At 44.4% G+C, this 144179-nt stretch overlaps 2 protein-coding genes across 2 annotated transcripts; one reads left to right on the forward strand and one right to left on the reverse strand.

The window, feature by feature from the left end:
* Positions 1–4347: 4347 nt before the first annotated feature.
* Positions 4348–21060, forward strand: LOC128684331 (uncharacterized). Its single transcript, XM_070097092.1, has 4 exons — positions 4348–4757; positions 8314–8433; positions 19488–19613; positions 19874–21060. Exons 1-4 carry the CDS (start codon positions 4676–4678, stop codon positions 20110–20112), a joined length of 567 nt encoding a protein of 188 aa, XP_069953193.1. The 5' UTR covers positions 4348–4675; the 3' UTR covers positions 20113–21060.
* Positions 21061–29874: 8814 nt separating this feature from the next.
* Positions 29875–66226, reverse strand: LOC128684492 (protein O-mannosyl-transferase 2-like). Its single transcript, XM_070097097.1, has 19 exons — positions 65638–66226; positions 63952–64053; positions 63512–63596; positions 63100–63207; positions 62824–62932; positions 62397–62505; positions 61024–61183; positions 60231–60337; positions 59644–59738; positions 59304–59454; positions 58858–59041; positions 58596–58673; positions 57445–57590; positions 55735–55823; positions 45261–45415; positions 35398–35554; positions 34915–35055; positions 34028–34139; positions 29875–30214 (listed from the first exon to the last, which is right to left on the reverse strand). The coding sequence occupies exons 1-19, from the start codon at positions 65751–65753 to the stop codon at positions 30106–30108; spliced, it is 2313 nt and encodes a 770-aa protein (XP_069953198.1). The 5' UTR covers positions 65754–66226; the 3' UTR covers positions 29875–30105.
* Positions 66227–144179: the final 77953 nt, after the last annotated feature.

A 144179-nucleotide genomic window follows, 5' to 3' on the forward strand; every position in this document is an offset into this window, starting at 1 on the left:
CGTGTAATGTTCTTATTTCTGGTTACCATAATTTTTACGGGAGTGGACCGGAAAGCCAGAGGAAGGCCTCGGTCAGATGACCAAAAGCTCTAATGGCGGGGCATCATCTGACTACGACCCGCGTCAGGAAACACTTGTCCTGTTTCATGATGACCCTTACCTAACCTAACCTGGTTTCTGAATAATTTAGTACTGTTAGCTTGACTTTTCAGTATATTACTGTAGACGTCTACTGACAACTATTTTGGTTATAATTATAACCATGATTTTAAAGAATTGGACTGGTAAGCCAGCGGAAGTCCTCGGTCAGATGACCAAAAGCCCCAGCTGTGGGTCATCATATGACATAGACCCGCGTCAGGAAACAAGTGTCCTGTTTCCTGACAAATCTTAACCTAACCTAAAACCTCTTGTTCTTACTGTTGTTTGTACTTAAATATTTTTCAAGTATTTTTCTGACATCTCTATGGCCCATTTCATTGAGCATTCAACTTCCATCTATTTCCCCTTGTCCCGAGGTCTCCTCTCAGCTCGTCTATATCTCCCTTACTGAGCTCTCCCAGTATCTTGTACATCGTTATCATGTCTCCCTTGTTAAGATATGATAAGATTTTCTTCGGATTTTTAACCCTGGAGGGTTAGCCATCCAGGATAACTCAAGAAAGTCAGTGCGTCATCGAGGACTTACCTGGAGTTTACCTGGAGAGAGTTCCGGGGGTCAACGCCCCCGCGGCCCGGTCTGTGACCAGGCCTCCTGGTGGATCAGAGCCTGATCAACCAGGCTGTTGCTGCTGGCTGCACGCAAACCAACGTACGAGCCACAGCCCGGCTGATCAGGAACTGACTTTAGGTGCTTGTCCAGTGCCAGCTTGAAGACTGCCAGGGGTCTGTTGGTAATCCCCCTTATGTGTGCTGGGAGGCAGTTGAACAGTCTCGGGCCCCTGACACTTATTGTATGGTCTCTTAACGTGCTAGTGACACCCCTGCTTTTCATTGGGGGGATGGTGCATCGTCTGCCAAGTCTTTTGCTTTCGTAGTGAGTGATTTTCGTGTGCAAGTTCGGTACTAGTCCCTCTAGGATTTTCCAGGTGTATATAATCATGTATCTCTCCCTCCTGCGTTCCAGGGAATACAGGTTTAGGAACCTCAAGCGCTCCCAGTAATTGAGGTGTTTTATCTTCGTTATGCGTGCCGTGAAAGTTCTCTGTACATTTTCGAGGTCGCCAATTTCACCTGCCTTGAAAGGTGTTGTTAGTGTGCAGCAATATTCCAGCCTAGATAGAACAAGTGACCTGAAGAGTGTCATCATGGGCTTGGCCTCCCTAGTTTTGAAGGTTCTCATTATCCATCCTGTCATTTTTCTAGCAGATGCGATTGATACAATGTTATGGTCCTTGAAGGTGAGATCCTCCGACATAATCACTCCCAGGTCTTTGACGTTGGTGTTTCGCTCTATTTTGTGGCCAGAATTCGTTTTGTACTCTGATGAAGATTTAATTTCCTCATGTTTACCATATCTGAGTAATTGAAATTTCTCATCGTTGAACTTCATATTGTTTTCTGCAGCCCACTGAAAGATTTGGTTGATGTCCGCCTGGAGCCTTGCAGTGTCTGCAATGGAAGACACTGTCATGCAGATTCGGGTGTCATCTGCAAAGGAAGACACGGTGCTGTGGCTGACATCCTTGTCTATGTCGGATATGAGGATGAGGAACAAGATGGGAGCGAGTACTGTGCCTTGTGGAACAGAGCTTTTCACCGTAGCTGCCTCGGACTTTACTCTGTTGACGACTACTCTCTGTGTTCTGTTAGTGAGGAAATTATAGATCCATCGACCGACTTTTCCTGTTATTCCTTTAGCACGCATTTTGTGCGCTATTACGCCATGGTCACACTTGTCGAAGGCTTTTGCAAAGTCTGTATATATTACATCTGCATTCTTTTTGTCTTCTAGTGCATTTAGGACCTTGTCGTAGTGATCCAATAGTTGAGACAGACAGGAGCGACCTGTTCTAAACCCAAGTTGCCCTGCGTTGTGTAACTGATGGGTTTCTAGATGGGTGGTGATCTTGCTTCTTAGGACCCTTTCAAAGATTTTTATGATATGGGATGTTAGTGCTATCGGTCTGTAGTTATTTGCTGTTGCTTTACTGCCCCCTTTGTGGAGTGGGGCTATGTCTGTTGTTTTTAGTAACTGTGGGACGACCCCCGTGTCCATGCTCCCTCTCCATAGGATGGAAAAGGCTCGTGATAGGGGCTTCTTGCAGTTCTTGATGAACACAGAGTTCCATGAGTCTGGCCCTGGGGAAGAGTGCATGGGCATGTCATTTATCGCCTGTTCGAAGTCATTTGGCGTAAGGATAACATCGGATAGGCTTGTGTTAATCAAATTTTGTGGCTCTCTCATAAAAAATTCATTTTGATCTTCGACTCTCAGTCTGGTTAGCGGCTTGCTAAAAACTGAGTCATATTGGGACTTGAGTAGCTCACTCATTTCCTTGCTGTCATCTGTGTAGGACCCATCTTGTTTAAGTAGGGGCCCAATACTGGACGTTGTTCTCGATTTTGATTTGGCATAGGAGAAGAAATACTTTGGGTTTCTTTCGATTTCATTTATGGCTTTTAGTTCTTCCCTCGATTCCTGACTCCTAAAGGATTCTTTTAGCTTAAGTTCGATGCTTGCTATTTCTCTGACCAGTGTCTCCCTACGCATTTCAGATATATTGACCTCTTTTAGCCGCTCTGTTATTCTTTTCCGTCGCCTGTAAAGGGAGCGCCTGTCTCTTTCTATTTTACATCTACTCCTCCTTTTTCTTAGAGGAATAAGCCTTGTGCATACATCGAGTGCCACCGAGTTAATCTGTTCTAGGCATACGTTGGGGTCTGTGTTGCTTAGTATATCTTCCCAGCTTATATCGGTTAGGACTTGGTTTACTTGGTCCCACTTTATGTTTTTGCTATTGAAGTTGAATTTGGTGAATGCTCCCTCGTGACTAGTCTCATTATGTCGGTCTGGGGCTCCACGCATACATGTCTGAACCTCAATTATGTTGTGATCTGAGTATATTGTTTTTGATATGGTGACATTTCTTATCAGATCATCATTGTTAGTGAAGATGAGGTCTAGTGTATTCTCCAGTCTAGTAGGCTCTATTATTTGCTGGTTTAAATTGAATTTTGTGCAGAGATTTAAAAGCTCGTGTGAGTGTGAGTTTTCATCAGAGCTGCCTCCTGGTGTTATTACTGCAACAATATTATTTGCTATATTCCTCCATTTTAGGTGCCTTAAGTTGAAATCCCCCAGGAGCAAGATGTTGGGTGCAGGAGCTGGAAGATTTTCCAGACAGTGGTCAATTTTTAACAGCTGTTCCTGGAATTGCTGGGATGTTGCATCCGGAGGCTTGTAGACTACCACAGTTACTAGGTTTTGGTTCTCGACCTTTACTGCTAAAACTTCCACTACATCATTTGAGGCATTAAGCAGTTCTGTGCAAACAAGTGACTCTGCAAAGTACAGGCCAAACCCCCCCCCCCTTTTGCCTGTCTAATTTATTTCCATTGTGGTCCTCAGTCTTGTCCCTCAGGATGCGACCCACACCAGTCGACTAACACCCAAGTACCTATTTGCTGCTAGGTGAGCAGGACAACATGTGTAAGGAAACGCGTCGAAATATTACCACCCGCCGGGAATTGAACCCGGGCCCTCCGTGTGTGAAGCTAGAGCTTTAGCTACCAGGCCACCGGGGCACCACTTCACTGTTGGAATGTTTAGTTCTTTAAGTCTGTCTTCGAGAGTCAGTCTTCTTAAAGAACAAAAATGGCACAATACTGTGATTGGAACAATACACAAATAACCCGCACATAGTTAATGTTCCAAGTCTGACAAAAACATTGTCGCAAGTTTCACTCTCCTATGTGTGGGTTATTTGTGTAGTGTCAGTTCTGTTGTGGGTCGACTGTTGTGACCCACAACAGTAGACATACTTCTAGGCACCTATTTACTGCTAGGTGACAGGTCCATTAGGTTGTGAGCCGATCGTTCTATCACTGAGCTAAGGCAACCCCTCTGCTGTTATTTTAGCTGTCCAGACAGGTTCAGCAGTGTTACAAGAAGCATTAGCTTAACTATCAGATAACACATATATTCCGATCTATTCTCCATTTCTCTCTGTATAGAGTGTAACAGATTGAAAGAAGGGAGGATAATGAAAAACAGAAGATAAGTAGCGATGACGCAGGGACTTGATAACCGGACTACGTTATCGAAGATACTGGGTAAAATCACCTGCTCTGTTATCTTACATCTGGCTATCTTATCAGCACATTCTTGCAGTGAGTCGCATAGGTCTCAGTGTTGTTGTAAAACTACGTGTTGTTGCACTCTATAGAGGGACAGACGAAGAAAGAGTGTGTGGAAATAGCTGACCCGAAGTGCTGTCCATAAATAAGTGTTTCTGAGACCCATGACACCAAGAGAGCTACTGGAACAAGATTAAAGAAAGAGAGGTCGAGGAACAGGGTAGAAGAGCGAGAGAAAGAAAAAGAGAACCATCGAGACGTCAAAGAGGAGTTCGAGGAGCGAGGAAGAGCGAGATCGAAGGACCAGATCTAGGGCGCGTCCGAAGACGAGGAAGAGGACTTTGAGTAGCAGGTGTAGAGGACGGCGGTGTTGGTGATGGATCTGAGGTGGCCAGGTGGCGCCATCTTCATTGTTGGGACACTTTACCTGATTCTCGGGGCTTGTCCAGTGGCCACAGGTGTGTTTTGATGGACCATTGTGTATCCGCTGTAGTCTGAGTGCAGACACATTTGTCTGTTCTTGTGTCTGTGATGATCTGAGCATGGCCGTGATTATTTGGGTGTGGCCACGATGATCTTGGAGTGGCCACGATGAGCTGGGTGTGGCAGCTAGGAACTGGGTGTGGCAACGATGATCTTGGTGTAGCCATGATGATCTGGGTGTGACCACTATGATGTGGGTGTGGCCTCAATGGTCTGGGCATGGACACAATAATCTAGGTGTGGTCACGAAGATTTTAGTGCTTGACGGTATGGTATTACAAAAGTGGTGTTGGTATAATAACAATAATCATCTGTTATTCTGACATAATGGCATCTCAGAGTCCACTCAGTGTGTGTGTGTGTGTGTGTGTGTACTCACCAAATTGTGGTTGCAGGGGTCGAGATTCAGCTCCTGGCCTGGTGTGTGTGTATGTGTGTGTGTGTATGTGTGTGTGTGTGTGTGTGTGTATTCACCTAATTGTGCTCACCTAATTGTGGTTTCAGGGGTCGAGACTCAGCTCCTGGCCCCACCCCTTCACTGATTGCTACTAGGTCCTCTCTGCTCTGTGTGTGTGTGTGTGTGTGTGTGTATTCACCGAGTTGTGGTTGCAGGGGTCGATTCATAGTTCCTGGCCCCACCTCTTCACTGGTCGCTACTTGGTCACTCTTCCTGCTCCATGTGCTTTATCATACCTCTTCTTAAAGCTATGTATGGATCCTGCCTCCACTACATCACTTCCCAGACTATTCCACTTCCTGACATCTCTGACTGTGACTGTGTATGTACTCACCTAGTACTCACCTAGTGTGTGTGTGTGTGTGTGTGTGTGCGCGCGCGCGCGCGCGTGTGTGTGTGTACTCACCTAATTGTGGTTGCAGGGGTCGAGACTTAGCTCCTGGCCCCCGCCTCTTCACTGACCACTACTGGGTCCTCCCTCTCCCAGCTCCATGAGCTTTATCATACCTCGTCTTAAAACTATGTATGGTTCCTGCCTCCACTACATCGCTTGCCAGACTATTCCACTTCCTAACAACTCTGTGGCTGAAGAAATACTTCCTAACATCCCTTTGACTCATTTGAGCCTTCAGCTTCCAATTGTGACTCCTTGTTTCTGTGTCCCATCTCTGTAACATCCTGTCTCTGTCCACCCTGTCTATTCCACGCAGTATTTTGTATGTCGTTATCATATCTCTCCTGACCCTCCTGTCCTCCAGTGTCGTCAGATCGATTTCCCTTAACCTTTCTTCATGGGACATTCCCCGTAGCTGTGTGTGTGTGTGTACTCACCTACTTGTGCTTGCAGGGGTCTATTCACAGCTCCTGGCCTCACCTCTTTAACTTGTCGCTTGCCATATTCACTCCCTCCTAGCCTCATAGACTCTACTCGTACCTGTTCTTAAAGCTATGCATGGAGTCTGCCTTCATTACTTCTTCGTCTAGGTCATTCTATTTTTTCCTGACCATCCTGAAACTAAAGAAATACTTCCTGACAGTCTTGTGACTCATCAGTGCCTTGAACTTCTACCCGTGAATATGTGTGTAGTCACGTACAGTGTGTGTCACAACCCAGATGATGTGTCCTAACTAGCTAGTTTGAACAGAACTATTAGACTAACCACCAAAAGTCTCGTTACACCATCTAGGAACCATCTCAGGCCAATCTTTTCACCCACCCTCCTTCTCCATAAGTGCCAGCAAAGTGCCAGGCTGCTGCTCTCATCTCAGACGTGAATCACCAGGCCCGTAGCTGGGTGGTAGAACATTCAACCCGCAAATTGAGGTCCGTGGTTCGATTCCCTTGAGACACCTGCTCCCATGCTCACCTAGCAGTAAAATAGGTACCTGGATGTTAGTGGACTGACGTGGGTCGCATCCTGGGACAAAATTGACCTAATTTACGGGAAATGATCTGCATATTAAGCGGCTTTCTATATAGTAATATGTCATTAATGTCAGCTATGGTCTGTATACCTTATCTACTTGGAGGTCATTCAGGGGAACAACGCCCCCCGGCCCGGTCCACGACCAGGCCTCCTGGTGGATCAGGGCCTGATCAACCAGGCTGTTACTGTATTTATAGAAAAAAACTATTATTATTCTTTTTCCACAAGTCAGTAGCAACTGTGCCCTCTGATGGTTAGTTAATTTTAAAGGCTATATACCAGACGAGTGTCATTAAGGCTGCAGTTAGCCTGTCAAGCATGATTTACTCATAATAATAATAATAATAATAATAATAATAATAATAATAATAATAATAATAATAATAATATCTTTATTTCTACAAGTACATGTACAAGGTATACAGACCATAGCTGACATCACTGACATACTACTATATAGAAAGCCGCTTGTTATGCAGAGCATTGCCAGCAAATTAGGTCAGTAATGTCCCAGGATGCGACCCACACCAGTCCACTAACACCCAGGTACCCATTTTACTGATGGGTGAACGTAGACAACAGGTGTAAAGAAACACTCCCAATGCTTTTACCCTGGCTGGGAATCGAACCCAGACCCTCGCCGTGTGAAGCGAAAGCTTTAGCCACCAGGCCAGGGGTTAAACTTTGCCCTTAATCAAAGCATCCCAATTGAAATATGTCACTTTGACTTTTGTGTGAGTTATTCTAGGCAATTTATATATATGTTAATTGTGTTTATGCATACCTGTACCTAAATATACTTGAGAGAGAGAGAGAGAGAGAGAGAGAGAGAGAGAGAGAGAGAGAGAGAGAGAGAGAGAGAGAGAGAGAGAGAGAGAGAGAGAGTTCAGAAGAGGGACAACTAATCCATCCATTTTCTCTTTTCTTTAACGAGTCTTGGTGGAACAGACAAAAGTAAACCTCAATAGGTATCAGAGCAATGGATGACTAAGACGTATTACCCTTATGTATAAGGTCCATATTGAAGAATATTATCAACCTGAGCCTTACGTCTATTGTCATATTTTCCCGTTTTTTCTTTTTATTCTCAGGGGTAACTGAAGCGTCCAGGAAAAACACGACGTCAGTAGGTTGTAAATTACATCGTAACTGCGCGATTTTGGCGCGTATTGTACCTGTTTATGAAGTGTATATTGCAGTATACCACCATGTTGCATCATATTCATTTGTAACAACATGCAGGCAGTATGCAATATGTAGCCTACATGCATATATCACCATATATAATATATACGTTGACCAAACTGCAACAACATCCCAACAGAGGATGTATAAAGCGTGTTGTGTATTATTCAAAGTATATACACTGAGATATAGAACTTTAAATCCAAATTTTATAGCTCACATATTACTTTGATTCCAGAATCGCGAACAAGCGATGCAAAACAATCACAGGGGAGTTGAATAATAGCTCAAGGTCTTTCATATTGCAATCATTACATAACCAGGACGCAAGAAGCGTCCATCTTCTGCAACATTTCAAGCCCTGATGTGTTGATTGCAACACAAAAGGCCTAGAGCTATTATTCAACTCGCCCTATGGTTGTTGAAAGCAGTGTTACAGGCTGTCTTTTCCTTGTTACACAGGAAACACACAGTGTTACAACTTTACCTGGCCTGGAGTCAACAAAAGTATCGAGTGTAAAGACAAGAAGAATGACATGTATGATAACTCTCAGCCTTGTATCTACCCTCTAATATACACTGGTAAGTCTTAACTAATATCTACCCTCTAATATACACTGGTAAGTCTTAACTAATATCTACCCTCTAATACACTGGTAAGTCTTAACTAGTATCTACCCTCTAATATACACTAGTAAGTCTTAACTAATATCTACCCTCTAATATACACTGGTAAGTCTTAACTAATATCTACCATCTGATATACACTGGTAAGTCTTAACTAGTATCTACCCTCTAATATACACTGGTAAGTCTTAACTAATATCTACCCTCTGATATACACTGGTAAGTCTTAACTAGTATCTACCCTCTAATATACACTGGTAAGTCTTAACTAGTATCTACCCTCTAATATACACTGGTAAGTCTTAACTAGTATCTACCCTCTAATATACACTGGAGTTTACCTGGAGAGAGTTCCGGGGGTCAACGCCCCCGCGGCCCGGTCTGTGACCAGGCCTCCTGGTGGATCAGAGCCTGATCAACCAGGCTGTTACTGCTGGCTGCACGCAAACCAACGTACGAGCCACAGCCCGGCTGATCAGGAACCGACTTTAGGTGCTTGTCCAGTGCCAGCTTGAAGACTGCCAGGGGTCTGTTGGTAATCCCCCTTATGTATGCTGGGAGGCAGTTGAACAGTCTCGGGCCCCTGACACTTATTGTATGGTCTCTCAACGTGCTAGTGACACCCCTGCTTTTCATTGGGGGGATGTTGCATCGTCTGCCAAGTCTTCTGCTTTCGTAGTGAGTGATTTTCGTGTGCAAGTTCGGTACTAGTCCCTCTAGGATTTTCCAGGTGTATATAATCATGTATCTCTCCCGCCTGCGTTCCAGGGAATACAGGTTCAGGAACCTCAAGCGCTCCCAGTAATTGAAGTGTTTTATCTCACTGGTAAGTCTTAACTAGTATCTACCCTCTAGTATACACTGGTAAGTCTTAACTAGTATCTACCCTCTAATATACACTGGTAAGTCTTAACTAGTATCTACCCTCTAATATACACTGGCAAGCCTTAACTAGTATCTACCCTCTAATATACACTGGTAAGTCTTAACTAGTATCTACCCTCTAATATACACTGGTAAGTCTTAACTAGTATCTATCCTCTAATATACACTGGTAAGTCTTAACTAGTATCTACCCTCTAATATACACTGGTAAGTCTTAACTGGTATCTACCCTCTAATATACACTGGTAAGTCTTAACTAGTATCTACCCTCTAATATACACTGGTAAGTCTTAACTAGTATCTACCCTCTAATATACACTGGTAAGTCTTAACTAGTATCTACCCTCTAATATACACTGGTAAGTCTTAACTAGTATCTACCCTCTAATACACACTGGTAAGTCTTAACTAGTATCTATCCTCTAATATACACTGGTAAGTCTTAACTAGTATCTACCCTCTAATATACACTGGTAAGTCTTAACTAGTATTTACCCTCTAATATACACTGGTAAGTCTTAACTAGTATCTACCCTCTAATATACACTGGTAAGTCTTAACTAGTATCTATCCTCTAATATACACTGGTAAGTCTTAATTAGTACCTACCCTCTAATATACACTGGTAAGTCTTAACTAGTATCTACCCTCTAATATACACTGGTAAATCTTAACTAGTATCTACCCTCTAATATACACTGGTAAGTCTTAACTAGTATCTACCCTCTAATATACACTGGTAAGTCTTAACTAGTATCTACCCTCTAATATACACTGGTAAGTCTTAACTAGTATCTACCCTCTAATATACACTGGTAAGTCTTAACTAGTATCTACCCTCTAATATACACTGGTAAGTCTTAACTAGTATATATCCTCTAATATACACTGGTAAGTCTTAACCTGTATCTACCCTCTAATATACACTGGTAAGTCTTAACTAGTATCTACCCTCTAATATACACTGGTAAGTCTTAACTAGTATCTATCCTCTAATATACACTGGTAAGTCTTAACCTGTATCTACCCTCTAATATACACTGGTAAGTCTTAACTAGTATCTACCCTCTAATATACACTGGTAAGTCTTAACTAGTATCTATCCTCAAATATACACTGGTAAGTCTTAACTGGTATCTATCCTCTAATATACACTGGTAAGTCTTAACTAGTATCTACCCTCTAATATACACTGGTAAGTCTTAACTAATATTTACCCTCTAATACACTGGTAAGTCTTAACTAGTATCTACCCTCTAATATACACTGGTAAGTCTTAACTAATATCTACCCTCTAATATACACTGGTAAGTCTTAACTAATATCTACCCTCTGATATACACTGGTAAGTCTTAACTAGTATCTACCCTCTAATATACACTGGTAAGTCTTAACTAATATCTACCCTCTGATATACACTGGTATGTCTTAACTAGTATCTACCCTCTAATATACACTGGTAAGTCTTAACTAGTATCTACCCTCTAATATACACTGGTAAGTCTTAACTAGTATCTACCCTCTAATATACACTGGAGTTTACCTGGAGAGAGTTCCGGGGGTCAACGCCCCCGCGGCCCGGTCTGTGACCAGGCCTCCTGGTGGATCAGAGCCTGATCAACCAGGCTGTTACTGCTGGCTGCACGCAAACCAACGTACGAGCCACAGCCCGGCTGATCAGGAACCGACTTTAGGTGCTTGTCCAGTGCCAGCTTGAAGACTGCCAGGGGTCTGTTGGTAATCCCCCTTATGTATGCTGGGAGGCAGTTGAACAGTCTCGGGCCCCTGACACTTATTGTATGGTCTCTCAACGTGCTAGTGACACCCCTGCTTTTCATTGGGGGGATGTTGCATCGTCTGCCAAGTCTTCTGCTTTCGTAGTGAGTGATTTTCGTGTGCAAGTTCGGTACTAGTCCCTCTAGGATTTTCCAGGTGTATATAATCATGTATCTCTCCCGCCTGCGTTCCAGGGAATACAGGTTCAGGAACCTCAAGCGCTCCCAGTAATTGAAGTGTTTTATCTCACTGGTAAGTCTTAACTAGTATCTACCCTCTAGTATACACTGGTAAGTCTTAACTAGTATCTACCCTCTAATATACACTGGTAAGTCTTAACTAGTATCTACCCTCTAATATACACTGGCAAGCCTTAACTAGTATCTACCCTCTAATATACACTGGTAAGTCTTAACTAGTATCTACCCTCTAATATACACTGGTAAGTCTTAACTAGTATCTATCCTCTAATATACACTGGTAAGTCTTAACTAGTATCTACCCTCTAATATACACTGGTAAGTCTTAACTGGTATCTACCCTCTAATATACACTGGTAAGTCTTAACTAGTATCTACCCTCTAATATACACTGGTAAGTCTTAACTAGTATCTACCCTCTAATATACACTGGTAAGTCTTAACTAGTATCTACCCTCTAATATACACTGGTAAGTCTTAACTAGTATCTACCCTCTAATATACACTGGTAAGTCTTAACTAGTATCTATCCTCTAATATACACTGGTAAGTCTTAACTAGTATCTACCCTCTAATATACACTGGTAAGTCTTAACTAGTATTTACCCTCTAATATACACTGGTAAGTCTTAACTAGTATCTACCCTCTAATATACACTGGTAAGTCTTAACTAGTATCTATCCTCTAATATACACTGGTAAGTCTTAATTAGTATCTACCCTCTAATATACACTGGTAAGTCTTAACTAGTATCTACCCTCTAATATACACTGGTAAATCTTAACTAGTATCTACCCTCTAATATACACTGGTAAGTCTTAACTAGTATCTACCCTCTAATATACACTGGTAAGTCTTAACTAGTATCTACCCTCTAATATACACTGGTAAGTCTTAACTAGTATCTACCCTCTAATATACACTGGTAAGTCTTAACTAGTATCTACCCTCTAATATACACTGGTAAGTCTTAACTAGTATATATCCTCTAATATACACTGGTAAGTCTTAACCTGTATCTACCCTCTAATATACACTGGTAAGTCTTAACTAGTATCTACCCTCTAATATACACTGGTAAGTCTTAACTAGTATCTATCCTCTAATATACACTGGTAAGTCTTAACCTGTATCTACCCTCTAATATACACTGGTAAGTCTTAACTAGTATCTACCCTCTAATATACACTGGTAAGTCTTAACTAGTATCTATCCTCTAATATACACTGGTAAGTCTTAACCTGTATCTACCCTCTAATATACACTGGTAAGTCTTAACTAGTATCTACCCTCTAATATACACTGGTAAGTCTTAACTAGTATCTATCCTCAAATATACACTGGTAAGTCTTAACTGGTATCTATCCTCTAATATACACTGGTAAGTCTTAACTAGTATCTACCCTCTAATATACACTGGTAAGTCTTAACTAGTATCTACCCTCTAATATACACTGGTAAGTCTTAACTGGTATCTATCCTCTAATATACACTGGCAAGTCTTAAGATTAGATTTTGCCACCGAAGTGGCTAGTTTATTGTGCACCCCATATCCATCCTGTGGACGGTAGCGCGAGAGCATATGGATACACAAAAGGCCTAGGAACTAGGCCCCAAAGGGTTATCAGGAATACATATGGATTTATATCTACATATCTATAGTTCACTTATCTGTTACAAGCAAATTTAGGAAATTTGCTTAGTATATCTGGTATCTTATTTTCATTAATAAGATATCTTGACATGTCACATAGGTTATTATACTGTCTGTCTCTGTATTCCTCAATAAGTGGACAATTAAGCACATAGTGTTCAAGAGAGTGACCATATGCCTGATCACATAATTTACATTTAGTTTGATCATCATCTGTGTGTCTCCCAAACTGCCAGAAGTACTTGTAACCAAGCCTAAGCCTGGCCACTACAACATCAGTCAGTCTGTTCACATTGCAAGTTGCTCCATAAACATACTTATCTACGTTCATGTTATCATAGTGGGTTATAGATCTACTCAGGCTTCTAACTGCATTCCTATAACAATCACTTTCATTATTTACTTCTCTCCTAATATTATTCCTAATGCTAGACACATTTATACCAAAGTTATATTCTACATTCTCCTTCTCGATACTCTTCTTGGCTAACATATCAACTTTATCATGAAGGAGTAATCCAATGTGTGATGGGATCCATAGCAATTGTACATTAATTCCTTTGTCCCTAATTTTTGAGTATCTATACCTGGCTTCCCCAATGAGCATGTTGTTGGAGTCATTATTCAAATTCAAATTCAAAGTTTATTCTCTATAAGGATTACAATGCTGAGTTTACAGAAATTTGGTTATTGTGTGGTTTACATGTTGTAAAATAGTGATTACAGAGTGTACCACTAGAACGCTTAGCATGGCTAGGCATTTCGGGCAGACTTAGTTTTATTCTTAATTGTAAAATATTACAAATTATGAGGTAAGTTGGTATTATGGCTAAGTGACTAAATACTAGTTTGTGAGTTTAGCAATGTGAATGCTTTTGTTTTGGCACAGTACATAGTTTCAGTATTGGAGTATCACAGGATTCATTATTTTGAGATTGAGATTAATATTTCTGTTTATGGTCAAATGAGTGAGTGAGGGTAAGTGTGTACCATCAGGTGGTATTCGTGTAGTTAGTTGATGGGGTGTATCAGGGAGATAAGATGTTTTCTAATGGTAGTTTTGAAGGTGATGAATGTGTCTGCAGTTCTAGAGTTCTCAGGTAGGGTATTCCAGATTTTAGGGCCTTTGACATACATTGAATTTTTGTAAAGGTTTAGTCGGACACGGGGAATGTCGTAGAGATGTTTGTGTCTGGTGTTATGCCTGTGGGTTCTGTCACAACTATCAAGAATGCGTTTTAGGTCAAGTTTGATATTAGAGTTTAGGGCCCTGTAGATGTAGATTGCACAGTAGTAAGTGTGGATGTACTGAACAGGGAGTAAGTTTAGGTCTATGAAGAGTGGGGGTGTGTGTTGCCAGGGATGGGATTTAGTGATTATTCTTACTGCAGCTTTTTGTTGGGTTATTATTGGCTTTAGGTGTGTTGCTGCAGTTGATCCCCAAGCACAAATAGCATAGGTGAGGTATGGATAAATAAGTGAGTGGTATAGTGTGAGAAGGGCATTTTGCGGCACGTAGTATTGTATCTTGGAGAAGATCCCAACCGTTTTGGATACTTTTTTGGTTATGTGCTGGATATGGGTGCTGAAATTCAGGTTGTTGTCAAGGTATAAGCCTAGGAATTTGCCCCCATTATTTCTGGTAATTAGCGTGTTGTCAATCTTAATGTTAATTTGTGCATCTCCTGCTCTGCTACCAAACATAATATAGTAGGTTTTGTCAGTGTTAAGCGTAAGTTTATTGGCTGTCATCCAAGTCGATATTTTGATCAGCTCCTCATTCACAATGGTGTTGAGGGTGGCAAGATTAGGGTGAGAGATGACATAAGTCGTGTCGTCAGCAAAGAGAATGGGTTTCAGGTGTTGGGATACGTTTGGAAGGTCATTGATGTATATGAGGAAGAGCAGGGGACCAAGGACACTTCCCTGCGGAACTCCAGTATCAATTGGCCGTGTTGCTGATGCTGTGTCTTTAATGGTGACATACTGATACCTATTAGTAATGTAAGATTTGAACTAAGCAAGCGCATGGCCTCTTATACCGTAATGATCAAGTTTGTGGAGTAGGATGTCGTGGTCTACTGTGTCAAAAGCTTTTCTTAGGTCAATAAAAATTCCTAGTGGATATTCCTTATTTTCCAATGCTGTGTACAGCAGATCTAGCATTTTTATGATTGCATCATTAGTGCTTTTATTTTTCCTGAATCCAAATTGGCAGGGGTTGAGTATGTTTTGAGCCGTTATAAATGAATACAGTCTCCTGTGCACGAGTTTCTCAAAGATTTTGGATAGCAATGGTAAGTTAGATATTGGCCTATAGTTGTTTAAGTCTGTAGGGTCACCATCTTTATGTATTGGTGTAACCCTTGCCATCTTGAGCAGTTTCGGGAAGGTGCTAGTCTCTATTGACTTGTTAAAAAGTAATGAAATAGCATGCGAAAGGACATGGGCCGCTCGCTTGTACAGTAATGGTGGGACATGAGACAGATTCCCCGATTTATTTTTAAGTGACTTTATGATCTCAATGACTTCCGTGGGCTCAGTTGGTGCAAGATAGAAGGAATTAGGGAAATTTCCATCTAGGTAGTCCCCGGCATGGGCATTGGTATGTGGGATTTTACTGGCGAGATTAGATCCTATGTTTGAGAAGAAGTCGTTTATCTTGTTAGCTGTGTCAGTGGGATGTAGTGGTGTTTCATTAGGTTTAGTTAGGACAATATTCTTGGTTTTTCTCAGTTTGTGGGTCCCTAGAATCTGAGAGAGTGTTTTCCAGGTCTTTTTTATATCTCCTCTAGTGTCTGTGAATCTACTGGAGTAGTATAGTTGTTTGGCTTTTTTTATTACTTTGGTGAGAGCTGATGAATAGTGTTTAAGAGTATCTTTGTGTATTAAGCCCTGTCTATATTGCTTTTCATATTGGTGTTTCTTGTCAATGGATTTCAGAATGGTGCTGGTTAGCCATGGGCAACCAAGCCGTTTGTTTGTGATCTGTTTTGTTTTTATAGGACAATGTTTGTTGTATAGTCTAAGTAATTTGTTAAGAAAGATGTCTGTCCAGTCATCAATACCATTGGCCTTGGAGAATTCTGTAGGCCAATCAACAGTCTCTAGGTCAGCTGTGAACTTCCTTACTGAGGCCTCGTCATGGAGTCTAAATGAGACTTTGTTGTATTCAAGTGGTGGTTTACTAATGTTTGTCAGGAGGAAGGTAGGGTAGTGGTCTGTAGTGCTATCTGTGATTATCCCTGATTTAAGGGGGGCTAGTATATTGGTCCATATGTGGTCTATTATGGTTGCACTTGTCTCAGTGAGCCTGGTTGGTTTAGTTATTGTTGGTATGAGAAGTGTGTTGTTCATATTGTTGATGAAGTCATTTACAGGCTGATCATCTAGTAAGCCAAGGTTGATGTTGAAGTCTCCAGCTAAGAGAAGGTGGTGCTTATTCATTTGTCTGTTTGTTATTAGTGACTTTAATTTCTCACTGAAATTTGGGATGTTTGTGTGAGGTATCCGGTAAATGGCACCAATTGTTATAGGCGTCTTAAGGTTTTTTACAGTAAAATTAGCAAAAATGTATTCCCCGTATTCATCACTAAAGCAAGTGGTGCTAAGACAAGATAATTGGTTAGAGTAATAGATTGCAATACCACCCCCAACTTGGTTTGTTCTGCAGTTGTGAATTGCTGTGTATCCTGGTAGAGGGTAGATATCTATTGTGTCCTGCTTAAGCCAGGTCTCAGTAAGAATAATGCAGGAGAAGGGTGTCTTTAGTGATTCAAGGAGTGCTAAGAGGTCATCATAGTGTTTGCTTAAGGACCTGATGTTGTAGTTAAGTACTGATAGACTTTTAGCATTGTTTAGGATAGTGCTGGCTTGTGATGCTGTGTAATAAAGGCAGTTACTTTCCAATAGGTTTTGATTGGGTGTCAGATTATGGAGGTTTAGATCAGGGTCAACGTGATCAATCATCTTCTAGGTTTAAATTATGGTTATTTATATCTTGAGTTGTGTGTTGAGTTCTAGTACTGATATCTATAGTGGTAGGAAGTTTGGACAAGTACATAGCTAGAGTATTTTGGTCATGTAGAGTATAGTCACTACTACACATAATGAAGTTGATGTTGTCTATGTGTTGTGCTGGAATGAACTAAAGTACAACTAGGTATAAACTAGTAATATAAAAATACAAATTAAAAATAGAACAAGACTCTCACTTGTAATTGCACTAAGGTCTAATACTGACTTTTGTGGAGTCTATGTTTTGAGCTAGAGTGAGCTAAAGTACAATAGGTTTAATCTAATAATATAAAAGTACAAATTAAAAATAGCACTAGTCTCTCACTAGTAATTGCACTATGGTCTAATATAGTGAATTTGGTATTGACTATGTCTTGAGGTAGAATGAGCTATGGTACAACTGAATTTAATCTAATAATATAAAAATACAAATTAAAAGTAGCACCAGTCTCTCACTAGTAATTGCACTATGGTCTAATATAGTGAATTTGGTATTGACTATGTATTGAGCTAGAAAGAGCTATAGTACAACAACTTTAGTCTAATATAAAAATACAAATTACAAATAGCACCAGTCTCTCACTAGTAATTGCACTATGGTCTAGTATAGTGAATTTGGTATTGACTATGTATTGAGATAGAATGAGCTAGAGTAAAACTGTGATTAATCTAATAATATAATAAAGGAACAAGACTCTCAATTGTAATTGCACTAAGGTCTTATATAAGTTGTTTACAAGAATTAGAGTATAATTAGATTTAAATTGACAGGATAAAATACACATATTAAGATAGCAAAAAATAATAAAAAAAAAAAGAATTGATAAAAATAAAAATGGCAATGACTTGGTTATAATATGCTAGTAAGATGGTAGACAGGATGATATAAAAGTTGTAGTTGAAAATACTAGGTTAAAAAAGTATGGAATAAAAATGGTCAATACAAGAAGTTTACAATAAGTTTGATCAATATAGTTTAAAGTAAAATTGGGCAATAATAGGGATTTAGAATAAAATTGGGCAATTGAGTATTTTTTAAAGTGAGGTAGAATTATTGAAGACAAGTTATGGTTAGTTTATAAAAAAAATAAGATGGAACAGTGATGTGGTAAGTTGTAAAAAAGGAGATAGATTCTGTAGATATTTAATACAATTAAGACTATGAGGTAGAATGGTCGTTGAGTACAACAATGACAATTAAAAGTAGTTGGAGTATTATAATTTTAGGGGGGCACAAATTTATGACAATATAACACTAACGGTGGACTATGGGTATTATCTGCACTTTACTCTGATTCTGTTAGTCCAGCCTCACTTAGGAATGTTTTAAGGTCATGTTCTGCTATATTCCTCCATTTTAGGTGCCTTAAGTTGAAATCCCCCAGGAGTAAGATGTTGGGTGCAGGAGCTGGAAGATTTTCCAGACAGTGGTCAATTTTTAACAGCTGTTCCTGGAATTGCTGGGATGTTGCATCCGGAGGCTTGTAGACTACCACAATGACTAGGTTTTGGTTCTCGACCTTTACTGCTAAAACTTCCACTACATCATTTGAGGCATTTAGCAGTTCTGTGCAAACAAGTGACTCTGCAATGTACAGGCCAACCCCCCCCTTTTGCCTGTTCACTCTGTCACATCTGTATAGGTTTTAACCTGGGATCCATATTTCGTTGTCCAAGTGATCCTTTATGTGGGTCTCAGTGAAAGCCGCGAACATTGCCTTTGCCTCTGCAAGCAGTCCACGGATGAAAGGTATTTTGTTGTTTGTTGCTGGCTTTAGACCCTGTATATTTACAAAGAAGAATGTCATCGGACTGGTGGTATTGTTGGTACTGGGGGGGGGATTTTTTTCCGGCATTAGTATCTGTATCTGTTGGTTTGGAGTGGAGGCCATCGACTGTGGCTCCACTCCAGGAATGACTGGATTTGGTGTACGATTTCTGCCATTTCCTGCGTTTTTTTTCCTTCCTGGCACTAAAAAACCTCTCCCTCTTGAGTGGCTGTGGCTACCCAGGTTTTCCCATGGCCTGGATGTTTTGTATCTTTTTGTACCCTTTAGATGGTGTGCCTGGCAATTTAAGTTATAGCACAGTCTTTCCTGTAGTGAAGAGGTATATATTTCAGGGTGAAAAAGCTTACAGGAAGGGAGTGTGCATTTTCCTGTTGTCATATGGGCATGGCATTTTCTAGGGTGGTCATAGTTGCACGTCCCGTCTGTTTTTCCAGATTTCCCATGTCTGCAGATACCAAGTGCATAGTATGTGCACAGGCTTGGTTTCCGTTTGCCTTGGGTTTCTGTGACAGCATTCCCTGTTGGTGCATGTTTCCCTGTCTTATTCCTATCCTCCCTAGCACCAACAATGGAGCTCCCACCAGTTGTTTTTGGTAATATATCCTCACTATAGCTAGTGGAGTCCTCTTGTATGTTAAGTTATTGACTGTATGCTAATTGAACATTATATTACCTCATCTTGACAGTTCCCTTCACGAGTCCCCCCAATATCTCAGCCTTGGAGGCCCACTGCCAAGCACACGATTGTCCTGTCTTCAAGTGTTCCACTAAGGATGGTTCCTGTATCCAGTGGAAATGGTATGATATCAACGGTGAGTGTTTCTCAGTTACCAAGAGTCATACATCATATATATATACAATAAGATCACAGTAAACAGGTGATGATATTACAATATGCAGAACGACCACTGTGAAATAAGCCATATTTGCTTAGTTTTCTTGGGTTATCAAGAGTTTTTAGGGAGTTTTACTGGGTTTATTGTTCCAATTTGTGTCAGTTTTAAGCTATACCGTCCATGATAACACGAATCTTCTTTATGTAAAGTGATTCTTCCTGTGCCAACCCCAACAGAACAGTTGATCAACTACTCCTCCTTCTGTGGGAACCTGGTTGACCAGACCAAGGTAGAATCCCCCGTCCCTAAGACGTCCGGGTGTTGGAGACAGATGATGGGAACTTACATGAGAGAGGTGTGTGTGTGTGACACTAACTACTGTAACCAGGGTGCCAGGCACTCTGTGGCCCTTCTGTTGCTGTTGCTGTTGCCTGTGGCCGCACAGACTGCTGTCACAACCTTAATGATACTTTAATGATATGGTTGTCCCGTAGCTGGGCTGGTAGTGTACTCAGCTCTCACATTGTCTGTGGTTCGATCCCCAGTTACGGGTGGAAGCATTGGGCGTGTTTCCTTAGGACATCTGTTGTCCCTGTTCACCTAGTAGTATGTAGGTACCTGGGTGTTAGCCGACTGGTGTGGGTCGCATACTGGTGGACAAAAATAACCAAAGTTGCCCGAAATGCTCATGTCAAAGCCCAGCCCTATCTGAGGTATACCACCACCCCCAGAATGCCACCCACACCAGTTGATTAACAACCAGGTACCTACTTACTGCTAGGTGAGCAGTAACAGCAGGTGTAAGGAAACACACCCAATGTTTTCACCCGTAACGGGGATCGAACCACAGACACCCAGTGTGTGAGGTCAGTGCGCTACCAACCCAGCTACAGGATTGCTTTCATATTGCACGTCACTGATGTCAGCTACGTCCGCATAAGTTGTATAATGTACTTGTATAAATAAAGATTATCATTATTATTGGCAGGCTCATTAGCTAGGGTAGGTCTAATTACCCAGTATCATATATCATTATTATTATGGGGTAGGTCCAATTCCTTTGATTAAGAGCCCTTCAGTTGTATAAAGGGCACTTCCCTTCATACTTTGAAGGGTATATCTGTTAAAACTGTTAAAATAGACGCTGTTAACAGTTGATACAAACAGATCAACGGTTTAAGTAGTCTCTGTTGTGATTAAGTTGATGAGAGTGTAGTATAATTAATAATTACCTGTTGCAGTTATCTGTTTTTGCCTGTTGTTATTCCTGTTGTAATTACCTGTATTCTTTAACATAACACTGTGATAATGTTAATGTGTGTCTGGGAAACATTGAAGTCAACATTCAATATATATTCTTCATCATCCTGACCTCTGGTTTTAAACAGGTAATTTTTATTCAGTTGTATTGTTGTACAACAGACGAGAGTCGAGGTAATAGGTGATCTGAGGTGATCTGAGTGACCACATAGCCAATCAGATCATCTCTCGGTTTTCCTACAGTTTGGAATTAACATTAAACTCACTACATTTTCGTAGCTGGGTTGGTAGCTCATACAGCTCACACACTGAGGTCCGTGGTTTTCGATCTCTGGTACGAGTGGAAACATCACGACGTGTTTCCTTAAGACACCTGCTGTCCATGCTCACCTAACAGCAAAATAGGTACCTGGGTGTTAGTTGACTGGTGTGGCTCGCATCCTGGGACAAACCTGACCTAATTTGCGAGAAATGCTCAGCATAACAAGCGGCTGTCTATATAGTAGTAAGTCAGTGATGTCAGCTATGGTCTGTATAAGTTGTATCATGTACTTGAATAAAGATTATTATTATATTCTATATACACGTTAAACTTAATACATGTACTTAACATATTCACTATTATAGAATTCTTCTTGATTCGCCGGTACTCTCCCGGCCCGGGCCTTTTCCAAGTGGTGGCCCAGCCTTGGCTCCCTTTCTGGGGAGTATCTCAGATTAATGTCTGCCATGGGAGGAGGTACAAGTACCTTCTCATCGTCGAGACCAACTGTCCCCAGGCCAAGCCACATTCCCCGCCCTCACGGGGCTCGTAGGGAGAAGCTAGGCCTCTCTGGCCTGCCATCCCCACCTCAAAGGGGCTAATGGGAATGGCAGTCTTGTGAGCTGCAGGCTCTGGCTCAGGTACCTACCCTGCCCTAGCATGGTGTCCATCTAGTGTACCAGTTTTATAATTAAAGTAATTAATGGTTGAACAAAAACTTCAATGTAACATTGATAATTATTGACTTTATTGCATTAATAAAGGTAATTATAAAAGTGTTTTTATTTCACCTAAAAATTTAAACATTTGCTATAATATAATAATAATAATAATAATAATAATAATAATAATAATAATAATAATAATAATAATAACAATAACAATAACAACAACAATAATAATAATAATAATAATAATAATAATAATAATAATAATAATAATATTATTATTATTATTATTATTATTATTATTATTATTATTATTATTATTGTTCTGCGAAAGTTCAAGGCTCTTGGGTACATTTATTATCAGTAACTGAATAACTCACCTTAAATATGGATTTAAAGCCGGGTTTAAACCCTTGTTTAAAACCAGGTTTAAAGCCGGATTTAAAGTCAAGTTTAAAGTCAGATTTAAAACCATATTTAAAGCAAGGTTTAAAGCCAGATTTAAAGCAAGGTTTAAAGCCGGAATTAAAACCGGAATTAAAGCCGGATTTAGAGCTGGATTTAAAGCCGGGTTTAAAGTTAAAACTAACAGAAGTGATCATCTCGATGACAAAAAAAAAATAATATTTAATATACAGATTTTCTCGTAAATTCATTGACGGGAAGATTTATAATGACGGAAAATTGTTGAGTTGTAGTTGTTCTTGTTTCCGTGTTCTTCACTGTTCTTCATTCTGGTGTTCTTCACTGTAGTTCATTCTGGCGTTCTTCACTGTAGTTCATTCTGGTGTTCTTCACTGTAGTTCATTCTGGTGTTCTTCACTGTTCTTCATTCTGGTGTTCTTCACTGTTCTTCATTCTGGTGTTCTTCACTGTAGTTCATTCTGGTGTTCTTCACTGTAGTTCATTCTGGTGTTCTTCACTGTTCTTCATTCTGGTGTTCTTCACTGTACTTATTTCTGATGTTCTTCACTGTAATTCATTCTGTTCTTCACTGTACTTCATTCTGTTCTTCACTGTACTTATTTCTGGTGTTCTTCACTGTTGTTCATTCTGGTGTTCTTCACTGTTCTTCATTCTGGTGTTCTTCATTGTTCTTCATTCTGGTGTTCTTCACTGTTCTTCATTCTGGTGTTCTTCACTGTAGTTCATTCTGGTGTTCTTCACTGTTCTTTATTCTGGTGTTCTTCACTGTAGTTCATTCTGGTGTTCTTCACTGTAGTTCATTCTGGTGTTCTTCACTGTACTTATTTCTGGTGTTCTTCACTGTAATTCATTCTGTTCTTCACTGTACTTCATTCTGTTCTTCACTGTACTTATTTCTGGTGTTCTTCACTGTTGTTCATTCTGGTGTTCTTCACTGTAGTTCATTTCTGTGTTCTTCACTGTAGTTCATTCTGGTGTTCTTCACTGAAGTTCATTCTTGTGTTCTTCACTTTAGTTCATTCTTGTGTTCTTCACTGTAGTTCATTCTTGTGTTCTTCACTGTAGTTCATTCTGGTGTTCTTCACTGTAGTTCATTCTGGTGTTCACTGTAGTTCATTCTGGTGTTCTTCACTGTAGTTCATTCTGGTGTTCTTCACTGAAGTTCATTCTGGTGTTCTTCACTGTAGTTCATTCTGGTGTTCTTCACTATAGTTCATTCTGGTGTTCTTCACTGAAGTTCATTCTGGTGTTCTTCACTGAAGTTCATTCTGGTGTTCTTCACTGTAGTTCATTCTGGTGTTCTTCACTGTAGTTCATTCTGGTGTTCACTATAGTTCATTCTGGTGTTCTTCACTGTAGTTAATTCTGGTGTTCTTCATTGTAGTTCATTTTGTTCTTCACTGTACTTATTTCTGGTGTTCTTCACTGTAGTTCATTCTGGTGTTCTTCACTGTAGTTCATTCTGGTGTTCTTCACTGTAGTTCATTCTGGTGTTCTTCACTTAGTTCATTCCGGTGTTCTTCACTGTAGTTCATTCTGGTGTTCTTCACTGTAGTTCATTCTGGTGTTCTTCACTGTAGTTCATTCTGGTGTTCACTATAGTTCATTCTGGTGTTCTTCACTGTAGTTCATTTTGTTCTTCACTGTACTTCATTCTGGTGTTCTTCACTGTAGTTCATTTCTGTGTTCTTCACTGTACTTATTTCTGGTGTTCTTCACTGTAGTTCATTTCCGTGTTCTTCACTGTACTCATTTCTGGTGTTCTTCACTGTAGTTCATTTCCGTGTTCTTCACTGTACTCATTTCTGGTGTTCTTCACTGTAGTTCATTTCCGTGTTCTTCACTGTACTCATTTCTGGTGTTCTTCACTGTAGTTCATTCTGGTGTTCTTCACTTTAGTTCATTCCAGTGTTCTTCACTGTAGTTCATTCTGGTGTTCACTATAGTTCATTCTGGTGTTCTTCAGTGTAGTTAATTCTGGTGTTCTTCACTGTAGTTCAATTTGTTCTTCACTGTAGTTAATTCTGGTGTTCTTCACTGTAGTTCATTTTGTTCTTCACTGTAGTTAATTCTGGTGTTCTTCACTGTAGTTCATTTTGTTCTTCACTGTAGTTAATTCTGGTGTTCTTCACTGTAGTTCATTTTGTTCTTCACTGTAGGTAATTCTGGTGTTCTTCACTGTAGTTTATTCTGTTCTTCTCTGTAGTTCATTTTGTTCTTCACTGTAGTTAATTCTGGTGTTCTTCACTGTAGTTCATTTTGTTCTTCACTGTAGTTAATTCTGGTGTTCTTCACTGTAGTTTATTCTGTTCTTCTCTGTAGTTCATTTTGTTCTTCACTGTAGTTAATTCTGGTGTTCTTCACTGTAGTTCATTTTGTTCTTCACTGTAGTTAATTCTGGTGTTCTTCACTGTAGTTCATTTTGTTCTTCACTGTAGTTAATTCTGGTGTTCTTCACTGTAGTTTATTCTGTTCTTCACTGTAGTTCATTTTGTTCTTCACTGTAGTTAATTCTGGTGTTCTTCACTGTAGTTCATTTTGTTCTTCACTGTACTTCATTCTGGTGTTCTTCACTGTAGTTAATTCTGGTGTTCTTCACTGTAGTTCATTTTGTTCTTCACTGTACTTCATTCTGGTGTTCTTCACTGTAGTTAATTCTGGTGTTCTTCACTGTAGTTCATTTTGTTCTTCACTGTAGTTAATTCTGGTGTTCTTCACTGTAGTTCATTTTGTTCTTCACTGTAGTTCATTTTGTTCTTCACTGTAGTTCATTTTGTTCTTCACTGTAGTTAATTCTGGTGTTCTTCACTGTAGTTCATTTTGTTCTTCACTGTACTTCATTCTGGTGTTTTTCACTGTAGTTTATTCTGTTCTTCTCTGTAGTTCATTTCCGTGTTCTTCACTAACCTGGTGATCACTACATTATGTTGGTGATCACAACATTATGTTGGTGATCACAACATTATGTTGGTGATCACTACATTATGTTGGTGATCACTACATTATGTTGGTGATCACTACATTATGTTGGTGATCACTACATTATGTTGGTGATCACTACATTATGTTGGTGATCACTACATTATGTTGGTGATCACTACATTATGTTGGTGATCACTACATTATGTTGGTGGTCACTACATTATGTTGGTGATCACAACATTATGTTGGTGATCACTACATTATGTTGGTGATCACAACATTATGTTGGTGATCACTACATTATGTTGTTGATCACTACATTATGTTGGTGATCACTACATTATGTTGGTGATCACTACATTATGTTGGTGATCACTACATTATGTTGTTGATCACTACATTATGTTGGTGATCACTACATTATGTTGGTGATCACTACATTATGTTGGTGATCACTACATTATGTTGGTGATCACTACATTATGTTGGTGATCACTACATTACATTATGTTGGTGATCACTACATTATGTTGGTGATCACTACATTATGTTGGTGATCACTACATTATGTTGGTGATCACTACATTATGTTGGTGATCACTACATTATGTTGGTGATCACTACATTATGTTGGTGATCACTACATTACATTATGTTGGTGATCACTACATTATGTTGGTGATCACTACATTATGTTGGTGATCACTACATTATGTTGGTGATCACTACATTATGTTGGTGATCACTACATTATGTTGGTGATCACTACATTACATTATGTTGGTGATCACAACATTATGTTGGTGATCACTACATTATGTTGGTGATCACTACATTATGTTGGTGATCACTACATTATGTTGGTGATCACTACATTATGTTGGTGATCACTACATTATGTTGGTGATCACTACATTATGTTGGTGATCACTACATTATGTTGGTGATCACTACATTATGTTGGTGATCACTACATTATGTTGGTGATCACTACATTATGTTGTTGATCACTACATCACTACATTATGTTGGTGATCACTACATTATGTTGGTGATCACTACATTATGTTGGTGATCACTACATTATGTTGGTGATCACTACATTATGTTGGTGATCACAACATTATGTTGGTGATCACAACATTATGTTGGTGATCACAACATTATGTTGGTGATCACAACATTATGTTGGTGATCACAACATTATGTTGGTGATCACTACATTATGTTGGTGATCACAACATTATGTTGGTGATCACTACATTATGTTGGTGATCACTACATTATGTTGGTGATCACTACATTATGTTGGTGATCACTACATTATGTTGGTGATCACTACATTATGTTGGTGATCACTACATTATGTTGGTGATCACAACATTATGTTGGTGATCACAACATTATGTTGGTGATCACTACATTATGTTGGTGATCACAACATTATGTTGGTGATCACTACATTATGTTGGTGATCACAACATTATGTTGGTGATCACTACATTATGTTGGTGATCACAACATTATGTTGGTGATCACAACATTATGTTGGTGATCACAACATTATGTTGGTGATCACTACATTATGTTGGTGATCACAACATTATGTTGGTGATCACAACATTATGTTGGTGATCACTACATTATGTTGGTGATCACAACATTATGTTGGTGATCACAACATTATGTTGGTGATCACAACATTATGTTGGTGATCACAACATTATGTTGGTGATCACAACATTATGTTGGTGATCACAACATTATGTTGGTGATCACAACATTATGTTGGTGATCACAACATTATGTTGGTGATCACAACATTATGTTGGTGATCACAACATTATGTTGGTGATCACTACATTATGTTGGTGATCACAACATTATGTTGGTGATCACAACATTATGTTGGTGATCACTACATTATGTTGGTGATCACAACATTATGTTGGTGATCACTACATTATGTTGTTGATCACTACATCACTACATTATGTTGGTGATCACTACATTATGTTGGTGATCACAACATTATGTTGGTGATCACTACATTATGTTGGTGATCACAACATTATGTTGGTGATCACAACATTATGTTGGTGATCACTACATTATGTTGGTGATCACTACATTATGTTGGTGATCACAACATTATGTTGGTGATCACTACATTATGTTGGTGATCACAACATTATGTTGGTGATCACAACATTATGTTGGTGATCACTACATTATGTTGGTGATCACAACATTATGTTGGTGATCACTACATTATGTTGTTGATCACTACATCACTACATTATGTTGGTGATCACTACATTATGTTGGTGATCACAACATTATGTTGGTGATCACTACATTATGTTGGTGATCACAACATTATGTTGGTGATCACTACATTATGTTGGTGATCACTACATTATGTTGGTGATCACTACATTATGTTGGTGATCACAACATTATGTTGGTGATCACAACATTATGTTGGTGATCACTACATTATGTTGGTGATCACAACATTATGTTGGTGATCACTACATTATGTTGTTGATCACTACATCACTACATTATGTTGGTGATCACTACATTATGTTGGTGATCACAACATTATGTTGGTGATCACTACATTATGTTGGTGATCACAACATTATGTTGGTGATCACTACATTATGTTGGTGATCACTACATTATGTTGGTGATCACTACATTATGTTGGTGATCACTACATTATGTTGGTGATCACAACATTATGTTGGTGATCACTACATTATGTTGGTGATCACTACATTATGTTGGTGATCACTACATTATGTTGGTGATCACTACATTATGTTGGTGATCACTACATTATGTTGGTGATCACTACATTATGTTGGTGATCACTACATTATGTTGGTGATCACAACATTATGTTGGTGATCACTACATTATGTTGGTGATCACTACATTATGTTGGTGATCACTACATTATGTTGGTGATCACTACATTATGTTGGTGATCACTACATTATGTTGGTGATCACTACATTATGTTGGTGATCACTACATTATGTTGGTGATCACAACATTATGTTGGTGATCACAACATTATGTTGGTGATCACTACATTATGTTGGTGATCACTACATTATGTTGGTGATCACTACATTATGTTGGTGATCACTACATTATGTTGGTGATCACTACATTATGTTGGTGATCACTACATTATGTTGGTGATCACTACATTATGTTGGTGATCACTACATTATGTTGGTGATCACTACATTATGTTGGTGATCACTACATTATGTTGGTGATCACTACATTATGTTGGTGATCACTACATTATGTTGGTGATCACTACATTATGTTGGTGATCACAACATTATGTTGGTGATCACAACATTATGTTGGTGATCACAACATTATGTTGGTGATCACAACATTATGTTGGTGATCACAACATTATGTTGGTGATCACAACATTATGTTGGTGATCACAACATTATGTTGGTGATCACTACATTATGTTGGTGATCACTACATTATGTTGGTGATCACAACATTATGTTGGTGATCACTACATTATGTTGGTGATCACAACATTATGTTGGTGATCACTACATTATGTTGGTGATCACTACATTATGTTGGTGATCACAACATTATGTTGGTGATCACAACATTATGTTGGTGATCACAACATTATGTTGGTGATCACTACATTATGTTGGTGATCACAACATTATGTTGGTGATCACAACATTATGTTGGTGATCACTACATTATGTTGGTGATCACTACATTATGTTGGTGATCACAACATTATGTTGGTGATCACTACATTATGTTGGTGATCACTACATTATGTTGGTGATCACTACATTATGTTGGTGATCACAACATTATGTTGGTGATCACAACATTATGTTGGTGATCACTACATTATGTTGGTGATCACAACATTATGTTGGTGATCACTACATTATGTTGGTGATCACAACATTATGTTGGTGATCACTACATTATGTTGGTGATCACAACATTATGTTGGTGATCACTACATTATGTTGTTGATCACAACATTATGTTGGTGATCACTACATTATGTTGGTGATCACTACATTATGTTGGTGATCACAACATTATGTTGGTGATCACAACATTATGTTGGTGATCACAACATTATGTTGGTGATCACAACATTATGTTGGTGATCACAACATTATGTTGGTGATCACTACATTATGTTGGTGATCACTACATTATGTTGGTGATCACTACATTATGTTGGTGATCACAACATTATGTTGGTGATCACAACATTATGTTGGTGATCACAACATTATGTTGGTGATCACAACATTATGTTGGTGATCACAACATTATGTTGGTGATCACTACATTATGTTGGTGATACATTATGTTGGTGATCACTACATTATGTTGGTGATCACTACATTATGTTGGTGATCATTACATTATGTTGGTGATCACTACATTATGTTGGTGATCATTACATTATGTTGGTGATCACTACATTATGTTGGTGATCACTACATTATGTTGGTGATCACTACATTATGTTGGTGATCACTACATTATGTTGGTGATCACTACATTATGTTGGTGATCATTACATTATGTTGGTGATCACTACATTATGTTGGTGATCACTACATTATGTTGGTGATCACTACATTAAGTTTCTTTCTAATATTTTGTCACCAGTAAAATATTGTCTTTGAAGTGCTTTTTTATCTTTGTTCTTTTCTATTTAAGTCACTTCAACACATTTTCTCTCAGTATCTCCGTGTGAGAGAGAGAGAGAGAGAGAGAGAGAGAGAGAGAGAGAGATTACGAGAAATTCTCTTCTTGTTGCTCCTCCTGCTCCACTTCCTCCACTTCCCGGGTAGGTGGGAGGAGCAGGTGGGTGGTGAAGTGCCACTTATATCTCCCACTCGTCGAAGAAGCGGATGTCCTTGAAGGTGGAGTTGTCAGGGTTGAAGCCACTCACAGTGGGATGGCCGTAACCCACGTAGCAGAACTTGTGGAAGCTGTGGGCAGGTAGGCTTATTTGAGAAGTGATTTTACATAGGCCTAGGGGTAATACACACACACACACACACACACGCATGCACCCACACACGCACACACGCACGCACCCACACACACACACACATCATCATCAGGAGGAGAGTGCTTGAACACCTGGAAAGAAACAAGTGTAGAATTGACAACCAGCGCGGCATCCTGTGTCACACCTACTGCACACACGCACGCACCCACACACACACACACATCATCATCAGGAGGAGAGTGCTTGAACACCTGGAAAGAAACAAGTGTAGAATTGACAACCAGCGCGGTTTCAGGGAAGAAAAATCCTGTGTCACAAACCTACTGGAGTTTTATGACAAGGTGACAGAAGTAAGACAAGAGAGAGAGAGGGGTGGATCGACTGTATTTTTTTGGACTGCAAGAAGGCCTTCGACACAGTTCCTCACAAGAGGTTACTGCAAAACCTAGAGGATCAGGCACACATAACAGGAAAGGCACTGCAATGGATCAGAGAATACCTGACAGGGAGGCGACAACGAGTCATGGTACGTGACGAGGTGTCAGAGTGGGCGCCTGTGACAAGCGGGGTTCCACAGGGGTCAGTCCTAGGACCTGTGCTGTTTTTGGTATATGTGAATGACATAACAGAAGGGATAGAGTCAGAAGTGTCCTTGTTTGCAGATGATGTGAAGTTAATGAGAAGAATAAAATCGGACGAGGATCAGGCAGGACTACAAAGAGACCTGGACAGGCTACAAGCCTGGTCCAGCAACTGGCTCCTTGAGTTTAACCCTGCCAAATGCAAAGTAATGAAGATTGGGGAAGGGCAAAGAAGACCGCAGACACAATATAGTCTAGATGGCCAAAGACTGCAAACCTCACTCAAGGAAAAAGATCTGGGGGTGAGTATAACACCGAGCATATCTCCTGAGGCACACATCAACCAGATAACTGCTGCAGCATACGGGCGTCTGGCAAACCTACGGATAGCATTCCGATACCTCAGTAAGGAATCGTTCAAGACTCTGTATACCATTTACGTCAGGCCCATACTGGAGTATTCAGCACCAATTTGGAATCCACACGTGGTCAAGCACGTCAAGAAATTAGAGAAAGTGCAAAGGTTTGCAACAAGACTAATCCCATAGCTAAGGGGATTGTCCTACGAAGAAAGGTTGAGGGAAATCGGCCTGACGACACTGGAGGACAGGAGGGTAAGGGGAGACATGATAACGACATATAAAATACTGCGCGGAATAGACAAGGTGGACATAGACGGGATGTTCCAGAGATGGGACGCAGAAACAAGAGGTCACAATTTGAAGACTCAGATGAATCAAAGGGATGTTAGGAAGTATTTCTTCAGTTATAGAGTAGTCAAGAAGTGGAATAGCCTAGAAAGTGACGTAGTGGAGGGGGGAACCATACATAGTTTTAAGGCGAGGTATGATAAAGCTCATGGAGCAGGGAGAGAGAGGACCTGGAAGCAATCAGTGAAGAGGCGGGGCCAGGAGCTATGACTCGACCCCTGCAACCACAAATAGGTGAGTACACACACACACACACACACACGCACGCACACACACACAAAACACACACACACACACACACACACACACACGCGCGCGCACACACACACAGGGGCCAGGAGCTGAGTCTCGACCCCTGCAACCACAATTAGGTGAGTACACACACACAACTTTAAGAAGAGGTACGATAAAGCTCATGGAGCAGGGAGAGAGTGAATTAGTGTCGACCAGCGAAGAGGAGGGACCAGGAGCTATGACTCGACCCCTGCAACCACATATAGGCAACTACTCAAACAGAGGAAGTAACAAGGTGGACAGAGACAGGATGTTCCAGAGATGCGACACAGCAACAAGGGGCTACAGTTGGAAGTTGAAGACATAGATGACTCACAGGGATGTTAGGAAGTATTTCTTCAGCCACAGAGTTGTCAGGAAGTGGAATAGTCTGGGAAGTGACGTAGTGGAGGCAGGATCCATACATAGCGTTAAGTTTAACCCCGGAACTCCACGCGTTAGAGTATATAAGAAATATCTGGTTGAGCATGAAAGGTAACTGGAGTGTTTTGAGAAGACATACACTATGTAAAACCTCAATGCACATAAAAGGCCCAAAAATCTGGAATTACCTGTGAATACAAAATACTGTTTGTTTATCAATTCAAGATTCTTCTTAAAAACCACTTGCTCACCCACAACTAAATAAATATTGAATAACTGTGTCTCATGAATGTATAACCTGTGATCCTATCAAACTATGTTTTTAATTACATTACCTAATAGAATACTCCATTCTCTTGAATGATCATTAACTCGTATAATGACCATATGACCTGTTTCTGCTCTACAAATCATTGATTTTATTCGACTTGATCGGATTAATAAATTGTATGACTATATATAGTATATTGATCATTTTCTTATACATTGTTCTGCTACAAATTTGTACAACTATAATGCTTCTTAATTGAAATGTTCAAATTTCATTGTTTAAAATACTCATTTGTACTTCTTATTGTAAATTGTTTACAGTAATTTTTACCACTGAATATATCATTGCTTGTTAATCTTAAGTTAATTTTAAGCCTGCCCATAATGCTCTGCATACAAGGGGCTTTTGGCATGTACACCCAACTACTATAATCCATTGTATAACTATGTATCATGTCCAAATAAAAATTATTATTATTATTTGTGGAAAATACTGTATATATTTTCCAGAAATTCAGTATTTATATGTAAATAGATGGCCATACTGTATTTAATAATATTTATGTCATAGAAAACGGAAAGCCTGCGTCTGCGCAGACGGGGTCTCGCCATCTTGGTTTTGAATTTTGTACAAACGTTGGTGTAATGGGAAGAATTTTTCGTGCTTCTAGAGGTTAAAATTGTGTTGACGCCTCTCAAATAGGAGGCGAAATTGGTGGATGTGCATTCCTGCATAACTTGAGATATCAGACGACTGGACAAGACAGCTCCAGGAACCTCAGATAAGCTCTCTAGATTTGTGTGTAATTCTGGCCAGCATTATTTTCATAGATTTAGTTAGAGTGAGGTTTTCTGAGTATGATACACATTAATCTCCAGTCAAATTGGTGAGTGATATTAAGATATATTTTCCTTCTGTTATGTAATTGTGTATATATATATAACCATTTATTATTTTTAATATACAGTCCACAAATTTATATATTTACCAGTATTCCTGGTGATGTATATTTCGTTTAATTAATAGGTCCAGAGCAACTTGTGGTTATGACAGTGGTAGGTATCGAAGGGGGACATTTTTTGCGACCTAGGTGTCCCAAGGTTAGGTAAGGTTCGTCAGGAAACAGGACAAATGTTTCCTGACGCGGGTCTTAGTCAGATGATGACCCGCCTTTGGAGCTTTTGGTCATCTGACCGAGGCCTTCCACTGGCTTACCGGTCCACCCCTTTAAAAATTATGGTCATTTATAACCATTGTTGATAATTAATTAGGTGTCCCAAATTCCTACTTGTCTATGTAACATTGATAAATAATAATTATTTTTGTTATCATTTACTGTTATGTACATAATTAGTTACATTCAGATAAAAGCAATTTTCCACATTATTATTATTATTATTATTATTATTATTATTATTATTATTATTATTATTATTATTATAAAATGAATCAACTACATTCGTGAACTGAAAAAAAACACTTTCAGAAAGTGTTGGGTTGTAGACGTGGTCCAGGAGCTGCGGCTAACCGTCTTAAGTCATAACTAGGTTGAACACAACTATGAACACAACCTGTAGGCGAAGATGGCGAAGAACGAGGCGGTGGTCCAGTGGAAGGCGAGTCTGGCTGTGTCTGGGGACAACCACGAGGGTAGACTCTCCAAGAAGTATCCTAATACCACCGCTGTCACACAAGGTAACACAATGTAACACAAGATAACATAATGCAGCAAAAGGTAACACAAGGTAATGCAAAGTAACGTAACACAAGGTAATGCAAAGTAACTTAAGATAACATAATTTTGCACAAGATAACACAATATAGCACTAATAATGACCACAATAAGATCAGTATGGCTGAGTTACAGATATTCACTATGATAATTTCAATAAATTTATTAATCTCAGATGTTTAATACTTTTTGTGAACAATTTGAAGAACACAAAAAAAAAACTTACGAGTTCCCCCTCTCTTTCTTTTTTAACATGAACTAAACCATTTCGAGCATGCAGAAATCCCCATGATATATGCCCTGAGAGGTGAATATCTTTCAGAACAATCAATATTCTGTGTTTGTCTGTATGTGGGTTATTACTGAGCACTGACAAGTGTTCACTACACTTTAGTTATCCATCTTGCACATGAGTTCATAGGGGTTATCTAAGCTTATTGTTCGGGTAGCATTGAAAATAGGCTAGACAAGTGTTGTTGTTAGTGGATTTAGATTTGAGAAAGACCTGCCTAGTATGGGCCAATAGGCCTGTTGCAATGTTTCTCCTTTCTTATGTTCTTGTGTATATATGATGAGAGTTTAATTCCTATTTGATGAGGGAATTAAATAATTCTTGACTGGTAGTGTACAGGTTACACACAGTCTTAATGACCCTCGTGTAGTCATTTAAACCACTTAAACCAAGTAAACCAGGAATCTCTTTTAAAGGCAGATAAACCCCAGTACCTGTGAGCATGGAAGAGAACTGGAGGGCTGGGAAGTAATGATGGTAGTAGAGGATTCGATCCATGGTGTAGAAGGGGACGTAGTGTAGAAGGTAGGCCAGGAACAGCCACTTAACAGCAAACACGATCCTCTCCTTCCTCTCTGTCAGAGAATGTTACAATGATGAGGGAGAGTGTTACAATGATGAGGGAGGGTGTAGAATGATAATGGAGAGTATGAGAGAGTGGGAGGGTGTGGGATGGTGAACGAATATAAGGAAGAAGAACTATGAAGAGAGAATGAAAATTTTTTCATAACAAGAGAAAATAGAAACAATATGAAACAGGGCTCCCATGAACAAACTGTAAACACAGTTAAAATGATACTGATTACAATAATATAATGGCAAGAGGGACGCAGATGGTCGTGTCGGGGGGCCCCTCACATCCAGCAAAATTATTCTAGATAAAGATGTACCAGAGTGTACCGTGGTGCTAGGTGTACCTGCAAGCCTGGGTGAGGGTGTGTACCCTCGCTTATGCTTGTAGTAGTGGTGGAGAAGCAGGAGTGGAGCCACAAACAGGAACACCAGGTTGATCCAAAATATCACAGGGTTACCCAGTAAGACGATGCGAAAGTTGACGTCATACCACACCTGTGACTGTTGATTGAAAGGCAGACACACAGTTAGCACTCAGCTCACACACTAAGGACGGTGGGTCGATCCCCGATACGGGTGGAAACATTAGGACGTATTTCCTTAAGACACCTGCTGTCCATGTTCACCTAGCAGTAGAATAAGTACCTGGGAGGAAGTGGACTGGTGTGGGTCGCATCCTGGGGACAAAATTGACCAAATTTGCCCGAAATGCTCTGCATAACAAGAGGCTTTCTACAATATAATGCCACTGATGTCAGCTAGGCCTGTATGTATCGTACATGCAGGGCCGGATTAAGAAGTCTCTGGGCCCTAGGCTATTCAGATTGGCGGGTCCCCTTTGAGTTACGGGTAAGCGAAGCGACCCCTTCCAGCTTGGGGTTGGGGGGGGGGGGTCGGTGTGAGCCTGTTTAAGGTCTAATTAAATACATTCTGGCTATTTAGATTAAATTTAATAGGGAAAGTACATCAAGACAACCAAAACCATTTACTAACAGCCATTATAACTATCTTGTTAAATCATGCATTTTACAGAGAATAAACTCAAGACAGCATAGTATTACTAGATTAGGCTATTAAAGTAGTGACATCATGTACCTATTATATTCAGCATAACCACTACAGCACTATTATTCCCTTTATAAATCACTGACCATTATTGTTATCATTGCATCATGCATAAAGCTATCAAATCATATACTCAAGAAAGTAAAGAATTGTTAATATTCACAGGCACTTCTTAAATAAACTTTTTTCTGGATTTCATATTGGCAAAATCATCAATTATATTCTGAAAATCAATATTTCTTGTTAGATCAGACTCAATGGTCAACAAGGCTAGGTTACACAATTTGTCTTGGCTCATTGTTGAACGGAGCTGGTTTTTCACTCTTTTCAAAACAGAAAATGAACGTTCTCCTTCACAGTTAGTAGTTGGAAGTGTTAGGTAAAGGTGATACACTATGTCAACATTAGGGAATGTTTCTGAGATACCTGCATTTCTTAAATGTTTCAAAGCAGCTGAGGGCGCACATTTTTCAGGTGGAGCTTTAATCTGATTCATATACCCAGAAAAATGAATTATTTCTTCAACAAATGTGTCCTGAACATCTGCTGAAAGGTGTTGTTGCAACTTTAATGCAGCTTCTCTCAATTCTGCATCTGGCATAGTAGTAATTTTGAACAGAAATCCAAACATGTCATTGAGATTCTGGTAGATTTCTTTTCTTTTCACCAATTCAGTGAATCCAGTGAATCCAGAATGACGAAGTATGTAGCTGTCTTACATTTCTGCCTTGGTAGCAACACAATTTCATTGTCTGGCTCTTCAAAATTGCGTTTCCTCTTCCTTGACCGCTGATGATCAGCACGGTAACTGTAGTCTTTCACCACCAGTTTAGCTTTCTCTTCAAACATTTCAAAAGCTTCATCATTGCGAAGTGAGCTTACAAATTCCACTAAGCCTACATAGAGGTTAGCACAAGTAGCTATTTCAATTTCAATTTTCTGAAGTGTCTTGTTCGTGGCATTTAACCGTTCCAGTATACAGTCCCAAAGCACACAGAGTAAGGCCAATTCAAAATCTTCCAATTTTGATGCTAAGCTGGCTGCTTCGCTTCTTGTAGTTGCTATCTGGTCTTCATCCTCTGCTATTTGGATCAAACAGAACGTATTTCAGCAAAGCTGTCTTTCAAAGCATGTGTTGCATCATGCTGCGCTGACCACCTTGTTGTTGATAATGATTTGATGACATTTCCATGAATGGTTGACTTGAGTATACTCCACCGATGCGTTGAAGCAGAGAAAAAATTAAAGAGTGCTTGTAAAAGTCCAAAAAATGAAACTGCACCGACACAACACTCCGCAGCACATGACCCAACAAGATTAAGAGAATGTGCTGAGCAGGGCACACATTCAGCAAGTGGGTTGATTTGCTTGATACGGGCTTGCAATCCATTATATTTACCCGACATGTTACTTGCATTGTCGTAGCTCTGGCCACGGCAATCCATAATAGAGAGATCATGTTCAAGCAGAGTATCCAGTACTACATTCATCATTGTTTCTCCATCATGGCCTGAAAGAGGAATGAATTTTATAAAGCGCTCTACAGGCTTACCACTGGAGTCGACAAAGCGAACAATGAATGTCAATTGATCTGTATGTGAAATATCTGGTGTTGAATCTACACTTATTGCAAAGTATTTTGTAGTTTTCACAGCTGCTATGATGTTATTGAGGACCTTCTTAGTCATCAGTTCAATAAATTCATTGCATATAGTAGATGACATGTAAGATACAGTGCCTCTTCCTGCATTCCCAAGGCGTGACACATGATTTGCTAAGAATGGATCGAATTGTGCTAACAGTTCTATGATCCCTAGGAAATTGCCATTGTTTTCCGAACCAAAAACCTCATTTTCTCCACGGAAAGCAAGTCCTCTTAGAGCTAAGAATTTTACAACAGCAACAACTCTTTCTAGAACTTTTCTCCAATAAGTGCGCTCTTTTTCAGTTTGATTTTCCAAATGAGAATCCAATAAGCCTTTTTTCTGTGCACGAAATACACTGGCTAATATGCAGCTCCTGTGAGTGGTGCTGTTTTCATGTTCCTCGAAACGCTTGGAATTTTTCCAGTCATTGAACCCCTGTGTGAAGGTATTTTCTTTGGTAGAAAATAGCTTGCATGCTGAACAGTACACATTTCCTGAGCTTTCAGAGTATACCATCCATGATCTTTTCACAGTTTCTGAATTTGCAAGCTTCCTATAAAACATAGATGACTTTAAACAACGACGACTTCCATCATCATAAATCCTTGCTGATTTCCTAAAGTCAATGTTCAGAGTTTGACTGAAGTTTTCTGCAATGAAAGCATTACGTATAGACTCTGGGATTACATTTGGCCACGAGGCAGGATCTTTTAAGACAAATCCTGTGGATGAAATGTCCGTTGAGACACTGAGAGGAGACACAAAAGAAGTAGATGCTGGCTGAGAAATAATGGAGGGAGGGCTTCCTGTATGATCTGACGTATCTGCAGATTCAACTGTACTGGTAACATCAGAAACTGTTTTCGTGAGCATGTCTGTGATCTTCATGCAGCTTCCTATATCTTTCTTTTTCTGTTCTTCTTGAATTTTCTTCTTTCTTTTCTGTGGCCCACTCGCATAAGAACGTCCAACATCACGTTCACGAGATGCCATAATTAGAATGTATCACTGTCTGTAATCATGCAAATACAAATTTTTCATTATCAATTATTATTAATTTTTTAATTATTATTAATTTTTTTTTTCTGTCAATTGGGGGGATATGGCCCTTGTAGCCCCCTTTCCTCTGGCTGCGCATCTAAAAATTCAAAACGTTACCAGAAAGGAGTCATATACAGAACTTTTACCATAGATTAGGTTAGTGATTTGGGCTACGAATATTTTACTAATTCATCCTCCTTGATCTCCAATTTACTTAAACAGAAATCATACCAAGTCCAAGAACAATGCACAATGGTATTTATATTGCCATTTTCATAACTAAACTAATCATTATGTTTTGCATGATATATGGCCTACCACCATAGATAAGGACATGAGAATTAAAGAATGCAGGGACAATTTTCAGTTTCACCCAACCAACGATTTTCTGATGTGGCTTATGTGTTTCTGGGGAAATATGTAGTAAATTAATTGATGTTCTACATCACTTCCGTCGCAACTTGAAAACTAAGTATTTGCGACGGAAGTGATGTAGAACATCAATCAATTGAGATCTGTTATTGAAATGATAAAGACTTAAAAACAGGACAAAGTGCTTTTAAAACCTACAAACGGAAGTCAGTTTGCGTTTTTAGGTTTTTCTTTATAGTATTTTTACCAAAAACGCGTCTTTACTGGTCCATGCGTCTTTACTGGTCAAGTAACCCTATCAGGTACCTCCCTTAACATTTAGAGGCGAAAACAAACATTTATCTATACACATCAATGTCAATCAACAACACTTCAGTTAATTTGTCACAGTACAAGTCTAGATAACGTGTAATTACTACAGAAAATTGGAGAGGAATCTCCCATACTCACCCATTAGCGGGAAAGCACAGCTGTTCTGATGTAAACAAAGGTGTGTTGAGTGTTGTCATCTATGGTTAGGTTTATTTATTTTTATTTTATTTTATTTCATTATTTATTTTTGTTTTGATTAATTTTTATAAATCAATTTTACTCTCCAAACACTTGAACTTTTTAGGTAGGGACCCCTTTGCACTTGCACCATGTGCACAGTCTTGGATGAGCCCCTGAACCCCTTGGACCGAGGGGCCCCCAAATGCGCGGGGCCCTAGGCAAATGCCTAGTTTGCCTATGCGGTAATCCGGCCCTGCGTACATGTACTTGCAGAAATAAAGATTATTATTATTATTATTATTATTATTATTATTATTATTATTATTATTATTATTATTATTATTATTTTATTATTATTATTATCACACTGGCCGATTCCCACCAAGGCAGGGTGGCCTGAAAAAGAAAAACTTTCACCATCATTCACTCTGTCACTGTCTTGCCAGAAGGGTGCTTTACACTACAGTTTTTAAACTGCAACATTAACATCCCTCCTTCAGAGCGCAGGCACTGTACTTCCCATCTCCAGGACTCAAGTCCAGCCTGCCGGTTTCCCTGAACCCCTTCATAAATGTTACTTTGCTCACACTCCAACAGCACGTCAAGTATTAAAAACCATTTGTCTCCATTCACTCCTACCAAACACGCTCACACATGCCTGCTGGAAGTCCAAGCCCCTCGCACACAAAACCTCCTTTACCCCCTCCCTCCAACCTTTCCTAGGCCGACCCCTACCCCGCCTTCCTTCCACTACAGACTGATACACTCTTGAAGTCACTCTATTTCGCTCCATTCTCTCTACATGTCCGAACCACCTAAACAACCCTTCCTCAGCCCTCTGGACAACAGTTTTGGTAATCCCGCACCTCCTCCTAACTTCCAAACTGCGAATTCTCTGCATTATATTCACACCACACATTGCCCTCAGACATGACATCTCCACTGCCTCCAGCCTTCTCCTCGCTGCAACATTCATCACCCATGCTTCACACCCATATAAGAGCGTTGGTAAAACTATACTCTCATACATTCCCCTCTTTGCCTCCAAGGACAAAGTTCTTTGTCTCCACAGACTCCTAAGTGCACCACTCACCCTTTTCCCCTCATCAATTCTATGATTCACCTCATCTTTCATAGACCCATCCGCTGACACGTCCACTCCCAAATATCTGAATACATTCACCTCCTCCATACTCTCTCCCTCCAATCTGATATCCAATCTTTCATCACCTAATCTTTTTGTTATCCTCATAACCTTACTCTTTCCTGTATTCACTTTTAATTTTCTTCTTTTGCACACCCTACCAAATTCATCCACCAATCTCTGCAACTTCTCTTCAGAATCTCCCAAGAGCACAGTGTCATCAGCAAAGAGCAACTGTGACAACTCCCACTTTATGTGTGATTCTTTATCTTTTAACTCCACGCCTCTTGCCAAGACCCTCGCATTTACTTCTCTTACAACCCCATCTATAAATATATTAAACAACCACGGTGACATCACACATCCTTGTCTAAGGCCTACTTTTACTGGGAAATAATTTCCCTCTTTCCTACATACTCTAACTTGAGCCTCACTATCCTCGTAAAAACTCTTCACTGCTTTCAGTAACCTACCTCCTACACCATACACCTGCAACATCTGCCACATTGCCCCCCTATCCACCCTGTCATACGCCTTTTCCCTGTCATACGCCTTTAGTGACAATGAGTCGCCAGTTAAAAGTGATGACTACTGTTGATAGGTCATAATGCAGGTCAAGCACAGATATTATATTTTAAATATAAAGTCTATCTTTATCTTGAAGAATAAAGCAAGACGTCGCGTATAACGAAGAAAAAATACACACGTTTATCGTGTCTAGTTTTCATAACCGCTGGCCACTGTGACACACTGGGCCATATCTCAGGCCACCAGTGACTCATCACGCTCGTTACACTGGGCCATAACTCAGGCCACCACTGACTCATCACGCTTGTGGAAAATAAATTCCCATAATTATACTGTATATATTTTTATAATGTAAATATACATGATTAATGCATTACTGATGTTCTAAATTGTATTTTGAATAGAACCATCAGGATTCCCTTTTGCGCCTGCGCAGATGTGCGGGGGGAGGGGGACAGGTCGACTCAGGGCAGGGAGGCGGCAGTGTTTTGAATGGGTTTAAGAGGCTGTGAAAACATGGGACCAGGAAATTGGCGTTCACGGCGGCCTAAGGATTAATATAGGCCTCACTTCATACTAGGAAGTGTCGTGACTGTCCCTGGTGAAGAGTGAGGGAACGTGATTGACGGCACCGCTGTAATTAAGTGGTAAAATTAGTGAATAATGGTAGGACCGGGGGTGACGGGTGCGCCGCCATGGAATGTGTCCAGGGAAAATTACCCGTGAGTTAATCCTCACTCATCGGTCCCAGATCTTAATGGAGTGACCTCTAATGTGTATAATAATTATGAGACATTAAATCGTCTTGTGAACTGTAATGTAATTAATGATAATAACACTAAGTTAAGAGAATGCGTGAAGTGAAATAAGTCGCCTTGCTCCGAGTGAACACGTTAGACCACGTTGTTCCCGTCCCAAGGACAGTGAAGTTTTTATGGAGTCACGACTTATAAACCAGGACAAACCAACGGATACCTCGTCCTGCTGGAATAAGAACAGTGTCGGTGTAGCAAGACTTCGAAATGAGATGGTGAATGGAAGAAATAAGGAGCATCAATCACCCACAGTTAAGTAACCTTTCTAGTTATAGCAGACTGATACTGGCCAGTTAGGTATGTTGTAATTGGATAGGTTATGGGTGATCCAGCTACATCAAGTGACCACCAGAGAATATCTGGTAAGTGGTGAGATTATGTACAAGTGTTTTTTCTTGATGGATATATCCACGTGTAACCTACCCCTCCTCCTTCATTCAGTTACACTAATATAATCTATACAGTCCACAATTAATTAGTAGCGCCGTACTTGTGGGTGCTATCCAATCTATACTGGTCTCGGATAGATATGGATAAGATTGTGAGGTCGAACGCCCACCTGCAGTGACCAGGGGTGGTGAAGTTTTCTCACATGTCTACACGGGGTGACTATGGTAAACAATATAGTGTTGTCTCCCAGTGAGATTACTTGTATGTATATAATGTTGAGGTACATACAGGTAACACCCTAAAAAAATTTCCATAACACTCGTTACACTGGGCCATAACTCAGGCCACCACTGACTCATCACGCTCGTAACACTGGACCATTGAAATCCTAGTACGACTCTGTGTTTAGTGAACCACTAATCGGTCTGAGGATTGACGACCCAAATGATTTCTTCATGAATGAGCCTCAAAACTCCATAAATGTATGCCAGATTTCCGACATTACCCTAACTCCGATAGATTTCGAAAAAGCCATTGACAACATGCCCATGCACTCAGCCCCGGGCCCAGACTCGTGGAACTCTGTTTTCATTAAGAACTACAAGAAATCCCTCTCGTGTGCCCTAAGTACACTATGGAGGAGGAGCTTGGACATGGGTGAAATTCCACAGTCACTTAAAACAACGGATATAGCCCCACTCCATAAAGGTGGCAGCAAAGCATTAGCTAAGAACTATAGACCAATAAAACCATACCCCGGCCGGGATTGAACCCGCGGTCAGAGAGTCTCAAAACTCCAGACCGTCGCGTTAGCCACTAGTGGCTAACGCGACGGTCTGGAGTTTAGGGACTCTCTGACCGCAGGTTCAATCCCGGCCGGGGTATGGTTTGTTTGCAATCGTGTCATTACGATTTCGTGAGTCATATAGACCAATAGCTCTGACGTCCCATATAATAAAAATCTTTGAAAGAGTGCTAAGAAGCAGGATTGCAAATCACCTGGATTCTCAAAATCTGCACAATCCAGGGCAACATGGGTTCAGGGCAGGTCGCTCCTGCCTCTAACAACTACTGGATCACTATGATATGGCCTTGGATGCACTGGAAGAAAATCAGAATGCAGATGTAATAAACACAGACTTTGCAAAAGCATTTGACAAATGCGATCATGGCGTAACAGTCCATAAAATACGTGCTAAAGGAATAACTTGGAAAGTGGGGAGATGGATCTTCAACTTCCTAACAAATCGAAGCTCTGTTCCACAAGGCACAGTACTCGCCCCATCTTATTCCTTATCCTCATATCAGACATAGACAGAGATATACATCACAGCACCGTATCATCCTTTGCGGATGATACTAGGATCTGCATGAGGCTGTCATCTGCTGAGGACGCGGTTAACCTCCAAGAAGATATAAACAAAGTTTTCCAGTGGGCAACGGTAAACAATATGATGTTCAATGAGGACAAATTCCAACTACTCCGTTATGGAAAACTGGAGGAGATAATAACTAGAACAGAGTATACTACAGACTCTGGCCATACAATAGAGTGGAAAAATAATGTAAGGGACCTGGGAGTAGTAATGCCTGAGGATCTCACTTTCAAGGATCACAACAGTGCCACGATCGCACGTGCAAAGAAAATGATAGGATGGATAATGAGAACGTTCAAAACGAGAGATGCCAAGCCAGTGATGATCCTTTTCAAATCACTTGTACTGCTGTACATTAACATCTCCATTCAAAGCAGGTGAAATCGCAGATCTAGAGAGTGTACAGAGATCCTTTACTGCACGTATAAGTTCTGTCAAGCACCTTAACTACTGGGAATGCTTGGAAGCACTTGACTTGTACTCGTTGGAACGCAGGAGGGAGAGATATATCATAATCTACACTTGGAAAATCTTGGAAGGAATGGTCCCAAATCTGCACAAAGAAATCACTCCCTACGAAAGTAAAAGACTGGACAGGCGATGCAAAATGCCCCCAATGAAAAGTAGGGGCGCCATTGGTACACTAAGGGGAAACACCATAAGTGTCCGGGGCCCAAGACTGTTCAACAGCCTCCCATCAAGCATTAGGGGAATTGCCAATAAACCCCTGGCTGCCTTCAAGAGAGAGCTGGGCAGATATCTAAAGTCAGTGCCGGATCAGCCGGGCTGTGGCTCGTACGTTGGACTGCGTGCGGCCAGCAGTAACAGGCCCTGATCCATCGGGAGGCCTGGTCAAGGACCGGGCCGCGGGGGCGTTGATCCCCGGAATAACCTCCAGGTAACCTCCAGGTAACCGTAACTCAGGCCACCACTGACTCATCACGCTCGTAACACTGGACCATAACTCAGGCCACCACTGACTCATCACGCTCGTTACACTGGACCATAACTCAGGCCACCAGTGACTCATCACGCTCGTTACACTGGACCATAACTCAGGCCACCACTGACTCATCACGCTCGTTACACTGGACCATAACTCAGGCCACCAGTGACTCATCATGCTCGTAACCACATTAAAAAATCTGTAAATAGTTCATTACCACTATATATATATCTTGTTTAGCTACCAAAACTTTCCGGTCCACTCCCTGGATCCATTATGTGCTTTTGTAATGTTGAGGTACAGTCCCTGGACCCATTATGTGCTTCACCAATCTTTCGACCACTGCCCACGGGCAGGTATGGGCTTAATAATTATATTAAACTGTGACTAACCTTGAAGCAGACAGGCCACATCCATGGTCTGTGAGAGTTGTAGCGTTGCTCACCCACTGGCTTGAGTCTGGAGTTGACCCAGGTCATAACTCGGTGAGACTCTACCAGACGAGACACAAATCCACTTCGCAAGTGAGTGAATGTTTTGTTCTTCACTGACGATCACCAGCATAACACAGCAGCATAACACAGCAGCATAACACAGCAGCATAACACAGCAGCATAACACAGTAGCATAACACAGCAGCATAACACAGCAGCACAGCACAACAAAATTAAACTATCATGGTTATTGTTATTATCATCACTATCGTCATAATTATCAACAATACAAATAAGAGGTATTGCATATATATATATATATATATATATATATATATATATATATATATGTGTGTATATATATATATATATATATATATATATATATATATATATATATATGCAAAACAACCACTCTGAAAGAATAGAGAAATTCCAAGCGCTTTCGTGACTACTCACATTATCAAGGAACTATGAAAGTGAAGCATCCAAGGAAGCTATATAAGGGGTCCGGCCAGCACCTCACTATCAGATCCCACAACGGTTAAACACGTGACGCGCGGCAAGCCAACTTGGATAGGTCCTTTGCACAACTCACCCCCAAGCTATTTATTTGTCCAGTGTATTATTAAATTCTTCCCAAATTCTATTAATTAAAAATGGATCTAATTTATATAAACCAAAGGAAATATTCATATTATTGTCAAAACTGCTTTTTATGAAACAATAATATGAATATTTCCTTTAGTTTATATAAATTAGATCCATTTATAATTAATAGAATTTGGGAAGAATTTAATAATACACTGGACAAATAAATAGCTTGGGGGTGAGTTGTGCAAAGGACCTATCCAAGTTGGCTTGCCGCACGTCACGTGTTTAACCGTTGTGGGATCTGATAGTGAGGTGCTGGCCGGACCCCTTATATAGCTTCCTTGGATGCTTCACTTTCATAGTTCCTTGATAATGTGAGTAGTCACGAAAGCGCTTGGAATTTCTCTATTCTTTCAGAGTGGTTGTTTTGCATATTTTGAAATCACCTGTATACTGTGATCTTATTGCATATATATATATATATATATATATATATACATATATATATATATATATATATATATATATATATATATATATATATATATATGTGTGTGTGTGTGTGTGTGTGTGTGTGTGTGTGTGTGTGCAAAACAACCACTCTGAAAGAATAGAGAAATTCCAAGCACTTTCGTGACTACTCACATTATCAAGGAACTATGAAAGTAAAGCATCCAAGGAAGCTATATAAGGGGTCTGGCCAACACCTCACTATCAGATCCCACAACGGTTAAACACCTGACGCGCGCCGGCCCAACTGGACAGGTCCTTTGCACAACTCACCAACAAACTATTCTACCCAAGAAAATTTAAAAATTATTATTTGTCCAGTGTATTATTAAATTCTTCCCAAATTCTATTAATTATAATTATAGCGTGTCAAGCATGTCAGCGTGCCTCATTGTGCTCCGGATTTTCTCGTGTTTTCACGGTCGCTCTTATGTGCTAGAACTTTAATTTGTGTCATCAATCCTATATGATACATCCCTCTAGCGCCTGGAACCAATCTTGGGCGGAAAACATTATATACTGAGCCAAAAAAGGAGAATTAGTGTGCACTACCTAGCAGAGTTTACTGCCAGAGGGGAATCATAGGCCTGTGTCCCGTGTGAAAAAAATAATAATAATTGAACTTTTCGTGTCAGAGGAAAGAAAGTCTCCCTGATAATATTGAGTATACATAGTGTATAGTGTATACTACAGTGGCTCCCTAGTATATTGATGATAAAGGCTAAAGTGTCATTTGAAAACAGGTGAATTTGTAAATGAAGTGATAAGCCTATAGAGGCAGGTGCCAGAAGTCGCCAGAAACTTACCACAGTGGTCAGCTGTTTTAATAATCTTCCTGGCTTGCTAGTGTACTCGCATATAATCTAGTGATACCAGTGAATAGCGGAATACAGTGTTGTAGTAGCAACTAACCAGTATTATAATGGTACTTAATGGAGTGGAGTGACTTTCATTAGTTTCTTTTTTCTTGAAATACCAGACGTATACTGTGAATTTCATATAACCTGTAGTTACCAGCGGTCGCAATATACACAACGAGAAGCAATTATTACTACACAAAAAGCGTCCTTCCTCCAAAATTTCCACCAGTCAACTATAGTGATAATATAGCATTTATTGTGGTGGAGACGGAAAAAAAAATAGAAAAGCTAGATACAGCGATTGATAAACAAGGGTCGACCGTTCGTCATTGTAGGAGTTGCCAACAGTCACCGGTTTCTTCAACACGCAAGTTATACTTTTGTATCAATCAAATCACATATTACTCTGGAAGATAATTTCCAGTAGATCCTTCATGTGTTAGCTCAAATCGCCGACCAGTATGTTTTAAATAAGTGACCCACTGATCAGATCAGATCGACTGGTCCGAACCCTTGACTGGTCCGAACCCTTGACTGGTCCGAACCCTTGACTGGTTTCAAACGGTTTCGTTGGACAATAAAGCAGACTGTAAACGGATGGGGTTGTAGGCGCCCTTATAAACACAAACATTAAATATAAACCAGGAAGTGCACGGTAAGCTGTCCAATATACAAAAACAGTTAGAAACAGAAATACAAATAGCTAGAGCTTCATTTAAGGAGGTTATTAATAGAATATTCAAGAGGTTGCTAGTAGAATTGCAGTAAATCAACCATTCAAATCATTATGAAGCTGTGTGTAGTCTGTGGTCAGTCAAACAAACGGGCTTCCACATGGGTAAATTGTCATTTTTGTGGAAATTGGTGTCACGCCCCTTGTGCAGATATCCAAGAACTAGCTACAAGCAGTGTTAAAACAGGGAAGTGTTTTTGGGTATGCCCAAATGAGATAAATCTGTGGACTAAAATCACAAGGGTATTAAAAGAGGACAACATCAAAGAAAACCTGGAAGCTTTCTACGGAGATAAAACACCTCAATTATTGGGAGCGCTTGAGGTTCCTAAACCTGTATTCCCTGGAACGCAGGAGGGAGAGATACATGATTATATACACCTGGAAAATCCTAGAGGGACTAGTACCGAACTTGCACACGAAAATCACTCACTACGAAAGCAAAAGACTTGGCAGACGATGCACCATACCCCCAATGAAAAGCAGGGGTGTCCCTAGCACGTTAAGAGACCATACAATAAGTGTCAGGGGCCCGAGACTGTTCAACTGCCTCCCAGCACACATAAGGGGGATTACCAACAGACCCCTGGCAGTCTTCAAGCTGGCACTGGACAAGCACCTAAAGTCAGTTCCTGATCAGCCAGGCTGTGGCTCGTACGTTGGTTTGCGTGCAGCCAGCAGCAACAGCCTGGTTGATCAGGCTCTGATCCACCAGGAGGCCTAGTCACAGACCGGGCCGCGGGGGCGTTGACCCCCGGAACTCTCTCCAGGTAAACTCCAGGTAAACAACAGATGGGAACATAAAAAGTCTGGACTGAATGGTACTGCCCTTGATACTGGCCATGTAGTCAGAAACTGTAAAGCTGGAGATGAAGTCCTGGTAGTCAGTAAATGTGGGGCTGATAGTGCTGTCCTGGGAGACAGTAATGGTGAAGCTGGAGGTGCTGTCCTGGGAGACAGTAATGGTGAAGCTGGAGGTGCTGTCCTGGGAGACAGTAATGGTGAAGCTGGAGATGCTGTCCTGGGAGACAGTAATGGTGCAGCTGAAGATTTTGTCCAGGTAGTCGGGAATTATACGCAGGAAGGAATACATATAAATGACCTCATAGGGGACAGGAGCCATAGTAGGGAAACAAGTGTAGTCAAAGATAAGATAAAACCAATATTGCAAACTAGAAATACCGCAGGAAATAGCAAACAAGAGGACTCCACTAGCAATAGTGAGGATATATTACCAAAAACAACTGGTGGGAGCCCCATTGTTGGTGCTAGGGAGGATAGAAGTAAGACAGGGAAACATGCACCAACAGGGAATACAGTCACAGAAACCCAAGGCAAACGGAAACCAAGCCTGTGCACATACTATGCACTTGGTATCTGCTGGCATGGGAAATCTGGAAAAACAGATGGGACGTGCAACTATGACCACCCTAGAAAATGCCATGCCCATATGACAACAGGAAAATGCAAACTCCCTTCCTGTAAGCTTTTTCACCCTGAACTGTGTACCTCTTCAGTACAGGAAAGACTGTGCTATAACTTAAATTGCCAGGCATACCATCTAAAGGGGACAAAAAGATACAAAACATCCAGGCCATGGGAAAACCTGGGTAGCCACAGCCACTCAAGAGGGAGAGGTTTTTTAGTGGCAGGAAGGAAAAAAAAAACTGGCAAGAAATGGCAGAAATCGTACACCAAATCCAGTCATTCCTGGAGTGGAACCACAGTCGATGGCCTCCACTCCAAACCAACAGATACAGATACTAATGCCGGAAAAAAAATCCCCCCCCAGTACCAACAACATCACCAGTCCGATAACATTCTTCTTTGCAGATATACAGGGTCTAAAACCAGCAACAAACAACAAAATACCTTTCATCCGTGGACTGCTTGCAGAGGCAAAGGCAATGTTCGCGGCTTTCACTGAGACCCACATAATGGATCACTTGGACAACGAAATATGGATCCCAGGTTACAACCTATAAAGATGTGACAGAGTGAACAGGCAAAAGGGGGGGGGATGGTTGGCCTGTACATTGCAGAGTCGCTTGTTTGCACAGAACTGCTTAATGCCTCAAATGATGTAGTGGAAGTTTTAGCAGTAAAGGTCGAGAACCAAAACCTAATCATTGTGGTAGTCTACAAGCCTCCGGATGCAACATCCCAGCTATTCCAGGAACAGCTGTTAAAAATTGACCACTGTCTGGAAAAGCTTCCAGCTCCTGCACCCAACATCTTGCTCCTGGGGGATTTCAACTTAAGGCACCTAAAATGGAGGAATATAGCAAATAATATTGTTGCAGTAATAACACCAGGAGGCAGCTCTGATGAAAACTCACACTCACACGAGCTTTTAAATCTCTGCACAAAATTCAATTTAAACCAGCAAATAATAGAGCCTACTAGGCTGGAGAATACACTAGACCACATCTTCACTAACAATGATGATCTGATAAGAAATGTCACCATATCAAAAACAATATACTCAGACCACAACATAATTGAGGTTCAGACATGTATGCGTGGAGCCCCAGACCGACATAATGAGACTAGTCACGAGGGAGCATTCACCAAATTCAACTTCAATAACAAAAACATAAAGTGGGACCAAGTAAACCAAATCCTAACCGATATAAGCTGGGAAGATATACTAAGCAACACAGACCCCCAACTTATGCCTAGAACAGATTAACTTGGTGGCACTCGATGTATGCACAAGGCTTATTCCTCTAAGAAAAAGGAGGAGTAGATGTAAAATAGAAAGAGACAGGCGCTCCCTTTACAGGCGACGGAAAAGAATAACAGAGCGGCTAAAAGAGGTCAATATATCTGAAATGCGTAGGGAGACACTGGTCAGAGAAATAGCAAGCATCGAACTTAAGCTAAAAGAATCCTTTAGGAGTCAGGAATCGCGGGAAGAACTAAAAGCCATAAATGAAATCGAAAGAAGCCCAAAGTATTTCTTCTCCTATGCCAAATCAAAATCGAGAACAACGTCCAGTATTGGGCCCCTACTTAAACAAGATGGGTCCCACACAGATGACAGCAAGGAAATGAGTGAGCTACTCAAGTCCCAATATGACTCAGTTTTTAGCAAGCTGCTAACCAGACTGAGAGTCGAAGATCAAAATGAATTTTTTTATGAGAAAGCCACAAAATTTGATTAACACAAGCCTATCCGATGTTATCCTGACGCCAAATGACTTCGAACAGGCGATAAACGACATGCCCATGCACTCTGCCCCAGGGCCAGACTCATGGAACTCTGTGTTCATCAAGAACTGCAAGAAGCCCCTATCACGAGCCTTTTCCATCCTATGGAGAGGGAGCATGGACACGGGGGTCGTCCCACAGTTACTAAAAACAACAGACATAGCCCCACTCCACAAAGGGGGCAGTAAAGCAACAGCAAAGAACTACAGACCAATAGCACTAACATCCCATATCATAAAAATCTTTGAAAGGGTCCTAAGAAGCAAGATCACCACCCATCTAGAAACCCATCAGTTACACAACCCAGGGCAACATGGGTTTAGAACAGGCCGCTCCTGTCTGTCTCAACTATTGGATCACTACGACAAGGTCCTAAATGCACTAGAAGACAAAAAGAATGCAGATGTAATATATACAGACTTTGCAAAAGCCTTCGACAAGTGTGACCATGGCGTAATAGCGCACAAAATGCGTGCTAAAGGAATAACAGGAAAAGTCGGTCGATGGATCTATAATTTCCTCACTAACAGAACACAGAGTAGTCGTCAACAGAGTAAAGTCCGAGGCAGCTACGGTGAAAAGCTCTGTTCCACAAGGCACAGTACTCGCTCCCATCTTGTTCCTCATCCTCATATCCGACATAGACAAGGATGTCAGCCACAGCACCGTGTCTTCCTTTGCAGATGACACCCGAATCTGCATGACAGTGTCTTCCATTGCAGACACTTCAAGGCTCCAGGCGGACATCAACTAAATCTTTCAGTGGGCTGCAGAAAACAATATGAAGTTCAACGATGAGAAATTTCAATTACTCAGATATGGTAAACATGAGGAAATTAAATCTTCATCAGAGAACAAAACAAATTCTGGCCACAAAATAGAGCGAAACACCAACGTCAAAGACCTGGGAGTGATCATGTCGGAGGATCTCACCTTCAAGGACCATAACATTGTATCAATCGCATCTGCTAGAAAAATGACAGGATGGATAATGAGAACCTTCAAAACTAGATAGGCCAAGCCCATGATGACACTCTTCAGGTCACTTGTTCTATCTAGGCTGGAATGTTGCTGCACACTAACAGCACCTTTCAAGGCAGGTGAAATTGCCGACCTAGAAAATGTATAGAGAACTTTCACGGCGCGCATAACGGAGATAAAACACCTCAATTACTGGGAGCGCTTGAGGTTCCTAAACCTGTATTCCCTGGAACGCAGGAGGGAGAGATACATGATTATATACACCTGGAAAATCCTAGAGGGACTAGTACCGAACTTGCACACGAAAATCACTCACTACGAAAGCAAAAGACTTGGCAGACGATGCACCATACCCCCAATGAAAAGCAGGGGTGTCCCTAGCACGTTAAGAGACCATACAATAAGTGTCAGGGGCCCGAGACTGTTCAACTGCCTCCCAGCACACATAAGGGGGATTACCAACAGACCCCTGGCAGTCTTCAAGCTGGCACTGGACAAGCACCTAAAGACAGTTCATGATCAGCCGGGCTGTGGCTCGTACGTTGGTTTGCGTGCAGCCAGCAGCAACAGCCTGGTTGATCAGGCTGTGATCCAACAGGAGGCCTGGTCACAGACCGGGCCGCGGGGGCGTTGACCCCCGGAACTCTCTCCAGGTAAACTCCAGGTAATATAAACCAAAGGAAATATTCATATTATTGTCAAAACTGCTTTTTATGAAACAAGATTCAATTATATTCCTGTCGACCATGGACTTGCTTGATACTACTTTCTCAACTTTTTGAAAATGAATTGGATGGTTAAAATCTCTTACATGAATAAATAGAGCATTGGAATCTTGTCCAGTTCTAATGCTATATTTATGTTGTTTTAATCTTAGTTCGAGATTTTTACCAGTTTGACCGTAATAAACTTTATCGCAAATTTTACAAGGAATCTTATAGACACATCCATCAGCATTTTGGGGGGAATTCTTTATCAAAAGTTTTTTTTACTGTATCAAGATTTTTGAATACAACTTTAATATTAAAAGTCTTAAGAAGAGAAGGCATATCAACCAAGTTTTCATGGTAAGGGAGAACCAACATATTTTTAGTTGAATAAGGCTGGTTGTCCCTTTTTGGATTGTAAAAAGTATTTCTAGCAACTTTAAAAGATTTATCACTTACATTTCTTGGGTATTTTAAATCATTACATTTTAATTGAAAATAGTGATTGGACAAAGCATGCTAATAACAATTTTGTAATTAACTTATCAGATAAAATTTTAGACAAACATACAACTGCTGCTCTAGGTTTTGGCCTAAGTTTTGCAACTTCAAAAAAACTTAATAATGTTGAAATTGCAAAAGCCTTTTGTAACTTTGAGAAATTTTCTGATTTATCCTCTGATGAAATTAATATTAGTAAAGGAATGGTATATAGCTCTATGTTAAAACCAAACATTCCCAATTGCCCTCAAAGATTCTTTAAGTCTTATGATACACTTAATAACAATAAAAATTTGCGCCTTACTAAAGTAGACAAAATAAATGCAATAGTAATTATGAAAGAAAATGACTACCAAGAAAAAATGAATAATCTCTTAGATGATACTGAAACCTATTCTAAACTTAGGAAAAATCCCCTAGAAACCGTTAACAGCAATTTCAATAAAACAATAAAACTTCTACTGAAAGGCAAAGATGAATTAGTCAAACAATTTACTTCCACTAATCCATCTTTACCTTACATGTATGGACTAATAAAAACACACAAACCAGGGAATCCAGTCAGACCAATTATTAGCTCCATATGGTCAGTTTCATATAAATTATCCAAATGGCTTGTTGATATTTTGAGCCCTATTGTTGGCAAAATTTCTAACTTTAATGTTAAAAACAACATAGACTTGGTTGATAAATTAAGCTCCTTGACTGACTTAAATGATTTTAACATGGTTAGTTTTGATGTTACTTCCTTGTTTACGAAAGTTCCTGTTGATGATTTATTAAGTTTCTTATCTGAAGAACTCGTTAACTATGATATACCATTGCCAGTTCCTACTATCATTAAACTTATTAAACTTTGCATTGTTGATGCAAAATTTGTATTTAATGATAAGTTTTACACTCAGAAGTTTGGTATGGCAATGGGAAATCCTCTTTCACCTGTTCTTAGTAACCTATACATGGAATTTTTTGAAACAAGGTTGCTTAACACAATCCTCCCTAATAGAGCTAAATGGTTCAGATATGTTGATGATATTTTGTGTCTTATGCCCAAAAATGTAGATATACACCATTTCCTTGGAAAATTAAATAACTTAGCCCATTCTATAAACTTTACTGTTGAGTTTGAAGAAAATAACTCATTGCCTTTTCTAGATGTTTTAATTATTAAGGGTAATAATGAATTCAAATTTAAAATTTACAGAAAACCTACAAATAACTGTTCCTATGTCCACTATTATTCCTCGCATCAAGATAGAGTCAAACTGTCTGTTTTCTCATCAATGCTTTTGAGAGCTTTACGAATTTGTAGTCCTGAGTTCATAGATGAGGAAATATCCAAAATTTATGAAATAGGTAATGATTTAAAATACCCAAGAAATGTAAGTGATAAATCTTTTAAAGTTGCTAGAAATACTTTTTACAATCCAAAAAGGGACAACCAGCCTTATTCAACTAAAAATATGTTGGTTCTCCCTTACCATGAAAACTTGGTTGATATGCCTTCTCTTCTTAAGACTTTTAATATTAAAGTTGTATTCAAAAATCTTGATACAGTAAAAAAACTTTTCATAAAGAATTCCCCCCAAAATGCTGATGGATGTGTCTATAAGATTCCTTGTAAAATTTGCGATAAAGTTTATTACGGTCAAACTGGTAAAAATCTCGAACTAAGATTAAAACAACATAAATATAGCATTAGAACTGGACAAGATTCCAATGCTCTATTTATTCATGTAAGAGATTTTAACCATCCAATTGATTTTCAAAAAGTTGAGAAAGTAGTATCAAGCAAGTCCATGGTCGACAGGAATATAATTGAATCTTGTTTCATAAAAAGCAGTTTTGACAATAATATGAATATTTCCTTTGGTTTATATAAATTAGATCCATTTATAATTAATAGAATTTGGGAAGAATTTAATAATACACTGGACAAATAATAATTTTTAAATTTTCTTGGGTAGAATAGTTTGTTGGTGAGTTGTGCAAAGGACCTGTCCAGTTGGTCCGGCACGCATCAGGTGTTTAACCGTTGTGGGATCTGATAGTGAGGTGTTGGCCAGACCCCTTATATAGCTTCCTTGGATGCTTTACTTTCATAGTTCCTTGATAATGTGAGTAGTCACGAAAGCGCTTGGAATTTCTCTATTCTTTCAGAGTGGTTGTTTTGCATATTCTGAAATCACCTGTTTACTGTGATCTTATTGCATATATATATATATATATATATATATATATATATATATATATATATATATATATATATATATATATATATATATATATATATATATATATATATATATATATACTCTAACTCTGGTACTTACAGTAGGGGTTGAAGTGCTGTTCAACCATCCATGTAGTGTATGGGTCTTTAAGGTTGTTAGAGCAGGTCACCTCTGCCTGTCCCCCGCCCCTGTCAAGGGTCACATTAGGCCAAATTTTAGTGGTCCAGAAAAAAGTGTATTATTATTATTATTATTATTATTATTATTATTATTATTATTATTATTATTATTATTATTATTATTATTGCTGTTGTTGACCCACCAAGGCAGAAAGTGATAAAAGAAGAAAAAATCACCATTACTCGCTCCTTAGCTCTCTTTCTAGAAATGTAGAAACATCACGTTTCACTATGATGCACTGAACTACGTCATTCCAGCATATCCTTCAGAGTGCAGGTACTGTACTTCTCACCTTCAGAGTGCAGGTACTGTACTTCTCACCTTCAGAGTGCAGGTACTGTACTTCTCACCTTCAGAGTGCCGGTACTGTACTTCTCACCTTCAGAGTGCAGGCACTGTACTTCTCCCCTTCAGAGTGCAGGTACTGTACTTCTCACCTTCAGAGTGCAGGCACTGTACTTCTCCCCTTCAGAGTGCAGGCACTGTACTTCTCACCTTCAGAGTGCAGGTACTGTACTTCTAACCTTCAGAGTGCAGGCATTGTACTTCTCACCTTCAGAGTGCAGGCACTGTAGTTCTCCCCTTCAGAGTGCAGGCACTGTACTTCTCACCTTCAGAGTGCAGGCACTGTACTTCTCACCTTCAGAGTGCAAGCACTGTACTTCTCCCCTTCAGAGTACAGGCACTGTACTTCTCACCTTCAGAGTGCAGGCACTGTACTTCTGCCCTTCAGAGTGCAGGCACTGTACTTCTCACCTTCAGAGTGCAGGCACTGTACTTCTCACCTTCAGAGTGCAGGCACTGTACTTCTCACCTTCAGAGTGCAGGCACTGTACTTCTCACCTTCAGAGTGCAGGCACTGTACTTCTCCCCTTCAGAGTGCAGGTACTGTACTTCTCACCTTCAGAGTGCAGGCACTGTACTTCTCACCTTCAGAGTGCAGGCACTGTACTTCTCCCCTTCAGAGTGCAGGCACTGTACTTCTCACCTTCAGAGTGCAGGCACTGTACTTCTCACCTTCAGAGTGCAAGCACTGTACTTCTCCCCTTCAGAGTACAGGCACTGTACTTCTCACCTTCAGAGTGCAGGCACTGTACTTCTCCCCTTCAGAGTGCAGGCACTGTACTTCTCACCTTCAGAGTGCAGGCACTGTACTTCTCCCCTTCAGAGTGCAGGCACTGTACTTCTCCCCTTCAGAGTGCAGGCACTGTACTTCTCCCCTTCAGAGTGCAGGTACTGTACTTCTCACCTTCAGAGTGCAGGCACTGTACTTCTCACCTTCAGAGTGCAGGCACTGTACTTCTCCCCTTCAGAGTGCAGGCACTGTACTTCTCCCCTTCAGAGTACAAGCACTGTACTTCTCACCTTCAGAGTGCAGGCACTGTACTTCTCACCTTCAGAGTGCAGGCACTGTACTTCTCACCTTCAGAGTGCAGGCACTGTACTTCTCACCTCCAGGACTCAAGTCCAGCTAGCTAATTTCCCTGAATGCTTTCATAAATGTTACCTTGTTTACACTCCAACAGCACTTCGAATCCCGAAACCCCTTGTCTTCACCCAAGAAGAATAGTCTCCACTTCGATATAACACACTGACACATACTTGGGCATGGCTGCCACTGGTACGTACCAAGTCACAGGTAGTGGCGCCCTGGGCCAGGTGAGAGCGCAGTTGTTCGGAATACACAGAAACTGAATCCTTGAATGTAGGGTTCGAACCTTGTCACCAGGTTTACCTCCCTCGAGATGAACCATCCACATCTGCCAAGGCGACACCTGCGCCGTGAAAATACTTGCTTAAATTATGACTGCATACTTATAGATGGTTTGGCTGCCTTAAACCCTGCAGTGAGCCAGTAATCTCAAAACTTTCAATATATGTATACACACACACACACACACACACACATATATATATATATATATATATATATATATATATATATATATATATATATATGTATATACATAATACTACATATATATATATATATATATATATATATATATATATATATAAATATATATATATATATATATATATATATATATATATATATATATATATATATATATATATATATGTATATATGTATATACATATATATATATATATATATATATATATATATATATATATATATATATATATATATATATATATATATATATATATATATATATATATATATATATATATATATATATATATATATATATATATATATATATATATATATATATATATATATATAATGTCGTGCCGAATAGGTATAACTGGGCAATTAGCAAGAACTCATTCAAGATTAAGTCTTTTCCAAAATTTTCTCTTATGCGTTTAAAGATATATATTTTCATTTATGTTAATGTAAAAATTAATAATTTTGTACCAAAAGAACCTTAGAAAACTTACCTAACCTTATTATAATAAACGCAATTTAATTTAGCCTAATGAAGTTAAATATGTTTTAGATAAGTTTACAATAATTTAATAATAAACACAATGAAATATATGTTTCTCGTTGGGTTCAGTAGGATTTTTACAAAATTATTGCATACACAAATTTTCGTTTGTCTTATTCAGCAAGAAATGCCTTGCTATTTAAGCCAAAATCGCGAGTTTTACCTATTCGGGACGGCGGATATATAATAAATAACTCCTGATGATGCACGGAGACGTGTGAAAGTACTTTGGCTGAAGATTCCTGTCCCCTTTCCCCATGATTGTTAAGATTGTATTGCATATATATACATATGTGAGAGGAAAGTAATGGTATTCACCCCAGCGCTGGAGATTTTGCTGGGATCCACATTAAAGACTTCGCTGGCAGCATCAACTTGGGGAGGATCCGTCAGGTTCTGTGAGTGAAATATTGTTGCCGTGTGAGTGAAACATTGCTGCCGTGTGAGTGAAACATTGTAGTAGTGTAAATGAAAGAGTACATACAGAATTACATGTCAAGAAGGAAGAACTTTGCTTATGAATATGCTGCAAAAAGCGATATGACATTAGCAGATAAAGCATTTTATGTTGTCTACATACATAAGGCCTGGCATAAACGAGGTTGTGTTTGGTGGTGATGAGACTCTTGTTCTTGCCACAAGACAGGAGGGCGCTGGTAGCTGTGTGATAAATTCTCACCCAGTCTCCGTGAGCTAGAAACTCTGGTTCTCCGCTGTAGAACCCGTCAGACAGGTCAGGGTCCTCCTCGGGGAAGAGAAGCTTGCTGTGGAAGACCAGTGAGATGAGGGTGTGAAGAGTTATGAGAGGGGAGAATTGTCCTCTTCAGAGGGTAGAGTATAGAATCATTTGGGTAGAGAGAGTGGAAGATTTGTATCTCAGTCAGCGCTACATCCACGTTGATTATTCATTAAATTTAGTGGTGAAGAGTCTTCAAAGGGACAAATGTACAAGTAAACAACAAGAGACAACGAATCTCCTGTTGTTTACTTGTACATAACAGGAAAGAGAGACGTGGAAGTACTCACAAGTGATTGTTTATGTCTTTGGCTCTGAATCCTGTAACCTGCTGCAGCTTCTTGGGAAAGACTCTCTCAGGGTAGGTCAGGTTGTGGCTGTGTAGGTACACCCCAGCCAGGTTGTCGTTCCTCAGGGTCACCACGCTCCCGTAGGCCACCTCTGCGGTTGTCACAGATCAGGTCAGGTCATCAGGTGCCCGGTTAGGCCACCGAACAATCAACTTAGATTATTTTTTACACAACTTTGAGCACTCTTGCCAAAGATCAATAAATAGTTAGCCACGAATCTCAAGGGGTTAATCTGTATGGGTTTGAAGGTAGAGAGAGAGAGAGAGAGAGAGCAACATACCATCAGGTTGGGATACATTATTCAGTTGGTTGTCCTTCAAAGTCATCTGGAAGCCTGGACTAAAGTGAGCTTCCTCTGCAGCAAACACACTGGCTCTGCAGGAAAACATACACCTGCTTCACAATCCTCATACTGATATACTGAAAATACAACTTTCTTTGCTACTAGTACTGACTCTAACTAACAACTACCAACCCTGTCTAGAGCAGGTAACTCTCTATGGAAGACAATATGCTGGGTCCATGACGAGGGACTGTCTACCTTTACTTCTCAATTCTGATTCTCACTCCTGTAAGGATGGCTACACCCAAGAGATGTCTTTTTAATTCTGGCTCTTCAATAAAGATATTTAAGTGTCTTTATTGCTGGTAAGCTTTTCCTGCAATACAGGCTATTTCAGACGAATATAGGAGACTACAGCTCCGAGACTGTACAAGAGAGGTAATTTTGAGGTGGCACTGGCTTGCCCTGGCTGTTGCAATGTTGCACTGCCTTCCCCTGGATGTTGCAACGTTGCACTGGCTTGCCCTGGTTGTTGCAATACGGCGCTGGCTGGCCCTGGGGGGAGGGTCTTGAGTGACACTCACGCCTTGAAGAGCAGATGGTCATGGATGCAGAAGACAGCGAGGTAGATCACAGCAGGCAGAAGGATGAGGCAGAGTACTCTGGAGACCAGATGCTGCATCACATTAACCTGAAGAAATGAATACCAAGTGAGAGAGAGAGAGAGAGGGAGAGAGAGAGAGAGAGAGAGAGAGAGAGAGAGAGAGAGAGAGAGAGAGAGAGAGAGAGAGAGAGAGAGAGAGAGAGAGAGAGAGAGAGAGAGAGAGAGAGAGAGAGAGAGAGAGAGAGTCTGAATTATTTCCCAATATCCATGAACATTAAATTCCACACTGCAGAAAATAATGGCATTTAAGAAATCTGTAAAATCGTAAACAGGAGTATATAAGAATATAATATTGCAACAAAAGCAGAAATGGAATAGGATGAAGAAGAAATAGAAGACAGGAAGGCATATGTGAAGGAAAAGATACGAGAAGCTAAGAAGGAAGAGAAGTTGGAGAGAACGCAGGGAAGGAGGAGGAAGATAAGGAGAAGAGTACATGAAGACAAATAACAGAGGACTTTGAAGTCCACATGTAGGCTATCTACTGAGAAGAACTATCTGTTAGTATCTAAATTAAGAGCTGTCTGAGTCAAGAATAGAGAAACAGGAGGAAGAGGACTAGGAGGAGGACGAGGAGGAGGATTATTGAACGAAATACAGTGACTGGAGCAATACACAAATAACCGCACATAGGAGAGAGAGAGAGAGGCTTACGACTATGTTTCGGGCCGACTTGGACCATTTACAGAGTCAAAAGAGGATTAGATACTTACAAGAGGTCGGTATGTTTGACCCAGCATGTTCCACAGGTCAAGGGCAGCATAGCAACCCACAACACCAACCACGAACAGACCCACGAATTTCACACTCATGACACAGCCCAACATTATCCCGGTGTAGGTGTAACTCAGCCACCACGATCTCGTGAACGACCTGTCAACACAAATATGAGCGTTAATGGCCTTCCAGGGGAGACATGAAGATCAACCAGCTGTCAGCGGAGGGATGAACGTCAATGACCTGCCAAGAGGGCTGTGAACATATTTCATTTGTCACTGGAGTTACGAATCTGTGCTGATCGACGTCCTGTGAATGTAACTTTTCGCCTCTGAGCACATATACGACCCTCATGATACCCTGTGAACGACCTGCCAGGAAGAGTTTATTAAAGGAGATATCTAAAACTCGCCTACATGGTTGCGATGTACGAATGTAGTTAGGTTTCCGAGGTTAACTTAAAAAATAAAAACATAAAAATAATGAAGGCTGGATATCCCCGACTCAGCGACTAGCATAGTGACTGGAGTACGAGAGAAGAATTATAATTATTGATATTATCATCAAGGGAGAATGTTGGATGAGTCTTTGACTAGTATCAAGACACTTCTTTAAGGGAACGAGTAAAGAAGAGCCAGGGAGTTTTTGGTCGAACTGGATGCTTCAGAAACAAGCTCTGAGAATCATGAAGGCGTTTACATTAACAAGCTGGGAGTCGAAGAATTACACACTGAAAAAACCACTTGTGGGCGGCAAGATTCCACAATAATGATTCCCAAATTTGCAAAAGTGTTTCATGGTTCTCTTAACCATTTACATAAAGCATGGAGTTAGTGGATAATATTACTGGTACATATTCTAAGCTAAAATTTTCCGTAACGATGTTGTGGAGTTTTCAATCAAGTTGTGTGTAGACGTCTCACATATATAATTAATGTGTATAGGACGTCTCGGATATAAAAGAGTGGCAGGGGAGCTAGTCTGGTAAATAAGTGAGGCAGTAACTTCCACTTAAAACACTGGAGTGTATTCCTTAATGAGCAGATGGATATGGATTTCTATAAACAGTTTTGCATCGGAAATATTTCCAACTAAACCGAATGAGCCTTTACTTCAAGTAACTGGCGTTCCTTTTACTTAAAGAATCAGATATTGCCACACTAATCCATTGCTTCCCGACTCCACTGACTCACCATCCCACTGCCTCACCATCTCACTGACACGCCATTCAATTGACACACCATCCCACTGACACAGCATTCAACTGACACATCATCCCACTGCCTCACCATACTACTGCCTCACCATACCACTGCCTCACCATACCACTGCATCACCAACCCACTGCCTCACCATCTCACTGACTCACCTGTCAGCAGCGTTGTGCGAGAGACACAGTCCGTGGAAAGAAGCCAGAACGAAGAACATCAGCAGTGGGTCCAATAGGATGAATTTGCTGAGGGTAATGGTACCCACCTCTGATTTCGGAAGTCGCAGCCATCATCAGAACCGCAACACATACAAAAGAATGAAATACGAGATACATTATATACATTGCCATCTAATGTTTATATGTAAAAGCATCTACGTATTAATTTTAATGGAAGGACTGATGTATATAAAGTGTATATAGACCGAAATACAGAAAATTGTTTTGCTGAAGTTCATGTTTCCAATACTTTGGAAACAATGTAATAGAGGGTATATACACTGAGAGTTGTATATCCCAGTATATACATACTGGGATATACACTGCAGTTTTATATAGCATTAGGAGACAGGTATGGTTTACGTACCAAAGGTGAGGAGGGTAGCAGCCAGGGCAGCGGTGGGCAGGGATCGTGTGAGTACCCACACCGTGTGGAAGCCCATGGGTATCATCCCAGCCCCAAGCAGGGCACAACCCTAGGGAAAGAACACCCCACAGGGTGGCAGGTCATCACTGGGTCAGCTGCGGCGATGTCAGGAATATGTCATGGGTGGTATGCCAGAGAGAGAGAGAGAGAGAGAGAGAGAGAGAGAGAGAGAGAGAGAGAGAGAGAGAGAGAGAGAGAGAGAGAGAGAGTACTCACCACTCTCATGGGCATGATGCCATGATATCCATCGTACGGGGTGTTGGGTGTTGCGAAGGAGTGAGTGCCATTGTAGCCACCCAGGTACCCGAACAGTGCCAGCAGCAACTACAAGGAGACAAGTGCCAAGTGTACACGCTTAACCACCTACCAAAAGGCACTTTCTTGTATGCACTTATGTCACGCTTATTAAGCACAACTTTTGCAGTGTTTTGATAAGTTGCTCTAATACGCGCGCACACACACACACACACACACACACACACACACACACACACACACACACACACACACACATACACACACACACACATACACACACACACATACACACACACACACACACACACACACACACACACACACACACACACACACACACACACACACACACACACACACACACACACACCTTGCCTCCTGGTGGGTGAACGTCCATAAAGAATGTCCTGTTGATGTACCATCCAACCATCTTCCCAAAGTGAGCCTCGTCCCATCTGTTGACAAGGAGACATTGTAAATATATACATATATATGTATATATATATATATATATATATACATATATATATATATATATATATATATATATATATATATATATATATATATATATATATATATATATTATATATATAATATATATATAATATATATATATTATATATATATTATATATATTATATATATACAAAATCACAGTAAACAGGTGATATCACAATATGCAAAACAAGTACTGTGAAAAAATAGTGAACTTCCAAGAGTTTTCGTGATTTTTCACATTATCGGCGTGAGAAACCATGAGAGAGAGAGAGAGAGAGAGAGAGAGAGAGAGAGATGGTTGTTACTTACACAACTCTATATGGCATGGTGATGTAGTGTAGTCTAGAGTAGACAGCAGCAACCATAAACATCCACCAGACACTCCACCACACTGCCTCACTACCACCATCCCTGCAACCGTCACAACAATAACAAAATCACAAAATGCAAGGGTAGATACAAGGGTAGATACAAGGGTAGATACAAGGGTAGATACAAGGGTAGATACAAGGGTAGATACAAGGGTAGATACAAGGGTAGATACAAGGGTAGATACAAGGGTATATACAAGGGTATATACAAGGGTATATACAGGGGTATATACAAGGGTATATACAAGGGTATATACAAGGGTATATAGAAGGGTATATACAAGGGTAGATACAAGGGTATATACAAGAACAGATACAAGGGTATATACAAGGGTATATACAAGGGTAGATACAAGGGTATATACAGGGGTAGATACAAGGGTATATACAAGGGTAGATACAAGGGTATATACAAGGGTAGATACAAGGGTATATACAAGGGTAGAAACAAGGGTATATACAAGGGTAGATACAAGGGTAGATACAAGGGTATATACAAGGGTATATACAACGTATATACAAGGGTAGATACAAGGGTATATATAAAGGTATATACAAGGGTAGATACAAGGGTAGATACAAGGGTATATACAAGGGTATATACAAGGGTATATACAAGGACAGATACAAGGGTATATACAAGGGTATATACAAGGGTAGATACAAGGGTATATACAGGGGTAGATACAAGGGTATATACAGGGGTAGATACAAGGGTATATACAAGGGTAGATACAAGGGTAGATACAAGGGTATATACAAGGGTAGATACAAGGGTATATACAAGGGTAGACACAAGGGTAGATACAAGGGTATATACAAGGGTATATACAAGGGTAGATACAGGGGCATATACAAGGGTATATACAAGGGTATATACAAGGGTATATAGAAGGGTATATGCAAGGGTAGATACAAGGGTATATACAAGGACAGATACAAGGGTATATACAAGGGTATATACAAGGGTAGATACAAGGGTGTATACAGGGGTAGATACAAGGGTATATACAAGGGTAGATACAAGGGTATATACAAGGGTAGATACAAGGGTAGATATAAGGGTATATACAAGGGTATATACAAGGGTATATCCAAGGGTATATTCAAGGGTATATACAAGGGCAGATACAAGGGTATATACAAGGATAGATACAAGGGTAGATATAAGGGTATATACAAGGGTATATACAAGGGTAGATACAAGGGTATGTACAAGGGTATATATAAGGGTATATACAAGGGCATATACAAGGGTATATACAAGAGTAGGTACAGGGGTATATACAAGACTAGATACAAGGGTATATACAAGGGTATATACAAGGGTAGATACAAGGGTATATACAAGGGTATATACAAGGGTAGATACAAGGGTAGATACAAGGGTATATACAAGGGTAGATACAAGGGCAGATACAAGGGTATATACAAGGGTACATACAAGGGTATATACAAGGGTATATACAAGGGTAAATACAAGGGTATGTACAAGGGTAGATACAAGGGCAGATACAAGGGTAGATACAAGAGTATATGCAAGGGTATATACAAGAGTATATACAAGGGTAGATACCTGGGGTAGAAACAAGTGTAAGCTGACCTGAAGTGTGTGTAAGCTTACCTGAAGCTGTCAAGGGTGATGAGGAGACGTTTCCTAAAGTCAGGTTTGGCTTCAGACGTGACCTGTTTTGACCTCTCCGACTTCAGCGACTCCTCCACTTTCTCTGTCCCACCCATCCTCTCCCAGGTCACACACCCAGGCTACACTCTCAGGTTACACTCACAGGTTAAACTCCCAGGTCACACTACCACTTTACATTCCTAGGTCACTCTCCCAGGTTACAAAAGTCGTTCAAAAGTCACACAGGTCACACACACTCCCAGGTTACAAAGGCCACTAACAGGTCACACTCACACTCCCAGTTCATACCCACAGGTCATACTCCCAGGTTAAAAGGTCACTCACATGTTACAAAGGTCACTCCCAGGTTACACTCCCAGGTCACACACTCCCAGGTCACCCTCCCAGGTACAGTAATGGTCTGGGGGATTAAACCTCCACCACTACCTGCGCTGAATAACCCACACGGGTTTAACGCACCGCATGAAGTATAGCAATAAAATGCTCTTTTTTCACTTCCATCAACAACAGATTATCAACAGTAAAGCCATCAAGAACAGACAGAGGAACGGTAATATAAACAGTAGTATTGTCTGTCGTAACGATAATTCTGCCGCCATGGGAGGACGCCTGCCTCCGTGTCCAGCCCAAAGTGTCGTACCGCAGACTTCATACTGGGAAGATTTTTAGTTAATGTTGTATTAAATGTTGCTGTTGTTAGTTTGTATGAGTTAGTGAAGCATTGCAAAGTTAATACACATTTAACATAATCTTAACTAATTATAATAATGCTTTATTATTATTTTGTTATTTTTATTTTCATTACCATTATTTTATTATTATTAACAAACCATACCACGGGCGGGGATAGAACTCGCGATCTGAGTCACAAAACTCCAGACCGTCGAGTTAGCCACTGGGCCAGCTGGCCACAATAAGATTCATCCAACTAGGTATATTTCTACGAGGGTTCTATCCCCGCCCGTGGTATGGTTTGTTTGCAATCGTGTTATTACGATTTCGTGAGTTATTATTATTATTATTATTATTACTATTATTATTATTATTATTATTATTATTATTATTTACCCTTGAAGGGGAATTTCATTTCAATATTTCATCTTCCTCCAGCTTCTCAATTTAATTTCTCTAATAACTCAAGAATCCCTCATCCGATCGGACATGAATTTTGAAATCACTTGTGTACGGTAACCAGGAATAAATTCTGGGCACAGTTAGCATGCTCATGTGATGCTCTTTTAGTTACTGAACCCATTACCAGTGGAAATAAGTCACCCTGTTTTCTTTTGGTCGAGGGGGGTTATACTAGATTCAGGAAGGATATAGGAAAGCACAGGTTTGGTAACAGAGTTGTAGATGAGTGGAACAAACTCCCGAGTACTTTTATTCAGGCTAAAACGTTGTGTAGCTTTAAAAATAGGTTAGATAAATACATGAGTGGGCGTGAGTAAGACATATCTAGCTTGTGCTACTAGGTCGGATGCCATGCTCCTCCCTTAAGTGACGTGTCTGACCTCACTACGTCAAGGAATTGGCGTAATTAAGCTGGTGGGAGAACTGGAGTTGCCTTGCATAGGCCAGTAAGCCGGTTGCAGAGTTCCTTCTTTCTTATGTTCTTATGTAACGATCTACATTTTGATAATTTAAGCACAAAAGAAAACTCTAAGCCAAAATAAGTTATTATACCTTGCACAAGAGAACATAAACAATATATTGGTTACAGAAGACGTGTAAAATATATATATAGAATGTATCCGTAATACTTAATGACGTGTTAACAGGAAAATTTTAACCAAATTTTTTGTTGACGTTGAGAACGGCGCTGCCAGACGCTGGAGGTGTACGTGGCGTCACCCAAGGCGGTATACCCGCACACATGTTTGGTGTATATATATATATATATATATATAAATATTTAAATATATATTTATATATATATATATATATACATATAAATATATATATATATATGTATATATATATATATATATATATATACATATAAATATAAATATATATACATATAAATATATATATATACATATACATATAAATATATATACATATAAATATAAATATATATACATATAAATATATATACATATACATATAAATATATATATATACATATACATATAAATATATATATATACATATACATATAAATATATATATATATACATATACATATAAATATATATATATACATATACATATAAATATATATATATACATATACATATATATATATATATACATGTATATATATATATATATATATATATATATATATATATATATATATATATATATATATATATATATATATATATATATATATATATATATATATATATATATATATATATATACATACAAGTAACCAAGTTTCGTTCATGAATAGAGACAATTAAATGCATTAAGTATATATACCAGGTCTTACAGCAATTGTAGCTATGTTTACATACAATAAAAGCGATAGACTACTAAAGTTGTTTGAGGAAGGTCTGGTGGGAGAGCACTTCTCCCCAGGTTGTTTGAAGGTCTGGTGGAAGGGCACCTCACCCCAGGTTGATTGAAGGTCTGGTGGGAGAGCACCTCTCCCCAGGTTGTTTGAAGAAGGTCTGGTGAGAGGGCACCTCACCCCAGGTTGTTTGAAGAAGGTCTGGTGGGAGAGCACCTTACCCCAGATTGTTTGAAGAAGGTCTGGTGGGAGAGCACCTCACATCAGGTTGTTAGAAGAAGGTCTGTTGTGAGGGCACATAACCCCAGGTTGTTTGAAGAAAGTCTGGTGGGAGAGCACCTTACCCCAGGTTGTTTGAAGAAGGTCTGGTGGGAGAGCACCTTAGTCCAGATTGTTTGAAGACGGTCTGGTGGGAGAGCACCTCACCCCAGGTTGTTTGAAGAAGGTCTGGTGGAAGGGCACCTCACCCCAGGTTGATTGAAGGTCTGGTGGGAGAGCACCTTACCACAGGTTGTTTGAAGAAGGTCTGGTGGGAGGGCACCTCACCCCAGGTTGTTTGAAGAAGGTCTGGTGGAAGGGCACCTCACCCCAGGTTGATTGAAGGTCTGGTAGGAGGGCACCTCTCACCAAATGGTTTGAAGAAGGTCTGGTGGGAGGGCACATCTCCCGAGGTTGTTTGAAGAAGGTCTGCTGGGAGGGCACCTCTCCCCAGGTTGTTTGAAGAAAGTCTGGTCGAAGGGCACCTCTAACAAGGTTGTTTGAAGATGGTCTGGTTGGAGGGCACTTCTCACCAGGTTGTTTGAGGAAGGTCTGGTGGGAGGGCACCTCTCCCGAGGTTGTTTGAAGAGGGTCTGGTGGGAGAGCACCTTACCCTAGGTTGTTTGAAGAAGGTCTGGTGGGAGAGCACCTTACCCAAGGTTGTTTTAAGGTCAGGTGGGAGAGCACCTCACCCCAGGTTGTTTGAAGAAGGTCTGGTGGGAGAGCACCTTACCCCAGGGTGTTTGAAGGTCTGGTGGGGGAGCACCTTACCCAAGGTTGTTTGAGGAAGGTCTGGTGGGAGAGCACCTTACCCCAGGTTGTTTGAAGAAGGACTGCTGGGAGGGCACCTCTCCCCAGGTTGTTTGAAGAAAGTCTGGTCGAAGGGCACCTCTCCCAAGGTTGTTTGAAGATGGTCTGGTGGGAGGGCACTTCTCCTCAGGTTGTTTGATGAAGGTCTGGTGGGAGGGCACCTCTCCCCAGATTGTTTAAAGAGGGTCTGGTGGGAGAGCACCTTACCCTAGGTTGTTTGAAGAAGGTCTGGTGTGAGAGTACCTTACCCAAGGTTGTTTTAAGAAGGTCAGGTGGGAGGGCACCTCACCCCAGGTTGTTTAAAGAATGTCTGGTGGGAGAGCACCTTACCCCAGGTTGTTTAAAGAATGTCTGGTGGGAGAGCACCTTACCCCAGGTTGTTTAAGGAAGGTCTGGTGGGAGACCACCTTACCCCAGGTTGATTGAAGAAGGTCTGGTGGGAGGGCACCTAACACCTGGTTGTTTCAACAAGGTCTGGTGAGGAGAGCACCTTACCCCAGGTTGTTTGAAGAAAGTCTGGTGGGAGAGCTCCTTACCCCAGGTTGTTTGAAGAAGGTCTGGTGGGAGAGCACCTTAGCCCAGATTGTTTGAAGAAGGTCTGGTTAGAGAGCACCTTACCCCAGGTTGTTTGAAGAAGGTCTGGTGCGAGGGCACATAACCCCAGGTTGTTTGAAGAAAGTCTGGTGGGAGAGCACCTTACCCCAGGTTGTTTGAAGAAGGTCTCGTTGGAGAGCACCTTACCCCTGGTTGTTTGAAGAAGGTCTGGTGGGAGAGCACCTCAACCCAAGTTGTTTGAAGAAGGTCTGGTATAAGAGCACTTTACCCCAGGTTGTTTGAAGAATGTCTGGTGGGAGAGCACCTTTCCCCAGGTTGTTTGAAGAAGGTCTGGTGGGAAAGCACCTTACCCAAGGTTCTTTGATGAAGGTCTGTTGGGAGAGCACCTTACCAAAGGTTGTTTGAAGAAGGTCTGTTGGGAGAGCACCTTATTCCAGGTTGTTTGAAGAAGGTCTGGTTGGAGAGAACCTTACCCCAGGTTGTTTGAAGAAGGTCTGGTGGGAGGGCACCTTACCCCAGGTTGTTTGAAGAAGGTCTGGTGGGAGAGCACCTTACCCCAGGTTGTTTGAAGAAGGTCTGGTGGGAGAGCACCTTACCCCAGGTTGTTTGAAGAAGGTCTGGTGGGAGGGCACCTCACCCCAGGTTGTTTGAAGAAGGTCTGGTGGGAGGGCACCTCACCGCAGGTTGATTGAAGAAGGTCTGGTGGGAGGGCACCTCACCCCAGGTTGTTTGAAGAAGGTCTGGTGGGAGAGCACCTTACCCCAGGTTGTTTGAAGAAGGTCTGGTGGGAGAGCACCTTACCCCAGGTTGTTTGAAGAAGGTCTGGTGGGAGAGCACCTTACCCCAGGTTGTTTGAAGAAGGTCTGGTGGGAGAGCACCTTACCCCAGGTTGTTAGAAGAACGTCTGGTGGGATGGCACCTCATCCCATGTTGTTTGAAGAAGGTCTGGTGTTAGGGCACCTCACCCCAGGTTGTTTGAAGAAGGTCTGGTGAAAGGACACCTCATCCCAGGTGGTTTGAAGAAGGTCTGGTGGGAGAGCACCTTATCCCAGGTTTTTTGAAGAAGGTCTGGTGGGAGGGCACCTCACCCGAGGTTGTTTGAAGAAGGTCTGGTGGGAGGGCACCTGGTGGGAGGGCACCCCCAGGTTGTTTGAAGAAGGTCTGGTGGGAGGGCACCTTACCCCGGGTTGCTTGAAGAAGGTCTGGTGGGATGGTACCTTACCCCTGGTTGTTTGAAAAAGGTCTAGTAAGAAGGCACCTCTCCCCAGGTTGTTCGAAGAAAGTCTGGTGGGAGGGTACTTCATTCCAGGTTGTTTGAAGAAGGTCTGGTGAGAGAGCTCCTTACCCCAGGTTGTTTCAAGAAGGTCTGGTGGGAGAGGTCCTCAGCCAAGGTTGTTTGAAGAAGGTCTTGTGGGAGGGCACCTGTCCCCAGGTTGTTTGAAGAAGGTTTGGTGGGAGGGCACCTCACCCCAGGTTGTTTGAAGAAGGTCTGGTGGGAGGGCACTTCTCCCAAGGTTGTTTGAGGAAGGTCTGGTGGGAGGGCACCTCTCCCCAGGTTGTTTGAAGAAGGTCTGGTGGGAGAGCACCTTACCCCAGGTTGTTTGAAGAAGGTCTGGTGGGAGAGCACTTTACCCCAGGTTGTTTGAAGAAGGTCTGGTGGGAGAGCACCTTACCCCAGGTTGTTTGAAGAAGGTCTGGTGGGAGGGCACCTCAACCCAGGTTGTTTGAAGAAGGTCTGGAGGGAGAGCACCTTACCCAAGGTTGTTTTAAGGTCAGGTGGGAGAGCACCTCACCCCAGGTTGTTTGAAGAAGGTCTGGTGGGAGAGCACCTTACCCCAGGGTGTTTGAAGGTCTGGTGGGGGAGCACCTTACTCCAGGTTGTTTGAAGAAAGTCTGGTGGGAGAGCACCTTACCCCACGTTGTTTGAAGAAGGTCTGGTGGGAAAGCACCTTACCCCAGGTTGTTTGAAGAAGGTCTGGTGGGAGAGCACCTTACCCCAGGTTGTTTGAAGAAGGTCTGGTGGGAGAGCACCTTACCCCAGATTTTTTGAAGAAGGTCTGTTGGGAGGGCATCTCACCCCTGGTTGTTTGAAGAAGGTCTGGTGGGAGAGCACCTTACCTCAGGGTGTTTGAAGGGAGAGGTTGTTTGAAGAAGGTCTGGTGCTAGAGCACCTTACCCCATGTTGTTTGAAGAAGGTCTCGTGGGAGAGCACCTTACCCTAGGTTGTTTGAAGGTCTGTTTTGAGAGCACTTTACTCCAGGTTGTTTGAAGAAGGTCTGGTGGGAAAGCACTTTACCTCAGGTTGTTTGAAGAAGGTCTGTAGGGAGAGCACCTTACTCCAGGTTGTTTGAAGAAGGTCTGGTGGGATAGAATCTTACCACAGGTTGTTTGAAGAAGGTCTGGTGGGATAGAACCTTACCACAGGTTGCTTGAAGAAGGTCTGGTGGGAGAGCACCTTTCCAAAGGTTGTTTCAAAAAGGTCTGGTGGGAGGGCACCTCACCCCAGGTTGTTTGAAGAAGGTCTGGTGGGAGGGCACCTCACCCAAGGTTGTTTGAGAAAGGTCTGGTGGGAGAGCACCTTTCCCCAGGTTGTTTGAAGAAGGTCTGGAGGGAGAGCACCTTACCCCAAGTTGTTTGACGAAAGTATGGTGGGAGGGCACCTCACCCCAGGTTGTTTGAAGAAGGTCTGGTGGGAGGGCACCTCATCCCAGGTTGTTTGAAGAAGGTCTGGTGGGAGGGCACCTTACCCAAGGTTGTTTGAAGAAGGTCTGGTGGGAGGGCACCTCACACCAGGTTGTTTGATCAAGGTCTGGGAGAAGAGCACCTTCCCCAGGTTGTTCACAGAAGGGGTGGTGGGAGAGCACCTTCCCCAGGTTGTTTGAAGAAGGTCTGGTGGGAGGGCACCTCTCCCCAGGTTGTTTGAAGAAGGTCTGGTGGGAGGGCACCTCTCCCCAGGTTGTTTGAAGAAGGTCTGGTGGAAGGGCACCTGTCCCCAGGTTGTTTGATGAAGGTCCAGTGAAAGGGCACCTCTCCCCAGGTTGTTTGAAGAAGGTTTGGTGGGAGGGCACCTTACCCCAGGTTGTTTGAAGAAGGTCTGGTGGGAGGGCACCTCACCCCAGGTTGTTTGAAGAAGGTCTGGTGGGAGGGCACCTCATCCCAGGTTGTCTGAAGAAGGTCTGGTGACAGGGCACCTCTCCCCAGGTTGTTTGAAGAAGGTCTGGTGGGAGAGCACCTTTCCCCAAGTTGTTTGACGAAAGTCTGGTATGAGGGCACCTCACCATAGGTTGTTTGAAGATGGTCTGGTGTGAGAGCACCTTACCCCAGATTTTTTGAAGAAGGTCTGTTCGGTGGGCACCTCACCCCTGGTTGTTTGAAGGTCTGTTTTGAGAGCACCTTACTCCAGGTTGTTTGAAGAAGGTCTGGTGGTACAGCACCTCACCCCAGGTTGTTTGAAGAAGGTCTGGTGTTAGAACACCTTACCCCAGGTTGTTTGAAGAAGGTCTGGTGTGAGAGCACCTTACCCCAGTTTGTTTGAAGAAGGTCTGGTGGGAGAGCACCTTACCCCAGGTTGTTTGAAGAAGGTCTGGTGAGAAGGCACCTCACTCCTGATTGTTTCAAGAAGGTCTGTTAGGAGAGCACTTTACCCCAGTTTGTTTGAAGAAGGTCTGGTGGGAGAGCACCTTACCCCAGGTTGTTTGATTGGTAGAAGGCACCTTTCCCCAGGTTGTTTGGAGAAGGTCTTATGGGACAGCACCTTTCCCCAGGTTGTTTGAAGAAGGTCTGGCGGCGAGAGCATAACCCCAGGTTGTTTGAAGAATGTCTTACCCTATGTTCTTTGAAGAAGGTCTGTTGGGAGAGCACCTTACCCCAGGATGTTTGAAGAAGGTCTGGTTGGATAACACTTTACCCCAGGTTGTTTGAAGAAGGTCTGGTGGGAGAGTTTCTTACCCAAGGTTGTTTGAAGAAGGTCTTGTGGGAGGGCACCTCACCCCAGGTTGTTTGAAGAAGGTCTGGTGGGAGACCACCTTAACCCAGGTTGTTTGAAGAACGTCTGGAGTGAAGGCTCTTCACCCCAGGTTGTTTGAAGAAGGTCTGGTGAGAAGGCACCTCACCCCAGGTTGTTTGAAGAAGGTCTGGTAGGAGGGCACCTCGTCCCAGGTTGTTTGAAGAAGGTCTGGTGAGAGGGAACCTCACCCTAGGTTGTTTGAAGAAGGTCTGGTGGGAGAGCACCTTACCCCAGGTTGTTTGAAGAAGGTCTGGTGGGAAAGCACCTAAGCCCAGATTGTTTGATGAAGGTCTGGTGGGAGAGCACCTTTCCACAGGTTGTTTGAAGAAAGTATGGTGGGAGGGTACCTCACCACAGGTTGTTTGAAGAAGGTCTTTTGAGAGGGCACCTCACCCAAGGTTGTTTGAAGAATGTCTGGTCAGAGGGCGCCTCTCCCCGGGTTGTTTGAAGAAGGTCTGGAGGGAGGGCACCTCTCCCCTGGTTGTTTGAAGGAGGTCTGGTGGGAGGGCACTTCTCCAAAGGTTGTTTGAGGAAGGTCTGGTTTGAGGGCACCTCTCCCCAAGTTGTTTGAAGAAGGTCTGGTGGGAGGGCACTTCTTCCAAGGTTGTTTGAGGATGGTCTGGAGAGAAGGCACCTCTTCCCAGGTTGTTTGAAGGTCTGGTGGGAGGGCACCTCACCGGAGGTTGTTTGAAGAAGGTCTGGTGGGAGAGCACCTTACCCAGGTTGATTGAAGAAAGACTGGTAGGAGAGCACCTTTCCCCTGGTTGTTTGGAGAAGGTCTGGTGGGACAGCACCTTTCCCCAGGTTGTTTGGAGAAGGTCTGGTGCGAGGGCACATAACCCCAGGTTGTTTGAAGAAGGTCTGGCGGCAGAGCACCTTACCCGAGGTTCTTTGAAGAAGGTCTGTTGGGAGAGCACCTTACCCCAGGTTGTTTGAAGAAGGTCTGGTTGGATAACACTTTACCCCAGGTTGTTTGAAGAAGGTCTGGTGGGAGAGTTTCTCACCCAAGGTTGTTTGAAGAAGGTCTTGTGGGAGGGCACCTCACCCCAGGTTGTTTGAAGAAGGTCTGGTGGGAGACCACCTTAACCCAGGTTGTTTGAAGAACGTCTGGAGTGAAGGCTCTTCACCCCAGGTTGTTTGAAGAAGGTCTGGTGAGAAGGCACCTCACCCCTGGTTGTTTGAAGAAGGTTGGTGAGGGCAGAAGGTCTGGTGAGAGGGAACCTCACCCCAGGTTGTTTGAAGAAGGTCTGGTGGGAGAGCACCTTACCTCAGGTTGTTTGAAGAAGGACTGGCGGGAGAGCACCTTACCCCTGGTTGTTTGAAGAAGGTCTGGTGGGAGAGCACCTCAACCCAAGTTGTTTGAAGAAGGTCTGGTATAAGAGCACTTTACCCCAGGTTGTTTAAAGAAGGACTGGCGGGAGAGCACCTTACCCCTGGTTGTTTGAAGAAGGTCTTGAGGGAGGGCAGCTCACCCCAGGTTGTTTGATGAAGGTTTGGAGGGAGAGCACCTTCCCACAGGTTGTTTGAAGAAGGTCTGGTGGTAGAGCACCTTACCCCACGTTGTTTGAAGAAGGTCTGGTGGGAAAGCACCTTACCCCAGGTTGTTTGAAGAAGGTCTGGTGGGAGAGCACCTTACCCCAGGTTGTTTGAAGAAGGTCTGTTGGGAGAGCACCTTATTCCAGGTTGTTTGAAGAAGGTCTGGTGGGAGAGCACCTTACCCCAGGTTGTTTGAAGAAGGTCTGGTTGGAGAGAACCTTACCCCAGGTTGTTTGAAGAACGTCTGGTGGGAGGGCACCTCACTCCAGGTTGTTTGAAGGTCTTGTGGGAGGGCACCTCACTTGAGGTTGTTTGAAGAAGGTCTTGTGGGAGGGCACCTCACCCCAGGTTGTTTGAAGAAGGTCTGGTGGAAGAGCACCTTACCCCAAGTTGTTTGAAGAATGTCTGGTGCGAGGGCACATTACCCCATGTTGTTTGAAGAATGTCTGGCGAGAGAGCACCTTACCCCTGGTTGTTTGGAGAATATCTGGAGGGAGAGCACCTTATCCCAGGTTGCTTGAAGAAGGTCTGTTGAGAGAGCACCTTTCCCCAGGTTGTTTGAAGAGGGTCTGGTGAGATAGCACTTTACCCCAGGTTATTATAGAAGGTCTGGTGGGAGAGCACCTTACCCCAGGTTGATTGAAGAATGTCTGTCGTGACAGCACCTTACCCCAGGTTGTTTGGAGAAGGTCTGGTGCGAGGGCACATAACCCCAGGTTATTTGAAGAAGGTCTGGTGGGAGGGCACCTCTCGTCATGTTGTGTGAAGGAGGTCTGGTAGGAGGGCACCTCTTCCAAGGTTGTTTGAAAAAGGTCTGGTGGGAGGGCGCCTCTCCCCATGTTGTTTGAAGAAGGTCTTGTGGGAGTGCACCTTTTCCCAGGTTGTTTGAAGAAGGTCTGCAGGGAGGGCACCTGTCCCCAGGTTGTTTGAAGAAGGTCTGGTGGGAGGGCACCTCTCCCCAAGTTGTTTGAAGAAGGTCTGGTGGGAGGGCACCTTACCCCAGGTTGTTTGAAGAAGGTCTGGTTGGATAACACTTTACCCCAGGTTGTTTGAAGAAGGTCTGGTGGCAGAGTTCCTCACCCAAGGTTGTTTGAAGAAGGTGTTTGAAGATTGGGCACCTTACCCGAGGTTGTTTAATGAAGGTCTGGATGGAGAGCATCTTACTCCAGGTTGTTTGAAGAAAGTCTGGTGGGAGAGCACCTCTCCCAAGGTTGTTTGAAGAAGGTTTGGTGGGAGGACGCCTCTCCCCAGTTTGTTTGAAGAAGCTCTGGTGGGAGGGCATCTCACACCAGGTAGTTTGAAGAAGGTCTGGAGGGAGGGCACTTCTCCCAAGGTTGTTTGAGGAAGGTCTGGTGAGAGGGCACTTCTCTCCAGGTTGTTTGAAGAAGGTCTGGTAGGAGGGCACATCTCCCCATGTTGTTTGAAGAAAGTCTGGTGGGAGGGCACCTCTCCGAAGGTTGTTTGAAGAAGGTTTGATGAGAGGGCACTTCTCCCCAGGTTGTTTGAAGAGGGTCTGGTTGGAGAGCACCTTACCCCAGGTTGTTTGAAGAAGGTCTATTGGGGGACCACCTCAACCCAGGTTGTTTGAAGAAGGTCTGGTGGGAGAGCAATTTACCAAAGGTTATTTGAAGAAGGTCTGGTGGTACAGCACCTCACCCCAGGTTGTTTGAAGAAGGTCTGGTGGGAGAACACCTTACCCCAGGTTGTTTGAAGATGGTCTTGTGGGAGAGCACCTTACCCCAGGTTGTTTGAAGAAAATCTGGTGGGAGAGCACCTTACCCCAGGTTGTTTGAAGAAGGTCTGGTGAGAAGACACCTCACTCCTGATTGTTTGAAGAAGGTCTGTTAGGAGAGCACCTTACCCCAGTTTGTTTGAAGAAGGTCAGGTGGGAGAGCACCTTACCCCAGGTTGTTTGAAGAAAGACTGGCAGGAGAGCACCTTTCCCCAGGTTGTTTGGAGAAGGTCTGGTGGGACAGCACCTTTCCCCAGGTTGTTTGGAGAAGGTCTGGTGCGAGGGCACATAACCCCAGGTTGTTTGAAGAATGTCTGGTGGCAGAGCACCTTACCCCAGGTTCTTTGAAGAAGGTCTGTTGGGAGAGCACCTTACCCCAGGTTGTTTGAAGAAGGTCTGGTTGGATAACACATTACCCCAGGTTGTTTGAAGAAGGTCTGGTGGGAGAGTTTCTCACCCAAGGTTGTTTGAAGAAGGTCTTGTGGGAGGGCACCTCACCCCAGGTTGTTTGAAGAAGGTCTGGTGGGAGACCACCTTAACCCAGGTTGTTTGAAGAACGTCTGGAGTGAAGGCTCTTCACCCCAGGTTGTTTGAAGAAGGTCTGGTGAGAAGGCACCTCACCCCAGGTTGTTTGAAGAAGGTCTGGTAGGAGGGCACCTCGTCCCAGGTTGTTTGAAGAAGGTCTGGTGAGAGGTAACCTCACCCCAGGTTGTTTGAAGAAGGTCTGGTGGGAGAGCACCTTACCCCAGGTTGTTTGAAGAAGGTCTGGTGGGAAAGCACCTAAGCCCAGGTTGTTTGATGAATGCCTGGTGGGAGAGCACCTTACCACAGGTTGTTTGAAGAAAGTCTGGTGGGAGGGCACCTCACCACAGGTTGTTTGAAGAAGGTCTTGTGAGAGGGTACCTCACCCAAGGTTGTTTGAAGAATGTCTGTTCAGAGGGCACCTCTCCCCAGGTTGTTTGAAGAAGGTCTGGGGGGAGGGCACCTCTCCCCTGGTTGTTTGAAGGAGGTCTGGTGGGAGGGCACTTCTCCAAAGGTTGTTTGAGGAAGGTCTGGTTTGAAAGCACCTCTCCCCAAGTTGTTTGAAGAAGGTCTGGTGGGTGGGCACTTCTCCCAAGGTTGTTTGATAATGGTCTGGAGAGAGGGCACCTCTTCCCAGGTTGTTTGAAGGTCTGGTGGGGGGGCACCTCACCGGAGGTTGTTTGAAGAAGGTCTGGTGGGAGGGCACCTCAATCAAGGTTGTTTGAAGAAGGTCTGGTGAGAGGGCACCTCACTCCAGGTTGTTTGGAGAAGGTCTGAAGGGAGAGGACCTTACTGCAGGTTGTTTGAAGAAGGTCTGGTGGGAGAGCACCTTACCCCAGGTTGTTTGAAGAAAGTCTGGTGGGAGGGCACCTCTCCTCATGTTTTGTGAAGAAGTTCTGGTAGGAGGGCACCTCTTGCAAGGTTGCTTGAAGAAGGTCTGCTGGGAGGGCACCTGTCCCCATGTTGTTTGGAGAAGGTCTGGTGGGAGGGCACCTCTCCCTAGTTTGTTTGAGGAAGGTCTGGTAGGAGGGCACCTCTCCCCAGGTTGTTTGAGGAAGGTCTGGTGGGAGTGCACCTCTGCCCAGCTTGTTTGAGGAAGTTCTGTTGAAAGGGCACCTCTCCCCAGGTTGTTTGAAGAAGGTCTGGTGGGAGAGCACCTTACCCGAGGATATTTGAAGAAGGTCTGGTGGTATAGATATTCACCCCAGGTTGTTTGAAAAAGGTCTGGTGGGAGAGCACCTTACCCCAGGTTGTTTGAAGAAGGTCTGGTGTGAGAACACCTTACCACAGGTTGTTTGAAGAAGGTCTGGTGGGAGAGCACCTTACCCCAGGTTGTCTGTAGAACGTCTGGTGGGAGAGCACCTTACCCCAGGTTGTTTGAAGAAGGTGTGGTGGGAGAGCACCTTACCCCAGGTTGTTTGAGGAAAGTCTGGTTTAAGACCACCTTACCCCAGGTTGTTTGAAGATGGTCTTGTGGGAGGGCACCTATCCCCTGGTTGTTTGAAGAAGGTCTGGTGGAAGAGCACCTTACACCAGGTTGTTTGAAAAAGGTCTGTTGGGATTGTACCTCACCCCAGATTGTTTGAACAAGGTCTGGTGAGGAGAGCACCTTACCCCAGGTTGTTTGAAGCAGGTCTGGAGGGAGTGCACCTCACCCCAGGTTGTTTGAAGAAGGTCTGGTGAGAGAGCTCTTTACCCCAGATTTTTTGAAGAAGGTCTGGTGGGAGGGCACCTCAACCCAAGTTGTTTGAAGAAAGTCTGGTAGAAGAGGATTTTACCCCAGGTTGTTTGAAGAATGTCTGGTGGGAGAGCACCTAACCTCAGGTTGTTTGAAGAAGGACTGGCGGGAGAGCTCTTTACAACAGATTTTTTGAAGAAGGTCTGGTGGGAGGGCACCTCAACCCAGGTTGTTTGAAGAAGGTCTGGTAGAAGAGCACTTTACCCCAGGTTGTTTGAAGAATGTCTGGTGGGAGAGCACCTTACCTCAGGTTGTTTGAAGAAGGTCTGGTGGGAGAGCACCTTACCTCAGGTTGTTTGAAGAAGGACTGGCGGGAGAGCACCTTACCCCAGGTTGTTTGAAGAAGGTCTGGTGGGAGAGCACCTCAACCCAAGTTGTTTGAAGAAGGTCTGGTAGAAGAGCACTTTACCCCAGGTTGTTTGAAGAATGTCTGGTGGGAGAGCACCTTACCCCAGGTTGTTTGAAGAAGGTCTTGAGGGAGGGCAGCTCACCCCAGGTTGTTTGATGAAGGTTTGGAGGGAGAGCACCTTCCCACAGGTTGTTTGAAGAAGGTCTGGTGGTAGAGCACCTTACCCCACGTTGTTTGAAGAAGGTCTGGTGGGAAAGCACCTTACCCCAGGTTGTTTGAAGAAGGTCTGGTGGGAGAGCACCTTACCCCAGGTTGTTTGAAGAAGGTCTGTTGGGAGAGCACCTTACTCCAGGTTGTTTGAAGAAGGTCTGGTGGGAGAGCACCATACCCCAGGTTGTTTGAAGAAGGTCTGGTGGGAGAGAACCTTACCCCAGGTTGTTTGAAGAACGTCTGGTGGGAGGGCACCTCACTCCAGGTTGTTTGAAGGTCTTGTGGGAGGGCACCTCAATTGAGGTTGTTTGAAGAAGGTCTTGTGGGAGGGCACCTCACCCCAGGTTGTTTGAAGAAGGTCTGGTGGAAGAGCACCTTACCCCAAGTTGTTTGAAGAATGTCTGGTGCGAGGGCACATGACCCCATGTTGTTTGAAGAATGTCTGGCGAGAGAGCACCTTACCCCTGGTTGTTTGGAGAATGTCTGGTGGGAGAGCACCTTACCCCAGGTTGCTTGAAGAAGGTCTGTTGAGAGAGCACCTTTCCCCAGGTTGTTTGAAGAAGATCTGGTGAGATAGCACTTTACCGCAGGTTATTATAGAAGGTCTGGTGGGAGAGCACCTTACCCCAGGTTGATTGAAGAATGTCTGTCGGGACAGCACCTTACCCCAGGTTGTTTGGAGAAGGTCTGGTGCGAGGGCACATAACCCCAGGTTGTTTGAAGAAGGTCTGGTGGGAGGGCACCTCTCGTCATGTTGTGTGAAGGAGGTCTGGTAGGAGGGCACCTCTTCCAAGGTTGTTTGAAAAAGGTCTGGTGGGAGGGCGCCTCTCCCCATGTTGTTTGAAGAAGGTCTTGTGGGAGGGCACCTCTCCCCAGGTTGTTTGAAGAAGGTCTGCAGGGAGGGCACCTGTCCCCAGGTTGTTTGAAGAAGGTCTGGTGGGAGGGCACCTCTCCCCAAGTTGTTTGAAGAAGGTCTGGTGGGAGGGCACCTTACCCCAGGTTGTTTGAAGAAGGTCTGGTTGGATAACACTTTACCCCAGGTTGTTTGAAGAAGGTCTGGTGGGAGAGTTCCTCACCCAAGGTTGTTTGAAGAAGGTCTTGTGGGAGGGCACCTTACCCCAGGTTGTTTAATGAAGGTCTGGATGGAGAGCACCTTACTCCAGGTTGTTTGAAGAAAGTCTGGTGGGAGAGCACCTCACCCCAGGTTGTTTGAAGAAGGTGTGGTGGGAGGGCACCTCTCCCAAGGTTGTTTGAAGAAGGTCTGGTGGGAGAGCACCTTACCCCAGGTTGTTTGAAGAAGCTCTGGTGGGAGGGCACCTCACCCCAGGTAGTTTGAAGAAGGTCTGGTGGGAGGGCACTTCTCCCAAGGTTGTTTGAGGAAGGTCTGGTGGGAGGGCACCTCTCCCCAGGTTGTTTGAAGCAGGTCTGGTGGGAGGGCACTTCTCCCAAGGTTGTTTGAGGAAGGTCTGGAATGAGGGCACCTCTTTTCAGGTTGTTTGAAGCAGGTCTGGTGGGAGAGCACTTTACCCCAGGTTGTTTGAAGAAGGTCTGGTGGTAGTGCACCTCACCCGAGGTTGTTGAAGAAGGTCTGGCGTTAGAGCACCTTACCCCAGGTTTTTTGAAGAAGGTCTGGTGGGAGGGCACCTCAACCCAGGTTGTTCGAAGAAGGTCTGGTTTGAGAGCACCTTACCTCAGGTTGTTTGAAGAAGGTCCGGCAGGAGAGCACCTCACCCCAGGTTGTTTTAAGAAGATCTGGTTGGAGAGCACCTTACCCCAGGTTGTTTGAAGAAGGTCTGGTGGGAGAGCACCTTACCCCAGGTTGTTTGAAGAACGTCTGGTGGGAGAGCACCTTACGCAAGGTTGTTTGAAGAAGGTCTGGTAGGAGGGCACCTCACACCAGGTTGTTTGATGAAGGTCTGGTGGGAGAGCACCTTCCCCAGGTTGTTTAAAGAAGGTCTGGTTGAAGAGCACCTTACCCGAGGTGTTTTGAAGAAGGTCTGGTGGGAGGGCACTTCTCCCAAGGTTGTTTGAGGAAGGTCTGGAATGAGGGCACCTCTCTTCTGGTTGTTTGAAGCAGGTCTGGTGGGAGAGCACTTTACCCCAGGTTGTTTGAAGAAGGTCTGGTTTTAGTGCACCTCACCCAGATTGTTTGAAGAAGGTCTGGCGTTAGAGCACCTTACCCCATGTTTTTTGAAGAAGGTCTGGTGGGAGGGCACCTCAACCCAGGTTGTTCGAAGAAGGTCTGGTTTGAGAGCACCTTACCTCAGGTTGTTTGAAGAATGTCCGGCTGGAGAGCACCTCACCCCAGGTTGTTTGAAGAAGGTCTGGTGGGAGAGCACCTTTCCCCAGGTTGTTTGAAGAACGTCTGGTGGGAGAGCACCTTTCTCCAGGTTGTTTAAAGAAGGTCTGGTGGGAGAGCACCTTCCCCAGGTTGTTTGAAGAAGGTCTGTTGAAGAAGAGCACCTTACCCCAGGTTGTTTGAAGAAGGTCTGGTGGGAGAGCACATTACCCCAGGTTGTTTGAAGAAGGTCTGGTGGGAGCGCACCTTTCCCCAGGTTGTTAGAGGAACGTCTGGTGGGAGGGCACCTCACCCCAGGTTGTTTGAAGAAGGTCTGGTGGGAGGGCACCTCACCCCAGGTTGTTTGAAGAAGGTCTGGTGGGAGGGCACATCAGCCCAGGTTGTTTGAAGAAGGTCTGGTGAGAGGGCACCTCACTCCAAGTTGTTTGAAGATGGTCTGGGAGAGGGCACCTTACCCCAGGTTGTTTGAAGAAGGTCTGTGGGAGGGCACCTCTCCCCATGTTGTGTTGAAGAAGGTCTGGTAGGAAGCACCTCTTCCAAGGTTGTTTGAAGAAGGTCTGTGGGAGGGCACCTCACCTGAGGTTGTTGAAGAAGGTCTGGTGTTAGAGCACCTTAACCCTGGTTGTTTGAAGAAGGTCTGGTGGGAGGGCACCTCTCCAAGCTGTTTGATGAAGGTCTGGTGGGAGAGCACCTTCCCCAGGTTGTTTAAAGAAGGTCTGGTTGACCTTCCCCAGGTTGTTTAAAGAAGGTCTGGTTGAAGAGCACCTTACCCGAGGTGTTTTGAAGAAGGTCTGGTGGGAGGGCACCTTACCCCAGGTTGTTTGAAGAAGGTCTGGAGGGAGAGCACATTTTCCAAGGTTGTTTGAGGAAGATCTGGTGGGAGAGCACCTTAATCCAGGTTGTTTGAAGAAGGTCTGGTGGGAGAGTGCCTTACCCCAGGTTCTTTGAAGAAGGTCTGGTGGGAGAGCACCTTACCCCAGGTTGTTTGAAGAACGTCTGGTGGGAAGGCACCTCACCAAATGTTGTTTGAAGGTCTTGTGAGAGGTCACCTCACCCAAGTTTGTTTGAAGATGGTCTGAAGGGAGAGGGCCTTACCCCAGGTTTTTTGAAGAAGGTCTGTTGGGAGGGCACCTCTCCCCATGTTGTGTGAATAAAGTCTGGTAGGAAAGCACCTCTTCCAAGGTTGTTTGAAGAAGGTCTGGTGGGAGGGCACCTTACCCAAGGTTGTTTGAAGAAGGTCTGGTGGGAGGGCACCTCACACCAGGTTATTTGATGAAGGTCTGGTGGGAGAGCACCTTCCCCAGGTTGTTTAAAGAAGGTATGGTGGGAGAGCACCTTCCCCAGGTTGTTTGAAGAAGGTCTGGTGGGAGGGCGCCTCTCCCCAGGTTGTTTGAAGAAGGTCTGGTAGGAGGGCACCTCTCCCCAGGTTGTTTGAAGAAGGTCTGGTGGAAGGGCACCTGTCCCCAGGTTGTTTGAAGAAGGTCCGGTGGAAGGGCACCTCTCCCCAGGTTATTTGAAGAAGGTCTGGTGAGAGGGCACTTCTCTCCAGGTTGTTTGAAGAAGGTCTGGTAGGAGGGCACATCTCCCCATGTTGTTTGAAGAAAGTCTGGTGGGAGGGCACCTCTCCAAAGGTTGTTTGAAGAAGGTTTGATGAGAGGGCACTTCTCCCCAGGTTGTTTGAAGAGGGTCTGGTTGGAGAGCACTTTACCCCAGGTTGTTTGAAGAAGGTCTATTAGAGGACCACCTCAACCCAGGTTGTTTGAAGAAGGTCTGGTGGGAGAGCACTTTACCGAAGGTTATTTGAAGAAGGTCTGGTGGTACAGCACCTCACCCCAGGTTGTTTGAAGAAGGTCTGGTGGAAGAACACCTTACCCCAGGTTGTTTGAAGATGGTCTTGTGGGAGAGCACCTTACCCCAGGTTGTTTGAAGAAAATCTGGTGGGAGAGCACCTTACCCCAGGTTGTTTGAGGAAGGTCTGGTGAGAGGGCACTTCACTCCTTATTGTTTGAAGAAGGTCTGTTAGGAGAGCACCTTACCCCAGTTTGTTTGAAGAAGGTCTGGTGGGAGAGCACCTTACCCCAGGTTGTTTAAAGAAAGATTGGTAGAAGAGCACCTTTCCCCAGGTTGTTTGGAGAAGGTCTGGTGGGACAGCACCTTTCCCCAGGTTGTTTGGAGAAGGTCTGGTGCGAGGGCACATAACCCCAGGTTGTTTGAAGAATGTCTGGCGGCAGAGCACCTTACCCCAGGTTCTTTGAAGAAGGTCTGTTGGGAGAGCACCTTACCCCAGGTTGTTTGAAGAAGGTCTGGTTGGATAACACTTTACCCCAGGTTGTTTGAAGAAGGTCTGGTGGGAGAGTTTCTCACCCAAGGTTGTTTGAAGAAGGTCTTGTGGGAGGGCACCTCACCCCAGGTTGTTTGAAGAAGGTCTGGTGGGAGACCACCTTAACCCAGGTTGTTTGAAGAACGTCTGGAGTGAAAGCTCTTCACCCCAGGTTGTTTGAAGAAGGTCTGGTGAGAAGGCACCTCACCCCAGGTTGTTTGAAGAAGGTCTGGTAGGAGGGCACCTCGTCCCAGGTTGTTTGAAGAAGGTCTGGTGAGAGGGAACCTCACCCCAGGTTGTTTGAAGAAGGTCTGTTGGGAAAGCACCTAAGCCCAGATTGTTTGATGAAGGTCTGGTGGGAGAGCACCTTACCACAGGTTGTTTGAAGAAAGTATGGTGGGAGGGCACCTCACCACAGGTTGTTTGAAGAAGGTCTTGTGAGAGGGCACCTCACCCAAGGTTGTTTGAAGAATGTCTGGTCAGAGGGCGCCTCTCCCCAGGTTGTTTGAAGAAGGTCTTGTGGGAGGGCACCTCTCCCCTGGTTGTTTGAAGGAGGTCTGGTGGGAGGGTACTTCTCCAAAGGTTGTTTGAGGAAGGTCTGGTTTGAGGGCACCTCTCCGCAAGTTGTTTGAAGAATAGAAGCAGAAGATACTTGAAGACGATGTAATCAGTCCATCACCCTTAAAGTTTTGAGGTGGTCAGTCCCTCAGTCTGGAGAAGAGCATTGTTCCGTTGTCTGAAACAATATGAAGTTGAGGTGACAGAATGGGGCCTTATATAGTGCCAGGAGGTGAGACGTAGGTTGCTTTGGGAGGGCAGGTCCCTCCCAAACCCAGCCGTTCTCACTAGTAGAGGTTGTCGAAGTTGATGGTCTGTACCAAGATACCCTTGTGTTGCAGTGTCTGACAGAATGAACATTAAAATGGTATAAAATACCGACAGATTGTTAGGTAAGACACATATGCAACAGTTAGGTATCTTTATTTCGAAACGTTTCGCCTACACAGTAGGCTTCTTCAGTCGAGTACAGAAAAGTTGATAGAAGCAGAAGATACTTGAAGACGATGTAATCAGTCCATCACCCTTAAAGTTTTGAGGTGGTCAGTCCCTCAGTCTGGAGAAGAGCATTGTTCCGTTGTCTGAAACAATATGAAGTTGAGGTGACAGAATGGGGCCTTATATAGTGCCAGGAGGTGAGACGTAGGTTGCTTTGGGAGGGCAGGTCCCTCCCAAACCCAGCCGTTCTCACTAGTAGAGGTTGTCGAAGTTGATGGTCTGTACCAAGATACCCTTGTGTTGCAGTGTCTGACAGAATGAACATTAAAATGGTATAAAATACCGACAGATTGTTAGGTAAGACACATATGCAACAGTTAGGTATCTTTATTTCGAAACGTTTCGCCTACACAGTAGGCTTCTTCAGTCGAGTACAGAAAAGTTGATAGAAGCAGAAGATACTTGAAGACGATGTAATCAGTCCATCACCCTTAAAGTTTTGAGGTGGTCAGTCCCTCAGTCTGGAGAAGAGCATTGTTCCGTTGTCTGAAACAATATGAAGTTGAGGTGACAGAATGGGGCCTTATATAGTGCCAGGAGGTGAGACGTAGGTTGCTTTGGGAGGGCAGGTCCCTCCCAAACCCAGCCGTTCTCACTAGTAGAGGTTGTCGAAGTTGATGGTCTGTACCAAGATACCCTTGTGTTGCAGTGTCTGACAGAATGAACATTAAAATGGTATAAAATACCGACAGATTGTTAGGTAAGACACATATGCAACAGTTAGGTATCTTTATTTCGAAACGTTTCGCCTACACAGTAGGCTTCTTCAGTCGAGTACAGAAAAGTTGATAGAAGCAGAAGATACTTGAAGACGATGTAATCAGTCCATCACCCTTAAAGTTTTGAGGTGGTCAGTCCCTCAGTCTGGAGAAGAGCATTGTTCCGTTGTCTGAAACAATATGAAGTTGAGGTGACAGAATGGGGCCTTATATAGTGCCAGGAGGTGAGACGTAGGTTGCTTTGGGAGGGCAGGTCCCTCCCAAACCCAGCCGTTCTCACTAGTAGAGGTTGTCGAAGTTGATGGTCTGTACCAAGATACCCTTGTGTTGCAGTGTCTGACAGAATGAACATTAAAATGGTATAAAATACCGACAGATTGTTAGGTAAGACACATATGCAACAGTTAGGTATCTTTATTTCGAAACGTTTCGCCTACACAGTAGGCTTCTTCAGTCGAGTACAGAAAAGTTGATAGAAGCAGAAGATACTTGAAGACGATGTAATCAGTCCATCACCCTTAAAGTTTTGAGGTGGTCAGTCCCTCAGTCTGGAGAAGAGCATTGTTCCGTTGTCTGAAACAATATGAAGTTGAGGTGACAGAATGGGGCCTTATATAGTGCCAGGAGGTGAGACGTAGGTTGCTTTGGGAGGGCAGGTCCCTCCCAAACCCAGCCGTTCTCACTAGTAGAGGTTGTCGAAGTTGATGGTCTGTACCAAGATACCCTTGTGTTGCAGTGTCTGACAGAATGAACATTAAAATGGTATAAAATACCGACAGATTGTTAGGTAAGACACATATGCAACAGTTAGGTATCTTTATTTCGAAACGTTTCGCCTACACAGTAGGCTTCTTCAGTCGAGTACAGAAAAGTTGATAGAAGCAGAAGATACTTGAAGACGATGTAATCAGTCCATCACCCTTAAAGTTTTGAGGTGGTCAGTCCCTCAGTCTGGAGAAGAGCATTGTTCCGTTGTCTGAAACAATATGAAGTTGAGGTGACAGAATGGGGCCTTATATAGTGCCAGGAGGTGAGACGTAGGTTGCTTTGGGAGGGCAGGTCCCTCCCAAACCCAGCCGTTCTCACTAGTAGAGGTTGTCGAAGTTGATGGTCTGTACCAAGATACCCTTGTGTTGCAGTGTCTGACAGAATGAACATTAAAATGGTATAAAATACCGACAGATTGTTAGGTAAGACACATATGCAACAGTTAGGTATCTTTATTTCGAAACGTTTCGCCTACACAGTAGGCTTCTTCAGTCGAGTACAGAAAAGTTGATAGAAGCAGAAGATACTTGAAGACGATGTAATCAGTCCATCACCCTTAAAGTTTTGAGGTGGTCAGTCCCTCAGTCTGGAGAAGAGCATTGTTCCGTTGTCTGAAACAATATGAAGTTGAGGTGACAGAATGGGGCCTTATATAGTGCCAGGAGGTGAGACGTAGGTTGCTTTGGGAGGGCAGGTCCCTCCCAAACCCAGCCGTTCTCACTAGTAGAGGTTGTCGAAGTTGATGGTCTGTACCAAGATACCCTTGTGTTGCAGTGTCTGACAGAATGAACATTAAAATGGTATAAAATACCGACAGATTGTTAGGTAAGACACATATGCAACAGTTAGGTATCTTTATTTCGAAACGTTTCGCCTACACAGTAGGCTTCTTCAGTCGAGTACAGAAAAGTTGATAGAAGCAGAAGATACTTGAAGACGATGTAATCAGTCCATCACCCTTAAAGTTTTGAGGTGGTCAGTCCCTCAGTCTGGAGAAGAGCATTGTTCCGTTGTCTGAAACAATATGAAGTTGAGGTGACAGAATGGGGCCTTATATAGTGCCAGGAGGTGAGACGTAGGTTGCTTTGGGAGGGCAGGTCCCTCCCAAACCCAGCCGTTCTCACTAGTAGAGGTTGTCGAAGTTGATGGTCTGTACCAAGATACCCTTGTGTTGCAGTGTCTGACAGAATGAACATTAAAATGGTATAAAATACCGACAGATTGTTAGGTAAGACACATATGCAACAGTTAGGTATCTTTATTTCGAAACGTTTCGCCTACACAGTAGGCTTCTTCAGTCGAGTACAGAAAAGTTGATAGAAGCAGAAGATACTTGAAGACGATGTAATCAGTCCATCACCCTTAAAGTTTTGAGGTGGTCAGTCCCTCAGTCTGGAGAAGAGCATTGTTCCGTTGTCTGAAACAATATGAAGTTGAGGTGACAGAATGGGGCCTTATATAGTGCCAGGAGGTGAGACGTAGGTTGCTTTGGGAGGGCAGGTCCCTCCCAAACCCAGCCGTTCTCACTAGTAGAGGTTGTCGAAGTTGATGGTCTGTACCAAGATACCCTTGTGTTGCAGTGTCTGACAGAATGAACATTAAAATGGTATAAAATACCGACAGATTGTTAGGTAAGACACATATGCAACAGTTAGGTATCTTTATTTCGAAACGTTTCGCCTACACAGTAGGCTTCTTCAGTCGAGTACAGAAAAGTTGATAGAAGCAGAAGATACTTGAAGACGATGTAATCAGTCCATCACCCTTAAAGTTTTGAGGTGGTCAGTCCCTCAGTCTGGAGAAGAGCATTGTTCCGTTGTCTGAAACAATATGAAGTTGAGGTGACAGAATGGGGCCTTATATAGTGCCAGGAGGTGAGACGTAGGTTGCTTTGGGAGGGCAGGTCCCTCCCAAACCCAGCCGTTCTCACTAGTAGAGGTTGTCGAAGTTGATGGTCTGTACCAAGATACCCTTGTGTTGCAGTGTCTGACAGAATGAACATTAAAATGGTATAAAATACCGACAGATTGTTAGGTAAGACACATATGCAACAGTTAGGTATCTTTATTTCGAAACGTTTCGCCTACACAGTAGGCTTCTTCAGTCGAGTACAGAAAAGTTGATAGAAGCAGAAGATACTTGAAGACGATGTAATCAGTCCATCACCCTTAAAGTTTTGAGGTGGTCAGTCCCTCAGTCTGGAGAAGAGCATTGTTCCGTTGTCTGAAACAATATGAAGTTGAGGTGACAGAATGGGGCCTTATATAGTGCCAGGAGGTGAGACGTAGGTTGCTTTGGGAGGGCAGGTCCCTCCCAAACCCAGCCGTTCTCACTAGTAGAGGTTGTCGAAGTTGATGGTCTGTACCAAGATACCCTTGTGTTGCAGTGTCTGACAGAATGAACATTAAAATGGTATAAAATACCGACAGATTGTTAGGTAAGACACATATGCAACAGTTAGGTATCTTTATTTCGAAACGTTTCGCCTACACAGTAGGCTTCTTCAGTCGAGTACAGAAAAGTTGATAGAAGCAGAAGATACTTGAAGACGATGTAATCAGTCCATCACCCTTAAAGTTTTGAGGTGGTCAGTCCCTCAGTCTGGAGAAGAGCATTGTTCCGTTGTCTGAAACAATATGAAGTTGAGGTGACAGAATGGGGCCTTATATAGTGCCAGGAGGTGAGACGTAGGTTGCTTTGGGAGGGCAGGTCCCTCCCAAACCCAGCCGTTCTCACTAGTAGAGGTTGTCGAAGTTGATGGTCTGTACCAAGATACCCTTGTGTTGCAGTGTCTGACAGAATGAACATTAAAATGGTATAAAATACCGACAGATTGTTAGGTAAGACACATATGCAACAGTTAGGTATCTTTATTTCGAAACGTTTCGCCTACACAGTAGGCTTCTTCAGTCGAGTACAGAAAAGTTGATAGAAGCAGAAGATACTTGAAGACGATGTAATCAGTCCATCACCCTTAAAGTTTTGAGGTGGTCAGTCCCTCAGTCTGGAGAAGAGCATTGTTCCGTTGTCTGAAACAATATGAAGTTGAGGTGACAGAATGGGGCCTTATATAGTGCCAGGAGGTGAGACGTAGGTTGCTTTGGGAGGGCAGGTCCCTCCCAAACCCAGCCGTTCTCACTAGTAGAGGTTGTCGAAGTTGATGGTCTGTACCAAGATACCCTTGTGTTGCAGTGTCTGACAGAATGAACATTAAAATGGTATAAAATACCGACAGATTGTTAGGTAAGACACATATGCAACAGTTAGGTATCTTTATTTCGAAACGTTTCGCCTACACAGTAGGCTTCTTCAGTCGAGTACAGAAAAGTTGATAGAAGCAGAAGATACTTGAAGACGATGTAATCAGTCCATCACCCTTAAAGTTTTGAGGTGGTCAGTCCCTCAGTCTGGAGAAGAGCATTGTTCCGTTGTCTGAAACAATATGAAGTTGAGGTGACAGAATGGGGCCTTAACCAAAGTTGTTTGAAGAAGGTCTTGTAGAAGAGCACTTTACCCCAGGTTGTTTGAAGAAGGTCTGGTGGGAGAGCACCTTACGACAGATTGTTTGAAGAAGGTCGTGGGAGGGCACCTCACCCCAGGAGTTTGATGAAGCCTCACCCCAGGTTGTTTGAAGAAGGTCTGGTGAGAAGGCACCTCACCCCAGGTTGTTTGAAAAAGGTCTAGTAAGAAGGCACCTTTCCCCAGGTTGTTTGAAGAAGGTCTGGTGAGAGGGAACCTCACCCCAGGTTGTTTGAAGAAGGTCTGTTGGGAAAGCACCTAAGCCCAGATTGTTTGATGAAGGTCTGGTGGGAGAGCACCTTACCACAGGTTGTTTGAAGAAAGTATGGTGGGAGGGCACCTCACCACAGGTTGTTTGAAGAAGGTCTTGTGAGAGGGCACCTCACCCAAGGTTGTTTGAAGAATGTCTGGTCAGAGGGCGCCTCTCCCCAGGTTGTTTGAGGAAGGTCTGGAGGGAGGGCACCTCTCCCATGGTTGTTTGAAGGAGGTGTGGTGGGAGGGCACTTTTTCAAAGATTCTTTGAGGAAGGTCTGGTTTGAGGGCACCTCTCCCCAAGTTGTTTGAAGAAGGTCTGGTGGGAGGGCACTTCTCCCAAGGTTGTTTGAGGATGGTCTGGAGAGAGGGCACCTCTTCCCAGGTTGTTTGAAGGTCTGGTGGGAGAGCACCTTACCCCAGGTTGTTTGAAGAAAGACTGGTAGGAGAGCACCTTTCCCCAGGTTGTTTGAAGAAAGACTGGTAGGAGAGCACCTTTCCCCAGGTTGTTTGGAGAAGGTCTGGTGGGACAGCACCTTTCCCCAGGTTGTTTGGAGAAGGTCTGGTGTGAGGGCACATAACCCCAGGTTGTTTGAAGAATGTCTGGCGGCAGAGCACCTTACCCCAGGTTGTTTGAAGAAGGTCTGGTTGGATAACACTTTACCCCAGGTTGTTTGAAGAAGGTCTGGTGGGAGAGTTTCTCACCCAAGGTTGTTTGAAGAAGGCCTTGTGGGAGGGCACCTCTCCCCAGGTTTTTTGAAGAAGGTCTGGTGGGAGACCACCTTAACCCAGGTTGTTTGAAGAACGTCTGGAGTGAAGGCTCTTCACCCCAGGTTGTTTGAAGAAGGTCTGGTGAGAAGGCACCTCACCCCAGGTTGTTTGAAGAAGGTCTGGTAGGAGGGCACCTCGTACCAGGTTGTTTGATGTAGGTCTGGTGAGAGGGAACCTCACCCCAGGTTGTTTGAAGAAGGTCTGGTGGGAGAGCACCTTACCTCAGGTTGTTTGAAGAAGGACTGGCGGGAGAGCACCTTACCCCTGGTTGTTTGAAGAAGGTCTTGAGGGAGGGCAGCTCACCCCAGGTTGTTTGATGAAGGTTTGGAGGGAGAGCACCTTCCCACAGGTTGTTTGAAGAAGGTCTGGTGGTAGAGCACCTTACCCCACGTTGTTTAAAGAAGGTGTGGTGGGAAAGCACCTTACCCCAGGTTGTTTGAAGAAGGTCTGGTGGGAGAGAACCTTACCCCAGGTTGTTTGAAGAAGGTCTGTTGGGAGAGCACCTTATTCCAGGTTGTTTGAAGAAGGTCTGGTGGGAGAGCACCTTACCCCAGGTTGTTTGAAGAAGGTCTGGTTGGAGAGAACCTTACCCCAGGTTGTTTGAAGAACGTCTGGTGGGAGGGCACCTCACTCCAGGTTGTTTGAAGGTCTTGTGGAAGGGCACCTCACTTGAGGTTGTTTGAAGAAGGTCTTGTGGGAGGGCACCTCAAACCAGGTTGTTTGAAGAAGGTCTGGTGGAAGAGCACCTTACCCCAAGTTGTTTGAAGAATGTCTGGTGCGAGGGCACATGACCCCGTGTTGTTTGAAGAATGTCTGGCGAGAGAGCACCTTACCCTTGGTTGTTTGGAGAATGTCTGGTGGGAGAGCACCTTACCCCAGGTTGCTTGAAGAAGGTCTGTTGAGAGAGCACCTTTCCCTAGGTTGTTTGAAGAAGGTCTGGTGAGATAGCACTTTACCCCACGTTATTATAGAAGGTCTGGTGGGAGAGCACCTTACCCCAGGTTGATTGAAGAATGTCTGTCGGGACAGCACCTTACCCCAGGTTCTTTGGAGAAGGTCTGGTGCGAGGGCAGATAACCCCAGGTTGTTTGAAGAAGGTCTGTTGGGAGGGCACCTCTCCCCTGGTTGTTTGAAGGAGGTCTGGTGGGAGAGCTCTTCCCCAAAGGTTGTTTGAGGAAGGTCTGGTTTGAGGGCACCTCTCCCCAAGTTGTTTGAAGAAGGTCTGGTTGGAGGGCACTTCTCCCAAGGTTGTTTCAGGATGGTCTGGAGAGAGGGCACCTCTTCCCAGGTTGTTTGAAGGTCTGGTGGGAGGGCACCTCACCGGAGGTTGTTTGAAGAAGGTTTGGAGAGAGGGCACCTCACTCCAGGTTGTTTGGAGAAGGTCTGAAGGGAGAGGACGTTACCACAGGTTGTTTGAAGAAGGTCTGGTGGGAGAGCACCTTACCCCAGGTTGTTTGAAGAAAGTCTGGTGGGAGGGCACCTCTTCTCATGTTTTGTGAAGAAGGTCTGGTAGGAGGGCACCTCTCGCAAGGTTGCTTGAAGAAGGTCTGGTGGGAGTGTGCCTCTCCCCAGATTGTTTGAAGAAGGTCTTGTGGGAGGGCACCTCTCCCCAGGTTGTTTGAAGAAGATCTGCTGGGAGGGCACCTGTCCCCATGTTGTTTGGAGAATGTCTGGTGGGAGGGCACCTCTCCCTAGGTTGTTTGAAGAAGGTCTGGTAGGAGGGCACTTCTGCCCAGCTTGTTTGAGGAAGGACTGTTGAAGGGGCACCTCTCCCCAGGTTGTTTGAAGAAGGTCTGTTGGGAGAGCACCTTTCCCGAGGATATTTGAAGAAGGTCTGGTGGTATAGATATTCACCCCAGGTTGTTTGAAAAAGGTCTGGTGGGAGAGCACCTTACCCCAGGTTGTTTGAAGAAGGTCTGGTGTGAGAACACCTTACCACAGGTTGTTTGAAGAAGGTCTGGTGGGAGAGCACCTTACCCCAGGTTGTCTGTAGAATGTCTGGTGTGAGAGCACCTTACCCCAGGTTGTTTGAAGAAGGTGTGGTGGGAGAGCACCTTACCCCAGGTTGTTTGAGGAAGGTCTGGCGTGAGAGCACCTTACGCCAGTTTGTTTGAAGAAGGTCTGGTGGAAGAGCACCTTACACCAGGTTGTATGAAAAAGGTTTGTTGGGATGGTACCTCACCCCAGATTGTTTGAACAAGGTCTGGTGAGGAGAGCACCTTACCCCAGGTTGTTTGAAGCAGGTCTGGTGGGAGTGCACCTCACCCCAGGTTGTTTGAAGAAGGTCTGGTGAGAAAGCTGTTTACCCCAGATTTTTTGAAGAAGGTCTTCTGGGAGGGCACCTCAACCCAGGTTGTTTGAAGAAGGTCTGGTAGAAGAGCACATTACCCCAGGTTGTTTGAAGAATGTCTGGTGGGAGAGCACCTTACCTCAGGTTGTTTGAAGAAGGACTGGCGGGAGAGCTCTACTCCAGGTTTTTTGAAGAAGGTCTTCTGGGAGGGCACCTCAACCCAGGTTGTTTGAAGAAGGTCTTGTAGAAGAGCACTTTACCCCATGATGTTTGAAGAATGTCTGGTGGGAGAGCACCTTACCTCAGGTTGTTTGAAGAAGGACTGGCAAGAGAGCACCTTACCCCAGGTTGTTTGAAGAAGGTCTGGTGGGAGAGCACCTCAACGCAAGTTGTTTGAAGAAGGTCTGGCAGAAGAGCAATTTAACCAAGGTTGTTTGAAGAATGTCTGGTGGGAGAGCACCTTACTCCTGGTTGTTTGCAGAAGGTCTTGAGGGAGGGCAGGTTTGGAGGGAGAGCACCTTACTCCAGGTTGTTTGAAGAAGGTCTGGTGGGAGAGCACCTTACCCCAGGTTGTTTGAAGAAGGTCTGGTGGGAGAGAACCTTACCCCAGGTTGTTTCAAGAACGTCTGGTGGGAGGGCACCTCACTCCAGGTTGTTTGAAGGCCTTGTGGGAGGGCACCTCACTTGAGGTTGTTTGAAGAAGGTCTTGTGGGAGGGCACCTCACCCCAGGTTGTTTGATGAAGGTCTGGTGGTAGAGCACCTTACCCCAAGTTGTTTGAAGAATGTCTGGTGCGAGGGCACATGACCCCATGTTGTTTGAAGAATGTTTGGCGAGAGAGCACCTTACCCCTGGTTGTTTGGAGAATGTCTGGTGGGAGAGCACCTTACCCCAGGTTGCTTGAAGAAGGTCTGTTGAGAGACCACCTTTCCCCAGGTTGTTTGAAGAAGGTCTAGTGAGAGATCACTTTACCCCACGTTATTATAGAAGGTCTGGTGTGAGAGCACCTTACTCCTTGTTGATTGAAGAATGTCTGTCGGTACAGCAGCTTACCCCAGGTTCTTTGGAGAAGGTCTGGTGCGAGGGCACATAACCCCAGGTTGTTTGAAGAAGGTCTGGTGGGAGGGCACCTCTCCTCATGTTGTGTGAAGGAGGTCTGGTAGGAGGGCACCTCTTCCAAGGTTGTTTGAAGGTGCTCTCCCACCAGACATTCTTCAAACAACCTGGGGTAAAGTGCTCTTCTACCAGACCTTCTTCAAACAACTTGGTATAGTTGAGGTGCTCTCCCACCAGACATTCTTCAAACAACCTGGGGTAAAGTGGTCTTCTACCAGACCTTCTTCAAACAACCTGGGGTAAGGTGCTCTCCCTCCAGTCCTTCAAACAACCTGAGGTAAGGTGCTCTCCCACCATACATTCTTCAAACAACCTGGGGTAAAGTGCTCTTCTACCAGACCTTCTTCAAACAACTTGGGTTGAGGTGCCCTCCTACCAGACCTTCTTCAAAAAATCTGGGATAAAGAGCTCTCTCACCAGACCTTCTTCAAACAACCTGGAGTGAGGTGCACTCCCTCCAGACCTGCTTCAAACAAACTGGGGTAAGGTGCTCTCTTCACCAGACCTTGTTCAAACAACCTGGGGTGAGGTGCCATCCCAACAGACCTTTTACAAACAACCTGGTGTAAGGTGCTCTACCACCAGACCTTCTTCAAACAACCAGGGGAAAGGTGCCCTCCCACTAGACCTTCTTCAAACAACCTGGGGTAAGGTGCTCTCACACCAGACCTTCTTCAAACAACCTGGGGTAAGGTGCTCTCCCACCAGACCTTCTTCAAACAACCTGGGGTAAGGTGCTCTCCCACCAGACGTTCTACAGACAACCTGGGGTAAGGTGCTCTCCCGCCAGACCTTCTTCAAACAACCTGTGGTAAGGTGTTCTCACACCAGACCTTCTTCAAACAACCTGGGGTAAAGTGCTCTCCCACCAGACCTTTTTCAAGCAACCTGGGGTGAATATCTATACCACCAGACCTTCTTCAAATATCCTCAGGTAAGGTGCTCTCCCACCAGACCTTCGTCAAACAACCTGGTGAGAGGTGCCCTTTCAACAGACCTTCCTCAAACAAGCTGTGCAGAAGTGCCCTCCTACCAGACCTTCTTCAAACAACCTAGGGAGAGGTGCCCTCCCACCAGACCTTCTTCAAACAACCTGGGGAGAGGTGCCCTCCCACAAGACCTTCTTCAAACAATCTGGGGAGAGGCGCACTCCCACCAGACCTTCTTCAAGCAACCTTGCAAGAGGTGCCCTCCTACCAGACCTTCCTCACAAAACATGAGGAGAGGTGCCTCCCACTAGACCTTCTTCAAACATCCTGGGGTAAGGTGCTCTCCCACCAGACCTTCTTCAAACAACCTGGGGTAAGGTCCACTCCCTTCAGACCTTCTTCAAACAACCTCGAGTGAGGTGCCCTCTCACCAGACCTTCTTCAAACAACCTTGGTTGAGGTGCCCTCCCACCAGACCTTCTTCAAACAACTTGGGGAGAGGTGCCCTCCCACCAGACCTTCTTCAAACAACCTGGGGACAGGTGCCCTCCCTGTAGACCTTCTTCAAACAACCTAAGGAGAGGTGCCCTCCACAAGACCTTCTTCAAACAACATGGGGAGAGGCGCCCTCCCACCAGACCTTTTTCAAACAACCTTGGAAGAGGTGCCCTCCTACCAGACCTCCTTCACACAACATGAGGAGAGGTGCCCTCCCACCAGACCTTCTTCAAACAACCTGGCTTTATGTGCCCTCGCACCAGACCTTTTCCAAAGAACCTGGGGTAATGTGCTGTACCGACAGACATTCTTCAATCAACCTGGGGTAAGGTGCTCTCCCACCAGACCTTCTATAATAACGTGGGGTAAAGTGATCTCTCACCAGACCTTCTTCAAACAACCTGGGGAAAGGTGCTCTCTCAACAGACCTTCTTCAAGCAACCTGGGGTAAGGTGCTCTCCCACCAGACATTCTCCAAACAACCAGGGGTAAGGTGCTCTCTCGCCAGACATTCTTCAAACAACATGGGGTCATGTGCCCTCGCACCAGACATTCTTCAAACAACTTGGGGTAAGGTGCTCTTCCACCAGACCTTCTTCAAACAACCTGGGGTGAGGTGCCCTCCCACAAGACCTTCTTCAAACAACCTCAAGTGAGGTGCCCTCCCACAAGACCTTCAAACAACCTGGAGTGAGGTGCCCTCCCACCAGACGTTCTTCAAACAACCTGGGGTAAGGTTCTCTCCCACCAGACCTTCTTCAAACAACCTGGGGTAAGGTGCTCTCCCACCAGACCTTCTTCAAACAACCTGGGGTAAGGTGCTCTCCCACCAGACCTTCTTCAAACAACCTGGGGTAAGGTGCTTTCCCACCAGACCTTCTTCAAACAACGTGGGGTAAGGTGCTCTACCACCAGACCTTCTTCAAACAACCTGTGGGAAGGTGCTCTCCCTCCAAACCTTCATCAAACAACCTGGGGTGAGCTGCCCTCCCTCAAGACCTTCTTCAAACAACCTGGGGTAAGGTGCTCTCCCACCAGACATTCTTCAAACAACCTTGGGTAAAGTGCTCTTCTGCCAGACCTTCTTCAAACAACTTGGGTTGAGGTGCTCTCCCACCAGACCTTCTTCAAACAACCTGGGGTAAGGTGCTCTCCCGCCAGTCCTTCTTCAAACAACCTGAGGTAAGGTGCTCTCCCACCAGACATTCTTCAAACAACCTGGGGTAAAGTGCTCTTCTACCAGACCTTCTTCAAACAACCTGGGTTGAGGTGCCCTCCCAGATGACCTTCTTCAAAAAACCTGGAGTAGAGCTCTCCCGCCAGTCCTTCTTCAAACAACCTGAGGTAAGGTGCTCTCCCACCAGACATTCTTCAAACAACCTGGGGTAAAGTGCTCTTCTACCAGACCTTCTTCAAACAACCTGGGTTGAGGTGCCCTCCCAGAAGACCTTCTTCAAAAAATCTGGGGTAAACAGCTCTCTCACCAGACCTTCTTCAAACATCCTGGGGTGAGGTGCACTCCCACCAGACCTGCTTCAAACAACCTGGGGTAAGGTGCTCTCCTCACCAGACCTTGTTCAAACAATCTGGGGTGAGGTACCATCCCAACAAACCTTTTTCATACAACGTTGTGTAAGGTGCTCTTCCACCAGACCTTCTTCAAACAACCAGGGGATAGGTGCCCTCCCACAAGACCTTCTTCAAACAACCTGAGGTAAGGTGCTCTCACACCAGACCTTCCTCAAACAACCTGGGGTAAAGTGCTCTCCCACCATACCTTCTTCAAACAACCTGGCGTAAGGTGCTCTCCCACCAGACGTTCTACAGACAACCTGGGGTAAGGTGCTCTCCCACCAGACCTTCTTCAAACAACCTGTGGTAAGGTGTTCTCACACCAGACCTTCTTCAAACAACCTGGGGTAAGGTGCTCTCCCACCAGACCTTTTTCAAACAACCTGGGGTGAATATCTATACCACCAGACCTTCTTCAAATATCCTCGGGAAAGGTGCTCTCCCACCAGACCTTCTTCAAACAACCTGGGGAGAGGTGCCCTTTCAACAGACCTTCCTCAAACAAGCTGGGCAGAAGTGCCCTCCTACCAGACCTTCTTCAAACAACCTAGGGAGAGGTGCCCTCCCACCAGACCTTCTCCAAACAACATGGGGACAGGTGCCCTCCCAGCAGACCTTCTTCAAACAACCTGGGGAGAGGTGCCCTCCCACAAGACCTTCTTCAAACAATCTGGGGAGAGGCACACTCCCACCAGACCTTCTTCAAGCAACCTTGCGAGAGGTGCCCTCCTACCAGACCTTCTTCACAAAACATGAGAAGAGGTGCCCTCCCACCAGACTTTCTTCAAACAACCTGGGGTAAGGTGCTCTCCCACCAGACCTTCTTCAAACAACCTGGGGTAAGGTCCTCTCCCTTCAGACCTTCTCCAAACAACCTGGAGTGAGGTGCCCTCTCTCCAGACCTTCTTCAAACAACCTCCGGTGAGGTGCCCTCCCACCAGACCTTCAAACAACCTGGGAAGAGGTGCCCTCTCTCCAGACCATCCTCAAACAACCTTGGGAGAAGTGCCCTCCAACCAGACCTTCTTCAAACAACTTGGGGAGAGGTGCCCTCAAACCAGACCTTCCTCAAACAACCTTTGGGGAAGAGCTCTCCCACCAGACCTCCTTCAAACAACCAGGGGAGAGGTGCCCTCCCTCCAGACCTTCTTCAAACAACCTGGGGAGAGGCGCCCTCTGACCAGACATTCTTCAAACAACCTGGGGTTATGTGCCCTCTCACAAGACCTTCTTCAAACAACCTGTGGTGAGGTGCCCTCCCACCAGACTTTCTTCAAACAACCTGTGGAATGGTGCTCTCCCACCAGACCTTCATCAAACAACCTGGGCTTAGGTGCTTTCCCACCAGACCTTCTTCAAACAACCTGGGGTAAGGTGCTCTCCCACCAGACCTTCTTCAAACAACCTGGGGTGAGGTTCCCTCTCACCAGACCTTCATCAAACAACCTGGGACGAGGTGCCCTCCTACCAGACCTTCTTCAAACAACCTGGGGTGAGGTGCCTTCTCACCAGACCTTCTTCAAACAACCTGGGGTGAAGAGCCTTCACTCCAGACGTTCTTCAAACAACCTGGGTTAAGGTGGTCTCCCACCAGACCTTCTTCAAACAACCTGGGGTGAGGTGCCCTCCCACAAGACCTTCTTCAAACAACCTTGGGTGAGAAACTCTCCCACCAGACCTTCTTCAAACAACCTGGGGTAAAGTGTTATCCAACCAGACCTTCTTCAAACAACCTGGGGTAAGGTGCTCTCCCAACAGACCTTCTTCAAAGAACCTGGGGTAAGGTGCTCTGCCGCCAGACATTCTTCAAACAACCTGGGGTTATGTGCCCTCGCACCAGACCTTCTCCAAACAACCTGGGGAAAGGTGCTGTCCCACCAGACCTTCTCCAAACAACCTGGGGAAAGGTGCTCTCCTACCAGTCTTTCTTCAAACAACCTGGGGTAAGGTGCTCTCCCACCAGACCTTCTTCAAACAACCTCCGGTGAGGTGCCCTCCCACCAGACCTTCAAACAACCTGGGAAGAGGTGCCCTCTCTCCAGACCATCCTCAAACAACCTTGGGAGAAGTGCCCTCCCACCAGACCTTCTTCAAACAACTTGGGGAGAGGTGCCCTCAAACCAGACCTTCCTCAAACAACCTTTGGAGAAGTGCCCTCCCACCAGACCTCCTTCAAACAACCACGGGAGAGGTGCCCTCAAACCACCAGACCTTCGTCAAACAACGTGGGGTAAGGTGGTCTACCAACAGACCTTCTTCAAACAACCTGTGGAAAGGTGCTCTCCCTCCAGACCTTCATCAAGCAACCTGGGGTGAGGTGCCCTCCCACAAGACCTTCTTCAATCAACCAGGGATGAGGTGCTTTCCCACCAGACCTTCTTCAAACAACGTGGGGTAAGGTGCTCTTCCACCAGACCTTCTTCAAACAACCTGTGGAAAGGTGCTCTCCCTCCAGGCCTTCATCAAACAACCTGGGGTGAGGTGCCCTCCCACAAGACCTTCTTCAAACAACCTTGGGTGAGAAACTCTTCCACCAGACCTTCTTCAAAAAACCTGCGGTAAGGTTTTCTCCCAACAGACCTTCTTCAAACAACTTTGGTTGAGGTGCTCTCCCACCAGACCTTCTTCAAACAACCTGAGGTAAGGTGCTCTCCCACCAGACCTTCTTCAAACAACCTGGGGTGAGGTGGTCTTTCACCAGACCTTCTTCAAAAAATCTGGGGTAAAGAGCTCTCAAACCAGACCTTCTTCAAACATCCTGGGGAAGGTGCTCTCGAACCAGACCTTCTTCAAACAACCTGGGGTGAGGTGCCATCCCAACAGACCTTTTACAAACAACCTGGTGTAAGGTGCTCTACCACTAGACCTTCTTCAAACAACCTGGGGTAAGGTGCTCTCACACCAGACCTTCTTCAAACAACCTGGGGTAAGGTGCTCTCCCACCAGACCTTCTTCAAACAACCTGGGGTAAGGTGCTCTCCCACCAGACGTTCTACAGACAACCTGGGGTAAGGTGCTCTCCCACCAGACCTTCTTCAAACAACCCGGGGTAAGGTGCTCTCCCACCAGACCTTCTTCAAACAACCTGGGGTGAATATCTATACCACCAGACCTTCTTCAAATACCTCGGGTAAGGTGCTCTACCAACAGACCTTCTTCAAACAACCTGGGGAGAGGTCAAACCCTGTGGAGAGGTGCCCTCCCACCAGACCTTCCTCAAACAACCTGGTGAGAAGTGCCCTTCCACCAGACCTTCTTCAAACAACCTGGGGAGAGGTGCCCTCCCACCAGACCTTCTTCAAACAACCTGGGGAGAGGTGCCCTCCCACCAGACCTTCTTCAAACAACCTGGGGAAGGTGCTCTCCCACCACCCCTTCTTCAAACAACCTGGGGAGAGGTGCCCTCCCACCAGACCTTCTTCAAACAACCTGGTAGAGGTGCCCTCCCACCAGACCTTCTTCAAACAACCTGGGGAGAGGTGCCCTCCCAGCAGTCCTTCTTCAAACAACCTGGGGTAAGGTGCTCTCCCACCTGACCTTAAAACAACCTTGGGTAAGGTGCTCCCCCACCAGACCTTCTTCAAACAACCTGGGTGAGGTGCTCTCCCACCAGACCTTCTTCAAACAACCTGGGGTGAGGTTCCCTCTCACCAGACCTTCATCAAACAACCTGGTACGAGGTGCCCTCCTACGAGACCTTCTTCAAACAACCTGGGGTGAGGTGCCTTCCCACCAGACGTTCTTCAAACAACCTGGGGTAAGGTGCTCTATCACCAGACCTTCTTCAAACAATCTGGGGTAAGGTGCTCTCCCACCAGACCTTCTTCAAACAACCTGGGGAAAGGTGCTCTCCAACCAGACCTTCTTCAAACAACCTGGGGAGAGGTGCACTCCCACAAGACCTTCTTCAAACAATCTGGGGTGAGGTGCCCTCCCACCAGACCTTCTTCAAACAACCTGGGGAAAGGTGCTCTCCTACCAGACCTTCTTCAAACAACCTGGGGTGAGGTGCTCTCCCACCAGACTTTCTTCAAACAACCTGGAGTAAAGTGTTATCAAACCAGAACTTCTTCAAACAACCTGAGGTAAGGTGCCCTCCCACCAGACATTCTTCAAACAACCTGGGGTAAAATCCTCTTCTACCAGACTTTCTTCAAACAACTTGGGTTGAGGTGCCCTCCCACCAGACCTTCTTCAAAAAATCTGGGGTAAAGAGCTCTCTCACCAGACCTTCTTCAAACAACCTGGGGTAAGGTGCTCTCCCTCCAGACATTCTTCAAACAACCTTGGGTAAAGTGCTCTTCTGCCAGACCTTCTTCAAACAACCTGGGGTGAGGTGCCATCCCAACAGACCTTTTACAAACAACCTGGTGTAAGGTGCTCTACCACCAGACCTTCTTCAAACAACCAGGGGAAAGGTGCCCTCCCACTAGACCTTCTTCAAACAACCTGGGGTAAGGTGCTCTCACACCAGACCTTCTTCAAACAACCTGGGGTAAGGTGCTTTCCCACCAGACCTTCTTCAAACAACCTGGGGTAAGGTGCTCTCCCACCAGACGTTCTACAGACAACCTGGGGTAAGGTGCTCTCCCTCCAGACCTTCTTCAAACAACCTGTGGTAAGGTGTTCTCACGCCAGACCTTCTTCAAACAACCTGGGGTAAAGTACTCTCCCACCATACCTTCTTCAAACAACCTGGGTTTAGGTGCTCTCCCAACAGACGTTCTACAGACAACCTGGGGTAAGGTGCTCTCCCGCCAGACCTTCTTCAAACAACCTGTGATAAGGTGTTCTCACACCAGACCTTCTTCAAACAACCTGGGGTAAGGTGCTCTCCCACCAGACCTTCTTCAAACAACCTGGTGAGAGGTGCCCTTTCAACAGACCTTCCTCAAACAAGCTGGGCAGAAGTGCCCTCCTACCAGACCTTCTTCAAACAACCTGGGGAGAGGTGCCCTCCCACAAGACCTTCTTCAAACAATCTGGGGAGAGGTGCACTCCCACCAGACCTTCTTCAAGCAACCTTGCAAGAGGTGCCCTCCTACCAGACCTTCTTCACAAAACATGAGGAGAGGTGCCCTCCCACCAGACCTTCTTCAAACATCCTGGGGAAAGGTGCTCTCCCACCAGACCTTCTTCAAACAACCTGGGGTAAGGTCTACTCCCTTCAGACCTTCTTCAAACAACCTGGAGTGAGGTGCCCTCTCACCAGACCTTCTTCAAACAACCTTGGTTGAGGTGCCCTCCCACCAGACCTTCTTCAAACAACTTGGGGAGAGGTGCCCTCCCACCAGACCTTCTTCAAACAACCTGGGGACAGGTGCCCTCCCTGCAGACCTTCTTCAAACAACCCAAGGAGAGGTGCCCTCCTACAAGACCTTCTTCAAACAACATGGGGAGAGGCGCCCTCCCACCAGACCTTTTTCAAACAACCTTGGAAGAGGTGCCCTCCTACCAGACCTCCTTCACACAACATGAGGAGAGGTGCCCTCCCACCAGACCTTCTTCAAACAACCTGGGGTTATGTGCCCTCGCACCAGACCTTCTCCAAAGAACCTGGGGTAAGGTGCTGTCCCGACAGACATTCTTCAATCAACCTGGGGTAAGGTGCTCTCCCACCAGACCTTCTATAATAACGTGGGGTAAAGTGCTATCTCACCAGACCTTCTTCAAACAACCTGGGGAAAGATGCTCTCTCAACAGACCTTCTTCAAGCAACCTGGGGTAAGGTGCTCTCCCACCAGACATTCTCCAAACAACCAAGGGTAAGGTGCTCTCTCGCCAGACATTCTTCAAACAACATGGGGTCATGTGCCCTCGCACCGGACATTCTTCAGACAACTTGGGGTAAGGTGCTCTTCCACCAGACCTTCTTCAAACAACGAGTGGTAAGGTGCTCTCCCGCCAGTCCTTCTTCAAACAACCTGAGGTAAGGTGCTCTCCCACCAGACCTTCTTCAAACAACCTGGGGTGAGGTTCCCTCCTACCAGACCTTCTTCAAACAACCTGGGGAGAGGCGCCCTCCCACCAGACCTTCTTCAAACAACCTGGGGAAGGTGCTCTCCCACCATACCTTCTTTAAACAACCTGGGGAAGGTGCTCTCCCACCAAACCTTCATCAAATAACCTGGTGTGAGGTGCCCTCCCACCAGACCTTCTTCAAACAACCTTGGGTAAGGTGCCCTCCCACCAGACCTTCTTCAAACAACCTTGACCTTCTTCAAACAACCTTGGAAGAGGTGCTTTCCTACCAGACTTTATTCACACAACATGGGGAGAGGTGCCCTCCCAACAGACCTTCTTCAAAAAACCTTGGGTAAGGCCCTCTCCCTTCAGACCATCTTCAAACAACCTTGAGTGAGGTGCCACTCACGAGACCTTCTTCATACAACCTTGGTTGAGGAGCCCTCCTACCAGACGTTCTTCAAACAAACTTGGGTGAGGTGACCTCTCACAAGACCTTCAAACAACATTTGGTGAGGTGCCTTCCCACCAGACGTTCTTCAAACAACCTGGGGTAAGGTGCTCTCCCACCAGACCTTCTTCAAACAAACTGGGGTAAGGCGCTCTCCCACCAGACCTTCTTCAAACAACCTGGATTAAGGTGCTCTCCCACCAGATCTTCCTCAAACAACCTTGGAAAAAGTGCTCTCCCTCCAGACCTTCTTCAAACAACCTGGGGTAAGGTGCCCTCCCACCAGACCTTCTTCAAAACACCTCGGGTAAGGTGCTCTTCAACCAGACCTTCTTTAAACAACCTGGGGAAGGTGCTCTCCCACCAGACCTTCATCAAACAACCTGGTGTGAGGTGCCCTCCCACCAGACCTTCTTCAAACAACCTTCGGTAAGGTGCTCTCCCACCAGACGTTCTTCAAACAACCTGGGGTAAGGTGCTCTCCCACCAGACCTTCTTCAAACAACCTTGGGAGAGGTGCCCTCCCACCACACCTTCTTCAAACAACCTGGGGTAAGGTGCTCTCCCACCAGACCTTCTTCAAACAACCTGGGGTGAGGTGCTCTCCCGCCGGACCTTCTTCAAACAACCTGAGGTAAGGTGCTCTCAAACCAGACCTTCTTCGAACAACCTGGGTTGAGGTGCCCTCCCACCAGACCTTCTTCAAAAAACCTGGGGTAAGGTGCTCTCACGCCAGACCTTCTTCAACAACCTCGGGTGAGGTGCACTACCACCAGACCTTCTTCAAACAACCTGGGGTAAAGTGCTCTCCCACCAGACCTACTTCAAACAACCTGAAGAGAGGTGCCCTCATTCCAGACCTTCCTCAAACAACCTTGGGAGAAGTGCCCTCCCACCAGACCTGCTTCAAACAACCTGGGGAGAGGTGCCCTCCCACCAGATCTTTCTCAAACAACCTTGGGAGAAGTGCCCTCCCACCAGACCTTCTTCAAACTACCTGGGGTGAGGTGCCCTCCCACCAGAGCTTCTTCAAACAACCTGGGGAGAGGCGTCCTCCCACCAAACCTTCTTCAAACAACCTTGGGAGAGGTGCCCTCCCACCACACCTTCTTCAAACAACCTGGGGTGAGGTGCTCTCCCACCAGACTTTCTTCAAACAACCTGGAGTAAGGTGCTCTCCATCCAGACCTTCATTAAACAACCTGGGGTAAGGTGCCCTCCCACAAGACCTTCTTCAAACAACCTTGGGTGAGGAACTCTCCCACCAGACCTTCTTCAAACAACCTGGGGTAAAGTGTTATCCAACCAGACCTTCTTCAAACAACCTGGGGTAAGGTGCCCTCCCACCAGACCTTCTTCAAACAACCTGGGGTAAGGTGCCCTCCCACCAGACCTTCTTCAAACAACCTGGGGACAGGTGCCCTCATTGCAGACCTTCTTCAAACAACCAGGGGAGAGGTGCCCTCCCACAAGACCTTCTTCAAACAACATGGGGAGAGGCGCCCTCCCACCAGACCTTTTTCAAACAACCTTGGAAGAGGTGCCCTCCTACCAGACCTCCTTCACACAACATGACGAGAGGTGCCCTCCCACCAGACCTTCTTCAAACAACCTGGGGTTATGTGCCCTCGCACCAGACCTTCTCCAAACAACCTGGGGTAAGGTGCTGTCCCGACAGACATTCTTCAATCAACCTGGGGTAAGGTGCTCTCCCACCAGACCTTATCAAACAACCTGGGGTAAAGTGCTATCTCACCAGACGTTCTTCAAACAACCTGGGGAAAGGTGCTCTCCCACCAGACCTTCTTCAAACAACCTGGGGTAAGGTGCTCTCCCACCAGACATTCTTCAAACAACCTGGGGTAAGGTGCTCCCCCACCAGACCTTCTTCAAACAACCTGGGGTAAGGTGCCCTCCCTCCAGACCTTCTTCATACAACGCGGGGTAAGGTGCTCTACCACCAGTCCTTCTACAAACAACTTGGGTTGAGGTGCTCTCCCACCAGACCTTCTTCAAACAACCTGGGGTGAGGCGCCCTCCCTCAAGACCTTCTTCAAACAACCTGGGGTAAGGTGCCCTCCCTCCAGACCTTCTTCATACAACGCGGGGTAAGGTGCTCTACCACCAGTCCTTCTACAAACAACTTGGGTTGAGGTGCTCTCCCACCAGACCTTCTTCAAACAACCTGGGGTAAGGTGCTCTCCCGCCAGTCATTCTTCAAACACCCTGAGGTAAGGTGCTCTCCCACCAGACCTTCTTCAAACAACCAGGGGTGAGATGCCCTCCCAACAGACCTTCTTCAAAAAATCTGGGGTAAGGTGCCCTCCCACCAGACCTTCTTCAAACAAGCTCTCCTGCCAGGGGTAAGGTGCTCTCCCGCCAGTCATTCTTCAAACACCCTGAGGTAAGGTGCTCTCCCACCAGACCTTCTTCAAACAACCAGGGGTGAGATGCCCTCCCAACAGACCTTCTTCAAAAAATCTGGGGTAAGGTGCTCTCACACCAGACCTTCTTCAAACAACCTGTGGGAAGGTGCTCTCCCTCCAAACCTTCTTCAAACAACCTGGGGTAAAGTGCTCTTCTACCAGACCTTCTTCAAACAACCTGGGGTAAGGTGCTCTCCCACCCGTCCTTCTTCAAACAACCTTCTTCAAATATCCTGGGTAAGGTGCTCTCCCACCAGACCTTCTTCAAACAACCAGACAGACAGACCTTCCTCAAACAAGCTGGGCAGAGGTGCCCTCCCACCAGACCTTCTTCAAACAACCTGGGGTAAGGTGCTCTCCCACCAGACCTTCTTCAAACAACCTGGGGAGAGGTGCCCTCCTCCCGCCAGACATTCTTCAAACAACCTTCGGAGAGGTGCCCTCCCACCAGACTTTCGTCAAACAACTTGGGGTAAGGTGCTCTACCACCAGACCTTCTTCAAACAACCTGGGGAAAGGTGCCCTCTCACCAGACCTTCTTCAAACAACCTGGGTGAGGTGCCCTCCACCAGACCTTCTTCAAACAACCTGGGGTGAGGTGCCCTCCCACCAGACCTTCTTCAAACAACCTGGGAAGAGGTGCCCTCCACCAGACCTTCTTCAAACAACCTGGGAGAGGTGCCCTCCCACCAGACCTTCTTCAAACAACCTTGGGGAGAGGTGCCCTCCCACCAGACCTTCTTCAAACAACCTGGGGAAGGTGCTCTCCCACCAGACCTTCTTCAAACAACCTGTGGAGAGGTGCCCTCCCACCAGACCTTCTTCAAACAACCTAGGGAGAGGTGCCCTCCACCAGACCTTCTTCAAACAACCTGGGGAGAGGTGCCCTCCCACCAGACCTTCTTCAAACAACCTGTGGTAAGGTGCTATCCCACCAGACCTTCTTCAAACAACCTGGGGTAAGGTGCTCTCCCACCATACATTCTTCAAACAACCTGGGGTTATGTGCCTTCGAGCCAGACCTTCTTCAAACAACCTGGGGTATGGTGCTCTCCCACCAGACCGTCTTCAAACAACCTGGGGTTATGTGCCCTCGCACCAGACCTTCTTCAAACAACCTGGGGTAAGGTGCTCTCCCACCAGACCTTCTTCAAACAACCTGGGGTGAGGTGCACTCCCACCAGACCTTCTTCAAAAAATCTGGGGTAAGGTGCTCTCACACCAGACCTTCTTCAAACAACCTGGGATGAGGTGCACTCCCACCAGACCTCCTTCAAACAACCTAGGGTAAGGTGCTCTCCCACCAGACCTTCTTCAAACAACCTGGGGTAAGGTGCTCTCCCACCAGACCTTCTTCAAACAACCTGGGATGAGGTGCACTCCCACCAGACCTTCTTCAAACAACCTAGGGTAAGGTGCTCTCCCACCAGACCTTCTTCAGACAACCTGGGGTAAGGTGCTCTCCCACCAGACCTTCTTCAAATAACCTGGGGTAAGGATCTCTCCCACCAGACCTTCTTCAAACATCCTGGGGTAAGGTGCTCTCCCACCAGACCTTCAAACAACCTGGGGAGAGGTTCCCTCCCACCAGACCTTCCTCAAACAACCTTGGGAGAAGTGCTTTCCAACCAGTCCTTCTTCAAACAACCAAGGGAGAGGTGCCCTCCCACCAGACCTTCTTCAAACAACCTGGGGAGAGGTGCCCTCCCACTAAACTTTCTTCAAACAACCTGGGGAGAGGCGCCCTCCCGCCAGACCTTCTTCAAACAACCTGGGTTTAGGTGCTCTCCCACCAGACCTTCTTCAAGCAACCTTGCAAGAGGTGCACTCCGACCAGACGTTCCTCTAACAACCTGGGGAAAGGTGCGCTCCCACCAGACCTTCTTCAAACAACCTGGGGTAATGTGCTCTCCCACCAGACCTTCTTCAAACAACCTGGGGTAAGGTGCTCTCCCACCAGACCTTCTTCAAACAACCTGGGGTGACGTACCCTCTCACCAGACCTTCTTCAAACAATCTTGGGTGAGGTGCCCTCCCACCAGACCTTTTTCAAACAACCTGGGGTGAAGTGCCCTCCCACCAGACCTTCTTCAAACAACCTGTGGTAAGGTGCTCTCCCACCAGACCTTCAATCAACCTGGGGTGAGGTGCCCTTCCACCAGACCTTCTTCAAACAACCTGGGGTGAGGTGCTCTCCCACCAGACCTTCTTCAAACAACCTGGGGTAAGGTGCAGACCTCTTCCACCAGACCTTCCTGAAACAACCTGGGGTAAGGTGCTCTCCCACCAGACCTTCTTCAAACAACCTGGGGTTAGGTGCTCTCCCACCAGACCTTCTTCAAACAACCTGAGGTAAGGTGCTCTCCCACCAGACCTTCTTCAAACAACCTGGGGTAAGGTGCTCTCCCACCAGACCTTCTTCAAACAACCTGGGGTGAGGTGCTCTTCCACCAGACCTTCTTCAAACAACCTGGGGTGAGGTGCTCTCCCACCAGACCTTCTTCAAACAACCTGGGCTAAGGTGCTCTCTCACCAGACCTTCTTCAAACAACCTGTGGTAAGGTGCTCTCCCACCAGACCTTCAATCAACCTGGGGTGAGGTGCCCTTCCACCAGACCTTCTTCAAACAACCTGGGGTGAGGTGCCCTCCCACCAGACCTTCTTCAAACAACCTGTGGTAAGGTGCTCTCCCACCAGACCTTCTTCAAACAACCTGGGGCGAGGTGGCATCACAGCCGACCTTCGTCAAACACCCTGGGGAGAGGTGCTCTTCCACCAGACCTTCTTCAAACAACCTGGGGTAAGGTGCCCTCCCTCCAGACCTTCTTCAAACAACGCGGGATAAGGTGCTCTACCACCAGTCCTTCTACAAACAACTTGGGTTGAGGTGCTCTCCCACCAGACCTTCTTCAGACAACCTGGGGTAAGGTGCTCTCCCACCAGACCTTCTTCAAACAACCTGGGGTAAGGATCTCTCCCACCAGACCTTCTTCAAACATCCTGGGGTAAGGTGCTCTCCCACCAGACCTTCTTCAAACAACCTGGGGAGAGGTTCCCTCCCACCAGACCTTCTTCAAACAACCTGGGATGAGGTGCCCTCCTACCAGACCTTCTTCAAACAACCTGGGGTTAGGTGCTCTCCCACCAGACCTTCTTCAAACAACTTGGGGAAAGGTGCCCTCCCACCAGACCTTCTTCAAACAACCTTGGGTGAGGTGCCCTGTCACCAGACCTTCTTCAGACAACCTGGGATGAGGTGCCCTCCCACCAGACCTTCTTCAAACAACCTGGGATGAGGTGCCATCCCACCAGACGTTCTTCTAACAACCTGGGGTAAGGTGCTCTCCCACCAGACCTTCTTCAAACAACCTGTGGTAATGTGCTCTCCCACCAGACCTTCTTCAAACAACCTGGGGTAAGGTGCTCTCCCACCAGACCTTCTTCAAACAACCTGGGGTAAGGTGCTCTCCCACCAGACCTTCTTCAAACAACATGGGGTAAGGTGCTTTCCCACCAGACCTTCTTCAAACAACCAGTGGGAAGGTGCTCTCCCTCCAAACCTTCATCAAACAACCTGGGGAGAGGTGCCCTCCCACAAGACCTTCTTCAAACAACCAGGGGTAAGGTGCTCTCCCACCAGACATTCTTCAAACAACCTGGGGTAAAGTGCTCTTCTACCAGACCTTCTTCAAACAACTTGGGTTGAGGTGCTCTTCCACCAGACCTTCTTCAAACAACCTGGGGTAAGGTGCTCTCCCGCCAGTCCTTCTTTAAACAACCTGAGGTAAGGTGCTCTCCCACCATACATTCTTCAAACAACCTGGGGTAAAATGCTCTTCTTCCAGACCTTCTTCAAACAACTTGGGTTGAGGTGCCCTCCTACCAGACCTTCTTCAAAAAATCTGGGATAAAGAGCTCTCTCACCAGACCTTCTTCAAACAACCTGGAGTGAGGTGCACTCCCTCCAGACCTGCTTCAAACAAACTGGGGTAAGGTGCTCTCTTCACCAGACCTTGTTCAAACAACCTGGGGTGAGGTGCCATCCCAACAGACCTTTTACAAACAACCTGGTGTAAGGTACTCTACCACCAGACCTTCTTCAAACAACCAGGGGAAAGGTGCCCTCCCACTAGACCTTCTTCAAACAACCTGGGGTAAGGTGCTCTCACACCAGACCTTCTTCAAACAAACTGGGGTAAGGTGCTCTCCTAACAGACCTTCTTGAAACAATCAGGAGTGAGGTGCCTTGTCACCAGACCTTCTTCAAACAACCTGGGGTAAGGTGCTCTCCCACCAGATTTTCTTCAAACAACCTGGGGTAAGGTGCTCTCCCACAAGACCATCTTCAAACAACCTGGGGTAAGGTGTTCTAACACCAGACCTTCTTCAAACAACCTGGGGTGAGGTGCTGTACCACCAGACCTTCTTCAAATAACCTTTGGTAAAGTGCTCTCCCACGAGACCTTCTTCAAACAACCTGGGTTGAGGTGGTCCTCTAATAGACCTTCTTCAAACAACCTGGGGTAAAGTGCTCTCCAACCAGACCCTCTTCAAACAACCTGGGGAGAAGTGCCCTCTCATCAAACCTTCTTCAAACAACCTTTGGAGAGGTGCCCTCCCACCAGACTTTCTTCAAACAACATGGGGAGATGTGCCCTCCTACCAGACCTTCTTCAAACAACTTGGAGAGAAGTGCCCTCTCACCAGACCTTCTTCAAATAACCTGGGGAGAGGTGCCCTTCCACCGGACCTTCTTCAAACAACCTGGGGACAGGTGCCCTTCCACCAGACCTTCTTCAAACAACCTGGGGAGAGGTGCCCTCCTACCAGACCTTCTTCAAACAACCTGGGGAGAGGCGCCCTCCCACCAGACCTTCTTCAAACAACCTGGGGAAGGTGCTCTCCCACCATACCTTCTTTAAACAACCTGGGGAAGGTGCTCTCCCACCAGACCTTCATCAAATAACCTGGTGTGAGGTGCCCTCCCACCAGACCTTCTTCAAACAACCTTGGGTAAGGTGCCCTCCCACCAGACCTTCTTCAAACAACCTTGGAAGAGGTGCTTTCCTACCAGACTTTATTCACACAACATGGGGAGAGGTGCCCTCCCAACAGACCTTCTTCAAAAAACCTGGGGTAAGGCCCTCTCCCTTCAGACCATCTTCAAACAACCTTGAGTGAGGTGCCACTCACGAGACCTTCTTCATACAACCTTGGTTGAGGAGCCCTCCTACCAGACGTTCATCAAACAAACTTGGGTGAGGTGACCTCTCACAAGACCTTCAAACAACATTTGGTGAGGTGCCTTCCCACCAGACGTTCTTCAAACAACCTGGGGTAAGGTGCTCTCCCACCAGACCTTCTCCACCAGACCTTCTTCAATACACCTCGGGTAAGGTGCTCTTCAACCAGACCTTCTTTAAACAACCTGGGGAAGGTGCTCTCCCACCAGACCTTCATCAAACAACCTGGTGTGAGGTGCCCTCCTACCAGACCTTCTTCAAACAACCTTGCGTAAGGTGCTCTCCCACCAGACGTTCTTCAAACAACCTGGGGAAAAGTGCTCTCCCACCAGACCTTCTTCAAACAACCAGACCTTCTTCAAACAACTTGGGGAGAGGTGCCCTCCCACCAGACCTTCTTCAAACAACCTGAGGGACAGGTGCCCTCCCTGGGGTAAGGTGCCCTCCCACCAGACCTTCTTCAAACAACCTGGGTAGAGGTGCCCTCCCACAAGACCTTCTTCAAACAACATGGGGAGAGGCGCCCTCCCACCAGACCTTTTTCAAACAACCTTGGAAGAGGTGCCCTCCTACCAGACCTCCTTCACACAACATGAGGAGAGGTGCCCTCCCACCAGACCTTCTTCAAACAACCTGGGGTTATGTGCCCTCGCACCAGACCTTCTCCAAACAACCTGGGGTAAGGTGCTGTCCCGACAGACATTCTTCAATCAACCTGGGGTAAGGTGCTCTCCCACCAGACCTTCTATAACAACCTGGGGTAAAGTGCTCTCTCACCATACCTTCTTGAAACAACCTGGGGAAAGGTGGTCTCCCAACAGACCTTCTTCAAGCAACCTGGGGTAAGGTGCTCTCCCACCAGACATTCTCCAAACAACCAGGGGTAAGGTGCTCTCTCGCCAGACATTCTTCAAACAACATGGGGTCATGTGCCCTCGCACCAGACATTCTTCAAACAACTTGGGGTAAGGTGCTCTTCCACCAGACCTTCTTCAAACAACCTGGGGTGAGGTGCCCTCCCACAAGACCTTCTTCAAACAACCTCAAGTGAGGTGCCCTCTCACAAGACCTTCAAACAACCTGGAGTGAGGTGCCCTCCCACCAGACGTTCTTCAAACAACTTGGGGTTAGGTTCTCTCCCACCAGACCTTCTTCAAACAACCTGGGGTAAGGTGCTCTCCCACCAGACCTTCTTCAAACAACCTGGGGTAAGGTGCTCTCCCAACAGACCTTCTTCAAACAACCTGGGGTAAGGTGCTCTCCCACCAGACCTTCTTCAAACAACCTGGGGTAAGGTGCTTTCCCACCAGACCTTCTTCAAACAACGTGGGGTAAGGTGCTCTACCACCAGACCTTCTTCAAACAACCTGTGGGAAGGTGCTCTCCCTCCAAACCTTCATCAAACAACCTGGGGTGAGCTGCCCTCCCTCAAGACCTTCTTCAAACAACCTGGGGTAAGGTGCTCTCCCACCAGACATTCTTCAAACAACCTGGGGTAAAGTGCTCTTCTACCAGACCTTCTTCAAACAACTTGGGTTGAGGTGCTCTCCCACCAGACCTTCTTCAAACAACCTGGGGTAAGGTGCTCTCCCGCCAGTCCTTCTTCAAACAACCTGAGGTAAGGTGCTCTCCCACCAGACATTCTTCAAACAACCTGGGGTAAAGTGCTCTTCTACCAGACCTTCTTCAAACAACCTGGGTTGAGGTGCCCTCCCACCAGACCTTCTTCAAAAAATCTGGGGTAAAGAGCTCTCCCGCCAGACCTTCTTCAAACAACCTGAGGTAAGGTGCTCTCCCACCAGACATTCTTCAAACAACCTGGGGTAAAGTGCTCTTCTACCAGACCTTCTTCAAACAACCTGGGTTGAGGTGCCCTCCCAGAAGACCTTCTTCAAAAAATCTGGGGTAAACAGCTCTCTCACCAGACCTTCTTCAAACAACCTGGGGTGAGGTGCACTCCCACCAGACCTGCTTCAAACAACCTGGGGTAAGGTGCTCTCCTCACCAGACCTTGTTCAAACAATCTGGGGTGAGGTACCATCCCAACAAACCTTTTTCATACAACCTGGTGTAAGGTGCTCTTCCACCAGACCTTCTTCAAACAACCAGGGGATAGGTGCCCTCCCACAAGACCTTCTTCAAACAACCTGGGGTAAGGTGCTCTCACACCAGACCTTCCTCAAACAACCTGGGGTAAGGTGCTCTCCCACCACACCTTCTTCAAACAACCTGGGGTAAGGTGCTCTCACACCAGACGTTCTACAGACAACCTGGGGTAAGGTGCTCTCCCACCAGACCTTCTTCAAACAACCTGTGGTAAGGTGTTCTCACACCAGACCTTCTTCAAACAACCTGGGGTAAGGTGCTCTCCCACCAGACCTTTTTCAAACAACCTGGGGTGAATATCTATACAACCAGACCTTCTTCAAATATCCTCGGGAAAGGTGCTCTCATACCAGACCTTCTTCAAACAACCTGGGGAGAGGTGCCCTTTCAACAGACCTTCCTCAAACAAGCTGGTCAGAAGTGCCCTCCTACCAGACCTTCTTCAAACAACCTAGGGAGAGGTGCCCTCCCACCAGACCTTCTCCAAACAACATGGGGACAGGTACCCTCCCAGCAGACCTTCTTCAAACAACCTGGGGAGAGGTGCCCTCCCACAAGACCTTCTTCAAACAACCTGGGTTAAGGTGCTCTCCCACCAGACCTTCTTCAAACAACCAGGGGTAAGGTCCTCTCCCTTCAGACCTTCTGCAAACAACCTGGAGAGAGGTGCCCTCTCTCCAGACCTTCTTCAAACAACCTCCGGTGAGGTGCCCTTCCTACCAAACATTCAAACAACCTGTGAATAGGTGCCCTCTCTCCAGACCATCCTCAAACAACCTTGGGAGAAGTGCCCTCCAACCAGACCTTCTTCAAACAACTTGGGGAGAGGTGCCCTCAAACCAGACCTTCCACAAACAACCTTTGGGGAAATGCTCTCCCACCAGACCTCCATCAAACAACCAGGGGAGAGGTGCCCTCCCTCCAGACCTTCTTCAAACAACCTGGGGAGAGGCGCCCTCTGACCAGACATTCTTCAAACAACCTGGGGTTATGTGCCCTCTCACAAGACCTTCTTCAAACAACCTGTGGTGATGTGCCCTCCCACCAGACTTTCTTCAAACAACCTGTGGAATGGTGCTCTCCCACCAGACCTTGGTGGGAAGATTGCATCTGTTATTGTCTCCATGAGTTTTGTTTCTGTAACTGCTACGATGTCTGGGGACTTCTCATTGATTCATTCTTGCCATTCCTCATATTTTTTCGTTAATCCATCCGCATTTGTTTACCAAACCCTCAACTTCTATTTTAATAGTGTAACTGTGGTCCTGGGGGAATACTGGGGTTGGGAGAGCAGGAGCCCTGGTGGGGGCCTGTGGGGGGTTGCAGTGGAGGTGGAGGAAGAGCTCCCATAGGGGGTTGCTGTAGGGGTAGGGTTTGTGGTGAGGGGGGTGGGAACAGAGGGATCGGTGTGTGATGGTTGGTTTGGATTGTTCAGTTGCCTTGGGGGTGTCATGGCTGGAGTCCTTCTCCAGGTGTTTCTGGGGGGTGTGCTTGTCCTTCCAACTGTGCCTGGGTTATTCTGCTCTTCTTTGTCATTTCCTCCCATTCCTCCTTTCATTTTTGCACTCTCTCTTTCAGTATCATCCTTTCCTCCTGTGTTCTGTCTCGATCGAGGTACACACTCATGAACTCCTGTTTGCCTCTTAGCCATGCTTTCTCCTGTAGGATCATGGTTCGAGTTGATTTTGCCTTGAAAATTACTTTGAGAGGCCGTTTCCTTTTCTTTATGAACCACCCGATTCTCCAAAAATTTGCCACCTGGGTCATGTCTCCCTCGCCTATCACCTTCATGATATCTTCAATCGCTTTTTTCTCCTCCTGCTTTCTTTCATCATAAGTTTCCCCTTCAGCTTCGTCTAGCCCATAGACAAAAACTGATCTCTCCCTTTCCACCTCCCACTGTGGCTCCCATTGCATCCTCTGAGATGTTTTAGTTCCTTCCCGTGGAGTATTCCTTTGTTCAGTCCCTTCCCTAGCTGTGGCCCCTATGCTCATTGGTTTGCCCTTCCTGCTCACCTGTTCCTGGCCCCCACAAGTGTCTGGTAAGGTCCCTGCACATGTCCTAGTTTCTTCAATGTCTTCCAACCTCTCATTCTGTCCTAGTGTGCTCCCTGTCTTTGTTTTGGCCCCATGTGGATTTGACAGGACCTCTGCATACAGTTTAGCTTCCATGCTCTCTTCAGACCCTTTATCTGTGTCTGATGTAAGCATTGCTGATGCTACTTCTGTATTATCTTTGTCTCTAGGCTGTTTCAGATATCTCAGCTCCTCTTCTAATCTCTGTATCTTGGCTTCTGCTACTGTGGCATGTTGCTCCCACCTTCTGCATTCTGCTGCTAACCTCTCCTCCATCTTCCTTGCAAGCTCATCTAGCCTCCTTCCCCAGTCTTCCTCCCTTTTTTGAGCTCTGCCTCCCAGTCCTCCCTCCCAGATTCGCCCTTCAGGCCCTTGGCTCTCATCCTAGTTCTAGGTTGCCCATTGCACCACAAAAGGAAGGGGGAGAGATGGTTAGGGGGAGGGGAATAGATGGTTAGGGGGAGTGGGGATGGATGGTTATGGGGGAGGGGGAGGATGGTTATTGGAGGGGGAGAGGTGGTTAGGGGGAGGGGGTTAGATGGTTTGGGGGAGGGGTTAGATGGTTTGGGGGAGGGGTAGGTAGCTAGTGGGAGGGGGTGATGTGGTTAGGGGAAGGGGGAGTACGTGTTTGTGTCAAGTGCATATGTGCTTGTGTATATGTGCTTGTGTATGTGTGTGTGTGCATGTGTGGGAGAGAGAGAGGGATGGAATTAAGGGGGGAGGGGGGATGGGGAGAGAAGGATGAGGGTAAAGTGACCCCTAGAAGCAGGGGAGGTGTGTGTGTGTGATTTGATTAGAAGAGCAGGGGAGGGGAAGAGAAGGCTGAGGGTAGAGTGACTGCTTGATAATGGGGTCCTTATGGGTGTGTGTGTGTGTGTGTGTTTATGTGCATATGTGTGTATATGTGTGTGTGTGTGTATACTCGCCTAGTAAGGGTGTGTGTGTGTGTGTGTGTTTATGTGCATATGTGTGTATATGTGTGTGTGTGTGTATACTCGCCTAGTAAGGGTGTGTGTGTGTGTGTGTGTGTGTGTGTGTGTGTGTGTGTGTGTGTGTGTGTGTGTGTGTGTATTTGCCTAGTAGAGGTGTGTGTGTGTGTATGTGTGCATATGTGTGCGTATGTGTGTGTGTTCATGTGTTTGGCGGAAATTGGTACTAGGGTCAAAAGCTTCTATAGGTGTCTACCCTTGTGTGTACTCACCTATTTGTACTCACCTATTTGTGGTTGCAGGGGTCGAGTCCTAGCTCCTGGCCCCGCCTCTTCACCGGTTGCTACTAGACCCTCTCTCTCCCCGCTCCATGAGCTTTATCAAACCTCGTCTTAAAACTGTGTATGGTTCCTGCCTCCACTGTTTGGTTCCTGCCTCCACTACTGTGTGTGTGTGTGTGTGTGTGTGTGTGTGTGTGTGTGTGTGTGTGTGTGTGTGTGTGTGTGTGTGTGTGTGTGTGTGTGTGTGTGTGTATGTGTGTGTGTGTGTATGTGTGTGAGGGAGATATGGTTAGGGGGTAGGGGAGGGGTTGTTGTGGTTGAAAGATCTGTTATACTTCTCTGTTATGTAGGCTCAAATTTAGTCCCAGTTGTCTTTCCTAGTATTGCTACTCTCTCCACTTATTGCCCTTTCTGGATTTGAGTATCAGTTACTACTGGTTATTATCCTATTCCTTGCTCGCATTGAGAGAGGACTTCCTACCTTCCTAAGTATTCATACTGCTAATAACTACCGGTAGTAATACTACGTTACCCCTCGCTAGTCTGCTCTACACCTCACACTCTCGTCAACACTATCTTCACCTTATCTATGCTATTTCTACCCTAATTCTGGTAATAGCTTGCAGGAGTGAGTGACCAGTATCTAAGAGTGATGCAGAGACCAGAATCTGACAACATGCAACCACAATAGATGAGCAATACTTGTGCTGGCAGCAGTGCGGTGACAGGTTGCCAGATGCTGGTGACGTAGTCGTCGTACATAGGCCTTCTATCACTATTTTGGAGATCCTTCACCCATGATGTTTATAACCATATATGCTCATACATCCCGTGTTCCTCACATGATTTCACCTTTCACTTATGATAGTATACACTTCACATTATATACACTTCACTTTATATGAATAATGGCACGCCACTTGTTGTGACATCACTGCTTCAGCAGGCCTACTCTGCCACTTTCCCTTATTATATGTTTTATTTTTCCTTTCTCCTTTTGCTTATTAACTTTTTCCCTCTCACTGTATGGTGCCCCACATTTCACCTGTTATCCAAATGCTGGTAATTCTTGAACACCCGCTTCCACACTCACTTTGATCTTTATATATTTGAATCTGTGTGGCAACAGATGCCTACTAGCCACTAACGGTTTGGCACTTTGAAATATTAATGATTTCAGGCTTCCTTTCGACTTTTTTTTTAACTAATAACTTTAGTTATCACTCTTAGGATTGTTCACTGACGTTGTCACTACTGCTGATTACTGCTAGCAGTTACTGCACACCTTAAAAACACTAAGGTTCTCGGAGCCTTGTGCACCCACATCTGCACCCACTGTGTGTGTGTGAGGGAAAAGTTCAATAGATAGGAGTAGAGAGGGAGTATATAGTAACAATAGTTTCATTGCCGGCTACTTGTTAAGGTAGGGTAAGTCAAGCTCCCGCTATTCCTGCCTTTTTTATCCCACCCTGAAAGTGATAGTTTGACTGCCAGCTGCTTGTTAAGGTAGGGTCAGTCTAGCTCCCGCTATCCCTTCCCCTCCTTCTTCCTCCCCCCCCCCGAAAGGTGACGTGTGGGGCTCCGGTCCAAACAGTAATCACTAGACTCACAGCTCCCAGCACTACTGTAAGTACATTCCTGCCTTGTATACTAGTGGATTTATTGGTGGAAAGCTTCACTTTTGGCCAATAATAAACTTAGTCCTTTCAGTTTTGCTCTAGGTTGACTGTTGTAATAATCACCACATCTTTTAGGTATTGTACTTATCATGGAGAGTGATTTCTTAAGCAATGGGTAACCTGTGCAAGAAAGGTATAAAATACCGACAATATGAAAGTTAAGACACATGTGCAACATCTGGATATCTTTATTGTAGACGTTTCGCCATCCAGTGGCTTTATCAATACAGATTCTAGGACATAATAGGAAGACAGCAGAACTATATACAAAAGATGAGGTAATCAGTCCCTCAGCCTTGGAGTTAGTGTTCACAGCATCGTGGTGGAGGTAACCTGTCTATCTTTCCAGCTTGGATGACAGAGAGGGTCACCTGCCAATCAACGAGCAGAACTGATGGAGATGGACCAACGTCCTTAGACTTCCCCTTTTTGGATTTAATTACCTGTGCACCTGTATGAAATTGCATGACGTAACCCCTCATCATTGCAGTGGTAAAGAACCTGCTTTCCTCTCATCGGGATATAATACTCAAGGCTATACTCTGAAGAACGAACCGGTGGGTTGTAACCAACACCTGAGACCCCCCCCATCATCAGCAACTGCTACGATTTCAACAACACTCAGTGTCACCAACACCAGACACCCCTATATATATGTTAGCGTTGAATTCAGTTATCATTTATATTTTTCATTTTTCATTTTCTTTAATGTAGGATTAATATTTCATATCTAAGTATTTTATATTTTCTATATAATAAAGTGTTTATGTTTGTCTGTTATTATTTCTTTTTCTATTCATTAATTTTCCTGAGGAGGAGCCAGCCTGGGTAATACTGTCTGAAGTTGTTATAGGGCTGAGTAAGCCTTCACAAGTGGCGACCTTGCCAGGATCAACTCTACTGAATCACGATTCAACTACATCTCGAATCTACCATTGGAACTTCAACGCCGCATACCACAGACGGTTACCACCAGCCATGAGTAATCATTCTCTATGGTAGGACTACAGTACAGGTATTTAAAAGATTTGGTGATTGTTATAGTCTCAATTTATTATAAGTCAAGTCAAGGCAGGAATACTAGTTAATTCTGCCATCTATTTTTGTGTGAGCTTGAAACACTTTGGAGGATTAGACTCTAGGGACCCGAGATTTTCCAGTGACAATTTGTTTCATTGAGCTCTTTATTTTATCAAGGGAACTGTCATAGGGCACTCTTGATTTGTTGGTGAGAAGATTGGATGGTCAAGTGACCCCATTCTACTCACTGTTTGCTCGGAGCCGGCATAGAACCCTTCGTTTTAATTAATACATATTGTTTAATTGAAGTAGGGATCGAGCCCTCTGGTTTATTTACAGTTTGAGCAGAGCAGGAATTGAACCCTCCGTTTTCTTTAATACCCATTTCATTTCCCCTGTTAGTTTAAGATATTCTTGCAAGTATGGATGAATACCAGTTTTGGATGAATGCTGGAAGTAAGTTAGGAATAACAGGAAAAAATTTAGAATCTTTCATTAGTGCTAAGATCCAGGAAAGACTTGAAAGAGAGAGAATTGAGAGAGAAGAAAGACAGTTAGAAAGGGAAAGAGAAGAAGAAAATGAGAGAGAGAGAATCGAAAGATAAGAGAAAAAGGAGAGAGAGAGAATTGAGAGAGAAATCCAAGAAAGATGGTTAGAAAGAGAGAGAGAAGACAAAAAGGAGCATGATAGACTTGATCGTGAGGAGAGAGCTAGAGTACGTGAAGAACAAGTTAAATTAAGAGAACATGAGGAAAAAGCTAGAGAACGTGAGGAAAAAGCTAGAGAACTTGAGTTAATAGAGAGAGAAAAGGATTGCGAGCTCGTAAAATCTCGCCTTGAATTAGAGAATAGAAAGTTAACTCTTACTCAACAACAATTAGAGGAAGGAGTAATTGAACATCATGCAGCTAGTGCACATATTCCAACACCTAATTTACCTCCCTTCACAGAGGGGAAAGACATAACTTCATACATTATCAGGTTTGAAAATACCGTTACCCTCTGTGAATGGCCTGCTGACACCTGGGCTACCAGGTTAGGAATGTTATTTTCCGGTACAGCTTTGAATATCTAAACTTCATACATTATCAGGTTTGAAAATACCGTTACCCTCTGTGAATGGCCTGCTGACACCTGGGCTACCAGGTTAGGAATGTTATTTTCCGGTACAGCTTTGAATATCTATGCAACTTTGTCGCAGGATATTATATGTAATTATAACCTACTGAAGAAGGCAATCCTTAAAGCATACCAAAAAACCACTAATTCTTACAGGAAAGATTTCAGGTATGCCACCTTACAACCGGGCCAGAACTTTCAGCAGTTTGTTCGACTTTTGGATAGAGAGTTCAGGAATTGATCACAGTTATGAATCTCTTAGAGACTTCATGGTTGCTGACCAGTTCCTGACAGCTCTTCCTCACCAGATACGAACATTCATTAGAGAACGTAACCTGATTAAAGCTGAGGAAGTTGCTGAGGCTGCTGACCTGTATGCTGAGGCTCACAATTCCTATAAAGACGTAAAGGGATCGAACCCTAAGGGCAAGGGTTCATCAGACCTTAAGAAATCAAAGCATCTAGTGGAAAGTAAAATGACTTCTTTTATTCCTGTTTGTCATTTGTGTGGTGTTAAGGGACATAAACGTCCAGATTGTCCTTCTAAGAAGGTCCAAAAAGTTGGAAGATGTTTTAAAGACTGTAATGACAAAGCACCCTTCTGTTCAGGAACAGTTAATGGACTTAATGTATCTACCATTTTACGAGACACTGGATGCACATGTATAGTCATTTCTGATAAGCTGTTCCCTAACCTTAAAGAAACTCATTCCTCTGCTATACTTTCAGACTACTTGGGCCGTACGGACATTTTTCCTACCATTCGTTGTTACATTAGGTCTAAATGGTTCACAGGTTGGTCTGAAGCCGTACTAGCTCCCATCACTTCTTGCTCCGTACTAATAGGTAATGTAAAAGGTGCCATTCTTCCTTCTGAGGTTGACCTTTCATCACCAAAGGTGGACATAAGTGTTTCAGATCCTCTTCCTGTAGAGTCAGAGAAGCCCCTCGAAAGTTCAGACGAGACAATGTCTCGTGAGATTCATGTGGGATTAAAAACCAGTGATGCTACTCTCGAAAGCGAGGTAGTAGGATCACTGGTTCACTTGTTAGATGAAAGTGAAGATATTACCTCCGATACCATAAATGTCTTGACTAGGGCTCAGACCAAAGCCCAGGTTTCTCCTACTGTCCATCCTTTGATTTTTCCCTGACTTTAAGCCTTTAGATATATCGAAGGACTCCTTTGTCAATTTCCAACGTAATTGCCCTTCTCTTCAGAAATGCCATAATGCCGCTAAACAAAATCAAGTTATCCAAAGGAAAAACTTTTCATATAAATTTGAATATATAAAAGGTATCTTGTACAAGTCAGTATTCAAATTAAATTCAGATGAGATAGACTATTCCATCTTAGTTGTTCCAAGTCAATGCAGAGAGACTGTTCTTAAAATGGCTCATGACCTGCCAGTGGCCGGACATTTCTCGCATCGTAAAACCTTAAATAAAATTAGGGAAACCTATTTTTGGCCAAAAATGTCCTCAGATATCACTACCTATTGTAGATCGTGTAAAGTTTGTCAGCTGTCATCCTCCCGAGGTACCAGGCGAGTACCTATGGTCAAAATGCCAGTCTTTACGGTACCTTTTGAAAGAGTAGCTATTGACATCGTTGGTCCTTTATCTCCACTGTCATCTGGGGGACATAGATATATATTAACATTAGTTGATTATGCTTCGAGTTTCCCTGAAGCCATACCCTTAAAGACCATAACTACTACAGAGGTGGCTGAAGCCCTTTTGTCCATCTTCTCCAGAGTGGGCATCCCTAGAGAAATTTTGTCTGACCGTGGGACACAATTCACATCTGACTTAATGCAACATCTATACCAACTTCTGGGAGTGAAGCCTCTCTTCACCACACCCTATCATCCCAGCTGTAATGGGAGGATTGAGCGCCAGCAATCGATTTTCAAGTCCATTTTAAGGAAACTTTACTCCATTAAACCTAAGGAGTGGCATCGTTACCTACCCTGTGCTTTGTTTGCCATGAGGGAAGTTCCCAGTGACTCTCTGGGGTTTTCACCTTTTGAACTTCTCTATGGTAGACAGGCCAGAGGCCCATTGTCCATCCTTCATAAGATAAGATTTCGTTCGGATTTTTAACCCCGGAGGGTTAGCCACCCAGGATAACCCAAGAAAGTCAGTGCGTCATCGAGGACTGTCTAACTTATTTCCATTGGGGTCCTTAATCTTGTCCCCCAGGATGCGACCCACACCAGTCGACTAACACCCAGGTACCTATTTGCTGCTAAGTGAACAGGACAACAGGTGTAAGGAAACGTGTCGAAATGTTTCCACCCGCCGGGAATCGAACCCGGGCCCTCCGTGTGTGAAGCAGGAGCTTTAGCCACCAGGCCACCGGGCCTGGTGGTTCAGTCTTCTTACCAGTTTCTCCTTGACCTTAGATCCAAACTTGAGGAGACCTCTGACATAGTTTCGAAAAACCTAAGCTTGTCAATGGACCAGTACAAAACCTATTTTGATTCCAAAAGTCAGAGGAGAAGTTTAAAGTAGGAGATGAAGTTCTTGTACTTTTGCCTATCAAGTCAAATAAATTATTATTAGCATGGAAAGGTCCATATAAAGTATTAAAAATTTGTGGGAAAGTTGACTACCTCATAGAAGTCAAGGGGAAACCTAAGCTTTATCATATCAACATCCTTAAGAAATATTACCGAAGAAATTCGGTTAACTGCCTTAATAACTTTGACTTAGTTTTTCCACACGAACTTGATATGACAACTGAAGAATGTAAGGTGTGCATAATTGACACCTCTAACTTAGACTATGATGAAGAACTACATGACTTGGTGACTTTTGACCACTCGGACGCAACCAACATTAATATTAATGAATCTTTGGATGACCATAAGAGACATGAACTACTTCAATGTGTGAATAACTTTTCAGACGTCTTTACTGATATTCCAGGTGTTACCTCCACGGTAGTCCATAAGATTGACTTAGTGACGGACAATCCTATCAAACGAAAATTATACCCAGTTCCAGTTCACCTTAGGGATGCATTTGACCAAGAGGTAGACAAATTATTAAAACTAAAGATCATTGAACCTTCAGTATCTTCATATTGTTCACCAGTAGTCATGGTTAAGAAGGAGGATAATTCATATAGACTTGCTATTGACTTCAGAGGCCTTAATGCTATAACTCGGTGGGATGCTGAGCCTATGCCCTTAACAGATAGCGATCTACACAAATTTTATGACGCTTCCTTCTTTTCAGAGATTGATATTGCGCAGGCATATCATCAAGTAATGTTAGATCCTTCTGAGCAGTACACCGCTTTTCCTACACACCAAGGACTGATGCAATATTGAACTATGCCCTTCGGTTTGGTAACTGCCTGTGCTACCTACGAGAGACTGATGAGAAAGGTCTTGGGTAATATGACAAACATTTCAGTTTATTTTGATAACATTTACGTAATGACATCCACGTGGGGCGAACATATCCAAACATTAACATCAGTTTTACGTAGGTTACGCTCACATGGCCTCACTGCCAAGCCGATGAAATGCTTCCTTGGGTATAACAAGATTAGATATCTTGGACTGATGCTTTCTAATAACTCTCTGCAGCCTCTCCCCAGTAAAATCAAAGTTTTATTAGAATTTAAATTCCCCAAAACCAAGAAGCTCATGCATAGCTTTCTTGGTTCTGTAAATTTTTATGCACGGTTTATCCCGAACCTTACTGATCTTACAGGCATTTTATCCGACTTCCTTAAAATGTCTTTGAAGGAACCTCTTGAACTTTCCGACGTATCTCGGGAAAAGTTTAATGAGATTAAAAGTATCTTTTCGAAAGACTTAGAGATTCCAGATATTAATAAAACATTTTGTTTAAGAACTGATGCCTCCAATACTAGCTTAGGTGCGGTGCTACTACAATACCCTGTATGCTTCCTAAGCTGGAAACTCCTTCCTGCAGAAACGAGATACTCCACCATAGAAAAGGAATGTTTGGCCCTTGTGTGGGGTATCTCCAAACTTAAATTTTATTTGCTGGGAAAAGAATTCATTTTAGAAACGGACCACAAACCTTTGATATACCTAGAAACTTTTAAGGGAACCAACAGTCGCCTCTTGAGGTGGACATTGGCATTCCAGGCTTTTAAGTTCCATATTGAGTATATCAATGGTTCATCCAATTATTTCTCTGACTGGTTAAATCGTGACAGTCAGTAGAAGATTTCTTGCCTTACGTGACTTCCACATGTTAGAACTTTTTCCTCGCCTATTCTTCTTATACTCCTTGACTATAAGTCTTGGTATGGGGGAGTGTGAGGGAAAAGTTCAATAGATAGGAGTAGAGAGGGAGTATATAGTAACAATAGTTTCATTGCCAGCTACTTGTTAAGGTAGGGTAAGTCAAGCTCCCGCTATTCCAGCCTTTTTTCCCCCACCCCGAAAGTGATAGTTTGACTGCCGGCTGCTTGTTAAGGTAGGGTCAGTCTAGCTCCCGCTATCCCTTCCCCTCCTTCTTCCCCCCCCCCCCGAAAGGTGACGTGTGGGGCTCCGGTCCAAACAGTAATCACTAGACTCACAGCTCCCAGCACTACTGTAAGTACATTCCTGCCTTGTATACTAGTGGATTTATTGGTGGAAAGCTTCACTTTTGACCAATAATAAGCTTAGTCCTTTCAGTTTTGCTCTAGGTTGACTGTTGTAATAATCACCACATCTTTTAGGTATTGTACTTATCATGGAGAGTGATTTCTTAAGCAGTGGGTAACCTGTCTATCTTTCCAGCTTGGATGACAGAGAGGGTCACCTGCCAATCAACGAGCAGAACTGATGGAGATGGACCAACGTCCTTAGACTTCCCCTTTTTGGATTTAATTACCTGTGCACCTGTATGAAATTGCAGGACGTAACCCCTCATCATTGCAGTGGTAAAGAACCTGCTTTCCTGTCATCGGGATATAATACTCTGAAGAACGAACCGGTGGGTTGTAACCAACACCGGAGACCCCCCCCCATCATCAGCAACTGCTACGATTTCAACAACACTCAGTGTCACCAACACCAGACACCCCTATATATATTAGCGTTGAATTCAGTTATCATTTATATTTTTCATTTTTCATTTTCTTTAATGTAGGATTAATATTTCATATCTAAGTAATTTATATTTTCTATATAATAAAGTGTTTATGTTTGTCTGTTATTATTTCTTTTTCTATTCATTAATTTTCCTGAGGAGGAGCCAGCCTGGGTAATACTGTCTGAAGTTGTTACAGGGCTGAGTAAGCCTTCACAGTGTACTCACCTAATTGTACTCACCTAATTGTGGTTGCAGGGGTCGAGACTCAGCTCCTGGCCCTCCTCTTCACTGATCGCTACTGGGTCCTCTCTCTCTCTGCTTCCTGAGCTTTGTCATACCTCTTCTTAAAACTATGTATGGTTCCTGCCTCCACTACTTCACTTGCTAGGCTATTCCACTTGCTGACAACTCTATGACTGAAGAAATACTTACTAACGTCCCTGTGACTCGTCTGAGTCTTCAGCTTCCAGTTGTGACCCCTTGTCCCTGTGTCCCCTCTCTGGAACATCCTATCTCTGTCCACCTTGTCTATTCCCCGCAGTATCTTGTATGTCGTTATTATGTCTCCCCTGACCCTTCTGTCCTCCAGTGTCGTCAGTCCGATTTCCCTTAACCTTTCCTCGTACGACATTCCATTGAGCTCTGGGACTAGCCTTGTTGCAAACCTTTGTACTTTCTCTAACTTCCTGACGTGCTTGACCAGGTGTGGGTTCCAGACTGGTGCTGCATACTCCAGTATGGGCCTAACATACACAGTGTACAGTGTCTTGAACGATTCCTTATTAAGGTATCGGAACGCTATTCTCAGGTTTGCCAGGCGCCCGTATGCTGCAGCGGTTATTTGGTTGATGTGTGCCTCCGGTGATGTGCTCGGTGTTATGGTCACCCCAAGGTCTTTCTCCCTGAGTGAGGTCTGTAGTCTTTGTCCACCTAGCCTATACTCTGTCTGCGGTCTTCTTTGCCCCTCCCCAATCTTCATGACTTTGCATTTGGCTGGATTGAATTCGAGAAGCCAGTTACTGGACCACATGTCCAGCCTGTCCAGGTCTCTTTGCAGTCCTGCCTCATCCTCGTCCGATTTAATTCTTCTCATCAACTTCACGTCATCTGCGAACAGGGACACTTCAGAGTCTATTCCTTCCATCATGTCGTTCACATATATCAAAAATAGCACTGGTCCTAGAACTGACCCCTGTGGGACCCCGCTCATAACAGGCGCCCACTGTGATACCTCTTCACGTACCATGACTCGTTGCTGCCTCCCTGTCAGGTATTCCCTTATCCATTGCAGTGCCCTCCCTTTTACATGCGCCTGATCCTCCAGCTTCTGCACTAATCTCTTGTGGGGAACTGTGTCAAAGGCCTTCCTGCAGTCTAGGAAAACGCAATCTACCCACCTCTCTCTCTCGTGCCTTGCTTCTGTTACCTTGTCATAAAACTCCAGGAGGTTTGTGATACAAGATTTGCCTTCCATGAACCCATGCTGGTTTTCATTTATAATCTTGTGTGTGTGTGTGTGTGTGTGTGTGTGTGTGTGTGTGTGTGTGTGTGTGTGTGTGTGTACTCACCTAGTTGAGGTTGCAGGGGTCGAGTCCAAGCTCCTGTGTGTGTGTGTACTCACCTATTTGAGGTTGCGGGGGTCGAGTCCGAGCTCCTGGCCCCGCCTCTTCACTGATCGCTACTAGGTCACTCTCCCTGAACCGTGAGCTTTATCATACCTCTGCTTAAAGCTATGTATGTGTGTGTGTGTGTGTGTGTGTGTGTGTGTGTGTGTGTGTGTGTGTGTGTGTGTGTGTGTGTGTGTGTGTGTGTGTGTGTGTTTGTGTATGTGTGTATGTGTGTGTGTGTGTGCGAGTGTGTGTGTGTATGTGTGTGTGTGTGTGTGGATGTGTGTGTGTGTACTCATCTAATTGTGCTCATCTAATTGTGGTTGCAGGGGTCGAGACTCAGCTCCTCTCCCCGTCTCTTCACTGAGTGCTACTAGGTCCTCTCTCTCCCTGCTCCATGAGCTTTATCATTCATCTTAAAGCTATGTTAAGACACATGTTGCACATGTGTCTTAATTTCATAGCTGATAGTATCGACGACATAGATGATGGTGAAGGTAGATTTGAAACATACTTTAGTAAATAGGCTCGGAAAGAGGAACGAGGCTTCCAGAGAAAGTTTGCTGTAAGTAATACAGGGGGGCGCACACCATCTCAAAGCTGTCAGTTTAGATTTCCCTTAACAACATTGATCAAGAGACCAAGTGTAACTGGTTTTTCAAAGCTAGTGTAGACAACATAGAGAAAACGATCAAGTTTATCCACGATGAGAATTATGTCTTTGTGCCTAATGATTCAGCATTTATAGGCAAACCTCTCACTCACGAATATGCCAACATCAAACTCCGAGCTGCCCCACCAAGGGCACCTAAACTGCTTATTGTCATATACAACGTCATCAAGCACTTGAATCCTAAATATCTGGCGTCAGAGCAAGTTGCAAGCCTTCGTCGACTTCCCAACGATCTGATATTAGCTGAGTGGACTGGCCAGGGGACTCTACCACGCTATATTCACTCCCGTGCAGCCCTCAACAGGCGCTATAACATTGCATTGTACAGACCTCCTCAACGTCGATGTTATGTCAGCGTTGGGGCCACATTGCCAGGAAATTCCCAGCTAAGTCACACTGGTGCGCAGAATGTGCCAATGCTCATCCTTCTGGATGGTGTTATGATTTGATCAAACAGCAACAGACTGTTGCTAAACAACGTATCAATTGTAAGACCTCAGAGTCACAGCAGCTCATGCTGACTGCAGTGTGAGGGCTGCCCACATCGCAGGCCTGCAGCCTGTCCAGATCCCTTTGTAGTTCTGCCTGGTCCTCGCCCGATTGAATTCTTCTCATGAACTTCACATCATCTGCAAACAGGGATACTTCGGAGTCTGTGCCTTTCATCATGTCGTTCAGAAATACCAGAAACAGCACTGGTCCTAGGACTGATCCCTGTGGGACCCCAGCCGTCACAGGCGCCCACTCTGACACCTCGCCACGTACAATGACTTGCTGCTGTTATCCTGACAGGTATTCCCTGATCCATTGTAGTGCCTTCTCTGTTATCCCTGCCTGGTCCTCCAGTTTTTGCACTAATCTCTTGTGTGAAACTGTATCAAATGCCTTCTTACAGTCCAAGAAGATGCAATCTACCCACCCCTCTCTCTCTTGTCATACTGTTGTCACCCTGTCATAAAACTCCAGTAGGTTTGTGACACAGGATTTCCAGTCTCTGAAACCGTGTTGGCTGTTGTTGATAAGCTCATTCCTTTCTAGGTGTTCCACCACTCTTCTGATAATCTTCTCCGTGACTTTGCATACTATACACGTCACTGACACTGGTCTATAGTTTAGTGCTTCTTGTCTGTCTCTTTTTTTTTTAAATTGGGACTACACTTGCTGTCTTCCATACCTCATGTAATCTCCTTGCTTCGACAGATGTGTTGAATATTGTTGTTATAGATACACATAGCGCCTCTGCTCCCTCTCTCAGGACCCATGGAGAGATGTTATCCGGCCCCATCGCCTTTGAGGTGTCTAGCTTGCTCAGCAGCCTCTTTACTTCTTCCTCGGTTGTATGTATTGTGTCCAACATTTGGTGGTTTACCCCACCTCTCCGTCCTTATGGAGTCCCTTCCGTCTTCCCTGTGAACACTTCTTTGAATCTCATGTTGAGTTCCTCACATACTTCGTGGTCGTTTCTTGTGGTCTCTCCTTCTTCCTTCTGTAGCCTCATTACCTGGTTCTTGACTGTTGTTTTCCTCCTGATGTGGCTGTACAACAGCTTCGGGTAGAGGTACATTGTGAGGCATCCCCAGACCAAGCCATGGAGGATGCGCCTGTCACAAGAAAGAGAGCCACTGCATCGGATTCAGCGCAGCGGACTGGGAAGCAAATATGGGCAGAAGGTGAAGGTAGTGGTGGCCATGACAGGAGGCACCGAAAGAAGGGGGGGGGGAGAGAGGGAAGTGTGCAGGTGACAAGTGGTCCCACACGTTCTGGTGGCCATCGGAAGAGTGAAGAGAGGAGGCAGGGGTGGAAACTTTAATAGGCCTCCGGTGTATGACAGTAAACGTTAATGGTTTGTGTAATAGTGTAAAGAGAGAATGGTTTCGAATGTTTCTGAATAAATTTAGAGTGGATGTTGTGTTCCTACAGGAGCACAATTTTAAGGAGGGTAGGGTGTTGGAGATGGAGGGGTTTCAGGTGGTAACCCTGCCATCTGCCCGTTTGAAAGGGGGGTGGGTATATTAATTAGGGAGGCGAGCCCGTTTGTTTTGCAGAGAAGTGAGGGGGGGGAGGGGGAAGGGTGTTGTACGTAAATGGTTTGTGGATGGGAAAACGTGTGGCTTTTATTAGCGTATATGCACCTGCAGAGAATAACGTACAGGTGAAGCAGGAGTTTGTGTGTGAGGACCTTGTGTTTTTTTTCCGTGCATTACCGGAGGTGGCAATAGTAGGAGGTGATTGGAACTGCGTCATTAGGAGGGCTGATGTGGAACCGAAAGGGGCAGGTTATGTGTCGGTGGCCCTACGAGATTTATTGAGGGATATTAGGTTAAGAGACGCATTCGAGGGGGGGGCGTGGGAGACAGAGCATACATTTGTTAGGAGAGGGTATGCAGCGAGGTTAGATAGAGTGTATCTTTCTCACGGGGTTGTAGTGAGAGCTTTCAAAACTGTTGAAGTAGCATGGTCGGATCATAGAGCAGTGTTGGTGGAGGTTGGGTGGGAGGCGCTTGCGGAAATATACAGGAGTTACTGGAAATTAAATATAAGTGCATTGAGTGATGAGGAGGGGTTAGAGGGATTTTCTGTCCTATGGAAGGAGCTTAGCGAGGAGGCACAGGGAGTGGAAGATGTCGTACAATGGTGGGATTGTGTTGCCAAGGAAAGGATTAGGAAATATTATGTGGGGGTGGGCAAACGTATAAATGATTTTAAATATGGGCTTTCAAATTATCTGGAGGACAGGTTAAGGGGCTGTTATGGGAAGGGGGCTGTGGGGAGCAACTATCCTATGGATGAAATTGTCGAGGTCAAGGGGAGACTGAGGGAGTTACAAAATGAGAGGTTTCAAGCAGTAAGGGTGCAGGCAGGGGTAGAGGAGGTGCTTTGGGGAGACAAACCATCGGCGTGTGTGTTGCGACGTCAAAAACAAAGACAGCAGGTTACAGCTATTCCGAGGTTAGAGGTACACGAGATGGCGGGGGGTTATAGAATGGGTCAGGAGATACTAACTACAAAAGGAATATGTGCGTATGCGGATAAATGGTATGAAAGGTATTGGACAAGTGGGAAGGTGGGAAATGTGGATTTAGAGAAGGTGTGTGAATATGTGACGTGTAATTTAGGGAATAGTGATAGAAAGGCTTTAGGGGGGGTAATAACAGAGGAGGAAATAGAGTTGGCTTTAAGGGGAATGAGGAAAGGCAAAGCACCGGGAATAGACGGTCTCCCGGCTGAATTTTATCTCCAACATTGGGAGGTGATAAGGGGTTTCATGGGTAGGTTATTTAATCAGATGAAGGAGAAGGGTGTGATGGGGGACAAGCAAGCAACAGCAGTTGTAGTGTTGGTCCAGAAGGGTAAGGGGCAGCACACCCTCAAGGAGTACCGTGCCATATCTCTGTTATGTGCTGATTATAAGTTGTTTGCTAAAATCTTGGGTAATCGGTTCAAATGTGTGGTAGGGAGAGTGGTTTCGAAAACGCAGTATGGTTTGCCTGGAAGGTCGATGATTGAGGGTCATGGAATACTGAGAAGTTTTGTGGAGTCAAAAGGGGGGGGAGGGAGGGCGGCGTTGTTGGCTTTAGACTGGCAGGGGGCCTATGACAGGGTGGAAAGAGGAGCATTGGGAGCTATACTTAGGAGGCAGGGTTATGGGGAAGAAATAGTTAATTGGGTAACCACGTTGTACAATGGAGCCAAGATGAGGGTACAGATTAATGGATGCTTGGGGGAGGAGATTGTAATGGGTAGGGGACTTAGGCAGGGGTGTCCCATGTCACAAATGTTGTTTGCGTGCATTCAGGACCCCTTCTATAGAATGGTTGAACATTGTGTATGTGACACGAGTGGAGATATAGGGGGGGGGGGTAGGGAAAGTGTGGCCGGGAATAATAGGATACATAGACGATACAACAGTCCTGGTTCGGGAGGGGATGGCGTTGGGTGTTTTGGATGATGTTGTGCAACAGTTCGGAAATGCAACAGGGATGCAGGTAAATAGAGAGAAGTCAATGATCATGGGGTTGGGTGATTGGGTGGAGGGGGGGGGGAGATGTCACGTTGTGAGAAAACAAACGGTGTCTTTAAAAATTTGTGGTATCACCTATAAGGATGATTTGGACGCTGCTCGAGAGGAAAACTCGAATAGATTAATGGAAAGGATTCAGGGACGTCTTGGTGCATTGTGACCTCATCATCTGACTCTCGTGCAACGAGTGATTGTTATAAATGTATTATTGTATAGTAATGTTTGGCACGTAGCAGCCGTGTTCCCATTAACAGGGACGGCGATTGTGGGAATTCTGAGACGAGTGTTTAACTTTTTGTGGGGTTCAAGGTGCGATTGGCTGAGGAGAGAGGTTGTAATGTTACCTGTGCGCCAGGGTGGGTTGGGGTTGATGGATCTGAGAAGGAGGATTAAATGTGTGTTTCTTAAATGGGAGGTTTTGCGCGAAGGTGTGAGTGGAGGGCAGCTGGGAAAAGTATATGATAGGTTGGGTAAGTTGTATGGTGGTGTGGAGTTGAGGGAATGTGAAACTATTTTGAGGGCTTTGATGTTGGTTAGAGAACCCAGGAAAATTCGAGTAGGGGTTTTGTGTAAGCTGCTTGCAGACAGGATTGTTGTACCAGTTGAGGGATTGTTCCCCATGTACGCATGGAAGAGTATTTGGTATAGGTTTAGCAAGTTGAAGTTAAAGCCTAGGGTAAGGGAGGTAATGTATCGTTTTTTGCATGGCATACTACCGTCGGGGGAGGTTTTAAGAACCAGAGGGGTAATTGTGGGCGGAAGGTGTGGAATCTGTGGGGAGGATGAGACGGCGTTCCATGCAGTATACTTTTGTGGGGGACTGGAGGGTGTTAGGTATTGGTTAAGTAGGGTAGTACAGGGGGTGGGGGGCCGAGGGGTGTCGGTTCTGCGTGCACTAAGCCTAGATGTGGGAGGGTTCGATGAGAGTGTTATAAGAGCTTTGGATTATATAATAGCGGATTATATATATATATCGTGGGTGATGAGGGGGAGGGGGAATTGTGAGGTGCGGAGGCGGGTACTAGCGGTAACGGTTTATCGTACGATGTGTCGTAATAGAGAACTGTATGGGAGGAGGTGGGAGAAGGATTTATCGGAAGGGTATAGAATGTTAACGTTAGGGTTTCTCATCAATCTACGACTTGGGCTGAGTGAGTAAGGGGGGGGGGGGTTTGGGGATTACATACGGGAAGGGGGATTTCAGGGGGACACAGCGGGGTCGCCTCCTGGGGAGGGGTGAGAGTAAGGTGTATGTGGGTATATGAAGGTGTAGATGAGTGGCATACGTGTATGTAGCATGCAAGTGGGCACAGAAAGCAAAGGTGATATCAAGTAATTACGTAGTACCGAATGGAGAATTCTGTGTTTGATGTGTCAGGGTCGTCATGACCTTCTTCATGTATTAAGTGTGAATGGTGTCAAGATTATAGTTTTAAGACCGTGAAGAGCTTTAGGGCTTATGTAGAGTGTGCGTTTATAGCCTTTATTGGGCATATTTCATGTGCGATAATTGTATCGCAATGAGAGGTTATTTAAATTATGTTTGTGTTGAGTGTTGTGGGTTTTTAGCGAGTGTACTGTCTTTATTTTAGCATTATATAATGTGCTCATCCAGTTGCTGCGAGATGGACCGCTAATGACTTCCATAAATTTGTAATGCCTCGTTAAAAGTTTGTAATGGGACAGTATGGTTTAGTCTCAGATTTTATATAATGTGCTCAGGCGTTGGAAGAGGCTGTAGTAATATTTAGTAATATTTGTTAATATTTATTTAGTATAAGTGTGAGGCTTAGGATTTGATTTTTTTTTTTTTTTTTTTTTTTTAAATGCTTAAAGAGAGATTGTAGTGAGGCACGTATGTATGTGTTTAGGTACTTCTTATTGTATAGGGGTTAATTTTGGGAAGAGCATGTAATTGTTTTTAACTGAGATTGTGATGTAGGTTATTACTCTGATTATCTCCTGTGAAGGTTGTGAACCTTTGTCATATGTCAGTCATAGTATGTTAACTATACACATCTGAAAGTTGTATATAGTTTATATTTTATATAGTTTATATAGTTATAGTTTATATTGTTTATCATAGTATGTTATATGGAAAATTTTGTGAATGTATATGGGTAACCTCTTTTATGTCAATTACAATGTGTTGTTAATAATTGGTTAGTGTATGTTCTGTAGGATTGAGGATCCTACTGTAACCATTTTATATCTTTATTTAATATCAAGCTCTAAAGTTTTTAAATAAAATATATAAAAAAAAAGTTCTAACCTATATCTTTTCTACCCTATCTTTCATGTTAAAACTGTTTTACTAAATATCTACAACTTATGTTTAGGTATGTTTATTTCCCGTAATTTGCCTATCACACGTAGCTTAACCTAGTTTGTGTCTTGTAATTGTACAAAGTTATACTGTTTGTTTACTGTACTTCAGCTAATGTCTTATTTTTTTGTATAATCTTGTGTTTTATAAGGGAATTATTTTTAATATGCCATTTTTATTGTTGTGATGAATGTCAAGTATTGTCTTGTTGATTATGTTCCTCTCTTATTTTATGTAAGATCTTTAATTTTTTTGTAGAAATTCTTGCTTGTGTTTTGTGACTAAACCAGAAGAATATTCTTATAGGGTGTAGCAGGAACCAGGTCCCCCCAAGAGATGCCTACAAAACTTGAAAGGTATCGGTTTCTGAAGAGATACTGAGGAAACCCTAGCCCTGGAGGATAAGTCTAGGATTGTAATCTGGGATTTGGAATATCTCAGTAGCTAACCTGAAGAAGGAATGCATCAAAGCATTTAAAACAAGGGAGGTAACCCCAGACAGCATGGTAAAGCAATGGAGTTCCTTGGGAACTATGTGGGGAAGTATTTCTAATATCAGTAAGCCGTATTTGCTACTAGTAATTGTTTTTTCCTTTGGTGCTAACAAATTTAGATTCTCTTGTAATGTGTTTATTAAACTGTAATTGGCTTTATCTGAATATGCTTTACTTCCCCCTTTGAACCATGTATGTAAGGTATGACGGCACAACTAAAGATTCAGAAACAGAAGAGGAATATGATTATTATTATAATCAAAAAGAAGCGCTAAGCCATAAGGGCTATAAGCGCTGCAGGGCAGAAAGAAAGCGAGGGCATCAGGTGGCAAAAGGGAGATGGATGAGTAATAGATTACGGAGAACAGCGGGGCAGTGGATGGTGAAAGGGTAAAGGGCAGAAAGAGATTGAGCTAGAAAGGGCTGAGGCGAGTGTGAAAGGTATCATCATCAGAGTTTGTGGAGTAAATCAGTCGTTGTCAAGAAGTCAATGAGAGAGTCAGGATTAAAGGAGGGTCCATCAGCAAGAAGGGAAGGTAAAGAGAGAGTAGTAGAGCGGAGACTAATCGATACTGGAACTTGACACTGCTCACAGAGAGGAACAGGGTGCCTCTTCATGAGATACCCATGAGTAAGACGAGTGTGGCCAAAGCAAAGGCAGGAGAGAGTGGTCTCCCAACCTCGGCACTGATGACAAGAAGACGGCCAGTAACCTATGTTCGGTTTAATAGAATGAAGTTTGTTACCGAGCAGAGTTGACCAACGTTGTTGCCAACGGGTGTGAAGGTGGGTAGCTATTACAGCAAAATAGTCCAGAAATGGAACACCTCTATATGAAATTGGTAGGTCATGTACTGCTGATCGCGCAGCAGTGTCTGCCTGTTCATTGCCCTGTACGTCGACATGACCAGGGACCCAACAAAAAACTATCTTTATGCTTGGTAGAGATACAGCGTAGCCAAAGTTGGATACGGAGAACTAGGGGGTGAGGTGTACCAAATTTTCTTATAGCCTGTAGAGCACTAAGGGAGTTTGAGACTACCACAAATGATGATACAGGCATAGATGCGATACGAATAAGTGCTGCAAGAATGGCATACAATTCAGCAGTAAAAATGCTAGCCGAAGATAGTAAATGCCCCTGCACGACGCTGTCCGGAAACACTGCTGCGAATCCGACGCTGTCTGAAGACTTAGAGCCATCTGTGTACACATCAATGGCATGAGAATGAGAGTGGAAGTGATCAAAGGGAAGAGAGCGGGAAGCCACCGTAGACAGTTGGGCTTTCGAGCAAGGGAGTGAGAAAAAACAGACCCAAACAGCTGGAACTTCCCAGGGGGGTAGGGAAAAGTGAGATGCTACATGAACATATAAAGGTGGTAACTGAAGGGAAGACAAGAGCGAACGTAGGCGAAGAGAAAAGGGACGGAGCAAACAGGGGCGGCGAACAAATAATGTCTACTAATATCGGTGACCATTCTATAAATGGAAGGATTGCGGAGATCGTGAGAGCATACATAGTAGCGAAGGCAATGGGCATCACGGCGATCAGACAAGGATGGAACATTCGCTTCTGCATAGAGGCTCTCAACAGGGAAAGAGCAAAAAGCACCAAGGCATAAACGTAATCCTTGGTGATGGATGGGGTTAAGGCTAGAGAGAGTAGCAGGAGAGGCTGCTGAATAAATCTGGTCACCATAATCGAGTTTCCATAAAATGAGGGCTGAATGTAGGCGAAGCAGAGTTCGACGATCAGCTCCCCAGGAAAGATGAGCAAGGGTTATAAGAAGATTCAGCTGGCTGTGACAAGTTGCCTTCAGAGAGGTAATGTGAGGTTTCCAGGATAACCTACAGTCAAAGAGAAGGCCTAGAAACCTGACTGTATCACGTTCGGGGATACGGGAACCATAGAGATACAAAGGATGATCGGAGATGACAGAGTGTCTAGTGAAAGTAATTTGGTGAGTTTTGGTACTGGAAAATTTAAACCCATGTGTGGTGACCCAAGTGGAAACATGGTCGACCACATGCTGGAGAGAAATTGTAATGAGATAACAGTCAGCGCCTGCACAAACAATAGCGAAGTCATCAACATAGAGTGATGACCAAATATTGGGTGGAAGAACAGAGGCCAAATCATTTATAGCAAGGAGAAAAAGTGTTGTGCTCAGAACACATCCCTGAGGGACACCTTCAGCTTGGACGAAGTCCGGAGAAAGCACATTATTGACTCGAACACGGAAATGTCTGTCAGTTAAAAAGTTCTTAAGGAAGGATGGTAAATTGCCTCGGAGGCCTAAGGAGTGGGCTTGGGCCAAAATATTATACCTCCAAGTTGTGTCATATGCCTTCTCAAGGTCAAAAAATATGGCAATAACTGAGTGATTATTCGCAAAGGCATTACGAACATATGTATCCAAGCCTAGTAAGGGGTCTATGGTAGAACGGCCGTTACGAAAGCCATATTGACTAGTGGAGAGACTGTTGTGTGTCTCTAAATACCACATTAAAAGTCAATTTACCAGACGTTCCATCACTTTGCAAACTGCACTAGTAAGAGCGATGGGACGATAGTGGGAGGCATCATGTCCCGTAGTACCCGGCTTGAGGAAAGGGAGAACAATGGCAAATTTCCACAGCTGGGGAAGAACTCCTTGTGCCCAAATAAGATTGAAGAGGTGTAAGAGGACTACAAGGGCTGACTGATGTAAAGGTTGTAACATACGAATATGAATGTTGTCAGGCCCAGCTGCCGATGATCGGCAAGCTGAGAGCGTTGCCTCCAGTTCCTGAAGTGTAAAAGGCACATTATACTGTTCTTCTCTGAGAGAAGAAAAGTCCAAGGGTACTAACTCTCTGGCAGACTTTGAGGAAAGAAACGAGGGGCATAGATTGAGCCCCCGGGAAATACGGACCAGATGAGTGCCAATTTCAATGGCAACGTCAAGAGGGTTTGCTACATCAATACCGGCGACCCGTGGAACAGGAGCCGGGTCAGGAGAGTATTTACCACTCAATTTCCTCACTTTTTTCCAGACTGCACTCATAGAGGAAGCAGAGGTGATGGTGGAATCATAGTCTCGCCAGCAAGTGCATTTAGCGTCACAGATGACACAGCGAGTGATCGCACGCTTCTGCTTAAAATCAAGAAGCTTCTCATCAGTTCTATTGTACCGGTACCTGCTCCATGCAGTGCGTTTCAAACGTACTGCACGAGCACAAGCAGGAGACCACCAAGGCACGCACTTCTGAGAATGCCTGCCTGAGGTTTGGGGTATAAAATGAGAAGCTGCGGTATAAACTGACGTCGAGAAGAGGTGTAGGAGCTCATCAATGGAGGATGAAGAAGGAACCTCACTAAAAGCAGTGAGCTGCGAGTAAAGGTCCCAGAAGAATTGTGGGAGGGGACAGAAGAGGCAAAAACTTGGGAGGTGGCAGAAGAGGGAGAAACTTGGGAGGGAACGGGGGTGGAAGGCATAGTACGAGGAGGAGGGTGAACCTCCACACTTGTAATAGAGCCAGAGAGAGGGGAAGAACTAGGCACAGAGACTGGAAAGGTAAAGTGCAGAGGTGGAAGAAGGGAAGGAAGGGGCAAAGAAGATTTGAGCAATGGGGATTTTTTGGACTTCTGAGAAGTAGAGGGGCGATTGGTATAAGGTGTCCTACGAGGTCTTGTCGATACCGGGGCATGTGAGGAAGGATGCGAAGATGTGAGAACAGACTGAGTTGTAATCGGGACGTCAGAGCCAATGACGGCAAAAGGATTAGATGCCGGAGTGGCTATGGGATCGGTAACAACAGAGGAGGCTGCACAAGATGGGACCCCAGAAGTGGGGGGACGTTTTGAAACACGAAAATAAGAAACACGGGGTAGTCTCCCTTGGAGGTGGAGATGAGTAACTGCCATAGCATAAGGGATACTTTCTGCCTCTTTGAGGCAACGGATTTCATGCTCATTTGAGTAGACCTGGCAACGGCGAGAGTATGAAGGGTGAGCCTCATTACAATTAAGGCAAGATGGAGGTTGACTGCAAGATGTATTAGAATGGTCGTCGGCACCACAGACTGGGCATTCGGCTATAGATCTGCAATATTTCGCTGGGTGACCAAAACGCCAGCAATTTCTACACTGTTGCAGTGTAGGGATCACCTTTCGAACTTGTAACCGATGTCCTGCGACATAAACAGAGGATGGGAGTTCACGGCTGTCGAAAGTTAATCGAGCCTCATTGCAAGGGTAACGTCTCCGCCTGTGGGCAGGAAGGACATAAGTGTCTACTTTGAGGACTGGGAGATCCTGGAGTTCCAGCTGTTCAAGAATGTCATTGCCACACGAGTGCAAATTCCATTGGACTATGGTATGGGGCAGAATAACAGTACCACTACAAGAATTGAGAGAAAGATGTTTTTCAATAGTGATAGGAGTAGTATCGATATGCAAAAGGAGAGAAAGATCATGAGCTTGGGTAGCATTCTGGACAGTGACGATGCACGTACCGCTCTTGAGAGCATTAAATGAAATATCTCTACCAACATGGCGCAGGAGTGCTTTGCCAATACTATGGTCAGAAAGATAGGCAGAAGAAGAAGTCGGTCTTAAAGTAAAGAATTTAGTCCATTGTGTGGTCCAAAACTGAGTGTGGAGAGGGAGTGCATGATGTGTCGGTCTTTTCCGAGTAGAATGGGAAGGTAACGAAGGAACATCATCAGGAGATTGTCGTTGGCGTTTAGGAGTAGGACCGGAGTTGGTCCATCGTGAAACGGGCTGGTGATTCGAAAATTGCCATACCATAGAAGGAGAGGCCGGAAGCATAGTCAAAGGAGAGCAGAGGTCAGACAAATCGAAGGAGTCAGTCGAAGCCCCGGTACCTGAAGCGGGTGAGGAAACAGCACCAGCAAGAGGTACAGGGGCATCAGGAGTGTCAGAAGAGTTGTCAAAAAACAAGGCAGGGTCAGAATGGGGTGCGGTATCAAGAAGGAGCCCAGGGGTAGTGGGTTCATGGATTGGGTTCTCCATGGTTAGGTTGCTCCTTTGCTTTTTGTTTTTAAGAAAAAAAATAAAGAAAAAAAGAAAATAAAAATAAAAAAAAGAAAAAAAAAGGGGGGAGTGGGGAGGAATAGTTCCCAGGAGGAATGAAAGGGCCAGAAATCTCCCTCCACACCCAAGAGGACCTCAGCACCGCTAGTAGAGCAGATGCAGCATGGAACTCATGCCAGTAAACCAGCAATCCAGGATAGCAACCTCACATCTGCCGAGCTACCTCGATGGACAAAAGAGAGGGCGGCCGGATATCCACCACAAAGCATACTTCCTTTGGCCACCACCCCCGGAATCCGAAAGGTGGCTTCCAGAGATACACCCGTCACCCAAAAGACACCCAAAGCCACTCTCCGGGATACTGGAGAGGGATCGGGACATCCCCAGGCGATCCAGATTCCACGGCAAACTACGCCACTGCCAAGAACCTCAACGGAATGGGATGGATCCCAGTACCCTTTCCCCTACCTAGGAACTAGCGCGCCTGTGGGAAAAATCCCAAAGGCCAAAAAGAGGAAGGGAGGGGTGGGGAGGAGGAGGAGGAAAGGGAAAAGGGGAGGATGGGGAGGATGGGATAGGGAAGGGGGGATTGGGGGGGTAATTAGGTTCGGTCTGAGGAAGGAGACCGACAGGTTTAATTCCTCAGACCAAGAGCCTCTTCACCACGCCAAGGAGCCCCCCTTGAAGAGGAAGAGGAAGATGAGATCGACATTGAGGACTCCACTTTTGCACAAAAGGTTAACTCTATGATTACCTTTGATGACAACGACGATCCGGATAACTACGTATTTTAATGATAAAGACTACGGTGATCTAGTTGACGGATCGCCAAAAGAGTTGTTTAATCATTCTGATTAGGTCTATTGGGGTGACAGCAACATCTTTGATATTGTTTGATACTGCTTAAGGAAATTAATATTTGAATTATGTTACATGGACATTTTACAGTGTAATCACTATTTATGAGAAACATTGCAATGTATTGCAGATTCAACCAATCTTGACTAATTTATCTTCTTTCAGCTGTTGCTGAAAAAAACAGAAGAAAAATCCCTTCATTTGAAAAGACCAGACGACCTGAACATTTCCTCAGACAAGTTAGATAATGCTTTCTCAAGCAAAGGTTGCAGATGGAAAAGGAAGCTCAGATGAACAATGAAGACTCCACCTCTTCTAGACGCCAATTTCCAGATCTGGTGAACCCTGAGATAAACTATGTGGACAATGATGATCCTGATAACGTGTTCAACGATTTGAACAATGAAGACTCCAAAGATGAATATGAGAAGGTGAACTCTAAGATAAACTGGGTGGGAGTTGATGATCCTGATTAAACATAATTGTGATTAACCCTCTAACTGTCCAAACCTAGATCTACGTTCGCGCACGTAGCACTCCGACCTTGATTTTCTCCATTAGAAAGAATAATAAAAAAAAGTAGATCTATGTTCGGAGTGCTACACGAACGAACGTAGATCTACGTTTGGACAGTTAGAGGGTTAAGAGTATTAGACATATTCAAAGCACAATGGAAGCCATCCCCCCTCCCCCAAATGCAGTTTATTAAACATGCCATTTTTATACTGAATCTCACTAATGTGAGGGGCTCCTGATCCAAGAAATTTCATCTTTCTTCTCTTAAGTCCCTAAAGTCAGTTCCGGATCAGCCGGGCTGTGGCTCGTACGTTGGTTTGCGTGCAGCCAGCAGCAACAGCCTGGTTGATCAGGCTCTGATCCACCAGGAGGCCTGGTCACAGACCGGGCCGCGGGGGCGTTGACCCCCGGAACTCTCTCCAGGTAAACTCCAGGTTATATCAATCATAATTGCCTCACATTCACCAAGCCATGTAGGACCCCTGTTTTGGCCTATGCCAGACAAATCCTTCTCAAATCTAGACCTTGCTTATATTTATTAGCTTCAATGGCTCCCCTGCCCTGGACCAGAAGGCCTACATCAGTACAACATTCAGCTTTAACTTGTTGTCTTACCCTATATATTTTGACGTTCCTGTTACACATTTTACTAAGGACTTCAGCTGGAAGTTGAAATATACCTGTAATTTAATTTTCATGGCTGTTTTCCTAATTTGCATGTAAGACAGCCTTCACCACACAATTTTTTTTATATAATAATACATGTATGTGTATATATAAAATATGTAAATTATACATGGTAAAGTCTGTCCTACATGTATATAGGAAAACAGCCATGGAGTCCTCAGTAGGATGTACCATACATGGCTCAAAAGATTAAAAAAAAAAAAACTGATTGTGCCATATTTGCACTGATAAGTATATTTCTATTCATCACAATGATAGATATCTAAAAGGACTAACAAGATCTATACAAAACAGAATAACTAATAAAAATGCAGCTTTTGTATACAGATCAATAAGTTACACGTAACTAAGTTAGCTGGAAGCCACAGTGAAGCCCTTCTGCTCCCTTTCTCGGTGATTGATTGACAAGCTCACGTCAAGGGCTGGAAGGGAAAGAATTGGTACAAACCAGAATGGCTTCATGTACTAGTGATTTATCTGTTATGTTAACTGGACATACATTAATGCTGATAAATTATTATTATTCCACCAAGGAAGAGTGACTCAAGAAAGAGGAGACACCATCATTCAATTATCTTGCCAGGAGTGTAATGACATCACAGTTCAGATGACTCTCTGAACTGCAACATCTTCACCCTTCAGAGTACAGGCACTGTCCTTCCCACCTCTTTTCCATATAAGTTACTATTCTGTGACTTCACTACATAAAATATATGTTACCTCTAAATTATTATAGCTTACCCGCAAAACAACCTTTCCCAAAAGGCTTATTTTCCAATTATCATATGCAGTTCCCTTCCTAGAACATGGTTCAGTGTGCCCTTTTTACTGCCTCTACTCAGTTCATGGATAATGTCGAGATGGACACCCCACTGTCAATCTCAAAAGGCACCGTTTTATTGTTAATGATAAACCCAAATTGTTCTGCCTTCACGGAAAGCACTTTATCCTCTAAGACATATAAACTCATCACTCCCTCGTCTGCTTAACTGTTTTCTCCATCAGTCACCTTAATTGTCTTTGTTCTAGTATATTTTGTTGATTGCTGTTTCATTAATGTCTCCTTCTTGTCACTACGTGATTCGGATACAACTTTAGGAGACATTTTTTATTTCTCCCTACTCCGATATGGTAAACATGAGGAAATTAAAACTTCATCAGAGTATAAAACAAAGCTAGCGTCAAACACCTGAGAGTGATCATGTCGGAAGATCTCACCTTCAAGGAACATAACATTGTATCAATCGCATCTGCTAGAGAAATGACAGGATGGATAATGAGAACCTTCAAAACTAGGGATGTCAAGCCCATGATGACACTCTTCAGGTCGCTTGTTCTATCTAGGCTGGAATATTGCTGCACACTAACAGCACCTTTCAAGGTAGGTGAAATTGCTGACCTAGAAAATGTACAGAGAACCTGCACGGCACTGCATAAGAGAGATAAAACACCTCAATTACTGGGAAAGCTTGAAGTTCCTGAACCTGTACTCCCTGGAACGCAGGCGGGAGAGATACATGATTATATACACCTAGAAAATTCTAGAGGGACTAGTACCGAACTTGCACACGAAAATCACTCAATACGATAGCAAAAGACTAGGCAGACGATGCAACATCCCCCCAATGAAAAGGAGGGGTGCCACTA

Source organism: Cherax quadricarinatus, chromosome 4 (assembly GCF_038502225.1).
Source record: "Cherax quadricarinatus isolate ZL_2023a chromosome 4, ASM3850222v1, whole genome shotgun sequence".
NCBI lineage: Eukaryota > Metazoa > Arthropoda > Malacostraca > Decapoda > Parastacidae > Cherax > Cherax quadricarinatus.

Excerpts from the sequence above, each read along its gene's own strand:
- LOC128684331 (XM_070097092.1), top strand. The coding sequence starts at position 4,676 with ATGGATCTGAGGTGGCCAGGTGGCGCCATCTTCATTGTTGGGACACTT. Across the intron at positions 4,758-8,313 it reads GGCTTGTCCAGTGGCCACAG|GAAACACACAGTGTTACAAC; the intron begins GTGTGTTTTGAT and ends CTTGTTACACAG. Across the intron at positions 19,614-19,873 it reads GAAATGGTATGATATCAACG|AACAGTTGATCAACTACTCC; the intron begins GTGAGTGTTTCT and ends CAACCCCAACAG.
- LOC128684492 (XM_070097097.1), bottom strand. The coding sequence starts at position 65,753 with ATGGGTGGGACAGAGAAAGTGGAGGAGTCGCTGAAGTCGGAGAGGTCA. Across the intron at positions 62,506-62,823 it reads TGCTACCCTCCTCACCTTTG|AGGTGGGTACCATTACCCTC; the intron begins GTACGTAAACCA and ends TTCCGAAATCAG. Across the intron at positions 55,824-57,444 it reads GCGCCACTACCTGTGACTTG|GGGCGGGGGACAGGCAGAGG; the intron begins GTACGTACCAGT and ends GACCCTTGACAG.